This window comes from Telopea speciosissima, chromosome 7, assembly GCF_018873765.1.
Source record: "Telopea speciosissima isolate NSW1024214 ecotype Mountain lineage chromosome 7, Tspe_v1, whole genome shotgun sequence".
In the NCBI taxonomy this organism is placed as follows: domain Eukaryota; kingdom Viridiplantae; phylum Streptophyta; class Magnoliopsida; order Proteales; family Proteaceae; genus Telopea; species Telopea speciosissima.
Window position 1 is genome coordinate 2896700 of NC_057922.1, and position 118399 is coordinate 3015098.

The following is a 118399-nucleotide window of genomic DNA, read 5'->3' on the forward strand; positions in this document are numbered from 1 at the left end:
GCGCAGATGAGAGAGCAGGCAGTGGGGGAGGGGGAGTTGGTGCGGGAGGCAGAGATGTTTTCTGCCAGTATGCTCATGTCACGCAGGGAGGTGCTGTGGGGGAGCTCTGGGTGCTAGAGGGCTTTTCAGCCAGGGTGCTGCAAGAGATTGTGGTGGTTGGGGAGTTTGGATGGGGGAGAGGGGAGGGTATAAATTTCACCGAAAAAGGGGAGATGGTGGGACGAGGGATTGCTGCCGGAGATCATAGTTTCTTGGGTGTTGGAGAGGGGAGGATGTGAAATTACATACTTATCCATATTCTTAGTTAATATTCAATGTAAAAACAAGGTTAAAATAAAACTAGTTAAGCATTTCACTTCACTCTTCAAAGAGACATATAGGAGTGACGTAGGACCCTTTAAAAAATTATCCTATAGTTTGGGCTCATGATATTATAATGGCGCTCCCAATTAACAAATTCAAATCCATGACGTTGATTTTGAGATCAAACCACATCAAACCTAGCTGATCTTGACCCTGCAGTAATCTGCTGCAAAGTCATATCTGAAACCAGGTTTAAATCACAGTATAGATCTTGTTTATCACTTGATCTTCATCAAAATATTTGGTTAGGATTGGTATGATTAGGGAACCAACACAAAAATCTCAGATCAAATCTGACTGGTATAATGGGTTTGCAGGTCTTTCTTCTAAGCCCAACAGTACCGCCGTTAGCAGAGTTACAAGACAAAACTGAAATAAAACTTGATGGTAAAATAGAAGAAGATTGAGGAAGAAATCTGCTAACCATGAGAAGAATCAAAGGTTGCCCATCAGCCTTACAAAGGTTTGCCCATTGAACCCCTTGGTGAAGACCCATTCTTCACCATGAAAACCATAAACCATATTCCATATTTCTTTATTTATAGACTAAATCCTTATGAAGAAAGCAGAAACTTTCATAACGCAGTTAATACCCTTCTTCTAGAAAATGTAAACTTGGAAATTCCTACTAGCAGCTAAAAAATCTAAACAAAACTAACATCAACCCAGCCCAGGCCAAAAAGGTCTATTTACATAATAACCAAGTAAGAATATCCACAACTTCAAATCCTAATTACTTCATCTTATTGCATGAAATGGGGAAAGTTGTGTGCTTAAGTTTGAACTTTTGGAACATGTATGTGTCTGTAATTGTTTGATAGACATCTTTGTGAAGTATTTGACTTTATAAAATGGAAATCTATTGACAGTCAGCTGGATTCCAATGATCTCAGCGGGCAGGTCCCTCAGCAATTGTTTCAAGTTCAAACATACAAGTATGAACAATATCTTTTATAAGATACTCATCATTCGGGCAGTAAGCACATCACACATGATAAATATCACTTTTATCATATTTTTTGTCTTCATACATATTAACAATTGGTTAATTTTTTTATTAGTTTTACAGGGAACCACTTGTATTGTGGTGTAAATTTCTCACATCTTTGTCAATCTAATAGTGCTAATACAGGTAATGAGATTAGTTAGTTAATTTAAATAAATGATTTTTGGAATTTGTATTTGACATGTGAATGCCTTTTTACCCCTCATTCATCCTTCGGTAGATCTAATGCCCACATATTTGTCTTACTTTATAGATGTGTCCCAGAAGTCGAAGCTTGGAATTACTTTTGGAATTATTGGAGCAGTGATAGGTCTCCTCCTCCTTGGTGGCTTGCTGTTTCTTGTGTGGAAGAGTAGGCAAAAGGGCTACAGACGCGAGGTCTTTGTTGATGTTTCAGGTTTGTCTTCTTTTTTAGTTTAATGAGTTAATGTTCTGGCTAATATCTGCTGATATAATTAAAGTTTGTTAGGCTTTAGACATTCATCCATGATTAACGACCTTTTTTATTTCTGAATTTTTTAGGATCCTGCATTTTCCAAACATGATACCATGACTAAGTATATTTAATTTACATTGTTTTGGCATACATATGTCCAAGGTTTTAAGTATCATACGGTATCCGCCGATAATAACCGATACGTATCTTATCTTTAATGTATCGATATGATACCTAAAAAAAAATGTGTCGACTGTTTTGGGTCGATACGTGACCCGAAATGGTCAGTACCTATTGATATGCTCGATACATCTCTTATAAACTACAGAACAGGATGCATAACTGCAAAACACTTACTGAGAGGTCCTGTAAGGCATTATAATATATATATTTTTTTATTTTTTGGCAAAATCAACTGGATTCCTTGCTTCCATTGGAAAAGCAACTCTAGTAGTGTTGATTTCATCATTATTTGGGGATTAAACAACCTGCAATCAAGGATCAAAACCAGATTTGCGCAAGAACATTTATGATTTATCTATCAACACTTTTAATTTTTTGCTCAAATATTGATTGTTAGTGTCGGTTTTTTTGGGGGCAAAGGATCACTAGATTAGGGAAATACAATCTGAATGATTGCATCAAACTAGGGTCTTTTTTTGTTTGCAATGATCTGTGCATCTAAACCCTAAATCTTCCCCATATTGAAATTGACATCTTTTTTGGTATTATTACATGTAAGAAACCTCATTCTTTATACATAATCAATTGATTCTTCGTGCTCCTTTTATACATGATGCATTTTAGAAGTTACGTTGTTTTATGCTTCAAACTGTATTTTGCATGTATCCTAAGCATTTCCATACATTTCTTGACCATTTTCATGCATATCTTTAACGTATCTTGTCTCTCGGATAATGATATGATACATCTCTTAAAATCACCCTTCCAACACGATACCGATACCGATACTTTAAACTTTGCATATGTCAGTTGGATGGTAGTATGCATCATGATTGAACCATTTGTATGCACAACTGAAGCTAAAAAGAGAACCGAGCTAGTAACTATAGATTGGTTGGAGCTTGGAGGTATTGATATATATAATCAAGGAATCGTTTTCAGGTCTTGTTAACCACATAAGGTTCATAGAATCATTGTTTACATATTGAACATTTTATTTTCAATCAATCAGCTGCCAAATAATCTTTATGTTACTGGTGGTGTAAGGATCACAATATGATCCTTGAAGCATATTAGATCTTCTATTAACTTTTACTATTGTATGAAAAGTGCTTATTCAGGACTCTCATTTTTTGGGTGGGTTGCTCAGGAGAAGATGACCGAAGAATTGCATTTGGTCAATTGAAGAGGTTTGCGTGGAGAGAACTTCAACTGGCTACCGACAACTTCAGCGAGAAAAATGTTCTTGGACAAGGAGGCTTTGGAAAGGTATATAAAGGAGTGCTTGGCGATAATACAAAGATTGCTGTGAAGCGGCTGACTGATTATGAAAGTCCGGGGGGAGAGGCAGCTTTTTTACGTGAAGTTGAGATGATAAGTGTAGCTGTTCATAGGAATCTTTTAAGGCTTATTGGGTTCTGTACAACACCATCAGAGCGGCTTTTAGTTTATCCGTTTATGCAGAACCTAAGTGTTGCCTATCGTTTACGAGGTATAGGCTCTTTTATAATTGTGTGAACCTTCTCCTTTGATAATTGAACTGATGTTAGGCTCTTTGTCCATTACATGAACATTCTCCTTTGGTAACTGAACTGTGTCCTGCAGTATTATCTTATTTCACTATGTGAATATCTGTGTTAACTAATCTAAATGGGCCAGGCCTAGCTTGGCCTGGCCCAAGATACGGGTTTTGTACTTCCCTCTTGTTAAAATGATTCATTTTGGTGTTTGATTTTTTTTAGTAGCTCTTAGAAATAGATTTCATTGATGGTGCTAATCGAGAACAGCAAATACAAAACTAGACTATATAAAAGATATATGCATGGGGCGAAATCCATTTGCCAGAAAAGACCTCTATTGGTCACCAAGCATCCTACTGTTGACATCATTTAACTCTTTAGTTTGGCCTCCCAATCAGCTAAGTATGGACCTAGTTCAATGCATAGCCGGGGGATGCTCCACCTTTTATCCACAAACACCCTTCTATTATTTTGATCCATTAGGCCACACTGCAGCAGCCTAAGGGATGAGCTGAAGAGCAGGCCAATTAGTAGACAAGAATTTCAAATATGTAGGAAGGGCCCAACCAATGCCAACCAAACCCAAATAGAAGTTCGACAAGGCAACAACTATACGTAAGCATGGAAAGGGTATAGGTCCTATAGGACTTGGAGGCACTATACGTAGCCAACCTTTAGGATATTGTGTAAGTTTAACTTTTTAAAGATGTATACCTCTTTTAAGTATGTTTTATGGTACTTCACTCATGTAGCAAATTATGAGTAACATATTGATCTGGAGGACAGCATGGGCCCCTTCTCTAAACATAGCTGCTGGATACTTGGGTCCATAGTTGTCACATCATCTAGGTGACCCAAGACATTGGAGGTGGCCTAGATGCAAGGCGACCAAGGCATCTGAACGCCTAGGCGATGCCTTGACAACTATGGAAGTGCAAGAGGCTGGTGTTGCTGATCTTCAACCTACCATGACAGTGGTCTTATAAGATCCTTCTAACTCATCTTTACGACTTTACTTCTTGCTATAAACTGTATATATCTATTGTTCTTTACATTATCATTGTCACAGTGGTATCATATTTGCACTTGTCTGACGATGATTATACCAGAACTAGACACTAGGGAAGCAAAAATTTTGATATGTTTGGTCTTTAGTATGATTGCATAAGCATGCCTTGTTGTCTGATGAATGATCACACTAGAGTTGGATACTAAGTATTTATATTTTCTTAGAGTTTTTCCAACTTGAGCTTCTACCTGAGTCCTGAGATAGTTTGCTTGAAACCAGGTAAGGTGACCATTAACTGGGCTAGAACACTAAAAACTTTGCACTGTCATTTTTGGTGAACACGCTTGTAGGAGAGATTGTAAAATCTGATTTTAGGGGATATTGCTTTTACTTGTCACTCTAAATGGGAAATTTCGTGGAAGTTTTTATTTGACATGGTATTTTGCACTTGTTAAGGAAATTTTTGGGAAAAAACTAATAAATATGTGAAAATTTTAATAATAGTTAATTAAAAGGTTAAAAAAATGTTATTTAACGCTTGTGAACTGGAAATACTAAATGGAAAGCCCCAATAGAAAGAAAATGGGCAAGTTCAGGAGTGAGGACTGCTTGCTTTTGACCGCCTGGCATGTGTGATACATTGACATCCAATGTAAGATCCTCACATTGTGATATAATTTTTCCCTATAAAAGAAACAGATATATTTATCTTATAATAGTTCCACTTTTTAGTTCCTTTACATAGTTAAAATGATATGTTATTTCATCAAATAATTGACATTTTTGTATAAAAAATGCAGTGATGCAGATTCATCATCAAATAGGGCTTGTTTCATTGGGAATAAGTCTAGGGTTGGGATATATATATGTTGGGCCTTTGATCCCAAGGGTTTTCTATGTAATAGGCCACTTTAGTGGGCTTAGAATAGAGGTATATAGGTTGCATACGGAATTAGCTCAATACTTAGTCTTATTTTTGTGTTTTTAATTGAACCGGTTTAAATTGGTTACATCCAATTGGTTCAATTGGTCTAATTTAAGTGAAGTGATCCTATTGACTAAGAGGTTCGTATATCCTATTGGCTAGTAGGGAATCTTCTTTTATTTTAAGTAGTTTAAGTTGTTTTTAAGTCATTAGGACTCTATCTTGAGTCTATTTCAGTTTCCTAGTCAGTTTAAGTTAGCTAATAGGTTAAGGATTGGGTTAGGCTATTCCTTTTTAGTGTCTAAGTTTAATTTTGAGTCTTTTATATAAGGTTCTAAGGGGGCCATGTATTGTACACGAATTTGATTAATAAAAATTAGTTTTTTGCTTGCTGCCATTGCTGCTACTTCTCTCTTAGAGACTGTCTTGTGTGTCATATCAAGACCTCTTGTGAGTCATATCAAGGATTTGGGCTGGTGGACTCCAGCGACTCCTTGCATCTTGTAGATCGGGAGGTCCTTCTTCTTCAATCAAGTTTCTTCAAAGCCGCTGCCATTGAAGACCTGCAACAAGTAAGAAATTTTGCAACTATTCTTCTTCCTTCTAGAAGGTCACATACAAGGTGATTTTGAGAGCTACCAAACCAGCCATCCGATTGAACTCAGATTTTCACCATACCTCTATTAACCCTAATTTGGGAAGTGATTCAAATTTGACCTAATTCCTGTGGTCTGATTTGAATATATTCTCATATTTCCCATTCTGCCCCTACCTCCATTAAAGCACAGTTTCAGACCTTCAACCATACTCGATTTTGGTTTCATGCTCAGAATAAGTAGTTGATTTCATGACATTAATTCTGAAATTAGTAACCTAATCATGTCTCTAAACCCTAGAATCCCCTACTCCTACCTCCATTAGGAATTGTCTCCAATAACCTTATCTTGCTGCCCAACTCATCTAACCTACTTCCATTCACTCAAACATCATAAAACCTATACCATTAGACTTCTCTACACCTGCCCATCATTACTATATAAGACAACCCTAACCTAAACCTAACTTTAACCCTAATTTTGACCTAATACTCAAGTTTCACCCATTTGGATGACCTGTTCAGATTAGATCCTGGTTGTACTGGCTCCTATTAGGCCTTGCCTATCTAGGACTACATTATGCAGTGGTTTACTTGTTGCTCATTATATATCTTTGTTATTTATATCTCCATGTGTGTGCATTTTTCTTTATGAATCTATTTTACTTTTTTTCTAAATAGTTTTAGTTGTAATTGATTGCTAATTCTATTCATAATGATTGTTTACTTTGGTCATTAATGTTAAGATAGGCAACATCACATGGAACAATAATGTGATGGTTCACCCATTATGTATAAAATTTTCTAATGAGGTATATTTTTTTCGATTATTTTAATAAAAAACTAAGGATAAGTTTTTAGGCAAAAATAAAATTTTCACGGTACATAGTGATTTTGTGTCTCTTTTGTTCTTTGTCTATGCTGTAAACATTTCTTTGATTGGTGCCATTCTTTTGGCATTTGGGTTTTTTTTGGGTCTAGAAACCTTTTTACACCCCTAAATTACTAAAAGTCTAAACTTAAGCCATAAAAAATTATCTTCTATGTTACATCCACTTGTTTCTTTTTCTTGGGGGATCCCAGACTTTTGGTGCATCTGGAAACCCTAACACTAAATTAAGAAATTAGGGCAGACTTGCGGAAGGGATATAGGACAGATTAGGCTAATGAGGACAAATTTTTTGCAGATGAATAAAAACAGAAATAAAAGGAAATTGATAACTTAAAACTAGGGCAGAAGTTTCTTTTATTACTCAAATTACTGGATGGGTGGGTCTGAAACTTGATCGAGCCACCCTTTTAATCAGCCCTAATTGTGGTCAAATTTTGTCAGATTTCTCAGGCCGATTACAGGGTCAATAGAACCTGTACTATGTACTATAAGAAACAGGTCAGTGTAATTAAAAAGTGAGTAATAACAGGAATTAAACTAGGGTTGGGTCTGAAACTTGATCGAACCACCCTTTTAATCAGCCCCAACTGTGATCAAAATTTGTCAGATTTCTCAGGCCGATTACTGGGTCAATAGAACCTGTACTATGTACTACAACAAGTATTTGGATCCTCTGCCACCTGGGGTTGAGCGGCCATTGTGCTGTGCTCAACTCACAGGCCGCCACATGGAATTAAAGCCGATCCAATGGTTGGTAGATGGTGGCCTAGCATTTTTTAATTTTGAATTGCTGCCATCTACCAACCATTGGATCTGCATTAATTCCACGTGGTGACCTATGAGTTGAGCGCAGCATGATGGCCGCTCAACCCCAGGCTGCAGAGGATCCAAATCCCTATAAGAAACAGGCCAGGGTAATGAAAAGTAAGTAACAACAGGAATTAAACTAGGGTTTAGTGACTGGAATGGAAATGAAAGATATGAGTAAGAAATATGGAATTTGAAAGCAAACTGCACACTAAATGTGGAGACATGCTTAAAATAATTGAGACATTAGTCTAGAAGAAAATGCCAGGGCAAATCCATCTGTGATGTGAGTTCCAAATCCATCCAACTTGAGGATTCCCCCTTCCCTTCAGGAAAAAATTTTGGCGCCCTGTTGAAACCACATCAACTGTTGAATTCAAACAGCATCTTCTATTGATCTGTGAATTGCCTATAAAACATAGTCAACCCCTTATATATAGTGTGTTTTCAAGCCTTAGGCTGTGATAGAAAACAACAGAACTTGCTAAAATTTAAAATTATAAAGTAGAAACTACTAAACTCAAAATAGAAATCAGTTATGATCTTCTAGAAACTGTCTTAGGCTCAAGCTGATAAAACAGAACAGAAAACTAAGAGTCGAAGACTGAAGGCATGAATGGAAACAAAGCTGCTGCTATTGATTGCTAGAATCACTGAACAGAATAGGGGCCTTCTAAAAGCTAGCCTATGCCTAGAGTTTGGAAATTGGAATCAAGGCTAAGTTTGGATTCCTGAAAGTTAACCTATGAACTACTACTTGAGTGATGTGTAGCATGTGTTTGCAAGGTCTTGACTGAAAAATAAGCTGGAACTACACCCTCATGCCCAAAACTGTCAAATTGAACCTACTCCACCGTTGGGAGCATAGTGTGCAACAGGGGTACTTTGGGCCTTATGCAGAATATTAATTAAGTAGAGATTCTTTTTATCTATCCTCCTCTCCGTGCCTCTCACATGCCCGCCCAGATACACACGGCTAGTTCTTCAGCTTTTGAATTTTTGCATTGTTATACTGCAACCCCCATCCACCCAGAGAGTTAGCTTCTATAAGTGAATCATGATCTTGATTAAGGAAACATCTTCCCTGCTATTACTTACAAACAATGTTAGGTCGAACAGGTCTGAAATCTGAACACTTGGAGAGTACATTCCAAATTTCCAATTATTGTTTATTCCCCCTATTTCTAAGGATACTATTGGAACATAGTTTATTTGAGTTAGTGGTGTGGATCATAGTTATTAGCAAGCTCTTAAATAGTTATTAGAATAATTTCTCAGTTACTATGGGTCTCAGTTGTATTTACTCATTTCTAGTAGTACTAACATAGCTGAAGCTAATGCAGAGCTTAAGCCTGGGGAGCTGGTGTTAGATTGGCCCACAAGAAAGAGAGTGGCTTTAGGCACAGCTCGTGGGTTAGAGTACCTCCATGAACACTGCAATCCCAAGATTATTCATCGTGATGTCAAGGCTGCTAATGTATTACTAGATGAGGATTTTGAAGCTGTAGTTGGTGACTTTGGTCTGGCAAAGTTGGTGGATGTAAGAAAGACTAATGTGACAACTCAAGTTCGTGGGACCATGGGCCATATTGCACCTGAATATCTGTCTACTGGAAAGTCATCTGAGAGGACTGATGTTTTTGGTTATGGGATTATGCTTCTAGAACTTGTAACAGGACAGCGTGCAATTGACTTTTCACGGTTAGAAGAAGAAGATGATGTCTTATTGCTTGACCATGTGAGTTAATTTTATCCTGATGAGCAACTTTTTTATGGTGTTTTATTGATATATAATTTCCCTAGCTAGGATTGGGACTTGGGAGCATGGTCTGACTGACTAGGTATATATGTTGGTATTGTAAGTCAGACTTCGGTGCTAAAGTTTCATGTTTTGGCAAGGGAAAACCAGGCAAAAACAACCTTACTCTTTGTCTTGGTAGATAGAGTTCACTGTTCACTTCCTCTGTCAAGACATTCGTGCAGATAAAACATTTATAGATATCTACATGCACCCACCCTTGCTAATGTCTAGTTGCCACCTCTTTTATTATCAGTGTTTTCCATCACTTTTTGCCACACCTCCATGCTTCAACATACCAACGAGTCTCTGCTTCTCTCATAGAAAAGACCCTTGATGTTGATTTATCCTTGTGTGTACAATTGTATATAGTTCATTTCTTCTGTGATTGCTTAGTTGTGTGTTTTCTGCTGGTGAAGGTTAAGAAGCTGGAACGGGAGAAACGACTTGATGCTATTGTAGACCGCAACCTAATCAGGAACTATGATAGCCAAGAGGTTGAGATGATGATTCAAGTTGCCTTGCTTTGTACTCAGTCGTCACCTGAGGACCGTCCAACAATGTCAGAGGTGGTAAGGATGCTGGAAGGGGAAGGTTTAGCTGAGAGGTGGGAAGAATGGCAGCTAGTTGAGGTTACTCGTAGACAAGAGTATGACAGGTTACAGAGGAGATTTGACTTCGGAGAAGACTCGATATATAACCAGGATGCCATTGAATTATCTGGCGGAAGATGAAAGAAATCTGATTCTCTCTCTCTCTCTCTCTCTCTCTCTCACCCCCAACCCTCAAAAAAAAAAAAAACCTTCCCCTTTCTTGTTTAAGTTTGATGTATTTTTATATTTTTATGGTTGATTATCCAAAGGTTGAATGTAAAGCTTTGTGATTTGTTCTATTGGACTTGTATCTCAGAAACAGCCAGATATCGTTGGATGCTGTGTTCCTGGAATTACGTTTTGCTGCTTCTTTCCCTCTGGGGAGAGATGTTAATGCATCGACTGGCATCTTTTTTCTTTTATTTCCTTTATTGATAAGAAAACACACAAAATATTTATTGGGAAAAAGACAGCCACCTGGTCATGCACTAGGTCGAACCACGCCTAGAAACTTAACCGCCTTGGGGTGTCTGGAAATGACTGCCTTGGCCCAATGTGAAGGTGGAAATTCCCAAGCACCCCAAGGCGGTTATGTGTCCAGGCATGGTGACCATGCCTAGCGCACGACCGGGTAGTGTTCTATTCCCCATATTTATATATGGGAAAAGGTTCATCTAAGCAGCCAGGGCAGGGTATGCTACAATCTCTCTCTCCACATGAAATGATCTTGCTGTCTATGCCGTTGTTACATCTCATTGGTGTGCTCTCCTATGCCACTTGCTCGGAGTACCCTCTTATCTTTATATATTAAGCATTGATTATTGTGTATTTTTATTTGGATACATAGGAATTAGGTTGTGTTTCGACAGTCTACTCCATTCCCTGTTATATTGTTACAAAACACTGCTCAATGCATCCCAGATCTCTATTTATCCCTCAAACCTTCCCTTGTTGCCTAACCAAATATTGATTTGTTCTCTTTTATTGACTACACAGGCTTGCCTATCATTACTAATGATGGTAGTTTTAACCATTTCTTTAAGGAGGCAGGATGTGTGCATCCATGGGAAAGTTTTTATGCTTCTTGTCAAAGAAGGTGGAAAATGCTGTGACCACAAATTTTGTATAATGAAGCTTTCTTAGTGATGATGTAAGAAATAAACAAACCCAATTAGATTTCAAGATCCCCATAGAAAACTCTTGTGTTTCTTGGGTGATGAGTTCAAATCTATTTATTATCTGGAATTTTGTTGCCATGCAATGCAATTAGAGAGGTTGGCAGGTGGAGTTCTATACTCTGATTAATAATGATTGAGAAGTTTCAGGAAGGAAAGAGTTCAGTGAAACATGACGTTCTACAAAAATCATAGTATCTTTTGAGATATTTTTTAAAGCCTTTTTTTGTGGCATTAAACATCTCCCATTCTGAAGCACACTATATATTATGCCTTCTTCTTAAAAGACATGTTGACACTACTTAACACAATTCAAAGTTCAAAAAAATCAAGATTGTAAAAGACTTATAGAAGCCACAGTTTTAGCCCATGCTTGTAACTTGGCTTTCATCATCTTCTGTTCATTTAGAATGAAGGATGATGACTTATCAACATTACCCCTCTCTTGGACTCTGCTTAATTCATTCTCAACCCGAAGATACAATGGTGGTAGCTCCTAGTTCCAGTCCTCCAACTTTTCAAGATTGATACCGCATTCGATGTAGTCGGCGCCTGCCATTGCTAGAGCTTCAATTGACATGTTTGCTTATCTTTCAAAAAAAAACTTGAGATTCCATTTCCATGGAGTAGTAGTACTACTTTTGTAAGGCTTTTATACAATTGTACAGTACTACTACTGGCCAAGAACTACACGGGTTATGTGTTTCTTTTGCAAACTTTCCTATATATCCGTGACATTAGTATGTATATATAGCTTTACACGTTTGATATGTTTAAAAGTTAAAACTGTGAGATGATAACATGATTTGAAATGGGTAGTTGAAAAGTTTTAATTATATATGTGAAATTAAACGTGTTACAAGTAAATAAGCACTTCACAAACATATTGTTCTTATGAAGGCCGTGATCAAGAATTGAACCCTTATAATTAAAAGGAAAAATGGCGTTCGAGTTCTAAGAGGTGATACGTTTGAGAATTTGCCAAGGCACTGACATCACTCCATTGAATCATCCAAAGGACCAAATCCCTTTAATTTCCTTTTTAAGGACCGGTTCCGGGTTCTCAACCCAACTCTCCGAGATTTGATCCTTAGACCTGGTTGCAACATTACAGTGTCATCAGTAGCTGTACTAATTGACACTTTCACTTGCATAGAAATGAACTTCACAAACTTTGTTGGTAAATTAAACTACTGGAAATTCAAATTGAATTTTTATTCTCTCAATTGCAGTGGACACCTTTTTTTTTTTTGTTGAATAGTGGTCACCGTTGGATGCACTTTAAGTATGCATTGCGCAATACACCTCACTGACGGAAATGAATTGGTTCAATAATAATAATAAACTAGGGAATTGATCGTTAGATTCTTATTAATCAGTAATCACCAACAGATTACAATGGAGAGAGAAGGGACAATATTCTAGAATAAAATAAGATAACCAAAACAGTGTTCTTCACCAATATTTTTATAGTTTTCCAATGGTCTTCTTGGAAAATTATCTTCTCCAGTTCCTCAGTTTCTCTAATAGGGGGTGGTGGGTCCCACCTGTGCAGAGTGTTTGGGCAGGGATAGAGTGGTCATTTCAGCCCCCCTTATTAGAGGAACTGAGCCGAGTAAAGAACCGGAAGGTATAAAGACCCATGGTCACCTTCAACAATGGTGCTTCTTCTATAGTTTTTCAATGGTCACGGGCCTTCAACAATTGTGTTTCTTCACAAAATGCCTCTTTTCACCAAAGAGTGTATCCGTTCAGAGAAAGGTATTTCTTCACAAAAGATATCTCTTTTCACAAAAAAGTGTATTTGTTCACATAAAGATGTTTTTTCACCAAAGATACCACCCTAAAAGATTATGTATTTTATCTTGAAGATGCACTTCAATTTTCTTTATAAAAGAAAACAAGTCTCTTTTATCATTTTATATTTAATTCAACATAGAATCCTTTACGGATTCTAACACTCACTTGAGAGGAGTCGTTATCCCCTCCAATTCGCTATCCCTTTCAATTCCTTCAAATCCTTCAATTCCTCGCATAGGAAGGGAAATGACCATCCTATCCCCTGCCCGAAAATACTACCCAAAATCGAGTCCACTCCCCTATTAGAAGAATTGGAGGTGCCCATGAATTGGAGGTGATAATTATTGCTTGAGAGGATGTTAAAAAACTAGCATATTGATCCATATGGTTGATACCGATATGATACCGATACATAAATGATACACCTAAATCCCTGGTTCAGATGGGAAGAGGTGAACAACAATGAGAAATTAAAAAATGGCGAACAAATGGAGCCCACAAAAAAATATCTTAGGGTCAAGATTGAGAGAAAAAAGATAAGGATCGGATTGGGGTAGTTAGCAGACGGCGACACGGCGTACATTAGTAAGAAATGCAAATCTGTTGTAAGCCTAAGACTGGCTTGTGATTTGCAAAAGCGAAAGCAAAAACAAAAGCAAAAGCAAAACCTGTGTATCAGAAAATGGGGAAATCCGATTGTGTTAGCTTACTATTTAATAAAATATTTTTACCTTTCTAAACCAGATGAGACAACAAACTTTTTCAATTTTCCCTTTCCTTTTAGGGCAAATCTTCTTTACCAAATATAATTTGTGAATCGCATGAGTACATTAAACCCTACCTTATTAATACATCATCCTAGGGTGTCAAAATTGAAACCCAATCAGGTAAATCGGCCTAAACCGAACTGAAATGGCCTGAATCGAACCGCACTGATTATTTATTGCATAGGTTTTGGATTGGCATATTACAACCTCGAAATCTGCTAGCATTTTTGTGTCTATCTTTATCTTTATCTCACGAAATAACCTCACAACCCTCCAAATTAATTTCCTTTGTCTGAGAGTAGATTTCTTATCATATATTCAAGAACAAAGTTTTCCTCCATTCATAGGGGATAGTTCAGCCCCCATCCTAGGGTTCACAAACCCCTCCTAGGGTTTTAGTATGTTCCAAAATATCCTCCCGATACCCATTCCCACCCTCTCCTGCCCCTTGATAAATGGGATCCCATTCACCGTGGGTGGATAGAAACTCGATTCTATATTCTATTCTTACATAATTCAATTTCTTGTCAGCCAGTCTAGATCATGGGATGAAATTTTATTTAACTTCAAGGAGGTAAAAAAACTGGAAGTTAAATAAAATTTGTACAAAGGGAATCAGGTCCTGTAGGAAGGAACATTCCCAATACCCAAACGTAGGATAAGAGACTTGGCAATTCCATCTGAAAATCTTGCTGAAGAACTTTGATAGGTAAGCTTCGAAGAGAGTTAAAAGTTTTTTTTTTGTTTCCACATTGAGAACTTAATAGAAGGAACAAAGAATATGATACCTATAAATGTGTAAATAAATACAAAGTTGGGTTTGACCGGATTGGGCTCAACCCAAGGCCTCAATCTAGACCTAGGAATCGCAACCCAAGCCCACCATTTAGGCTGAAAAGCCCAATCCAAGCCTGCCGGACCAAACTTGCACCCTTAATTTTTCTGGCTAGAAAGGCCTACCCAGGTGGACCATCAACGAGAATCTTTCTCCTATTCAATTAGTGCCATCTAAAATACCTCACATGCATTAAAATTCTCTAGAGTGCAATCCTGAGAGCTCGACATGTGAAAGAAGCTTCATCCAACAGTTCAAGTTCGATGAAGAGAAAAATATTACAGAGGTGTTTCCGTTAATTCTGAAATTTAAACGTAAGTGATTAAATTACAAGTTACTTTTGAAGCCATGTACCGAAGCTACCCCAGAGTGTATTACGTGAATCATGCATCGGGCTTCTTTATTTCAAATTAGTGATATTAATATTTATAGTTTGACGTGACACGTGAGGGTATCTAAATATCTCATCTCATCATACGCTATGGCAGACATTGATGATCGGATCAGAGTAGATGATGGTGGGTGGGTCGGTCTTCCGGAAATACACTAGTGATGTCAAACCATCGGTTCGACCGGTTCTAATTTTTATCAAGCTGAACCGGATTTGGTTGATAATGGATGAGAGCGAAGCCAGCCCGATATTGAGCGATATGGGAAGGGTCGGTTTTGGATCACTACGTATAGTTTTACCAAATTATAGAAAAATCGGATTTTTTTTTTCCCCCCAGTTTTTGATTGGTTTGATTTGGTTTGTTTGGCCTACCATGTTTGATCATAAGGTAACAATCGAATTGGGAGATTGCCTGTGACAACAAAAGTTTAACTAATCAAAGGCACTAACGAGGGAAGAAATTAAGGATCATCAGTATAATTCTCATGTGGGGTCCATAAGAACTCCATGCATAGCTGGAAATGGAGAACTGGTCTCCTCTCTCTAGGAAATGCAACGTAATCGATTGTGCCACACCGGGTTCGTAATCTCGGTTTGGATTGGATCGGGATGGCCCAAACTCGGGTGAATATGACATTTTTGCCCTTGTTTTTTACAAAAAAAATCTGATTTTTTTTTTAATGTTATATTTTTGCTCTTGTTTGTACTCTATACAATTGGATCGGATCGATATTGGGATCGGTCTCAGCTGATACCGATCCAATCCGTTCTTAGATCACGAACTATGTGCCATATCCTAGGCCTGCATTTAGTACTGTTGCGAAATAACCAAGAGGCTAATCTCTTTTATTTGGGTTGGTAGCTAAAAGAAAGTCCTCGCTTTCTCTTGAACAAGGGCATAGCTAAGGTTGTCTTTGGTATGGTTTTTATTTTTTATTTTTGTCTTTTTAACAAAAATCATTAATGAAAATCATTTTTGATTAAAAACTAAAAATCGTTTTGATAAGCATTAGACATAATAGAATATAGAATGAAAAATGATTTGATATGGTTTTTTTGAATAAATGGTGTATGAAAATATTCCTTCTTCCTTCTTGGAAAAACATAAAGGTATGAGAAGAAGATGAAATTAATCAAATTGATACAGTAAATTCGATTAATAAAACAAGAGAGAAAAGAGAGAGAGAGAGAGAGGGGGGGGGTTAGTGGAAGCCGATAGAGTGAAAAGGAGAGGGAATCGAGCCAAAAGAAAAGAGGAGAGGGAGATCGTGGAACAAAGGGGAAGAACCAGAGGGACAGCAGCTTGGATTCCAAGTTTATGTAAAAAAAGGGACTGGGTTTGGACTGAAATTTGAAGAAAATCAAAGCAAGAGAGCTGTGATTCTTCAAGAGAAAACTTCGAATTTGTGTATTCCGGGGACTGAAGGGTATCAAAAGGGTGGGCTGAGCACCGCGGAGGAGTCTGGAGGGCAACGTGTGGTCCGGGAGGGATTGAGATCGATGAGTCCAAGTTTAGGAAAAATACTTAATTAGCTCTTTGATTCCCTGTCTTTTTGGCGCTTTGCTTCTGTGTTTTGATGGTCAGTTAGATTAGATTTGGGATTTTAGTTGCAGTAGTAATGCAACAAAAGGAGTGGTGTTACAGTATGCTTTGTAAGTTTCAGTTCTCTCTGTGTGTTTGTATTTTGTCGTTAGTTCGTTAGGTTTATGGAGGCAGCAAAACCCAACGTCTTTTGAGAACTTGTTTTGTTCCAAATCGTTGGGGGCTCTTATGTTTGTTTCTGTAGTATAATGGTTCCTTTCAGACATTAACTAGTAGACTAACGTTTGAGTAACACTCTCTCTCTCTCTCTCTCTCTGGTATGTGTTGGCGTTTTCATCGTTGAAGCAGAACTCGTAACAGCAAAACCCCATTCTCACTTTTGATGGAGGAGGCAGAAGGAGGACAATGGGTGCTTCTTTAAAAAAATGTAATTTACTAGTTTACCCTTCAATTTTAGGGTTTATGAGCACATGTTCATTAAAGTGTCCGCACTTTTTAAATAGTTTTCAACGATAAATCATAAATGGCTTTCCATCTGTTTTTGGTTTTTGATTTTTTTCAATTTTTTGAAATAGAAATAGATTCCATAAACAATACCAAACGCAACCAAAAACATTTTTAAAAGCAAAAATAAAAAACAAAAACTATACCAAAGATGCCCTAAACATATTGCTCGCCCCTTAGTGACTCCTTTCTACAATTGAATTGCATTGCTTCCTTAGAACAATCTCCCTCCGTAAACTGCATTCCTTATCACACTTCCATAGGCGTTTAGATAAGAACCTAGAAGTGCAGTGCGATTTGGGGCGAGTGCAAAAGCTCATCGACAATAGAACTATCCGTGTACGCCCAAAGACCCTCTTGCCCCCTATAAGACCAGTTCAGACTTGGGGGGGGGGGGAGGGGGAGGAGGAATGTCCCATGTACGTGTCTTGTCCCCTTATTTCTTTATAAGGAATAATTTCTTATAGATGGGCGAAAATTTGCTGCCGGGTTGCAGAAATTTTCTTGCTATCAAGGCTCGTAGTCAAAGAAATGGAATCTCAAATGAAATTTTAGAAAATACAAAAACTTGGGAACGTATTTGTGAACACAAGGGGAGGTGTATTATTCTATTTCTTTGGCTGCAAGCCAAGGTAGTGGGAAAGTTTCGCAACCTAGATAGCAACAAATATTTTTCCCCAAAATAGATTTAGTGGACAACTACAACCCAAAGGTCTCCAATTCTCATGTTAAGTTTCAGTTCAATCAAGAAGAGTTGTTCATGTAGTAAAATAAAGTCCTCAAAATCTTCAAAGAAATAAAACCTTTAAAAGTGGCTCAAAAATATTACAAGGGAAATTGTCAATAATGAGGGGCTACACTTATCCCATTGGTCAAATTTTAACAAAAAAATATAAAAGCATAAACTAATCAACATTACGTAGTAAGTAGACTCGATATATGACTTCTTAGTTGTTCTTTTCTTTCTAATTTTTTATTTTTATTTTTTCTACTTGGGATTGAAAAAGACTCAAGCAAAAGGGAAAAATATCTCTGAACTATTTTTAATTTTTTTTCTACTTGGGTGTCAAATACTAACATATTTTAAATTTTTATTATAACACTATTTTTTTTCAATAAATATAAATTTTATAATTTCATAGATGGATTTGAAAAATGTGCAGCGACAATGACAACTTTTAATAAAGACCTAATGATATATCATTTCAAATTATTTTGAATTCCTTTTCTTACCCATGATTCAGACTAACTAAAAGAATTTTTGGAAACAAGACAAAGGGCAGCCAAAAAAAAATTACAAGTTCTCAATACACCTATATAGGCGTCATTTAGTACCATTTCTAATGTTAAAGACCTCCTTCCATTGAAGATCTGATCTCGGACGTCACTAGGCTCTCTTCTCAGTTTGTTTCTGTTTTCTTCTCTTTTGTTTCTAGGGCTAGGAATATTGTTTCAGATGCCCTAGCTAGGAAGGCTCTGTCGATCATGTGTGTGACAGATTGGCCATATTCCACTTGGTGGCTTCAGAAGCTTTGTGTAACTGAAGCCACTGTTAATTCACACCCTCCTCTTCAATAAATTCCCCGTTGACCAAAAAAAAAGTATACCAGCTTTAAATCACCGGAAAATAGAGTATGTAAATAGACAAATAACCCCCCCCCCCCAAAAAAAAAAAATAAAATAAATAGAGTTAATCTATTTGGATTCCAAATTTTTTACCTTTCAAATTGAAGACCCCACGCAACCCCAAATGAGTCCAAACACTTCTCCCCCAAATTTACAGACATCAAACATGAGATTCTTAATAATATCTTCATTAAAGACCAAAATTTTCCATACCCACGCTCAAAGGTGACTAGTCGATAATTCGGATGGTATCCATTGGATATAAGAAAACCATGATAGAATTATTGACCATTCGAAAATAGAAGAGACAACCATTGATGGCTGTCCTTTTCCTTCACATGCGTGAAGGAAAACTATTAACACATAAAAGATATCGATCCAAGGCATCCAAAAAAAAAATACAAGTTTTCAATACACCTATGTAAGTGTCATTTAGTACCATTTCTAATATTAAAGATCTCCTTCCATTTTATACCAGCTTTAAAACACCGAAAATAGAGTATGTAAATAGACAAATCCCCCCTTCCAAAAAAAAAAATAATAAAAATTAGAGGCAATCTATTTTGATCTAAACTTTTTACCTTTCAAATTGAAGACCCCATGCAACCTCAAATGAGTCCAAACACTCTTCTCCCCCAAAGTTACAAACATCAAACATGAGATTCTTACCGAGTATGACCTCAGATAGAGTCTATTAGAGGGCAAAGATCCACGTTATCGACACCATATAACTGAGATTCTCCTGAATTACTGGGCTATCCGTTTTCCTCTTACTAACATCTTTCACTTTCTATTACTTAGCTTATCCAATTTCTTTTAAGTTTCTCTTATTTTTCTTTTTCTTTATGAGGATCTCAGTTTTTCCTACTTTGTTTTTAAAAGAATCCATGTCACCGACCCCATTTAATTGAGATAAGACTGGATTATTGTTGTTGTTGTTGTACACATGAGATTCTCAATAATATCTTCATTAAAGACTGAATTTTTTCACACCCATGGTCAAAGGTGACTAGTAGATACTTCGTTTGATATCCATAGGATATAAGAAAACTATGATAGAATTATTGACCATTCAAAAATAGAAGAGACAACCATTGATGGTTGTCCTTTTCCTTCGATATCGATCAAAGGCCAAACATCATAGATGTTCTTGAAGCAGTAGTTCCAAGGCCCGTAAAACAAGCACCTTTCACACCATTAATACTCTTTGCGTGCGAGAATGAAAATTATTGTCTTAACCCTAAACAAACTTTTAACCTGCTCGATCGTTTTAATTGGGCTTTTTTACTTGAGAATAAAGGAGAGATAAAAGCAAGTCCTTAATTTAAGCTCCACAAATCATCACCCACCACGCGATAAGTTTGAATATAATTACCATATTATTACTATCTTTGGTGGACTTTATTATCATCTTCTTAGATTAAAAAATTTTATTAATGGCTGACATCCATAAAGAAAAGCCTAATTAGCGGTCCTTTCCACATATATTGATAGTTCTAGCTAGTCATTGGAATGACAAACTGATTTAAGGCTTGATGTGCATTGATATATTTCTTTATTATACCCTTAATAATGCAGGAGAATCATTTTAAATTTGTTAAAACACAGGACCGAAGAACCTTCGGAACAAGTATGGATCATAATATGAACGTCTTCTCTACGTAATTAGGGGTAAAAGAAAATTGATGCTTAATTAGGACCATTCATTCACCAACAAAGATGGTCATGGTTATTTATAAGCACCGAATCAAGTAAATTGAGATGTCATTAATGTCATTGGTGAAACCTGATCTCAGTCTAATCCAAGAAGTATTGTTCAGTTTTTGGAGATGTTCTTATGGGGGCAGTTTTGTAATTTTAGAAATAAGGGTTTCTCTATATTGTAATGCGTTAAAACATTATATATAAGAGTGATCTCACAAGGAGACGGGTGTGTGTGGGTTTGTAATTTCTTCAGCAGAATAGTGGAAGCTTTAGATTATCACTTAGCAATGGACGAAAGAGCCTATCGTAAGTGAAACCACATAAATCATTGTATTTTGTGTATGTGATTTCCTATCGATTTTCTTTTCCAATCATTTTTTTCTACTAACAATCTTAATACATCATTGGAAATTTCCACCTAATGCCTCAAGAATTTGAGTTGAATCCCTAAAATGGTATTTTGTGGACTATCCAACTTTATTTAATAAACTAAGGAGAGTTTTTGCAGGGTTTTTCTTTTAATAATGTAACTACACCCTTTGGACAGGTTTCTACAAGATGTGGACTCTATAAAGAGTGTGAGCCAGTTTAATTTTGTTAAAACTATCCAATGGTGAGAATACAAAGTCACAAACGACTCTGCACAGCTCACTGTCTTGCATCTTGTGAGGTTCCACGTGAAAAACAACGATCCCACATCTAATGTGAGTATTCTAATGTGAAAGGCTTATAAACACTTGTGTATCCTTTCCTCAATAGTTAGCATTTAAAGGCGAATGGAGAAGGTCTCTTAAGCTATGGTTCTCAATAGGGAGCCTTTGCACTGGGTACACGCATCCAAGGGGTATTAATTTCTAGCCCAAATTGGTCAGATCAATTGGAACCGATTGGTCCAACCCAAACCTAAGCCTTGTCATTTTGGGATTTACTGAAATTGTAGAAACCAAAATGTAATAGCCCGTTAACCGACCCAATAAAAGGCCAAACCGAACCAAACAAACCTTGAACCACCAAAACAAATACAGATATATCTGACCCGTATTCATATTTGGTCCATATCCAGCCTTTCAAAAGCGCGATGCTTCATGCCACTTGTTTTAGGTACGGCTTTTGCTTCTTTATGCAGCCAATCGGATGCGTGGGTGATCCCAGCACACATCAGAGTGGGTCCCATGAGATCTCACAATAAGCATGGACACCACGCGCCCCGCTCTACTTTTCTTAATTTTTTATTCAATTGGAGTCTACAGTCTAACCCACCACCACCACCTCTTCTTCTTTTTCTTTCCACCGAATGACCTAATCAAAATTTTAATATTTCCTCAGATTGATCCAAAGATTGCTAAAATTTCCAATGAATTCTGCAAACATTTAGAAACCAAACTGAATTTCGATCAAAATCTATTAATTCACAGAAACTTAGAAACCCTAAAAACTGATAATCAAGAAAGTTAAAAGTTTTAAGACCCATCAAATCAAATATATACTAAATTACTCACTCAGTAGAAGCTAAAACCTCTAAGAACTGAAAGAGAGGTCTGGTTTACACTATACAGATCAAACGATTACAAACAAAAGTACAAACCAATCTTCTTCATGGACCTGACCACCAAATATCTTGAAACTGATCAGCCACCGAACTAGGAGTGTTTGAACTTAAACATTGCCCTCCAATAATCCCACCGAAGCTTTCAAGTTGAAGCATTCCATCCAATAGCATCGTATCATCTCTTGAATAATTAGGGTTTGGTTTTACCTCTTCCATCTCTTCTTCATCGTAATGATCTTCTAATTCCTCATCATCATCTTCCTTCCTTGCTGCTCTTTTTGATTCTGCGTCTTCTTCTGCAACAAAAGCAGGCATGTGACCTTCGAAGAGTGCCATATGGCCGAACAATTTGTCTTTCCTAGGGAAACTCCAACCACAAGAACACCTCCACTTCAACTTCCCGCAGTGTTTCTGGTGGCTCTTGAGATCAGACACCACAGAAAAGCTCTTCTTGTTGCAGCGATTGCATGAGAATAGCTTCGGACAATGGCTCCTCTTGAAATGATTCTTCAAACAAATAGCCGATTTCAACGGTTTGAATGATCCGTGCGATTTGTTGCGAGTACATCCATTAAAAGGGCAGGAGAATCTGGTTTTCGTCCTCAGATAACCTCTTTCCTTCCTGTCCGGTCTCGTCAGAGCCTCTAAGGTCTTAAACTGGTTTCCATGCGCACGCTTATGCATCCTAAGATTAGCATCTCGCTTGAATCCCTTCCCGCAGATCTCGCAACGATGTATGTTCACTGCCAGCAACTCCACTGCGTCTAATTCGACAATATCGTAATCGCCATCGTCAATCTCATCCTTCACTCTCTTTTTCTTATCGGAGATCTCAATCGAAGAAGAAGAAGAAGAAGAAGCAATTAAAGCAGCTTTTGGAACGTCAGGATCAGGATGAGGCGGCTTCAAATCTTCTTGTAAAATTGGGGCTTCTTGCTGGTAACAGGCGAGTAGAGAAATTCCGTTAAGGATTACTTGTTGGATTACAGAGTCGATTTCGTTAGAAACCAAATCCATCTGATCTCTGCAAATCAAAGTATTTCTTTGAACATTTTGATAGAGAAATTGTTGAAGAAAATCCACTCTTTGTTGAAGCATCGAGAGGTTTAACAGAGGAAGCTGAGGATCGGTCGTACTTGCGTCGTTCTCGTCGTTCTCAGGCGAGATTTTAGCAGAGAATGGAAAAGAAGCAGAGAGAGAAGGAGAATGAGAATGAGAATGAGAATCCATGGCGGCGTGTGGCTTTGTTAATAATTTCTCTGATTATTTCCTTTGTTTCTTCTTATATGATAGACGAGAGAGTAGTGCATGCAGCATCACTCACCAAAGAAAGTGACGAGATGAAACAGAGCAAGACGTCGCTCCTCGTTTGATGAGTTGGCCTCTATTTATATACATTATATTCTTGGAATATACTCTGGGGTCCAGATTTGATTCTAAATATCCATTCCATACATAATTTATGGAATACATGTAACATGCATTAACAATGATATGCCTCACTTCTTTCTTTTAATATAGTGATGATCAAGATAACGCTTACAGGTATCGGTATCGTATCGGTTAATATGTATTCAATCTCAATCTGTCTTGATACTACCCGATTCGTATTGATTTCGCCTGAGACTGGTACGAGTACCGACACTGAAACATAAGACCTAGGACAAGATCCCTTAACTTATGGTTTATTAATAATAGTTCTTGAAATTGGAAATGTCAAATGTTTGACTCAAGACGCCTGATGCTTGAGGGTCAACGTTTTTAGTTCATTAATGGATGGTACCACCTTATTATTTAAGACCTGCGGTGATTTTGTTGATTTAAATCCAAGCTGGACATTTTTTGCATCTTAATCCCAGCTGCTTTCCTCGTCTACGAAGAAATTTCTAACAACATATCTAGAAAATCTTCTATTTTATGCCATGTGAGTTATATGTATATGGTGAAAACAACCTTATCTCGTTGCGTGGTCTGCGTGGCTCCTGCACCTAGATATAGAAGCGCATGAAAGTACTATACTACCCCCAAAACTGATGCACATCCTATCTCTCCTGTACGAAGATCAAAGTTGTCATCACAGATAAAAATAAATTAATCCACGTAATATAACATATGGTAATCAATTAGTATTAACCTTTGATCATCAAGAAGAATAGGTTCAAGCATAACAGGAGTTAAAGATTCTTGAATCATAAATCCAACTAGAAATAATATGGATCAGACTTGAATAATTTACAACCAAGAATGCTCCTGATTCTAGCCAATCCAGTTTGGTCGTTCTCCTTCCAAAAATAGGGTTAGGGTATATTCCCGATTCCTCATCTATTTGAATTAGAATCAATTGAAACCAATTTGTATCTTGATTCTGGGTTGTTAAACCCTGAAAACACTTTCGGGTTTTTTTTTCAATTAGTTTTTAATTCATTAGTGATATAGAGAAACTAGAGATCTATTTATAATATCAAACATGATTAGATAATGATGTGAATAACATATCTACAGAATCTAGGTACAAATCAAACTAATGTCAAATATAGAAAGTAGATGAGGAAAAGATCTCTCATATATATAATAGGGGATCAGATGGTACATCTCGGCGGCGCGCGCACAGAGTATAGTGTTTACACATGAGCTAAGTTCCCATTCTCCACTACTCACTTAATTTTACCTAAATTAAACTCAACTAGGGCTTTATTTAACTGTTTGAGTTTTGATTATCCATGATTCTTGTTCTAGGATATCTAGGGTGGTCCTAAAAACGGATTTTCCGGGAGTCATGTTTAAAGTTGTTGATTAAAGATTTTTTCAGTGTTGGCTTCATACCTAACACATCTCCTCTATCCTCTGGCCTCCTTTCTATAGATTTGGGACCGCAAATGCAATAGCAAGAGTGAAATTTGTTCATGTATTAAGATATTGAAACAAAGCTTTAAGTTGATTCACAGTGTCCAAATTTTTGGGGACCATTATTAATAAGGAAGGAGAAAGTTTAAGAAGAGTGGTGAGAATTATTGTAGGAGAGCCCCATATAATAGAAGGAAGCGTTGTGGTCTTGGAATTGGTGGTTTTAATTAAGAATCAACATTTTAATTCAAAGTCAGGCTGCTTAGGTTGGAAAAGGTGGAATTAAAATTTTATCTTACTTGATAAGTAAGATAAGTGATTTTCTTTATCAAATTAATACTTACCTCTACCCTCTAGAGGTGTCAATTGATTGGTTCGGTTCGATCTGGTTTCAGCCATGAATTGTGTGTTTTTTTTTTTGGGTGGGGGAGGGGGGAAGAGGGGTTTTGAAACCTTGAATTGAGTAGTTGGGGAAAATTGGAGAGATTTTATTTGACTTACGGGCGGGCCTCTGAGCAACGGTAAGGCTGCCCCATTGTGATCAAGTGGTCACAGGTTCGAGTCTGGAAACAGTCTCTTTGCGAAAGCAGGGGTAAGGTTACATACATTTTGACCCTCCCTAACCTCGTAGTGACGAGAACCTCGTGCACTGGATATGCCCTTTTTTTAACTTGGGACGGTGATCCAACACTTAAAAAAATTGGTCATAAGATAATGAATGTATGAACTAACAATAAGATCCTCAAAGATTCAGATAATCCATTTTCTGGGGACCACGAAGGGAAGGATTGTAATCAGAGCAAGAATAACTTTTGCAGGAACACTATATGTTTATAATATGAAGGCACCATTGGGGGTCAAGTAATTGAGGCTCAATACTGTTAACTGGAATTTCAATTACACGTTATTCGGATCTTTGAGAATCTAAACAGTCATTTAAAATAGGATTTACATGGGACCTGATGGGGATAATTGATCATCAATTTATGGCATGTAATGTTTTTTGTGTTTGATTGTTCTCATAATAGAGGTGCCAAGAGATCCCAAGAGATCCGAAATTGTTAACCTCAGATTCTGTGAGCCTTACAATTAGATCATATATCCGTAAATGACGTCTGCAACCAGATACAGGAAGAGCGAAATGATCTCCCCTCCCTCCCCCCCTCCCTCTTGAAATAAAAATTCGCTCTTCCCCTCCCTCCCCCCCTCCCTCTTGAAATAAAAAATTCCACCCTTGTTAGATGCTCCCACACGAACTCATTGGCTCCCCGCACTGGTGCAGGGGCCACGTTATCTGACAGCGATTTGCCGTTCTTTTTATTTATCACCTCAATTTTACAAGTTTTCATTTTAGATCCCATGTGACATGTTTAGATAGTTGAAATTAGCAAAACTCTACTTGATCATCTTTGTTTTTTTTAAATGTTCAGTTTTGGTTATACACTTTCAGCCTTTAAGTATTAGGAGTGGATGTGTGGATTGCCTTTTTTATATGTTCACCCTAATAACTCTAGCAATGTATGATTTTTTATTTTTTTTTTGGTTGGGGGATCAATGCATGAGCAATGAAGGTTCAGGAATTGTATAAAAATTTAGAAAAATAACACATAATAAACCATTTGCGAAGGTTGCCTGGTTTGGCCCACCCAGAGAGTTGCATATCTGATCGGTTCAAAATATCTCCAAGAGAAATTGCCGAATTGGCTTCGAAATCTCGGGCCATCCAGAGAGGGTGTATGGCAATACATGGTGGTATATGATTCAGTTTAGCTATGAAATTTGTCCATGGCCAATCTAGAGTCTTCCACACTGTCCAACAATTGGATATGCCACATCATCTTGGCACGTGGTAAAATTAGGTGGCCACTTTCGAGTTTCGAGTTTATTTTCTTGACAGTGCTGTGTTTTGGCAAATTCGCCTAAATTTATATTAATTATTAGGGGGAGGATTCCCCACACTGTCTGTGGAGGAGGAATCTCCCGTCCCATGCCAATGGTAATGCGTAAGACGATATCATCAATTGGGGACCCACAATGGCTAAGGAGGAGAGAGAATAAATTTAAAAAATATATTTGAGAGAATGTACATTGAGCAGACTGCATGGGGATATTTTTCCCTAATAATAATAACGACAAGGGAAAATGAAGGCTGCGAGGCTGTGCGGAGCCTATACCCAAACACAGGAATGATAAAATGACCGCCCCACCCTTGTTGGCCCTAGCACTGGTGCAGGGCCATGCAGCTTCGCGGCATTCCCCCTCCCTAAATACAAATTAGTGGGGGCAGTTGGGAACGTTAAGAAAGTTTGGATCAGTTTGGGTTGCACAGCCCATTCTTAAGTGATACATCTCTGGTGTGCTCACGAAAAAAGCCCATGCCTATAGGGCCCATTATAGGAACCCTTCCTCACATATGACATGCCACTACTGCGTCCATAATTACCACTACCACATGACAGCTTTGAGAGTGCACAAATTTAGTGGACCATTTTTTCACATAATCACTAACTCGTGCTAAAATTTAGCCCAATCTAATGTTTCCACTAAGGGAGTTGAAGGGTTCGATTCGGCTCAGTTTGATTCCAGTTTTTTTAGGTAAAATTGAAACTGAATCGTTTAATTAAACGATTTCACATGTTGAAATCGAATGAGAAATTGGCACCTGCACTCTCCCCAGTTCTTCTGACGAGGTTGCAATTTCCATTTTGTCTGCAACTACTCGACGTAATTTCCTTCCAATGTTGTTGTTGTAGTAAGACCTTTTCCAGACCGAATGGTTGGGCCCAGACCGGTTTCAGTCTCTAAATCAGTTAGTCTTAAAAGAATGGAATTGGAATCTGGATCGGTCTTACTGGAACCGGTCAAAATGTGTCCTAACGTTAGAAATCCAATACAGATTAACCAGAACCGAGATCCAGATTCCAGTCCGGATCAGGTGGGCCAATCTGATCCAGATTCTTAAACAGTGTTAATCAATGAGAACGCTCCATGTGGGAACAGAAATCAAGGATGTATAAACTCTCATGTTCATTGATACAAACACCCACTTTTTTTAAATGGCAACTACACTATTCACAGGGCTCGAAACAGAATTCTGCATTTAAATTATCGAGGATTGGATCTTCATGATCAAGAAGATAACATATATAGCTCAAGCATTAATCTCTCATTTTTGGGAATCTTTTTAGGGAGTCCAGCGCCCAGGGTGCTGCCAGGGGGCATCCAGTGGTTGAGCTGTGCCGCACACATCTTGGTGCATACCTAAGGATGTGTGTGGCACAGCCCAACAGCTGGCAACACCCTGGGCGTGCTAGGCTCCCTAGAGACAAGCTAAACTCTCAGGCCCAAGTGGAGTATGAAGTGGTATGTTTGTGTGTTTTAAAATTTCAAATATATTTTAGGGAAAAAGAACGCTAAACCACTCAACTAGTGAAATAAAAAATCTCATCCACTTAAATACTCCTGCACGCGTTTTTATTGACTCTTGTGTTGGTTAAGGCGCTACACGACCAATTAGCGCTCTCTTGTCCCATGTTTTAATGACATTCTCCTCTTGTATTTTTGTTGCCTTCAAGGTTTGAACCCCTTGATCACCCCATGATTTGGTTTAAGAAAGCAAAAATTGGCTCGAAGGTCCTTTACATAAGAGCGCCAAGCCAGATCGGGGCAGTGCGGTGTGGTATGGTGTAGAGGTGGGCTTAGACTTGGGTCAAATAACTTATATTTTTGGACATGGGCTTAAGTGTTTTTGGGCTTGGATTTAAGCTTAAAACTGAATTGACACCTCTTGGAGATGTGTCTTTTCCTTTTGATAATACCCATATGTGGAAGATGCCTACATGCTTGGATTCAGAATCTTTTAAGGAAGATTAAATCCTGGCCACATTTTCTAATTAACAAACCGATTCATACAAACACCTTGAAGGGTCACTTCACATCTATAAATAGAGGATAAGTTGACAGCCTATTCCCCTTTGGAGTCCGTAAGGGCTTGGATGTGAGCATATATTTTATTAGGTTCCCTCCTCTTATAGACCGGTTTGTGAGGGTGAGTTCTTCCAATCGTATCATTGGTGCTTTCATTGACTTGTCCTTTGCGGTTGACTACTTGGGAGGGGCAACCAGGTGCTAAAGTGCGAACCGCTAGGAAAGGGCTACCTACCATCGGGTAGAATCCTGGATCAGGGTAAAGCCGCCTAAAAAGGGTTACTTAATCCAGAGTGAGCCGATGAGGACGTTGGCCGTTAAAAGGTCGGGTAGTGTTATGTACAGTAATCCCACATCGGTCACATAAAAGCTTGGATGTGGGCATATATTATATTGAGTTCCCTCCCCTTATAAACCGGTTATGAGAGTGAGTTCATCCAATCGTATCTGCAACACTACTAGTTAGCCTCATAGTTGGGGGTTGTTTCATCTTTGAGTGGCCTAGTTAGTGAGTGCAATACTCGTCCCTTATGGAAAAAAATTTTCTCCACCTATTGAGGACGGTTCACCCACCATCCTAGGATTCACAAAATTACCTCTCAAATAGAGCTTCCACAATATCTAGGTTAAGTTTTGGAGTTTTGTGTCACATCTTCTACTTTCTGTACTCTTCTAAATGGCAGCCAGAGTCCTTCATTCTCTCCTTCAAGAGGTCTGAGGCACTGAGACCCTCTGTCCTCCTATTTGTTCATCATTATCTCTGAAGTGCAGATCATGATCTTCTACAAATTGCAACGCAACATATGAAAAAACAAGAAATTTGAACCAAATCCGCCAAGGTTCAGGTCAGCTCCTGAACCTACAAAAGCAAACTTACTTAACCAAGCATGGAAATTGAGTTTAAGCCAAGCTGTTCTTCAATCCAATTACCAGCTTCGTTACATCACTCTCTTCACAAACCTGCTAGAGATTTCCTCTGGCTGAAAGCAGATGGCTCCCAAGCAGCACATGCAAATAATGGAAACAGAGTGTGTCAATCCAAAAGATGAAAGATGGGATCTCAATCTTAAACTCTCACACCCGTTAAACACTTGTTTGGTAGGTACTAGAGCTTAAATCTGATCCAAACACCCTATATCTATTTGGGCTCAACAAATGAAGAAAAATAAATTAGCTCATTCTTGGATTATCTTTCAAATAGTTCAGATTCATTGGCATGACTATTTTGGTATTTTGCTTCCATTACTTGTTTTGTTAATAATATGTGCCACATCCATACCATAATAAAATATAGTTAAGGAAATGAAACTACATCGATGGGGATGTAGCTCACATGGTAGAGCGCTCGCTTTGCATGCGAGAGGTACGGGGTTCGATACCCCGCATCTCCACAACCCTCCAGGCGAGCAATGATTGGATGCATAAGGTGGTATTGGGTTACCACCATCATCTGAATATAAGATGACACAAATGCCCCTATATGAGCTCTCCTATTTTTTAGCCCCCATTTTTTTTTTTTTCAAAATTGATAGAGAAGATTGAAAAAACTGTCATAAGGTTTTTTAGAGTTTTTCTGGTGCAATCTGTCAATGGAAGTGAAGAAGATGAAATGCCAGAGTGTCTAAGGTTGGGTGTGACGATGTTAGTACCTTATTGTCTTAAATTGTTCACGATTAGAGACAAAATTGGGCATTGTGTTCATATAGTCGTTGTGTTGTGTGTTCCTAAGAATGTTGATTCCAAAATACGAGTGGATCATGTGGGAATCTTGAATGAACTATTGTTATCGGTTGATTTAGAAAAAAAGATTTAACTAATAGCTCACAATTTCCCTAGACTTGAGAGGATCTTATCGTTGTAGTCAGGTATTATGGGTTTTGATTTAACAACGGTTGATGTACCTCTGATTATATGTTGGTGCGTTGAATACATCGTGTTTAACTGTGAATAAAAAAAACACTCAACAAGGAATCCTCTTCCCTCAAGGAGAATATCTAAGAGAGATAATCATACATGATTGAACAAAATCTAGTACCGGTGACATGTTTTCTAAACTATTTACAAAAAGTTCTAAAACATATTAATGTGTTCACTTAATGCCAACCAATAAGAATGGGAACTTTGTTTCTGGCTTGTTGGGCAGTTCAAACAACTCTTGAGTTGCGTTTTGTTTTTTTGTCCTTTCTGGTCCCTTTTTTTTGCTGATCCTCCCTCCATTCTTGCAATGAATTGCTGAGATTAGTTCATTGCAGCAAAAATCAAGTTCAAGCCCACTACACCTACCTACCTGCCTGAATGATGAATGAAGAGATATAGAAAAAGTCCATCATACAAGAGGAAGGTGATGCTTCTAACATTCTAAATTGGATTCAATTATTTATTTCCAATCACGCGTCAGTATAAATGAAGAATTCTTCCTAATTCTTTGGTGACTATAGAATAGTGATTTACAAATCCGAATTGAATCGGGCAAATCAGCAGGCCTAGCCCGATCCCAATTTGTTATGTTTTGGAGCAAACCAACTCTGATCAATCCAAAATGGAATTGAATTGGAATCCACTGGACCCGATTCATTGTTTTAATACCCTGCTGTAGAATGCTTCATAAGATGGGAGACTTTCAACTTTCAAGAAACCAAATCTGCAAAGTCAGGGCAATGTGCAGTTGGTATCGCCGATTTGACTCAGCCTATTCTTACCCAGAAAGGCAGAAACCTTTAGAATAACCGAGTTTTCAGGTCTGATGGCCATTTTAGGGGTTTTGAGACCGATTTCGAAACAGATTCGATTTGACAGGGACGGGCCAATTTGAATGCACCATGTGGATTGTGGATTGGTTTCTTGAATTTCTCAGGTTGACCTGCGCCATCTCTTTCTCTCTCTCTCTCTCTCTCTCCTCACTGATGAACACAAATAGTGTAAGAAGGCTAACCCACCACGAAGATGACCCACTTCTGACTTCTTCCACTCGTGGCAACACTTCGTTCCGGTTCCGGTTCCGGGATTCCGGGACCTTTGAATTGCCATCTGAGACTCTTGAATAGGGGTTGTAGGGTTCACTATAGGAGACAAGGACTTCCAGAACTAAATTACAAATCTGGTTTCAATGAGAGAAATTCAATACTAGAAACGACATAAACAGATAACCACGACTTGAAGTCTAAAGACTAAACCAGTAGCGCCCCCCCCGGCTCTTTTAAAGAAGTGTCTGAGTTTCTGAGCTAAATTCACAATCAAGTCCTGCAAAGTGAAATCTGCCGATTAAAAGCCTGTGAGATAATTTAGTTATTCAAAGTTGAATCCATTAGAAAAGGAGGGTGGGGAAGAGATCTAAAGTAGGTAGTCAAGCCCCTGAAACTGGAAGAATTGAACAAAAAAATCTATAATGAACTAATAAAACAGGTAAAATTCTAATACAATAGAGATCCAGTGAGACAAAAAAAAAAGTGATGACAAGATGCAACATTATTACACAGCAAACTATATGTACAGATCTAGAGAGAGAGCTGCAGAAAAGAGAGAAACCAAAAAAGTCACAGAAACAGGCAACTGTGGTAGCCGTGGAGTCTTCTCAATGAGAACTACATCCCATACAACTCATCCATGTTCACATCCAAACCAGATGATCCCAACATATCTGTTAAATAAGATCCACCTTCCATCGTCCCAAACCCATTAAGCAGACCCTCGAACAACTCATCGTCAGAGTAATTAGGCAGTAAAGGCTCTCCTCCCTCTTTTCCTCGTAATTGGGTTGTTCCTTCCTCTTCTCCCTCTTCTTCTTCTTCTTCTTCTTCCTCTTCCATATCTTCATCTTCTTCTCTCCCTGCCTCTTCTTTTACCTCAACATCTTCTACAGTAACAGCAGGCATGTGACCCTGGAACAAAGCCATGTGACCAAACAGCTTATCCTTCCTCGAGAAGCTCGTCCCACACGAGCATCTCCACTTCGACTCCCCACAGTGTTTCAGGTGACTCTTCAGATCAGCCACCACCGAGAAGCTCTTCTTGTTACAACGATTACAAGCGAACAGCTTTGGACAATGGCTCCTCTTGAAGTGATTCTTCAAACATATTGTAGATTTCAAAGGCCTGAATTTCTTATGCAATTTATTCCGATTACAACCCGCGAAGGGGCAAGAGAACCGAATCTTCCGCAGCGAATCGTCCCATTTCTCTGGTTTCGCTAGGGCTTCTGGGGTTTTGAACTGGTTCCCATGAGCACGCATGTGCATCCTTAGATTCGCATCTCGCTTGAATCCCTTCCCACAAATTTCACAGCGATGTATGTGTTCCGCCAGTAATTCTACCGCATCCATCTCCACGATTTCACAATCGCCATCACCCATCTCATCCTTCCTACCTTCGTCAGGTCCTGCAACTTTCGAATCTAAAACCCTTTTCGCCTTGACACCACTCACTTTACTTTCGCCTTTAGTTGATACAAAAGAAACAGCTTTTTTACCGTTAAGCACAAGAGAAGTCGTGGAAACCTTCACATCGGGAAGAATCGGAGGGGCTTGAGCTTGGGGGGGACTGAGATTGAGATGGGTTTGAGGTTGAGAAGAAGCGAGGAGAGAGGCGCCGTTGACGATGACCTGGTGAATAGCGGAAACGATCTCATTAGATACCATGTCCATCTGATCTCGACCGATCAAGGTGTTGCTATGGACAGATTCAGAGAGGAAACGCTGAAGCGAGTCCATCTTCTGCTGAAGCATCGAAAGGTTGAAGAGAGGTAGAAGAGGATCGGAAGTTGAGAGAGGCATCTGTTTGAAATGGACTCCATTTACAGATGAGACGCCGGCAAGCGTCGCCGGAATATCGATTCGAGAGGAAGACAAACTTTGGCCTGGAAATTGAGGAGGAGAAGCGCAGCCTGGATCCATGGTGGGTTCGGGAGTAGAGGAGTGAATCATCTTCTCTGCTAATCACAATCACAGAGGAAACGAAAGACAAGAGAGACACAAAATCAACAAAGTCGCGGTCTCCCAAAACTCTAACCATATTGGACACTTGGAAGAAGGCCTTTTGGCTTTATAGCATGTTTTGTTCTTCGTTGTTATCTTTGGGGAGAAAAGGCTTTTTGGGCTGGGTTGCTGGCTTGGGTCAAGATTTGAGGGCTATGGATGAACCTTCTCGGTTCTAACCTAGCCTTACTTTAACATAATTTAATTTTGAGAAAAGGAATGCCATCCGGTCATGCATCCGGTTTGGGCATGACCGGACACACGCTCAGACACAGTTGTGCATAAAATGACTGCCCTGCCCCCATGGAAAGGCAGGGGTGTGTCGATCATTTGTGCCTGATTATGTCTGAACACAGGCCTAGACGCACGACCGGGTGACATTCTTTCTCCTTTTAATTTTTATCTTTTAATAAATAAATTTAGAAAGGGGGATCGATGTTTTGCATCTCTCATGCCAAGCCAATGGGTGCATGGGAGGGAGCATCTTATGACATGCATACAAGTGACCACACAGGGTCAGGGAGAAGAGAGTTTGTGAGAGGCATGTACATTATTTTCTTAGGAATCGTAAATTAGAATTATTGCAAGTTAGGTCATGTGGTCCCCCATGATTTTGATTATTGGATTAATCGTATTAGGTATAATTAAGGCCAATTTGAATGGGCTAAATTATGTTTAGTAAAGTCAACATTAATTCAAATTGACTTAACCTTTTTTTTTTTTTTTTTTGGGTCGAATTCAATTTGACTGCCTTAGGGTTTAAGAAATAAGCCTTTGGACTAAAGTAGTATTAACACCAACTTAGTATAACATGGACAAAGATCATGGTTTTAGGTATTAATATCAAAGCACTCGTATTAGTCTTGGCCATGTTTGATATCAATACGATGATACCTAATCGGTACAGATCACCTGATGGGATATACAGATCGACATTCAATCTTTTCTTTTTTTCTTTTTTTTTTTGGGTAAAAAAAAAAATTTCTTCATCCCATATTAGTATCAATATTCGTATTGCCGACAATTAATATTAATGTCAATGTCAATATCAATACCATGAACTAAATCCTTATCAGAGATTGATATGTTTAGGTTTAACAACAAAGCAATTGTTCTTGCAAGATATAGGGATACTGCAACCCTTGATGATTTAGGTAGGATGGCAATACTACACATAAACATGTTTCATGGAATTTTTATGCTTGAGTGGGTGGTTTTGGGTTTAGGTCATTTTCAATTCACATAAGAAAAAATAATGTCATTCATTTTAAACTTGTCCACAAATATTTGAAAGGAAATTCAAAGAAGACAATTCAGGAAATTTGAGATTCCTGACAGCAATCGTTACTTTTTTTTTTTTTTTTTTTAATGAAAAACCATACCACTTATTGCAATAGTGGAAGATAAATGGTTCGGGTCCTCTATGCCCTTATAACCCGATTGCATATATATGCACGTTGCATTTGTGGAAGCAAAAAGGACAGGTGTCATGTTATTACGTGCATAGGAGCCATTGTCACCCATACTCTTTGAGGAATCAAAATTGGATCATCTCGGCGATTCTAGTCAAATTGGACTAGAATAAATACTCGATTTTTCTTTTTTCAAATAAAAAAAATTGACTGATTTCTCAATTTAGATTCCTAGTGTCACATGTTCGTCATGTCGGTATGCTTCTTCACAAAGGTAGGGGCGCAATGACTGCCCTATCCACTGCCCGAGCACCCTGCCTAGGTAGGGTAGGGCGGTCATTGTGCCCATGCCTGTGTAAAAAAGCATACAAGCAGGATGGTCAGACGACAGTATAGGACGAAATTTATTATCGATTCTACTTACTTGAACCTTACTTACTAAACAATCGAATCGCTAAGGAAAAACAAAAAAAGGCTAGTCTCATTCAAAGGGAAAGATGGATATAAATTTATGGATTCACACAAACATGGATCCTCTCCAATCACTTGAAAATAATGATAAAACAAAGATGGTGTGGGACTCAAACTCATCACCTTCTCCTTTTGTTTTGTTTCAACCAAACCCTTCCCCCCACTCCCACCCCCATCCCCACCCAAACAAAAAAAAAGTATAGTAGCCTTTGAAAACCACCAATTGGCACCATTCGAGGAATGTAACCCTAACTTGACAGCCAACCATGAACAAAGAAAGAAAGAAAGAGAGAGATTTTGCATTGGCTACCACCACTAATCTACATTGTGAGAATAGAATGGTGGGGAAGTGTGGTGTTCTAAGCTGTCAAAGCGTTGACGCACACCGTCAGATTGGAGTTGGTGATAGACTAATATTAATTAAATAGAAGAAAGGATTCTAAATTCAAAACCAAAGACCAATGGGGTTATGGACTTTATTGGTGAGTGACAAGTTCTAAAAGAAGAACCTTAAAATAATAACAAAAAAACCCATGGAGGAGAGAAGAGAAATCAATGTGACCCTAAACGGCTAAACCCATAAAAAGGAGCACATGACAATTTTTGGGATTTGGAAGAGACACGCCGGCACGCCCATTAATAGGGCGCAAGGGACGTATTTTAATTTTATTTCTCTCGTTCACTCTACTCTATCTTACAAGACACAAAAACAATTTCTCATTCCAATTCTTTGCTAGGGTTTGTTTGGTAAGAAGTTGGATGAGTGCAAATAGTCTCAAGCAAAATCAAACCAATTAAATTCGAATTGAATACGGCACTATTTATATCCACATCTGATTAGTTTTTGAATGGATTCAAGTAGTTTTTTGAAAACTATTACCAAAAAAAATAAGATAGTTTTTTGAAAACAATTTTTTAAATATAGATTTCTTTAAATAGATACAAATAGAAATCGAATACGGATTTTCATCGATCCATTTACATCTCTAGTGGAGACTAGAGACTGGACTCGTGAGTCTAGATAGAGTGGTGATGCGGTTTCTCTGTTTACGTTGAGCAGCAAAGAACTAGAAAAGAAGAAATTTCGAAAAGACAAGATGGTCAAGGGTTGACCGACAACATAATCATAGCTCATAAAAAAAAATTTCAAATGCATATGATCATTTAGAATCGGGCCATTTAGGGCACTTTTTGATCGAGTTCTTAGGTTGTAATTGCCACTTGTGTGACATGATTAGCTACCTCACGTCAACCTGTATGTATTCCATTGAGCTTTTGCGTAGTAGTTTTGGCTTTCTTAAACCTACTAAAGGGATTCAATAGGGATGCTCACTTAACCTTTATCTTTTCATTCTTAATGATAACATTCATTATTCCAAAAGTCTAATCATAACATCAAATCATCATGATTAAAGAAATTTTCTCTTCACCCCGTAAATTACCGTCCCCTATATTGCATCTTAAATGTCCTTCTAAACTCTACTACTAAACGAATCTAGTGTTCGATAACACCTACCCTCATCCTTACTATAAATTTATTTTTATTTGGAGAAGTGGAGGGTAAAATGTTCTTACTAGGTCACTTTTTTTTTACTAATAAAATTTTACATAAATGTTTTTTTTGGGGGAGTGTATTACCCACGCCCAGACACAGAGGGGATGAGACTGCCCCACCCCCATGAAAGGTGAAAATCTCACCTCCTGATGCCAATACACGTGCTCTCATTGACCCCATGCACGTGTAGGGCCACACTCCCCACAAGAAACATCAACCCTTTTTATTTCACTTTACTTCTAATCAAATAAGGCCTTAGTTAGCTTTCTCGAAACCCTAAGAACTTGTGAGAATAATATAGTAGGGACACTCTCATGTATATTTACATATATTAAATAGTTAACTACAAAATAATTTATGGTTTGATACTTCCATAATTGGCATACCAAATATCTGATTATGTAAGATGACGTAAGGGATTAAGTAAGCCATTACAAAAAGAGACAAACAAAAGAAGGAAAAAAAAATAAGAGAGAGAGAGAGGAGAAAGCAGAGGAGTAAAGGGTTGGGAGGTTCCTCCTACTAATCAGTTAATTAGATATTATTTAAATCCAAATGAGAATCGTGGTTATCACTCACATTCAATGAACTGGTCCTCTCCTTTTCCCTCTTAAAAATTAATTTTCTTATCTTCTCATAATTAAAAATTAAGAGAATGGTCATCCTCATCTACTATTAAACTTTGACGAACCCTCCAAATGATGAATTTTCAAAGTATTTTTGGACCCAGCAAAGCCCAACTCATTCACACATGACCACAAGAGCTAATGAGAGACAGAGAGTGTGTCTCAAATGCATCATTAATTATTAATTACTTAATTAATCTATTAATTAAAGTTTCATGGTTAGTACCGATAGAGATATTTCCAAATTTCAGCTAAAACCATGGATCTGGCCGGTCTCAAGACACACAAACACACACATACACAGCTCTATTAAAACCATCCACAATCATCGAGCGGCGGCCGCTACCTTTCTCTTTATCATTGTCACTCCATCGATTCAACGTTACTGAGATCATAAGCATTAGGTAAAGAGATCTTAAACCCAATGTGGGACTATAATCCTGTCACACAAGTTGAAGAAAGAATCTCTATTTGTACAGTGATTTGACATAATGATTGGACTCTTTTTCCATTTTTTATTGACGAATATCCAAAATACATTTTCCTAAATGATCAGTGAATCAATTCACGTGACTCGAGATTCTCTCTTCACCATAGACGAAGGAACACTTGATCATTCTAGTTGATCCATTGAGGTAAATAATTCATAGGTAATTCAAAAAGCCAGAATATCTATCAATCTATCAAAAATTAAAAAATTGGAAGACTAGAGAAGGATTCGAGTTCTTCATGGAAGGCCACTTCAAGGAAGACAAAACAGAGCAATCAGATTGGCATTGTCATATAAACAACAACAAAATAATGAACACCAGAACGGGGAAGGACTTATTGGTTATGACTATTTCCTTCTTTCTATAATTACTTATTATTATTTTTTTTCTCCCCTTCAACTACGCAAGGATTGTGTCTTAATTCTCAATCTATGGTCACTATGAGGAAAATCGTCATGAAATATGAATTTATAAAGTTGATTTTTGGGTTTCCTTGGATGCTGAAGTAGTCGTGGATATACATTCATGAAGATATCTTTTAAACTATTAGAAATATGGTAATAGACTACTGGAATTTGTGTGTTTTTTTTTTCCTTCTCTCTTTTCCAATCTTTTGGAGTTGTAGATATTTTGTGGTCCCTTCTGGCTTATTGTCTGTGTTAGTTGGCTTGTAGTTTGTATTTTTGTTGAATGAATGATTCCAACACCCCCCACCCCCACCCCCTCGCCCCAAATAAAGGAGAAAAAAAAACAAAGTATCTAATCCATTTTGAAGACTCCCCCCAATCATGGCTCTAAAATGCGGTGTCGGTACCCATATCGGTTTCGACCATACTGATATGAATTGAACATATCGGGCTGATTTGATCAGTCATTTTTTTGGTGTTTCACCGTAACAGTTTGGTATGGGGAGGAGAGAGAGAGATACATGCGAGTGATGGCATAGGCTACACTCTTGGACAGAGTTCTTTTTTCCAATAATAAAAAATTAATGAAACTTATATATTATAAGTAAATCTCCAAGATTTTTGAATAAAAAAATCACAATGTTGTGACAATCTTCGCTTCTTCTTCTTCCCAATTATAATTTCTAGGGTTTCGGCTGATTCCAACCAACTCCAATCAGATTCGATAGGGGCCACCAATCTCTTATCTGGTTTTGGGTTTTCAAACCTTGATTTAAAGCCATTGCTACCAAGGGTCAACTCCACACCCCATTAGATTTGTCTGGTTTTGTCCTAAAATCTCCCCCTAGATCACCAGTGTTGCCAATTTGATCTTCCACAGAGACGCTTGCAGCCATTAACACGAAAAGATTCCAACGACAAATAATGTGATTTAAGAAAAGCAAGCAATCAAACATCAACCAATCTCTTATCTCTTTTTTTCCCACAACGAAAAGATGTGTTTAACTAGTCATGGTAAACATCTCAACAAATAGTTGTTTAATGTTCGTGGCTTAAAACTACCCGATTTAATCTGATTACAAGCAAAAGTAGCAAGTGTTTGTCTACAAGCTCAAGCAGTGACGTTATAGAGGAGTACAGAGAAGTTTGAACAAAGCCAAATCCTCAACGTTGCTGTTGGGTTGCTGTAAGCAGTTAAGAGTTAAGACTCCACTTCCAACATTCAAAATCCCAATTTCTTTTGCTTACCTTCGTCCTATCTTGATGGCCTTTGCTTCTGCCTCCGGTAGTGGACCTGTTTTGAAATTCATATTCTACTCTAGCAATGTTCTGATAAGCATCAATAATTACACAAGCCCAGCCTGCTTGAACGGTCGTCGGGTTGAAGCTTCCATCTGTTTATAGGGCAATGATTGTATTTGGGGAAGAAAAAAAATCACTTCGAACATAGAATTCTACCCAATTTCTTCCTTACACAACATTAAATAATTTCAGAACATTTAAATAAACGCTTGTACTACTATCATAGGATACTGTCATAGATAGAGTGCAACAGAGCAAAATGATTCAGGTGACACTACTCCAATGAGGACTGGGCAATGAAGATTATGAAAGTATCAAGCAGCTGCCTTCCCGTCCCCCCCCCCCCCCCCCCTCTCCTCCAAAAAAAAAAAATCAATTCTAAAAGGAAAATGCAATATAACACATTAGTTAGGACTGTCAGACAAGTAGCCAAAAGTCATTGTTCCTAACCTTCAACAATGTCAAATGAGAATGCCAAATAAGATTTCACTATACAGAATACAATAATAAGAACAAAATTTGCTGCAACTCATGCTTCACAGCAGCTTTCCAAAGTTATCAATTCAGTAGCCGGTTAACAAATAAGGTAACTCAATAATGTTTTTAGCTTATCTGTATTCATCAAAAACATCAGACTACAAGTTTCTTCAATCTTTGCTCTGCAAGTTTAGCAACTTTGTTCTGTGGTTCAAGAACCAGGGCATGCTTGAAATCTGCAAATACCAAGAGAAGAGAATGTTTAAGTAAAATAAGAGAAGCTTTACCAGAGCAAGGTAGTCTAGAGAGGTATTCCCATATGGGCACCCTCGGATGTATTTTCATCTACTACATGGCAGTCAATTGGTCCCAAAACTTTTTTGAACTCATGACCATTTAATTGTGAGGTGTTGGTTCTTGCCAATTGGTCACAAAACTTGCTAGGTATGTTGACATCATTTTCTATTCATGTGGTAAATTTCGTCCCAAATGCATTATTAACACAGGACAATTCACAAGACCAATATGTTGGTTGAAAAGAATGATTGAATTTAGATATGAGAATGGGATGGCATGGCCAGCTTCGCAAAATTTAATGCTGAAAATACAAAGAAGGGGGGAGGGGGGAATTAAATACATGGTGGTCCCTATGGTTGAGAAGGCTAGTTTACAACTGTAAATTAGTGCTCCACAGTAGTGGTAATCATTTTCTACCATTCCTCACTGCAGTCCCTCGCTATTTTATAATATTTCAAAGAAGTGGCTTCCATTACTGAAAAATTCCCATTTTCCTCTGTGCCTTGAATCAGTCATATTGTGTATTCATTGCTAATAACCTGAACTTCTTATACCTGCGTTGAACAAATACTTGTATTGGTGGTTCGTGGTTAATGACGTCTTAGTGTTGTACCATATCCCGTATGCATAAGGTGTGTCATGCGTGCGCCTTATCAATCTCTCCTGACAATAGGGATCTCTCTATGTTCCCTACCCTTAATGGGTTAGGATTTGAACTCACCATTGAGTTTTGATATTCTGATCAAAAGGAGAGAGTAGATACCGGCTTGCAACTGGGTGATTACAGATGTTTCAAGTTAGTATAATGGCTGCCAAGAGGTATGTTGTTTAACATAACTTATCATGATGAGATTGTTGCTAGATCCTATTTGTTTATCTGTAAGCTTCACAATTGGTACCAATTGTAAGAATGAATAAAATTAAACTTAATACGATTTAGCTGCAATATTCACATGACAAAGTAACCACACACATACCATTGGCAACCACAATGATATTCTTGAACTCTTGGAAGTCAAGAATGAGCTAGTCGTCTACTCTCTCCTCTTAACTAAAATATGCAAAGAACCGATGGGTTGTTTTGGGACTATTATAGTGAGAGGGGAGTTCTAGGCTCTCTATTTTTATATGCATAGAATATACCAATACTCATTAAAGATACGTGTAGAACCACTATGCTTAAAAGACACCAATAAGGGGATGCTAAGTGTATGTCTTATGGTATATTACCACACACCACCAACATATAACATAGTACAAAATACTGTGATGATAAGGGCCAGACCTGTGCAGTCTATATAAAAACTCAAAACCCCACATAAATAAGAAATATTCCAACAAAGAAAACACCCAGAGAGGGGGAGGGGGCATCATTTGTAACCATATCCAGACTTCTTTGTTCCCATGTCTTGTACCTTCATGATGTGCATGTAAACACCACTTAGCCCATCATACCATGATCTTACAAGTAGGTAATAAAGGCTGTAACTTCCGGTTGGAGGTTCCTAAAAACCATACCTCATTTACCACAGAAATAACACCTTTAAGTCAGTAGAAATGAATGTTGGCTAATGTGGCCCAATTGCCATATCAGCATGAGGGTAGTTGCTGTAACTGGTGGCAGTTTCTAATCTACCGACTGAGATGTTCATTTTTAGAGAAGAAGGAAAAAGGAGAAGAAGAGAGGAGAATCGATTTGTGTTAATCTGTTATGTCTCAACAAGAGAAAAACATGCTTATATTGAAAAGAATGAGAAATTACAGAGGGGCCCCTGGCCTTATACAAATAACAGAAAACACATAAAACTAAATGGGGTTATGTACAAGAATACCCCTTAAACTAAACTCCTATTCTTAACACTACCCCCTAAAGCTGGGTGGTAATATGTCATACATACCCAGCTTGTCCAATAAACAGTCAAAGTGATGAGTGTTAAGTCCTTTGGTGAAAATATCAGCCACTTGTTCATTTGTCTTCACAAACGGGGTGCAGATGGTCTTTGACTCGATCATTTCCTTAATAAAATGTCTATCAACCTCAACATGCTTAGTCCTGTCATGCTGCACTGGGTTGTGGGCAATACTTATGGCTGCCTTGTTGTCACAATATAAACTCATAGGTTCAACAGTCTCAAATCCCAATTCTTGAACAAGTCTCTTTAGCCACAAGATTTCACACACTCTGTGAGCCATGGCTCTAAATTCTGCCTCAGCGCTTGACCTAGCCACCACAGGTTGCTTCTTACTTCGCCAAGTAACCAGATTTCCACCAACAAAAGTACAAGATCAAGTAGATCTTCGATCAGAAATAGATCCAGCCCATCGGCATCGGTGTATGCTTCAATCCTCAAGTGACCATTCCTAGAGAAGAGAAGGCCTTTTCCAGGACATGATTTTAAATATCTGAGGATTCTATAAACTGCATCAAGATGACCCATTTTTGGTGCATGCATAAACTGACTTACCACACCGATAGCATAGGCTATGTCAGGTCGGGTAAAGGAAAGATAGATTAGCTTGCCTACTAATCTCTAATATTTTTAAGCATCTACAAGAGGTTCACCACAATCTTCTCCTAGTTTGTGGTTCTGATCAATTGGGGAGGAGACTAGCTTACACCCTAAGTACCCTGTCTCTGTAAGTAGATCAAGGACAAACTTTCTCTGACAAACATTGATCCCTTGCTTGGATCTTGAAACTTCAATCCCCAGAAAATACTTCAATGGACCAAGATCCTTGATCTCAAACTGCCGAGCCAAGTAAAGTTTAAGCTTTGAGATTTCAGCCTCGCTGTTTCCCGTGACTACAATGTCATCAACATATACAATTAAGGCTGTAATATTGCTGCCCTTCCTTTGTATAAACAAAGTGTGATCGGCTTGACTTTGGGTATATCCATTCTCTAGGATAGCTCGTCTAAACCTCTCAAACCAAGCCTTAGGAGATTGTTTAAGTCCATAAAGAGCCTTCCTAAGACGACACACTTTTCCATTGCCACTAGGATGCTTGAACCCAGGAGGGGAATGCATGTAGACTTCTTCTTCTTCTAAGTCACCATGTAAGAAAGCATTCTTTACATCAAGCTGGTATAATGGCCAATCAAGATTTGCAGCCATTGAGAGGAGTACCCGAATGGAGTTATGCTTGGCCACTGGAGCAAAGGTTTCCTGATAATCAATGCCATACACTTGGGTATAGCCTTTAGCAACCAGCCTTGCCTTATATCTCTCTACAGTACCATCAGACTTGAACTTGACTGTGAATACCCATCTGCATCCAACAGGAACTCTCCCCTTTGAGAGTTCAACAAGATCCCAAGTGTAGTTCTTCTCAAGGGCCACCATCTCGGTATTCATTGCCTCTCTCCATTTCGGATAAGCCATAGCCTCTACTACATTCTTAGGTATAGAGATGGAGGAGATAGCCACTGTAAAGGCAACACCTGTAGGAGAGATAGAATTATAGGAGACAAACTTGACAATAGGATTAGTACAAGCTCGAGTTCCTTTGCGGTGAGCAATAGGAAGATCTAAGTCTGAGGATGGAGGAGTAGAGGAAGGTATACCTGTCTCAATGGATGGAGGCACAGGATGAGGAGACGAAGAAGGATTTTGGCAGGTCTTCTTTATAGGAAGCCATGAAGGAGGATTTCTCTTGTCCTTTGTATAAACAAGTAGTTCCCCTTGTTCTTTGTTCACCTGTGCACTTGGAGACTCCCCCTCAACAACAGTATCCTCTGGACTTTTCTTTCCCTTGTCAAGCTGAAATGGGGAAATAGGAACGAAAGAGGAGGATGGAAAGGATACAAACTCAGGAGCCTCTTCAACCTCACCACCACGATACTCCCCCTGAAGAGGTGACTGAAAAAAAAGGAATGGTTTCAAAGAAAGAAACATCTTTGGAGATAAGCCACCGACGGGTAGGAGGGTGGTAACAGGTGTATCCCTTGGAGGTAGAGGAATACCCAAGAAAGAGGCACTTCAAGGACTTAGGATCCAATTTAGTGCGGGCAGATTTGCTAATATGGACATAGCATATGAAACCAAAGACCCTTGGGGGAAGAGAGAAAGAAGAAGAAAGTGAGGGTATGACCTCAAGAGGTACTTTGAAGTTCAAGACACTGGAGGGCATATGATTGATAAGAAAGACCGCAGTGAGTAAGGCATCGGACCAAAAAGTTTTTGGAACATGCATTGTAAACCAAAGGGACCGGGCTACTTCCAGCAGGTGGCGGTTTTTTCTTTTAGCAACCCCATTTTGTTGAGGGGTATCAACACAAGCCACCTGATGGATAATGCCATGGTAAAAAAAAAAGGTCTTCAAACCCCCATACATATACTCTCCACCTTTATTAGAATGGACAATCTGAATACGAGTTTGGAACTGAGTATACACCAACTCATAAAAGTTTTGAAAAGCAGCATAAACATCACTCTTTTATTTCAAGAGATAAACCCAAGTAACTCGAGAGAAGTCATCAATAAAGGAGACAAAGTAGCGGAAGCCACGTAAAGAAGTAACAGGGGAAGGACCCCAAACATCAGTATGAACAAGGTAAAAAGGGGAAACAAATCTATTACTAGAAGATGGATAAACTGTCTTACAACTTTTTGCAAAAAGACAAGGTTCACAATGAAAAACATGATTGACAGGAAAAGATGTAAATAAATGTGGCAACATTTTTCGCATAACAGAAAAAGAAGGATGTCCCAAACGCTGATGCCAAAGCAAAATATCCGCTTGTGTACGTTCGCCATGTTGCCCACACACATAAGATTGAGCTATTGTCACAGGGGAAGCACAAATGTCCAAAACATATAATCCATCAGTCTCACGTCCACTGCCAATCACCCTCTTCGTCACCAAATCCTGAAACAGACAATGAGTAGGAAAAAAGGTGACAAAGCAATTCAAGGACTTAGTCAATTGGCTAACAAAAAGAAGATTAGTAGCAAAGTTAGGAACCTGAAAGACAGACTGCAAAGGGATAAGTGGAGTAACTTGGACATCTCCCTTCCCCGAGATGGAAGAAAGAGAACCATCAGCAATTTTCACCTTATCTTTTCCCGAACAAACATTGTAGGAATTAAAGAGCTGAGACCTACCAGTCGTGTGATCGGTGGCCCTCGAGTGATGACCCGGGAGTGGGAGGCGAGTAGAGGTAGAGACTGTAGAAGCGGTGGATGTAGTGGGAGCAACAGGGGATCCATCCAAGTGTGCTACAATCCGACGAAAAGCTTCTATGTCTTCTTTAGAGAGGGATGATGACTCAGACTCATGAACCCCAACATGGGTTTTAGGCCCATTCTTCTTCGGCCCTTCTGTCCTCCGGATGCGCAAAGGGTGGTTTCCCGTGAAGATCCCAACAAAACTCCTCTTATGCCCGGACTTGCCACAATAGTCACGGAAAACGGCCTTTATCGCCCCCTTAGTGAAGGGAGGACGATCCTGTGGAGTGGATGAAACAAGAGCAGACGCTCACGTGGGAGTGGTCTCCATAGCACTTCGCGGGTCTCCTCACTCTGTAAATAACCACACACCTCCTCCAGGGAGGGAAGACTTGGTCGGCAAGTATCGTCCCTTATGGGTTCAAACTCGAGTTAAGACCTCGAAGGAATAGGACCCTCTCCTTCTCAAACAATCGATGCACTTTAGGCTCATCAATAGGACACTGAAGATCTCTGTAGTAATCATACTCCTCCCAAAGTCCCATAACAAGGCTGTAGTACTCGAGATACTTTTGTCACCCCGGCGCAGCTAACAATTTGTTGGAGAAGTTGATAAACCTTTGTAGAGTCCCCCACTCTATCATAAATACGAGCCACACTATCCCAAATATCTTTGTGTCTCCTTGCTTCATAAACCTTCTTCCAATTTCCGGATTCATTGAAAAAATGAGCCAAGTCATCACAAGGAGTTCTCGTTCCCATTTGGAGTAACCTGGATCGGAGAGAAAGGGGCTTTAAAGCTCCCGGATATATATTCCAACTTCCCCTACTCCGAAGAATGAGCTTCTTGACCGTGACCAGTCCAGTAATTAGTATTGTCAAGCTTGACAATGGGAAGAACATTTGGATTGTCGTGTGAAGGGGTAATAGGCAAGGTTGCTCCAACAGTGGGGAGTTCAGATGCTTCAACAGACTTTTCACCCATTGTGGCTTCAATGCAAATAGAAAAAACACTTGGGAAAAGTAACCAACAGCACCTCAAGCAAGAATAGTAGGTCCCCAAGAAGCGCAGAAAAAAACAGGGAAAAACAGTCAAAAACACTTGAAATGACTTGTAGAACTTCACACAAGCATCAAACAAGAATGAGTACAAAGAAACAATCTTCCTTACCAAAAACGATAGCAGGTGGCCTAAAAACCTCCCAAACAAAGCTCTATTGGAGAGCAAAGGCCAATCGAACTCGGGTGCGGAAAAAGCAGGCGAATAGCCCAGGCCGAGATTCACTCCGTCCTTGAATACTTCCGGATGACTTGAGAAGACACAATGGGAAGAAATGAGACCTCCTAACGAAACTAAAGCCCCTGGTTGCTCTCCATTTGGGTTAGAAACAAGGGAGAACCAGGTCTGAGAAGAAGCTTAGGTTTGAGTTCGAACTCCAGCAGCAGCCAAGAGAAGAACCCAACTCTTAGCCTACTAAACTCTCTTCCAACTCTTTCAAACTCCAGGAACATTAAGCTCTGATACCATGTTCATTTTTAGAGAAGAAGGAAAAGGAGAAGAAGAGAGGAGAATCGATTTGTGTTAATCTGTTATGTCTCAACAAGAGACAAACATGCTTATATTGAAAAGAATGATAAATTACAAAGGGACCCCTGGCCTTATACAAATAACAGAAAACACATAAAACTAAATGGGGTTATGTACAAGAATATCCCTTAAACTAAACTCCTATTCTTAACAAGACTTAGGAAGCCATAAAATTCATCTGCATATTCTATCAGAGTTTAACAGCTTGCCGCAAAAGAGAAACTCTGAATTAATTGAGTTCAAAGACAACCGGGAATCAGAAGAATCTGAGTAGTCACCAACATGTTGAGCAGATATGTCAAGAGGGTGATTAATTGAGCCTAATGGAGGTTAAGTCCCTCTCTTTTGTTTAGTTTGATTTCCGCATAGATGAGGAGAGGGAGATTTACATCTCCGGTATTTATCAATGGAACCTTTCAGATTAACGAACTAAACTAATTTCTTCATTGATGCCAATAGAAGAAGCTAGCACAAAAGACCACTACCATTCAAAAGTAGAATACTGATAGGTCGGTGTGGTTATTAACACTCCAAATGGGGGGAGGGGGAGATATTTCTTCCAAATCCTTCTTGACCTTGCATCCTGGTCCCAATTCCACATCTAAACTCTTAAGCCCGCCAAAATAAGAATAGTTAAGAGTGGAGATTGATATATCTGATGTGTGTACCAGATGAAGAATATTTATAAAACAACTCTTCACCCATTGCAATTGTTCCAATTGCAATTTTGCAGGGGGTATACAGATCATTTCCTTTGCCTCTTTGTTGAAAATTTGTACTTCAACAACAAAATTATCAAGTCTGGTTAATTTCTCCATGGTATATTCATCGACAAGGCTTGTAGAGCAAATAGAAAAAAATGAGGCATTGGATTTTCCAGATAGCATACCCCATTCAAGAAGTCATAAACCACCATTTCTAAGTGATAAGCTAAACAGTTTGCTACGTCAGGATACATTTCATGGCATCTCTGGTGACTCCATAGTCAGAAATTGGTTGAGGTGATCAGATCCTTTGTTTTGGTTACTCAACCCTCAACACTAGGTCCTTCCACTCACCCCTCCCACCTAGCACCTCCTGAAAATACCATCAAAATAAATGCCAAAGGCTACTTTATGGAAAACTGAAGAGCCTCTAGTATTGGAGGGCATCTAGAGATGGGTTTGCAATGCATATTCAGGTTTGATTAATGTGGAGGGACATTGCTTTTTGGACATAGAGCAACTTCGGTTGCCTTGCAGCAGTTTCAAAGAGGGGTATTCAGCTTCAGTCATTGGTTGCTCTCTTCAGATAGTAGAGGCCCTCGGAGACTTTCTCATCTTATTATGGAGCTTCACTCTTTAGCATCCTCTTTAAACATCTCTTTGCAGAGAAGTAAGCATAGTGTATTTTTTTGTGTTTTGTGCCTGCTGGATCATATTCATCAGGATCTGCCTGATCCTTGCTTCCAATCTCCCTTGCTCTTCCATAGAATTTTTTATTCATCCCCCAGAGAAAAAATATGTTGGCACAGGACAACCAGTCCATGTAACATGTTATGCACGCTGGAATATGCTGGAATTATTAGTTGCTGCAATTCCAGCTTGCATTGATAGTAACCCATCGGAAGGACAAAGCTGCTTCGGTTAACAGGCTCCTAATCCAGTTCCCTCCTTGGTGCAAAACTCCCCTAGTGGCTAAAGAAAAATTTTGAAAGGGAAAATAGCCTTTACATGATCCTGTTTTGGAAGGGCATCCTTAGAGGTCCACCATTTTGAGACATGTGGACAGATGCTGTGGCAATTCCAACCGTTCTGGATTAACCACAAGTCAAATTTTGAAACTTATTTCAATCAAATACCCTTCCATGTATTGGCATGTATCCCCATATATGCCCATGCACACCAGCACAGCACTCTGACCACTCCTGTGCATTTTCCCATAGTTCTGGATTTTCAAAGCTTTATTTGCCACTTGGAAAACTCCAATTGAACTGGAAATTTGGCATGTGAGCACGGGACCTAAGAGTCTACCCGTCCACAACATTTGAGCCCAACTGATTTGCCAAGTGGTAGATTTTTAGGGCCATGCTGGTAAGGCTCCCAAGTGGACCGCTTAGGAAACCTTTGCCCATTTTGAAAACATGGCACATGTTTCTGATGACTAGACAGGATACTTAATTTCCGGTGTAATACTTCAACTATCAATAAATTACAGATTGCCAGAAAAAGATTCAAAATCATGAAATGCAATTGAGTACTCACACATCAATATTTAACTACTTCATATTGTAATCTAAGACCAGTATTCTCACCTTGAACAGCTTCTTTATAGCAGAAGAGCATCTCTCTAGCTGTGCCTCTTCTTAGATATGCTTTCACATTCTGTACAAGATAGATACATAAGAGGGGAAATAACAGATATATAAGTAATAAAAAAAATACTGTGGGACGATTTGCTAGACACCTATTGTAGAAAAGGAATATACATGAACAGGGAAACTAAAAAAAGGTTAATTAACTGGTGGACTCGAAGGAGCTCCACATGTTCACCAAATCACCAACAGTCCATCCAAGAAGTTTCAGCTGAAAATGCCCCAAATGGCAAAAGAAAGCTTTCTTTCTAAGTAAGCTTATCTTTTTCTTTTTCTTTTTTTTAATTAAAACTTTTGAAACTTCAACATCTAGGTTTACAAAAGAATTCAAGAAATTCAGCAACTTAACCTATAAACCAAAAGGCTACACACAGTAGCCATATCACCCTTTCCTCATGTGATAAATTTCTGCCCCAAAACATCATGTATTGAAGAGACAATAATCTTAACAAGGAGCAATGGAAGAATTTCTGGGAGAATAAAACCAATAGAAACCAAGCTAAGAAAAAAAGGAATAAGTGCAGTTTCACTAATAACACCATTTATCTGTTATTTTTACCTTCTTATCTAGTAATATTGCCTGACTGCAGTCTGCTTCAGCTTGCTGAAAGCTGCACAGATTGGGAAATTAGAATTAGTCAACAAAGAACATTTTGAAATGGTAACAACTGCTAAATAGATAACTGCCGAATAACTAAAATGTATCATACCACCCTAATTCTAAATATGCTGCTGCTCTGTTGCAGTAATAGGTTGCATTATTGCTATTCAACTTGATGGCTTCACTGTAGTAATTAACAGCCTTATTCCACTTCCTTCCCTTAAAAGAAGCATTTCCCTGTGAACGTGTTTGAAAGGAGTGACATAAGAAAGCATGACAAGGATAAAAGATATCTGAGAATAACACTGCCATCTCAGATGTTTTATAGTGATATAAACAGAAGAAAAAAAAAAATCATACTCTACAGGAATTTTGGAAACATTAAAGGAGAACTAAGCAAATTGTAAGCTTATTTGTAGCAAGCTGCATACACTTATCTCATGAACATTTATTTGATATATCAAAACCGGTTTATATGCTTCTATATGTACTCGATGAATTCCTATATTATTTCAGTTTTTACAAGTTCACACTGACATCAGCAATGATAACGAGACAACAAACCTTTTCTTTCAAGAGTTCTGAAGTATCGATACTACCATCAGAATCTGGTACTGGCAATGAATTTGAGATGACAGTGACTTGTTCTTGAAGGGACGAGTACATATCCAAAACAGTATCAAGGAGGAATTTATCTGCTCCATGGGATGCAATATATGAAACAGAGATTGGACTACCATCATGCTTTCCTAATGGAACAGTAACCTGGCAACCAGAAGAAATAGTACTTATCTATACACCAACCACATTATGAACCCAATAATGGAGTAGATAGATATCAAAGTAAATTACCTGACAACAACCAGACATGCTTGCAATGCTCAGTAATGCAAATGCTCTATCGTAGAACTCGGTTGAATTTTTTCTTGAATTTACCTTTTGTGGAGAATCCGAAATTGTTGGAATTACTAATATGCCATCATCCTGGGACAGAGAACCACAAAATTTTTTTAAAAAAAAGGCAAGTAACAGATGCAAACATGAGATCAATGGAACTAAAACAGATATATTGAATTAAAAATTTAAGAATTTTATATACTAGTTCCAAATACCATTCAAGGAAAGGGAAGCAGGAAACTAGTGGTATATTAATGCATAGTTGCCAAGGCGTCACCTAGGCTAGGCATCCAGGCGCCTTGGTCGCCAAGGTGGGCCCATCTCGTTTATCACAGTAACTACTTGCTTTAGCAGAAGCCAAGAAGTTCTAGTGAGGAAGTTAATTACTTGGCTAAAACAGGGGGTGGTCCATCCTAGGATGTTGGACTTTGTGAGTTACGTCCATAGTTTCAGGATGGGTGTTGTCATCTTGTAATATTTTCTGCTTTTGCCTCTTTGAGTTAGCATCCATTTACCAATTCCCCTATGATTCCTTCAATAAATAGTTATCTATCAAAAAAATGAAGGGAACTATTTTTTTTTCTCCTTTTGAAATCACTGAATATTGGTGAGGGGAGAACAACATGAGAATTGCTAAACAAAAGATCAAAGGTATCGTAGGAACCAAAGCTGGGAAATGGAACATCTTATCTCTGTCAAAATAAGTAGATGCATTTCTTTCCTGGTTCAGGACTCACTAAACAGTAAGTTTAGTATTAACCAGTTTCGTGAGGCAAGAGGAAAATGCAAGAGAAAGACATCAAACTGTCTCAAGAAGGTCAGAACATTTCCATCAACTTCAATTTATTAAGAAGTGAGACCGGAAATGGAATACAGTTACGAAAATCCAAGGTCCAGTATGCAGTAGAAAGTATAGTCATACATTGAGGACCCAAAAATGAAAGTACAAAAGTTTACACTGATATAAATAAGGAATTCACAGTGACAGCAAATAGTAATAGTAGTTGGAGAAGAATAATATGAAAATAAACGGTACAATACCTTCAAGAGGCTGTTGAGTGCAGCTCGCATTTCAGTCCTGACCTTATAGAAAGTTTTGATGTTGTCATGTGAAGTGTTAATTGCTTCAAGAACACGGGCAGAGATATCAGCTCCTAGCTTGGGCTTCTCTGTATTAACCCATTCTTCATGATTTGTTTTGAACTCATATCTGGAAAAAGCGATGGACATAATGAACATTGGTCAGAATGAAACTGCTTAATTACTTTCAGCACCATGCATCATGAATATCTGCATGCAAAGACCTCTAACTAGTACATAGCGTAGAAGAGAATATGAAAAAGAAAGGCAACGGTAAGTCAAACCGATGCCATTATAGGCGTCCAGGCGCCTTGGTTGCCTTGGTCACCTAGGCGCCTTGTTGGTGTCGCCTAGCACCCAGGCCCCCTCCAATGCCTTGGTCCTCTAGGCGCAATGACAACTATGATTATAAGTCAGAAACAGTAGTTGTTTTGATATAAACGGTGTGGGCTTGTTATTGTTATGGGTTTACTTCCCATTGGACAAATATAAGGTCCAAATACTAGGTATTTTGTCGGAACACGAATTCAGATTACTTTCTAAGTCCTAGGGAACTTGATATGTTTTTAGAAAGTCTAAATTCTATTTTCTACATGAACCTCAAATCGAGTTAGAAAGTCTTTTAGGAGTTTCTATCTTAAAAAGTTTCTCTTTCTTAAGAGGGAGTCAAGTAAGGAGTCCTAAAGTAATTAGGAAGTTTATATTTTTTCCTGTACATAAGTTTAAATAAAGGATGAAACTCTTCTATCCGTAGTGGATTAATGAAGTGGTTTTATGAAATCATGGAGAAGAGAGTGGTCTCTTATCCTATGGTTTATGGGCAAATCTCTCATCTTTTTGAGGCAATCTTCTCCTTCCTCAAGTTTAGTATTCATGGATACTGTTTACAGTCCCATAACAGTACCTGATCTCTTATTCTTCCCCTGGTTTCTTATATTTCTTAAACCCTATTCAGTTCTAACCTTCTCCAACCACCTTCCCTTGTAGTCCAGCTCTAGAATCTAAATCCCTAGGCCGTCCTACATCACAAACTAATCAAGTGTTAGTACTCAACTCAACTCAGCCTTATCCCAAATAAATGGGGTCGGCTACATGGATCCAATTTCTCCTCTCAGCTCTATTTAAAGCCATACAAGATTCCAGTCCTAAGCTATACATATCTTTCCTCACCTCCTCACCACTTCTCCATGGTTATTTTAGGCCTACCTCTAGCTCTTTTAACTCTTTCAATGTGAAAAATCACTACTCCGCACTGGAGCATTCCAAGGCCTCTGTTGCACATGTCCATGCCACCTCAGACGAGTTTCTCACAACTTATTATGAATTGGGGCAACGCCCAGGATTGCTCTAATTTATTCGTTCTTTATTTTATCTTTCCTAGTTTTACAACTCATCCACCGCAACATCCTCATTTCAGCCACATTAAGTTAAACTAACCAAGTGTTAGTAAAGCAACTAAAATGCAAGAGATACACAGCAATGTCCAAACAAATGTCCAGCTGTGCCCACAAGAGTGTTCAATGCAGCATGTGTCAACATACTAGAAATCAACAAGAGGGAACTACATATCCTACAAATCATAAAACAACAAACTAAAAACCAATTAACAGATATCAGATAAGCATTCAAGTTATCAAGTAAAACTCAATTTTTAATACTAATCTTCTCATTGAAGAGACAAATTCAAACAATTATTCTAAACAACCTCTGCAGCAGCACCATCACTCTAGTAAGAACCTTCAAATTAAATGTCCCATGCGACAAGTTTGAAGATAGTTCACGAAATCCTTTTAGACTAGGAACATTTGAAGCAATATGTTGGCTAATATTCACATGCTGTGGTGTTTGATCTGCACAACCAATGAAACAGAAGCAAATTATATTTCCAACAAGAACATTATATCAGGCCACCTATGAAGAGAAAAAACCGTTTTCTAGAAAACTATGATAAAAACCACAATCAAATCCATCTCCCAAGTCCAGACCCAACATGGCCAGATCCATATGACAAGAATGCATACTTACATCCAGATAGGTTTTCTGTTGCTTTGCTAACAACATACATTGCTTTCTGCTTTGGAACATTAGAAAGTTCAAAGCAATCATCAGCAAAAATAAAGCGTCTAGTCCTTCTAAGCTCCACTGCAGACATTTGCAGTAGCACATGCCCCACATGATGTAAAGTAGATGGATCACGAGCAAACCACCCTGAAAATTTCCAAATCTTGAAATGAATGGAGAGTTTGGTCATATATCAATAATATTAAGCAACCTCGAAGGCTCAAACCATGGTTTTCAAAAAGCTAGTGAGTGGCTATACTTACAATGCTTCAGCATGCTCACTGAACCAACAGAATGCTGGAAATATTAATGTATACTGCATGAATGCTGACAGAAAATCACAATAAACATGATATCTTGGCTCTGGGAGACCGGGCCTACAAGACTGGTAGGAATCAGTCTTGGGCTCGTCACTTGCCACATGTACAAAGGACAAGGATCAACCAAAAAAATGGGTCTCACTCAAGATATAACTTGGTCAGAATCATCTTGAGAGATGATCAACATTAGATATTATCCTGTATCCAATTGAATGTGTAGATTAAAAAGACAAAAATTAACATGAAACAATTGAAGCTTCTCAAAAATCCAAATTTGATGCACAGATCAGATAGTCAAATATCATTTTTTGGCATACAAAATCTACCAGGTTAGTCTGCATCAATTGAACATGAGACAAGCAGCTAGTAATTGGCCCTGGTGGTTTCCGAAGTGGAAAGGATGGTTCTCTGGACACAGGAATAAAGTTCCAGTTTTGGACATTATTTCAGTCCCAAGGCCCCGTTTGTTTGTCTAGTGGAGTGGGAATGAACAGTGAGGGAAAGCTGTTTCCCATAAACACGAGAAAATGGAGGAGTTTGGATACCTGGTTGGAAATTTGTCAGACCCATTAGAACGTCAGATTTTCCTTGTCGTCTTCTCCACTCCATCCGTTTCAAAATCCCACCGATTTCGATTGGATTTGTTAATAATATGTACTGCAGGCAAAGGGGTGTCTTGGGTATTTATTTATTATTGATGGGCTTTTGTGTAATGATACTACTTAAGTATGTCCTTTACTGTAATTTCACCCTATTTAATGTTTATAAATATAATGTGGAGGGTCACGGTTAGGAATTCTCTTCCTACTGAGAGAAACAATAGATTCTTTTTCGAGAGCGATTCATCCTTCCCGATCGCAGCATACAACTCTCCATTGTACTGCACTCTCCAAGTGTGCTTGTTCCCCCCTTCTTCCTTACCATTGCAAGTCTTTGTGAAATAAATCCAATGAGAAGAAAAAACAAGACGTTAAGAGACCCTCCTGGCTCCTGCCCTTTATCAGGGTAATCGGCTTCTGACCGGTCAAGACAATCAAAAGTCAGAAATGTCACAGCATTCATCAGTTTCTGTCACGCCCCTATTCCTGACAAGGAATATAATACAATATAAAGGGTGACTAGGACGACGCGTGTCATCCTACTAAGCCGCCCAGATCACTGACACAGTGTCCCAACGCACAGTCATAACCAATATTAAAGCAATATAACATCAGAATGCGAAAAGGAAATATCATATTCCCAAAAAGATCAGTAGTTTGCGGAAGCGTATAAAATCGAATAGTTATAAGATGTTCAAAGGCTACGTGATAAATACAGTAGTTAATACAATTCCCATTACCATCTGATAACTATCAAAAGGGTATAACAGTAAATGTTTATACATGGGCCTAAGCCCCAAAATAATCAAAAGGGAATCAAGTCCCAAATATCCGCACGGCCCGTAGGCACAATCATCACAAGGACACCCGTCGCCATGTTCCTCTAACACAGCTTCCGGCTCCTCTGTACCAATGTCATCATATCCCGAGGACTGGACCTCGAGTCCCGCGAGATACCCGCCATCTGCATCATAATCTAAAAAGTGTGTACACGAGGGGGTTAGCTCCACTGAGCCAATAAGGGGAAGGGGATGCACAAACATACAAGTCACATAGTCCATGATGCATACATATGTTAATTAATTTTCCACCTAACACACAACTAAGTCACAGGTATATGCTACTGTGACAATTCGGGAAACACTGTGGGTCACTTCAATCATCGCCACAATGAATCCTCAATTGTCATTAGGGAGCCTACGCCGGTCAAAGCCTCCAAGACCATCCAGTGGCAGACCCCGATAACCATTACTACCATGACTGGCACTCTCTCACACCACAGAATCCAGGCTCTGGTTATCCAACACCTAAACCCCTGTTGGCAAGGGTCGTAGCATAAGGGTACAAAAGTCCTAGCCGCAAGTATACTACATGCAAGTCCTATCATCCCGAGAGGTAATCCGGGTGCATCAACGTCCCATACCATCTAGCACCCGGGTACCAGCACGACATGGCACATACAGTTTAATATGACATTCAATAAAGGTATTTCATATATATATCCGGGGTTCCGGCACCGGCATTCACCGACACCGTAACCCAACAAAAGATAAAAAGCAACCACAACATTATTATATCAATCAATATTTAAAAATATGCAAAATGCACAAGCATGCTTAATAAAATATACTACTAGCATGGTACATGTACTTTTAATAATAACAAACCCAAACAATAACCAAACCCACTCACAATATACGTTAGGCCCCGATGTTACAAGTTGTCGCCGTGATTAAGTAACACGTCACAAGATGGGAATTTTAAACCTAAAGAAAAAGTGAAAATAGGTTTAAATAAGTAAAGGAGAAGATCCCCAAAAGGTGTCCCAAAAATCACCTAAGTATAAGGTTTCAAAGGCAGGGCGGTTTTAAGGGTGGTCTCATGCCCAATTCCTGAAACCGCAGGTAAATCCTAGCTTACCAGGAGCTCAGGAAGGTCTCGGCCAAATGCGGTTTTACGGGTGGTTTGTCTAAGAACATGAAACCGCACCTAAATCCTAGCTTACTAGGGGCCTTCTCAGGGAGGTAAATTTCAGGGTGGTTTCTTGTAGGCCTTAAACCACATGTAAAACCTCATACCTCTAGGTCCAAGATTCAAGGGGTCTTCCTCCAAGGGTTCCATTTCCAAGTAGTTTGAAGGCATAAGAACACCAAGGAAGCTTCCTCCTAGGTCCACTAGGGTTCTAAGACCTCCTTAGGTCCATGTAATCCCAAGGATTCAAGAAGGGAAAGCAAGGAGAACTTCATCTAAGGCATAATAGGGTAGAAACCCTAGGTCCTTCAAATGGAATGAGGTTGTGAGCCCTAGGGCCAACAATGGAGTGAAATAACTCCACAATAGCCTAGCATAGAGGTTCCAATCGATCCTTGGGTTCCACTTCCTAGTTCAAGTCTTTCCCATTTCCCAAACCCCAAAACTCAAAATAGAAGAAGAGAGGTGGGATTTAATGGCCTACCTACCCCCAATATAGAAGAGCTCCACGTTGAGGGCTCCAAGAGGTGGGGTCTCAAGCCTCCAACCAATCTTCTCCACCTTTCTTCCTCCCTTTCTCCTTCCTTCTTTCTCTCCTCCACGTTCTAGGGTAGATGGGAATGATAAATGGCCAATGAATGCCCCCCTAGTTTTATTTAAGGTAAGTGAGAGGCTTAGGGTCCATTTGGTTGGGCAAGAAATAGAGTAAAACCCATTATTGGGTCAAATAAACTTAAATGGGCCACTTAAGTTAAATGGACCACCATAGTTGGATGGGTCATTAAGCCAAAAGGGTTATTTAAGCCAAATGGGTTATTCCATTAGTTCTAAATAAGAAGGAAGATTATTAAAGATGGGGTCCACATAATATGGGACCACAAGTCCTTCACACGCTTCCCAAGGCAAGTGGGACCCACAAATGAAATATCCCCCACTCAACTAAAATAGCCCGGGTGGTTCAAACCTTGACCCGTACTTCGAGGACACCAAAAGAAAGGGTAAACAAATAAAACTAAGGGCTAGAACTTACTTTTCCCTTGTCATGGTTTGTCCCCCATGACCCCAAATAGCTTCGCCACGGCAATGCCAAGTTCATCACTGAACGAAGTGTCCAACTGAGGCGACGGTCCAGGATGCTCTCTCCTAAACTCCTCGCTTCCCGGGCTGGTACTCGGAGGATAGTCGACAAAGTTGCCATCGAAAAACTTCCCCCATTACCGGTTGAGGAATCTTTCCTCCACAGGCAAACCCGTACCGTGGTCAATGATTTTGTAGCTGGGTTTGACCATCATGGAGAACAGGTCACCAGCATACATGGCAGCGGTATTTACACGTCACGAGGAAGAAATAATAATTAATTAAAATCCCGGGGTGCGGGTATAACAGTTTCTGCTCTCATGCTTATTAATGGGGAAAGTCACATTCATGAGTTTCTATTTTCTTAGCTTATGGTTGGGTGGATGTTGACTACTCGCACGATTGAGACATCTAGTGTTTTTTATCATCATTTACGATATTTGGAATAGGACCCAAGTAAAGAAGTAGACCAAAACAAAAATAGTACTTGATTTGGATATGGATCACAGAATCATCAAAAACTTGATCCAATAAAACAAACTTATGCTTATAGAAAATCCTATGATATCTGGCCACGTCACTTCACATAGAACTCTTCTTCTTCTTTCTCTCATCTTCTTCTCTTCTTTCTTCCCTCCTCTCCCTGCCTTATCTTCTCATCTTCTTCCGCTTCTGTTACATGTGCATGTGCTGATTTTTTATTCTTGGTATTGTTAATGGATTCATGAGGGGAAGTGGAAAGAAAGTCGCAATGGTAATAAATCTCACGGAGGGTTCAACGGGGTAGTGGTCACAACTCACAGCGGGGAGGAGCAGTCGAGCAAAGGTGGTGGTCTAGCACCAAAGTACACAATCAACCAAGCGATGAAATATCCACAATTTTAAGCCATGTGGAAGGCTGAGACCCAAGTAGTTGAGGCATGGTTTCTGGAAATGTCCTCACTTTCAAGCCATGTGGAAGGCTGAGACTCAAGTAGTTTGTTAGCCAATGGATATGTTTTTATAAAAAGAAGAACTGAAACCAAAGAAGCAAAATAGCCAACCCGAGGTATGATTTAGTAATCCCCCCCCCCTTCCTCATGAAGATAATTCAAGACCTACTCCAACCACTTTTTGTTAGGCCCGTCATTATAGAGATTTTTCAGTTACCCATCTAACGACCCAAATATCTCACAAATCCAATTTGATTTGGTCATTTGGGAGGATATTCTCAAGTGTCTGTTCTGATCAAGATCCAAGAATGTTCTCAAATCTGCGTGTTCCATATGACACGGATCAAACAGATGATTCATGTGTTCTAGCAGGTTAGTTTTTGCTTCTAAATCCTTCTTATCATTTTTATTGGTGCCGCCAGATTATGCAGAAATACCCCCTCGCAGACCTTTCTTTTTCCCTCTTCTCTATTAACTCTACAACTTTTTTCCTTGAATTACAAGCCAGAATATTTGATTCTCTCTGTACCCTACCTTCATATTAAACCATTATTTTCTCATAAACATTTCACAATTACAGCACTCTTAGTCCATTACCAATAAATCCTACTCCTATTTCTCAAAACCTAAGCTTTCTCAACCCTAAAATCTATTTCCCTTTACATTTTAAACAGAAAGTTTACAAACACGTATTCAGTTCTTAATAAAGAGAATATAGTTTCTCTTTCCAACTAATTGTGGGGGAATAGCCTCCACTACTATGTTACGAGAGAAGAGTTTGTAAAGGAGAATGACCACCTCTTTGAACTTACTTGTTACGTGCACATCTTGGAGAACCATAAATGAGGCTTGCGTGGCTAATAGTTATTATGTTTATTATATAATTATCAATTAGGTCAGTTATTATATAGTTATGGGTGTTATTATTAATGAAGAGTTTAACATTATCGGGTGGTAATCGGATGTAAGGGAGAAAATGTAGGGGAATGAGTGAGTAGTTATTGTAACTACTTGTACGCTATTATTTAATGTTGGAAAGGATTACTGAAGGGGACAGGGATAGAATTGATGTTGCTACAATTTCTCTATTGAGAGAAAAGAGGTCAGCTACCTCTTAATAGGCCAAGACACCAGGCTTCATCCGTAAAGCCGCAATTTATCCTATTTTATATCCTTTTAATATCTTGAATATATCTTCTTATTTCCTTCTTATCTTCTTTCCTCTATTTTCTCTCTTCTCATTGTTGAGCACGCATCATCACTCCAGCATTCTTATTTTATCATTTAAAACCTCCATCATTCCCAAACTTCTCCATAGACTTCCACAAACTGCTACAAAAAAAAATTTCCCATTAACAGGACCAAAGATCGTATGGAAACTGAAATTTAGAACCTTGATCATTTCTCACAGTAGTATAATGTATTTTAGATGGCAATCACACTGTCAGATAGTCAAAAGTACGAGGATAAAACAAAACCTAGCATACTCCATGAAGTGTAGGAATAATTTGTACATCATCTATTTACAAGAATCAATGGAATATAGGTGGTAGGGATTTCTAAGTTACCAAGTGCTTTAGCCACTATTATGCAGAAGTAAAGCAACAAGTACTTTACCAACAGTGTCTAAACTCTGAGAGTTAGGCAGTATTCCAACTGTAGACACAGCCCCATGAGAAGGTCGAAATCCAAGAACACCACAGAATGATGCTGGGGTTCTTACACATCCAATTGTGTCAGTACCTACAGAATTGGAAGAAGATAAGTATAACAATGTCATGATTGGGGACATCCCAAAAATTATCTCATGATGGGGGAGGGGGGAGAGCAGAAGTAGAAGACAATTCATAAACTAGTAACTTTCAATAGTAACTCAAGGGGGTAGCTCAGTTGGCAAAGACCAACACCTCAACTCTCCTTGGGGCCTACCTATCCCCCCAAAAAAATTAAATTTCAATAGATAAATGCAAGAAACAATGAAATAACAAAGGTAATATGCATCAACAAAAAGTTAGCCAGTAAGGAAAACTTTGCACTCAAGATAAGTGGAACTCGTAAGCAAATCTATGGGTTTTCCAGTGAAAAAGAAAAACAAAGTGATAATATTAAGAGTGTTTGGAATGTTAGTGGAACCAATTCTACTCAGGGAAAATTGGAATTAAACATTTTGCCTCAGAGGTTGCCAAAGCAATTCAGACTTAAAAATAGAGAAACTGCACCACCAAACCACACAAGACCAGAAGAACATAAATATCTAGCCATATAATATTACAAAGAAAAAGGACAAGTACTCAAAGGTCCTACATAGATCCCAACAGTCTTTTAGTATCATGGAACGTTCATTTAGGATTTACCAATACAAAATCAAATTTCCATCTATTAAAAAAACTCATAATTTCCAAATGTTCACAATGTGGACCCTTTAAGTTCTTTCAGGACCTTCTCTAGCAGTTGTCTCATGCAAGTCAAGCCAAACACCTTCTTGACTTTTAAGGTTAATTTCAATAGATCAATTTGCAATCTTAGGCTTATGTTATGGATGTTCTATAAAGAAAATGAAATGTAAGATTTCCTTCCTCAGTTTGTAATGGATTGACAAGTTTCCAAAATGATATGTGGACATAATTTACTCGGACAGTGAAGGACAGCTATTTGGGAATCATTGCAAGCATCTCCAAAGAATTTTGCACCTTTGGATGCCCAGTGGATCACATTTAAATAACCTTTCTTCTCAAAGATGCTCCCTTGAGCTGAAAAACAATCGAACTTTTCCACTGGAATGATTTCCTTCACATCATTACAATTCTTAATACAAATAAGAACCAAATATTAAATTCAATCAAGGGAACAAAATGTGCATTGTTTAGGCTTCAGATCATCTCCAGTCATCACACAAAGTGAAACATGCAAACCAGCATTCCATACCAAGGGCAAAGTCAACAAGTCCAGCTGCAACAACCACAGCTGAACCACTAGATGATCCTCCAGGGACCTGCGATGGCACTTCTGGGTTGGTAGGTGTTCCATAGTGCTTGTTCTCTCCCATAATCCTGCAATATTAGGAAAATGAGATAAATGATCTGCTTCAATTGTTTACCCATACAAGGGATGCCAAGACACTGATATGTTCTATACTACACTCAATCTGTTGAACATTAAAGACAATAGATGAGGTCATGAACACAATACAAAAACACGACCTCAACAACCATTTTCTAATTCTTCAAGAAAGAGAGTAAGCAATACTGATAATTATCCTTACTTATCTACCCTTCATTTCATTTTATTCCATCTGTTTAATTGAACGTAATATATCAAGTACCACTCGCCACTCCGCGTAAAACCAAACAAAATTATAACACGATTATGATTCTCCAACTAGGAGAGTGATTACTCACGTCCTTTGTTTGCTTAAATTAAAGAAAAATCACAAGCTCCAACTTCAACCACGGAAAATAAAAACAGAAAGCCAAAAACAAAGATACGAAAGCATAGAACCGGAAGACGCACCCAAAGGCCAATTCATCCATAACAGTCTGTCCGACACAAGTAGCCCCATTTTTCAGAAGGCAAGATACGGCAACCGCAGTCCGAGTAGCAGGTTCGTGCGTCCGCTTCCAATCCGGATTCCCAAAACCGCTCACATAACCCTTGACATGAAAACTGCAAACCCAAACAACGAAAATATCATAATCAAAACTGGAAAAAAGCAAAAAGCTACAAAAATGGAAAAACAGACCTGGACAAAAATAAGAGAGTACGAACTTGTCACTAATGGCGAAAGTGAGACCGGATAGCAGTTGGCGAGCCGCAGGAGGAGGCGGTTGAGGAGAGGGAAGGAGCTCGAACCGCTCGATAAAAGCGCCGAAATCTTCTCTGGCTCCGGTACTACTAGCTCTTCTCCTCCTCCTGGTCTCGCTGAGAATGATAATCCCAGCGACACTGATGCCGATAACGATCCAAACCTTTGTGCTGGAGACATTGATCCTCCCCAGCCTTAATGTTTTTGATGTCTCCAGCTTAATCAACTATTGCTATCCCGCTCAACTTCTTCTTAGACTACTCTCTCTCTCTCTCTCTCTCTCTCTGGAAAATTTACAGGCAGAGTTTCGAGGGAGCACGGATCCTCAGAACGGGTGTGGAGAAATCTGATATTACTCTCACAGTCACACCTTTTTCCCCCTTCTCGCTATTTGCGGAGTGTGCATGGCTGTGCTCTGTTTCGACAGAGAACGACCTTCACAACTCGAGACAACATTCGCAATACAGAGGGAAACAGGAGCAGAAAGGACTGGTGGTAAGTGGTAACGGGACAGGCCGCGAAAAATTTACATAATTTGTCTCTCAAGAATCCATACTATAGAACTGTTAATACACCGACGCCCTCAACCAAGAATGTCCATATCGGTATCGGTGTCGGTATTAATATTGGATACGATTCGGATCCGATTGAATCGGCCTGAGTTAAACGGGTCTAGCTTTTTTTTCTTCAAATATTGGATTTCTTTTTTTATTTTTTTATCCTTGGTCTGTACAAATCCACCGATACAGAATCGACCAGACCAGGAATCGATATCAACAAGATACGAATTAATCAATCCGATACCCATAACTCAAACCATGCCCCCAAGACCTGAAAAAAAAATCTTCTACAGTACCCTAATCTTGCAGTGGCACTATAATACAGGCCTGAAAGGTCGACATGTGGAAGATGCGACATCCAACAGTACTGAGCTTGAGAAGAAAGAAAAAAAAAAAAAATTGTCTTGCATAGACCTTTTATATATCTAACGGATCCACATCCTCTACTTCCATCTTACTTTCGTGCGTTCCTAGCGTGCCATGTGTCCCGACAACCATCCAACAGTGGTTATTTAAAAAATTCAAATTTTGTTGAAATCCAGATTACATCTATTTGAACCACTTTAAACCTCAAACCAACCCCATCTAACCGATTCAAAACAAACCAAATCGAACTTATCTCCCTCAAACTAAACACATTTCACTCATTTGCCGAGGGTTTCAAATCGAACGAAAATTCCCAGCAGAACCTCTCTTGAATCCCTCCCTCTCTCACTCATCCCTCTCACAACTCCTCAGTGGCGGCGACGGCGACAGCGACGGCGACAGCGACAGCGACAGCGACAGCGACATTCTCTCTCCCTCACAACTCCAAGGACTCTGAAAATTTTAAGAGGTAGATAAGTTTCGTGTAATCTGAGTTCTGAACAGTAAAAATCTACAAAACACAAGAGCTATTTGGAAAGAAAACCAGGGAAGGAAGGCCAAGTCGTGAGCAAATGTGGCTGCTACTGCGACGGCGACGGCGACGGCGACATCCTCTCTCTCACCCTGCTACTGCTGCTCCTGCTGCTTTCCGGTGTACTCGCCCTAACCTAACTCTCGATCTCCCCTGAAACCCCACCCCCAATGAACAAAAGTTCTGAGATTATGATTTGAATACTGTAAACACCGATCGGGGCAGAGAAACAAGAACTGGGTCTGAGAGTATAGAGTTTGAATAGGAGGAGATCGGCAGCAGATCAAGGAAGGCGATTCACGATTTCTCTGTATCTCTCTGTATGGTATGGGGATTATTATTATTTTTGGATGAATAAGTATGGGGATTATTAAGAAAGATAAGAGGAGTCATTCTTCTTCTTCAACATCTCCCTATGCTCGTCTCAGAGCTGCATATCACCAATGCTTCAACAGGTCAAATCTCAATCTCCATCTCTCTCTCTCTCTCTCTCTGTTTGCAGTTCTTTGATGAATGTTTCTGATATGATAAAGCAGGTGGTACTCTGAGAAATTCTTGAAGGGTCAATGGGACAAAGAGGAACTCGTATCCGACTGGCAGAAATACAGAGCTTGCCTTTCTGTATGTGTTTTTTTTTTTCAAGAAAAAAAATTATATTAGAATGTGTTTGTTCTTCGCTGTAATTGAGAATTGGAATTGTGATTTTTTGTTAATTATATCTCTTCTTATCTTTCGTTCGTTTCACAGCAACATTTGGAGGATAAACATCTCAGTCGTTTCCTTGAAGTCGAAGCTAATGTCTATACTCCTGAATCCTCCTAACTGACTGACCCCAGATGAGATGATTCTATTTCTACCCAGGCAGCACTGTTGATGAATGATATGCCGCTTCTTCCCAGAAAATATCGCAGGCGTTCCTTCGATTTAATCTGTTTTGCCCTACTTCTTGTTCTTAACTTTTTAGTTTTTTTCTCGGAGTTTTCTTAGCTTTGGAGGAATCAAGGAAGGAGTAAAGAATCAGGAATGGAGTTCCTTTAATGCCCTTCCTGCCATTGTTAGTCCTGTTGAAACTGATCAAAGTGTATCGAATTAAGCTTGTGAAGCAGCATATTCTGATACTCCAACAAATTAGGGTGAGTAAAAGAGGAGATCGAGATTTAGGGTAGGGCGAGTACACCGGAAAGCAGCAGGAGCAGCAGTAGCAGGGTGAGAGAGAGGATGTCGTCGTCGCCATCGCAGTAGCAGCTAGATTTGCTCACAGCCTTCCTTCGCTGGTTTTATGGATTTTTAATGTTCAGAACTCAGATTACACGAAACTTATCTCCCTCTTCAACGCTTCAGAGTCCTTGAAGTTGTGAGAGAGAGAATGTTGCCGTCAACTTCGCCGTCACCACTGAGGAGTTGTGAGAGGGATGAGTGAGAGAGATAGGGATTCAAGAGAGGTTCTGGGTAATGTTCGTTCGATCTGAAACCCGAGTGAAATGTGTTTAGTTTGATGGGAGATAAGTTCGGTTTGGTTTGTTTTGAATCGGTCAGATGGGGTTGGTTTGAGGTTTAAAGTGGTTCAAATAGATGTAATCTGGATTTCAAAAAAATTTGAATTTTTTAAATAACCACCATTGGATGGTTGTCAGGACACGTGGCATGCTAGGAACGCACGAAAGTAGGATGGAAGTAGAGCTGAGGAAGTAGATGATGTGGATCCATATCTAACCTAGTAGCTTGAGTGTGACTTACACTCTTACATTTACAAGTAAGGGGTAATTCAAGAAAAGTAAAAATTAAAATAATAATAATAAACATCCGAAAAATGGTTTTATCGGTTTTAGTTTTGGTTTTATTGTTGTTTCGAGTTAACAATTTTGGGTCCAATTAAGAATGAACTTATTGTAATTGACCTTGAACCACGAGTGAAATGTGTTTAGTTTGATGGGAGATAAGTTCATTTTGGTTTGTTTTGAACCGGTCAGATGGGGTTGGTTTGAGGTTTAAAGTGGTTCAAATAGATGTAATCTGGATTTCAAAAAAAATTGAATTTTTTAAATAACCACCATTGGATGGTTGTCAGGACACGTGGCACGCTAGGAACGCACGGAAGTAGGATGGAAGTAGAGCTGAGGAAGTAGATGATGTGGATCCATATCTAACCTAGTAGCTTGAGTGTGACTTACACTCTTACATTTACAAGTAAGGGGTAATTCAAGAAAAGTAAAAATTAAAATAATAATAATAAACATCCGAAAAATGGTTTTATTCGGTTTTAGTTTTGGTTTTATTGTTGTTTCGAATTAACAATTTTGGGTCCAATTAAGAATGAACTTATTGTAATTGACCTTGAACCACGAGTGAAATGTGTTTAGTTTGATGGGAGATAAGTTCGGTTTGGTTTGTTTTGAACCGGTCAGATGGGGTTGGTTTGAGGTTTAAAGTGGTTCAAATAGATGTAATCTGGATTTCAAAAAAATTGATTTTTTAAATAACCACCATTGGATGGTTGTCGGGACACGTGCACGCTAGGACGCACGGAAGTAGGATGGAAGTAGAGCGAGGAAGTAGATGATGTGGATCCATATCTAACCTAGTAGCTTGAGTGTGACTTACACTCTTACATTTACAAGTAAGGGGTAATTCAAGAAAAGTAAAAATTAAAATAATAATAATAAACATCCGAAAAATGGTTTTATTCGGTTTTAGTTTTGGTTTTATTGTTGTTTCGAATTAACAATTTTGGGTCCAATTAAGAATGAACTTATTGTAATTGACCTTGAACCACGAGTGAAATGTGTTTAGTTTGATGGGAGATAAGTTCAGTTTGGTTTGTTTTGAACCGGTCAGATGGGGTTGGTTTGAGGTTTAAAGTGGTTCAAATAGATGTAATCTGGATTTCAAAAAAATTGAATTTTTAAATAACCACCATTGGATGGTTGTCGACACGTGGCACGCTAGGAACGCACGGAAGTAGGATGGAAGTAGAGCTGAGGAAGTAGATGATGTGGATCCATATCTAACCTAGTAGCTTGAGTGTGACTTACACTCTTACATTTACAAGTAAGGGGTAATTCAAGAAAAGTAAAAATTAAAATAATAATAATAAACATCCGAAAAATGGTTTTATCGGTTTTAGTTTTGGTTTTATTGTTGTTTCGAGTTAACAATTTTGGGCCCAATTCAGAATGAACTTATTGTAATTGACCTTGAACCATGATATCAAGGATTAAGTTGTTACTTAAAAATAAAAAACAGATTAATTATTTACATGGTATAAAATGCTAGAAAACGTCTATAGAATGTAGGACAAATTAGTGTTTTTTTTAACCAATTTAGTATGTATAATTGGTTCACTAGCATGCAGATTTTAATTGATTCAAAACCAATGGTTTACCAATTCAAAATCAAACCATATCATTTAATAAACGATTTTACCTTTTAAAACCATATTCAAACTGATTGGTCAATGATTTATCCATTCTAGTTTTAACAATTCAATTCGATTTCGGTAAATGGTTTCGGTTTGAATTGACACCCTTAATTACAAGGTTGTCACTTGGGCTAGGCTGGTCTTAGGCCATAATAACCAGTCTGTATGGCCCGAGTGGAGCATGACAAATCATAGGCCTGTGGCGACAGGATTTGCTATGACCAGTGAGATTCAGGAGGAAGTTTAGAGGGGAAGAGATGGGAGTAGGGTTTCAAATATCGGATCGGAAAGGTTACTGAATCCATTTGAGTCCAGCTGATTCCAGGAAAATTCGAAGAAGAATTACTGAAGACCGAGATCTCGTGCTTAATTCTAATAAGCTTTTAGATCTTGGATGTTAATTTTAATAAGTTTTTAGATCTTGGATGTGAGGATAGTTAGAACTGAGAAGTTAGACATTCCAGCCTAAGAGGAAGTGGCTCATTTGTAAGCAATTCCATTGAAAACTTTTCCCAAAATTTCAATTCTTTTGGGCACTAGTTTGTTCCCTCTGCTTGACTTTAATAAACATGGAATGAAAAACAATCTCCAAAGATCAAGAAAGAAGAGTTTTATTGATTAAGGGAAAAAAACGAAAAAATGCATTTACAAAAACCATTTGATGGTTGTCTCACACGCATCTGAATATTTTCTATCAAGCAATTGAGGAGTATTGCTTGATCAAAACAAGAAGGCAACTGCTAGTGTGGTTGACAGCCTGCAAGTTGTTCTTACTCGCTCTCCTCTCTATCACATGGTAACATAAAAGCGCTGAAAGATTTAAGACTACCAAGAGGCTGCATGAACCAATGAGAGATATATACACTTTTTTTTTATTATTATTAAAAATGAGAGGTGCACAGACATAAATACGAAGAGTTTGTCGTTATTACAGAGGAGTATATATGATTGAATTTGAGTTTAAAATTGACACATGGCTAAACTACATTTCTTATAGAATTGCCACATCACCGTTCAACGTGGCATAGACGAGACTTGCCAACAAGAGATGTCTTTCCAGAATTTAGGTAGACCACTTGGCAAAACATTTTCCAAGTAGTTAAATAGAAAAGAACCAAAAAAAAATAAAATTCAAGAGCACAAGAGAATAAAAATAACAATAAAAGCAATCTCTTAGATGAAAATTACATGCTCCAGATGCAGCTCCTTGCATAGCTTGACTGCAGCTTCTATTCTTTTGATCTCTGCCTCTAATTCTGAAGTTGTTTTGCCAATTACAACATAAAACTTTGATTACAAGTACTAGAGAGTTGGGGGAGGGGGGAATGAGGAGTGTCTCTTAAGAACCCCTACATTCTACTAGGAGCATGGTTAGTAATCTCAAATCGGATCAACTCGGTTGGATTGGCGGATCAAATGCGATCTAATACTTATTTGATTGATTTTTAGTATTTTATTAATATTTTGACTAATTCACCTAGATCCAGTAAAATTTGAATTTTAATAATTTTTTACCGATCCAATGTAGGTCAATTTTGACCGATCTGATCAGTATCAGCCTTGATCAATCCCTCCGATACCAAGATTACTGACTAACAATTTTCTTACCCTAACAAATTTAGAAAAGAAAAAAAATCCAAAAACAGTGCCCCTAATCTTGCGGTGCACTACAGTAGAGTTGTTAATGAATTTGGGTTTTCAACATTATAGGAGAAGTCTACAACATTATCAATAACGTGTTCCCTTGTATTTGCAGAGATGGTCAACTGGCTACTCCAACCGGTTGGGAGAATTAGAGATCCGATGAACCCTCACAAATCGACCGTTCATAACTCGATCAACCCTTATATGGCCTGTTTGTAGTCCAAAATTCTACAAACTGCATTTTTTCAGTTTCCTTTCAATCCATTTATCTGATTTGAACTTTGAAGACATAATTGTGGTTATTGTTTCTTATCCTCAGTGATCTATTGTCCAATGTAGAAAAAATAATTTTTGCTTATAAATCTGTTAAAAGTTGCCATAACAAGGAAGAAAAACAGGACCTTAAGCGGTGGATCAATGCTATCTAGCATTCAATTCCAAAATTATTCGAACACCAAATTCAGGCTTCCTTGTTTCAAAGTAAAATACGCGGAAAAAAAAGAGAGAAAATTTTCAGGTAAAATCATAAGGGGGAAGAAAAAAGAAGCAAACCTTTAATTAAAAAGGATTTACCAGAGTAGGGAAACCAGGAGGAGGAATTAGTAACCCCTTCCAGTTAAATCTCCCCAAAGATTCTGGCTATATAAAGTCAATTTGTGCCTCCAGAACAAAGCCATCAAGAACTTTATCAACACAGAACTCTGTGCTCTTGCAGCTGAAAGAAGAGGCATTTCCACACACACACACACACACAACCAAAAAGAAACCCAGGGAAACACAGAAGAATGGTAAAAACAGGAGAAGAGAATTCCAAAATTAGCACGAAAATAAGGAGGAAATACCCAATGATACTACTACTACAGATGGAACTTATGAAGATAAAACATTTAAGAATTGAGAAGAAGAAGCTGCAAGAAGAACCTTCAACTGGTTAGGTTTGATTTTGCTACTGGTACCTATATATATAAGCCAATGAAACAGATCTTGATCCCAAAGGAAGAAAGACCATCGTTTCTTTCACGGTCGTGATTAGGGTTTGGTTGTATGTGTTGTGTGCATAATAAATATGATTGATATAATAGTTTTTAACTTAACACATATAACATACGGGGATTTAGCTCACATGGTAGAGCGCTCGCTTTGCATGCGAGAGGTACGGGGTTCGATACCCCGCATCTCCACTAGGTTTACAAGTGAGCGATGATTAAATGCTACAGGTGGAATTGGGTTTCCACCATTGTCTGATTTGAGATGACACAATGCCCTCATGTATGAGCTCACTTTTTTTTCTTGTTAATTTCACCTAATCCTTCTACCCGAAAAAGTAAAAAAATTCACTTAATCTCATTGAGACAGAAGGACACAAATGCCCTCATATAGGAGCATTGAGCTCAATTTTTCCCCCCCAACCTATAAAAGCCTGCTTCATTCATTCATCCACAAGAGCACCCATGGATTAGTCCTAGTTGATTCTGATTCGGATCGGGTCAGCTCTCGCTCTTCACGTCTTGGAGAGGCATAGCCCTGCTTCGTAAAGAATCTATTTCCATGTTCTGAACCCTCAAACCTTCGAAACCCAAAAAGTAAAAATGTAGAATCCTAATCCTATAAATTCATATGGGAAATGGTCGAAATTGGAATTAGTCTCGACCAATTTTAACCAACTAACGCTCGAATCAACCTGTAGGTCCCTAATCCTATCAATTGATCTGGGAACATGGCCATTCCGGATCAACTGGAATCAAGATCAATCCCATTTGATTCTGATCATGATCGGATCAGAATAAAGAATGTCGTAGTGTACGAGGCTCCCACTACTACAAGGTCTAGGAGAGGCATATCCCTATTTTCATGTTCTAAACCCACAACTTGATGGTTGCAATAGCGCAATTTAACCGTTGCACCAAGGTTCGCCTTAGAAAACCCTTGACTTGAGCTAGAATAAGCTTGGGAAACCTTTGAATCAGCCTGTAGATTTCTAATCCTATAAATTTATACAGGAAACAGCCAAAATTGTAATCAATCTCCGCCAATTTTGACCAACTAACCCTAGAATAAGCTTGTAGTTCCCTAACCCTATCGATTGATATAGGAACATGGCCATTCTGGATCAGCTGAATCAAGATCAACCCCATTCAAATCGATCTAAGTTGGCTAAACTTAACTAATTCTTGAAACCTTGCCATGAAATGGCCATTTCCTAGATCATGAAGGCATGTCCTCTCTTCTTCTTCTTTTTTCTTTTTTTGTTTTTATTACTTCCCTCTAAAAGGTCTTATGGTTCAACCATACATGGAAGCTCTCGTGGAGTTACAATTTGGGGTATGTGGGGATCTTGAGGGCATATTCCTCTCCTCCCCCCTTCCCCACGGTCCCCCCTTCCTTTTTCTTATAAAAGTTTTCTTTGTTCATCCATTCATGGCAGCATTCATGGAATGACAAATTTAAGGATGATTTGGCAATTCCAACAATTAAATAAATTACACACTGTCTGGATTTGTCGCATTTGAAATTCTAGAGCAAATTCTTCCAATGAAGTGACCATCTCGAGGATAATTTGGCAGATCCAATGGTTGGATAAAAAAAATACGGTTTTAATTTGCCATATCAAATTGTAGAACAAAACCCAGTCATGTAACTTTTAAATGCATTGGCATCTTTCCTTGTATTTTAACCACCATTTGTGTTTACCAAAAAATATAAACCCATTCATTTGTTTATAAAATGTAATCAATCTTTAACAAATTTTAGGTTAAATACACAAACCCCCTATAATGCATCCAATATTCCTCATGCCTCCCTAAGGTTCTAACAAATTTTTACGCATCCCCTGAAAATTCCACGTATCCCCCGTACTTTACTCCCTTAAAGCCATTTAAGTCTAAATCGTTAACTTTAGGCATTAAATGCAAAAAATTGACCAAACTACCCTTTCTTCTATCTTTTCTAAAATCTAAAATTACCTAGTTGCCGTAACCTATTAGTTATTACTTGGAAAGACATTTTTATCCTAACCTAATTTGAAAATACCCTATTGCCCCCACCCCTACCCTTGCGCAATCGAACTCACTCAACCCTAATTTTTCTCTTTCGCGATTGAACTCCCTCAACCAGCGGCGCCCCTTGTCATTTTCCCCAATCGTTGAACACGATATAGGCTTAGAGCTCCCCTTCATCTTCTCCGGTCGTTGAACGTGATAGAGAAAAAATCTACAAGTTCGAATTTTTATGTAAAAGAAATCGCGAGATTGAACTTTTGGTGTGGTCAATCAATGGTTCTTCCTCTAAAACAGTGTTGTTTTGGTGTGAAGTCAGCATCATTCTCTGTGATTAGTGTTTACAGGAAAGCTAGGGTTTCGAAACATATTGGAGGAATCGATTCTTGGTGAGGTTTTTTGAACAACCGAGTGATAACGAAGGAGTTAGTAAACCATCCACTGTTTCGTCTTTTTCTATTTGCATTCTTAATTAATGGCAAGATGTGTATGTGGCCCAATGACCATCGAAATGAAACCAATTATATATTTTCTATAGAATATTACTGATATTTTATAATAAAAGGCCATGAATGTGTTAAACAGAGAAGAAGAAGCAAAGAAGGATGGAGCAGAGAAGAAGATCGATCAGAGAAGAAGAAGTAGAGAAGGATGGAGTAGAGAAGGATGGAGCAGAGAAGAAGATCGATCAGAGAACGATGGAGCAGAGAATGATGGAGCGTAGAAGGGGCAGAAGAAGAAGCAGAGAGGTGGACGCCTCGCAAGAGAAGATGGAGCAGAGAAGAAAGCGCAGAGAAGAAGAAGCTGAGGAGATGTTACTTGCAAAAGGTCGTCGTCGCCGGAGAAGGAAGTCGTGGACGTTGGCACATTCTGGGAGGGTAAAAATGTCTTTTCAAGTAATGAACTAATAGGTTAGGGCAATTAGGTAATTTCAGATTTAAGAAAAGATAGAAGAAAGGGTAGTTTGGTCCAGTTTTTTTCATTTAACGCCTAAAGTTAATGATTTGGACTTAAATGACTTTAGAGGGATAAACTAGGGGTGGTATGTGGAATTTTCAAAGGATGCGTGTGGACTTTTCAAAACTTTAGGGGGCATAAGAAAGATTAGGGGCATTATAAGGGATACATGTATTTAACCCAAAATTTTATTGCATGAGGTCAACGCTGATTGAATTATAACACAGACTGAATTTCAAGAAACTATTCTTCGTTCAAAAACCATCAGTAGGGTAAAGTCCGATGAAACACCATTTGGAAACTTCCCTTGCAAGTACTGGTGTTGTGTTTCCATTACTTGTTTTGCCTGTAACATGTGCACAACCATGCAACTAATAAACAATAAAGAAATGAACATAAGAAATAGGGGATGTAGCTCACATGGTAGAGCGCTTCCTTTGCATGTGAGAGATACAAGGTTCGATACCCCGCATCTCCATTTCCTTGCAAGTGCGCTATGATTGAATGCAATTGGAAGAATTGGGTTCTCACCATAATCTGACTTGAGATGATACATATGTCCTTATAGGAGCTCATTTATGTTTTTTTGCTTCCTTCCATTTGTTTATAGAAAATAATGAATCTTTTTTCATTCATCAGTATGGTAAGTCCAAGGAATACCATTTGGAAGCTTCACTTGTGATATTTTGGTATTTTGTTTCCATTGTTTGTTTTGTTAGTAATATGTGCATATTTATACCATAATAAAATACAGTTAAGGAAGCAAACAAGAGACAGGTGGGGATGTAGCTCACATGGTAGAGCACTCGCTTTGCATGCAAGAGGTACGGGGTTTGATACCCCGCATCTCCATTACATTCCAGGTGAGCGATGATTGGATACATAAAGGTGGTATTGGGCTACCACCATCATCTGAATATTAGATGACACAAATACCCCTATATGAGCTCTCTTTTTTAGCCCAGATTTTCTTTGATGACGCGGCATAGGGATTGGACCAGACGGAAGTGAGAAAATTCTTTTTTGGTAGTACATAGAGAGAAATTAAAGGGCATATATCTTAGGGGTCAGAGAATCTTTTTCCTTGTTTAAAATGCTATTATTTATGAAAGAACAAGTCGCTTAAAAAAAAGATGATTAATTAGTAATTTTACTTTTTTGAGCTTTTAGTTTGACATATAATTTTTTTTTGTCTAAGGAGGGTAACAATGTCATTTCAACATGAAGATCATATGAACATGCAATAGACGAAATAAGGACTCAATAAGAACACTCATGTTTGCTACCACTTCACCTAAAAGCTCGAACTTGTAAGGAAGAGCAGCATAAATATATACATCAACACTCCCTCGCACATGCAAGCTTTTTTGGTCATTGCACGTGACACATACGCATGCCCACACATGACACCGAGAGAAAAGAAGATGAGGAGAACTACCTGTTGCACTTCTTAAGAGTTGAACACTCGACCTCCCTACTCTGATACCATGTTCGCTATCGTTTTACCTAAAAGCTCGAATTTGTAGGGAAGGGAAAGATATGACTCACTACAATGACATGAGGTTGAGTCGAAACTGATTGAACATCTAGAGTTCCTTTGAAACACAATTATCAGGGAGAAAGGGTAATAGAGTATTATACATTTATATTATATATACGTATTATATTTAATATAATATAAAGGATCGATTGGGCCACTCTAGACCCAAATCGAGTCCTCAACCCATGCACAGCCCGACCCAACCTCAAGCCTGCAAATCCCAGCCCAAGTCCGTCCTATGGGTTGAAAAAGACAGCCTGTGCCTACCTGGGCTTGGAGCGGGCTCGGATTCAACAAGCTAAACTTGCACCCCTAGCAGGTAGCAGGTAGGTGTTTCTCTTCCTTCAATAGGATTGAGATTTTTCATTTCATAGGGGTAGGGCAGTCATTTTAACCTTCCTATGTCTGGGCGAAGGCTCCACGCAACCTTCTTGTTCCCTATCAATATTTACTTGCTATAGTTATCGACTTTAAAAAATTTTATTCGTGTCCTAAAATCCCTAAAAGCAATACCAGAGGAAGGAAGAAGAGTGGAAGAAGGAGAAGTAGAATAGAATAATACATAAAGGAATGAACGGAGCACTGGTTCATCTATTATCTGCGACGTCCCCTACATTCCTCTCATTCAATCGATTCTCTTGCTTTCACTATTCACTATCTCTTCCCAAAAGTGGTGAGTCTTCACACCATACTGTGTCCATTAGTTCCTGCTTTTTCCTTTAAACTCTGTTTCTCTCTTCTTTCGCCTTCTCCACTTCTGGTTGATGAAATCGGTTAATCTGTCATTGCACCATTAATGGTCTTTTAATGCGTGTTTCTCTTTATAAGGTATTTTTGTCAGCTCTTACTTCCCTCCCGTTACCAAAGGGAGAAAGAAAAGCTTTTTGGTTTTGAATAATTATTGATTCGTCAATCGGGAGTCAAGCAGAGGCTTCTCCTCTATCCCTCCCCCTTTTAAATGATTGGTTTTCTAGGTTATGAGCTCTAATTGTAATCGTTGAAAATTAATATTTTTCTCTCTATACAACCCCTAATTCTGGAACATTTTATGTTAACATTCTTCTGCTTATGGAAAACAGTTATTAATGTTGTGGTTAGTCGGAGTTAGTTGTAAATATTATTTATCATGTTTTGGGAAAAAGTTTAAGTAGATTAGTTGAGGAAAAGTTCGAACTTTCCTTGCATGTTTCAAATTTTCTTTTCTTACATATCTTTTGGTTATTCTAATTGTAGCTACCAGAACAATCTGAGGATAATTGTTGTTTCCCCCCCTGAAACGAAGTCATGCTATACTACTTGTAATTTTGTTGTGGGTGTTGTGAAACTAGACAGATTTCTTTATAGCAAATTCTAGAAGACTTATCTCCAAGTCGAAGATAGCATCAGTTGCAACCATGGTAAGCATACTCCTGCTTCAAACCCATCTGCCCAAAGTTTTAATCTGCAAAAGATATTTATTAGTGAAACACATTGTTTATAGTCTGAATTAAACAAGGCGCCACTGGATGAAGAGAATCCTGGGAATGTGAAGCAACAGGTATCGAAACTATTTGAAGCATCACTTAAAGCAACAGTTCCTAATGAGCTAGAGATAGACATAGAACCACTGGTTGCGGCCTGCACTGCTAAATTTGGCGATTATCAATGGTATGTGTTATTTATGTTTCATTCTGCTTATGGTTTGATTCTTGTTCTAATCAATTATTCACAAAGTTTATGCAAGGAATATATCTTACATAGATGAAGTGATAATTTGGAACTCTTATGTACTATGAAAACATATATTGAGGATGCTTTTGTATTCAAAACATGCTTCTATTGGAATTTATTTCGGAGGACCAAGTCGAGGAATAAATATGCTTTCTCCATGATGTAGTAATAATGCTATGGGCCTATGGTCAAAGATAAAAGGCAAGAAGACTGAGTTCAAGGGTCCTCCCTCGATTGGACAGGTGACCTTTTAAAATTGCTTTCTTTAATTCTTTAAAAAATAAAAATATTATTGTGGAACTACGTTTTGTTGTTAGCCCTTGGAATGATTAGCCGAACTAATAATGTGTGCTCTTCTCTTTTGCAGGCCCTCATGAAAAATCTTCCTAAATGTGATATGGTGGAATCTTGCTCTGTTGCAGGACCTGGATTTGTGAACGTTGTTTTGTCAAACAAATGGATAGCCCAGGTATTTTCATACTGCTAAGTTTCCTCAATGGAAGTTCTCATCTTAATTCTATGATCATATGAGCATTTCCCTTAATCTGTTGAGTGTTGATACTGTCATTGCAGAGCATACAAAATATGCTTACAGAGGGTATTGACACATGGGCACCAAGATTGCAGATCAGTAGGGCAGTTATTGACTTTTCTTCACCCAACATTGCAAAGGAAATGCATGTAGGCCACTTAAGATCTACTATTATTGGTGAAACTCTATCTCGCATGCTGGAATTTTCAAAGGTTGAAGTTCTTCGGCGAAACCATGTTGGTGATTGGGGTACACAGGTGAATTTGATTGTTTAATACCCCATCTGTTAGTGTGGCAATGTTATCCTCAATTCGAAGGTTTAATCTGTGTATGCATACATATCTCTGTTGCTTCTTGCTTGGTGTATGTGCTCTGTAGTTAATAAACACCTCTCCTTTGTGGATGGGCACTGTATTTGTCAAATATGTTCTTTGCCTTCGTCACTCTTATTTTGCACCGCCATTGATTCTCTATAGCTCACCTTGCCCTGTTCCTTTTTTTTTTGGGGGGGGGGGGGGGGAGGTTAACATGTTATGTCTTATCTTTGCTTATTTTGTACATAATTGATTTCCTATTTGACAACACTGTCCTTTGTATTTACATTCTTGTAAAACTGTGTTGAAACTCTTTTATTGAGCATGGATTCAATAAAGATACTGTACGTAGTTCTACAGGCCCTATCCTTCTGAATCATGTATTTCTTGTGAAAACCTTGATCGATAGATTCCAGTTTTGTGATAGTTAACTCCTTAGAAGTGTCCAGTCACTGAAATTATAACATTTACAATTGTTTCTATTATTCTAGTAAATCATCCACTATCTTTACTAAAATTGAGAGACCAATTTTATTTTTTTGGTGCCAACTTTTTTTGTGTTTTTCTGCTTTCCGGGATCATGTGCCTCATGTGGTGCTGGTTACTTATTTTACTTACTTTCTGAAGAATGCTTTAGTGTGTATAATCCATGACAGTAAGGGTGAAACATGCCTGAATTAAGTTGAAGTATCCTGACAATTGGTTCCAAATGCAAAATTTAGAATTTTTATGATCTATGTCAACCACAAATAATTTGGAAAAGGAAAGGAAAAAAAAGGATTCATTCTCAGAAATACTTTTCCGAAGTATGTCTTGTTGAATGACATTAGTATCCGAATAGCATGCTGAATCATGTGAAGAAGGGACTTCTCTCTATTTATTATGATTATGCTACAGATGTTTAGTGGCAGTTCATAGTTGGTATATCGCCTCAAGACATCGACAGTTCTCTAATTACTTTTCTTATATAAACTTCTAGGTTAAAGATGCTGTTGTGTTTTGCAGTTTGGTATGCTGATTGAGCACCTTTTTGAGACATCCCCAAATTGGGAGGATGAAAAAGAAAAAGCTGTTGGAGATCTACAGGTTAGTTAAACCACTTTTAAGTTCCATTTGGATTTTGGATACTATACTCTTCTTGGTTCTTCAATTCACCATGTCATAACACAGACACCTTGTCAAGGTACATTATGATTCTTCAACCAGTTTCAAATGAGTCTATCCTTGATCCATTCTGCATCTATTGCATATTAATAAGGAAAGCCAGTACCCACCCAGAAGAGGGGGTGGGGAGGAAAGCCAAATTATTGCTGAATAGCAATTTCCTTACTCTTGTACCCATAACAGTTACATGGATAAATTACTATCCTTCATACAATTGGTATCAAGCATGTAAGAGAGTATTTCATTAATAAGAAATGATGGAATCTGTTTGAAGTTGAAAATTTTATTGGATAAGCCTGCATTGTCTATGCTTAGTGCCTTTTGGACTAATTTGCTGCAGTTGACTTAGAAACTGGGCCTTGACTTTGTTTTCTTTTCAAGGTGCATGGATCATTAGGGAGCTAGGTGAGGCCAATCAAATACTTTAGGATTGAAGTGGGTTTCATGTTTAAAAAAGTTATTTTTCTTAATGAAACAGAAATGTATGCGGTTATTTGTCAGTTTGTCAAGGGTAAATTAAGTTTACTTGGTTGAGGCTTCTACATTAACACTCCTGTTGAGGAAATTTATTGTCATGTTCTAATTTTACTTGTGCTTCCCTTGTCATTCCACAAGACATCAATATGTGCTTTGTGCAAAAAAAATATCGCATCATACTATTTCGCACTGGTGGTAATTGACCGTCTAATTTTATAATTGATGTTGTAGGCTTTCTACAAGGAATCAAAAAAAAGGTTTGATGCTGATCCTGCCTTCAAGGAGAGGGCACAACACGCTGTGGTTCGCCTTCAGGTGAGTAACTTAACGCCATGTTATGAGTACTTGTGTGATTTTGATCTTTCTGGATTAATTGATTATGGCTGGCAAGTTTCTCCTCATGTGCTAATAATGTGGAAGAACTCTAATCCTCGCGTTTCCACTTTGAAGAGGTAGAGAATGTCTTTCATGTGCTTGCTAAATTTTCTTTTTATTTCTTCTGTCGCTTAAATTTTGTCTCAGAGTGGAGAATCCAGGTATCGCACGGCATGGGCACAGATCTGTGAGATAAGCCGCAGGGAATTTGATCAGGTCTATAAACGCCTTGGAGTTCATCTGGAGGAAAAGGTTTTGCTCTTACCCTTGTCTTATAACAAGTTGCTTATAGGACTTAAAGGAATCGGAGATGTTGTTTGTACTTTTATTATGTGTGTATTTGTATTTGTATGTATAGTTATTTATTTGATAAAGAAAATGGCACAGAACAACACGGGGCCACCAGGGGAGGGGGAACCAAATAGAAGTGAGAGATACAAGAAATCAAACCAACCCCATCAAGCTATAGGGAATTGGCCAATGTAAGTAATGCAGTCACTATGCAACATTAGGGTCTGTAATGATAGTACTTGGTTATGGGATTTTGTTTTAAATTTTTTTACTTGTAATGGGCTCAATTATAAGGCCCAAATTTTAGGTCCATAAGGGGTACCTGAATGTAGTCTTTTAATTTAGTAGTGGGGCCCATTAGTTATTAGTTGGGTATTTATTCTATTTATAGTAGCTAGCTGTCTTGTGCATCCCATCCTAGTTGTAGGATCAGTTTTCAGGTTTTTTTATTAGTTTTAGAAGTCGTTTAGTCTTATAAGAGGTCCACAATAGGTGGAAGTGTTTTTCCTTTTTTATTATTTAAAGAGATGTAATGAGGGCTGGCCTTGGTGCAATGGTAAAGGTTGCTCCATTGTGAGCAAGTGGTCACGGGTTCGAGTCTGGAAACATCCTCTCTGCGAAAGCAGGGGTAAGGCTGCGTACATTATGACCCTTCCCAGACCCTACAGTGGCGGGAGCCTTGTGCACTGGGTAGGCCCTTTTTTTTATTTAAAGAGATGTAATCTCCCCCCCCCCCCCCCCCAATCCCGCCAGTGGTTTTGCTACCGGTCCCAAGCCCGGATAAAGTGAGGAGGATTAGTGCGTCAGTCGGCAGCCAACACTCCAAGATCCTTTGATGGGCCTGAAATTTCAGTGGTGATTGTGCAACTCAAAGTCCTCATATCAGCACCCAATCGCAGGTAAAATCCTCTACTCTTAAACGCAAAACAAATTCCTGAAACAGGTTTTGCAGAAAGGTCACAGAATTAGATCTAGTTTCTGCTTGTTACTCACAATAGGGAAGTTGAATGGGGGCAGGGCTTTAGGAATTCCAGTCGCCGTAGGGTGGCGATTCTAACCCCAGAGTATGGACTGGTTGTGCGCAAAACTGGGGGTGGGGATGATGTAGATCGCAAGTCCATATGTACCCTCAGGAAAAAGCCCCAAAACCAGCCCAACAAGGTTGTGGATTTGACTACTGTGAGAAGCAGCTTGGTCTGATGATGTGGCAAGTTTTTGCTGGTTCGATGGAGCATCACCTAAGGCAGCCTCAGCCCCAGCCCAGAGTGAAGCATGAAGAAGTTAAAAGACCAAAACACTGTTCACGTACTGTTCACGTGAACAGTGTCACAGCCCATATTTTCCTTGTGTGGAGATATTTTTTTTGAAGATTTTGTGGGCCCATCAAGTGGAGAAAGATTCTATCCTAAAGCTGCCATAGTTTAGTTTCTATTTTCAGTTTTAGAAAGTATGTTAGGTAGTTTCTAATTTTAGTTTGTTTCTATTTTTGTTTCCTTGCTTGTTTAGAAGGCTGAACTATAAAAGCCTAGTAGTTCCTAATTTTAGTTACCTTCTTTTTTAGTTAGGATTTAGTAGTTTCTATTTTCCTAAGTTTCTATTTTAGACTAGTTTCTATTTTGGAAAGTTTCTATTTTACTGTAAGCTTGCCTAGGCATCACATTATAATGAAAAAACAGATTTGGAGAAAAGAATTTTCAAGCCTTGTTGCCATCGGTTATGGGAGAAATTCCATGTTTCGACAGTTGGGATAGCTGTGGGTGAGAGACCCAAGCTGAGAGAGCCATTCCCCTACCCCCTTCTCTTCTATCTTCTCTGTATCTTCTTCATATGTAACAGAAAAGTACCAATATAAAAAATGAGTTGCAGTTTTTATTTTTGTTCTTTTAATTGTATCGATCCTCCTGCAATTGATCTCCCGCTGGTTTTCCTGGTTCGAGGTTGATTCTGCATTAGGGTAACTCAAGGGACACAGAAAATCACAGCAAGAAGAATAGAAGAATAGAAGAGAAGGAAACCAGATCACAGGGAAGAGGGGGGGGTGGAGAGAGAAAAGGAATTACAACCAAGCTGCCCTAGGCCACACAGGCTTCAAGTCTTCAACTAAAACAAAATCCAACCCATTCTTCAAATCTAAATTCCAATAGCAGGGTAGCATATAAATAAAAGAAGAAACCTATTCGAGTTTGGAAACTCAAAACAATTAGGAAACTAATTCCTACGTAGCTATCTCATACTTAATCTATCCAAATAAAATAAAAGATTACATGTTAATCCCAAAATAGAAATAAGATAACAATCCTAAAGTATCCTACTAGATCAAAGACCCAAATTGGAACTGGTTCATCTCCGTCTGGATTCCATAACGGGTTCGGGCCGATCCATGGAAGCGCTACTGCGTCATCACCATGTTTTGTTATACTGCTTGCCTAGATTACTTAGGCCTTGCCTTGCTCAGTTTTTGTGCTAGGAGAGGTCCATGGTTAATGATATGGTTTTTTTTTTTTCTTTTTCTTGTTGAATAATTGAAATAGAGTCATACAATGATTTGAAGTGAAGCTGCAATGCTGCTGTCTGCTTCCTCTTTTTATTTTTTTTTCCCCATTTTTTTTACATTTATGGTGCAATGCTGCTTTAAATGCTGTTTTATTGAAAATTGACTTTGAATCATAGGTTCATATCATGATTTAAAGTCGAGCTGCAATTATCACTGGCTTCATTGAATTTACAAGCTAAATACCGTGCACATTCATCCTTTATGACTCTTCTTGGTCATAATGGCACCATATTGCCAAGCTACTATCATCAAGGTGTCTGGCCTAAGAAAGCTATACTAATAAAGCTTCAAATATTGCTGTAGATTCTTCTTTGACCTTCCTCTGCCCCCTCTTCTTCTTGGGAGTTTTACTATGATTTCTGTGCAGTTATAGTTGTTGATTAAGAAAACAGAGATCGGTACTAGACTTGCCAAACCTCTAAAATAAGGGGGGGCGGGGGAAATAAATACAGTATGCTAGATTTTCTGCTATGCTTAAGGTAGTTGTGGATGAATGCATGCATGAATATTAGCAAGAATAACACATATTGCATGAGTTTCTGGGAATAGAGTTTAGGGTGCTATTTGGTAACAGTCCTGTAGAGTGTTTCTGCTGTTCTTTTGTTCCGTGGGAATATAAATAGATGTTTGAACATAAGTACATTTGGCAACTCCGATTCATTTTTCTGTTCTTGCGGAACGAACTGGGCGTTTGGAACACCAAAGAACGAAAACAGAGAAACAAAAATCAAAGTGTTTCTGATGTAGATTGATTCTTCTCCAAGAAGTATGCTTGCAAGAAGAGAACCAAGCCTTAGAATAGCCTATGGCCCTTGTTTGAACCTCTTGGTTCAACTGAACCTTTGTTCAGGCCAGACACATTGGTGGGTGTTATTAGTCACTCAAAACCACCATGGTGTGATCTTATTTTTTCCTTCTTGAGTAATATCTTTTCCAGTTAAGATAGTGCAATCAGCTAGGACTCTTTCTATAATGTCCACATGTTATTTTAGTTAGTTTTCTATTATCTTAGTTTTCCATTGAATAAGGAAACTTCTTAGGCTATGTATGGATTTTTTGACTCAGTTTTTAATTTTGTTCAATTACTAGATAGGAAATCGATTTGAGGCAAGGCTGTGAGGCGCCCCCCCCCCCCCCAATGGTTTGAGTTGATAATAAATTGTGGTTTATACCAAAGAATTGTTTGATGCAGCTGGCTGTGAGATGCACTAATTTTCCTGGTGTGATGCTGGTTGTGGCTTGAGCGGGAGACTCAAGTCATATCCCTTTCCTTGTATCTTCTTCGATTCCATTCTGTCCTGCAATATAAGTGAGTATTGGCCCCTAATTTCAATTATTTTCTGCTGCTGTTCTGTGGTTGTTAAGGGTCTAATTTTTTTGGGGTGAATGGAAATTTCATTTTACCAAAGAAGAGAGAAAAAAATGCGACTTATAAAGGCATGCCTTTACAGAGAGAGGGGGTGGGGGGAGAGGAGGCATGGGCTTGTTAAGGATCTTTCATTACCACTAAATGGTGCTTAACAGGTTGGGTTTACTGCTGTCAAACCTGACTTGTGGTTCCCTTGTTCTGGTATTATATTGCTATTGTTAAACCTATCATGATGTGTGTTCTAATCATGGGTTGAAGTTGGCTATGGATGTTAAAATGGATGCTCTAGTCTCTTGCAAGGCATGGACCTTAATTGATCTTCCTCTAGGTAAGGAATTAGTACGTTGTCTTCGGGTGTATACTGTCAAGTATAATCCAGATCGTTATGTTGAGTGGCTTAAGGTCCGGTTGGTGGTGAAAGGGTTTACTCAGTCTTATGGTGTTGATTATTTTGAGACTTTTTCACTTGTTGCTCGGTCAAACTTTGTTTGAGTTCTTATTTCACTTGCTGTTAATTTTTGAATGGCCATTATATCAAATTGTTATTAAAAATACCTCTCTATGGTGATTTGCTTGAGGAAGTGTATATGGAGCAACCTCCAGAATATGTTGCTTAGGGGGAGAGTGCTGATAAAGTTTGCAGACTTAATAAAGCAATTCATAGTTTGAAACAATTTCCTCGAGAATGGTTTGAGAAATTCAGTACTGTTGTTACTCGATGTGGATTTATTAAGTGTTATTCAGATCATTTTGTGTTTGTTCGCCGTCGTGACTCTAGGGTGGTTGTGCTAGTTGCATATGTTGATGATATTACTGTTACTGTCAATGAATATTCTGGTATAAATGCACCTAGAAGCCCATATTGGATAATGGGTTGACAATTCAAATAGCCATCTTCTTTGGAAGGGATAGGCACTGACATGGTTGACTACAATTAAATTATTTTGTTTTCTGTCAAAAGAACTAGCATCATTCTTATCATTTTCTTGGTATTCACTACATTCTGTTTATCCTTGTCCATTCAAATGGCTCTTTAAAATATTTTGAAGGATGAGATCATTTGTCTCTTTCTTTTGCTGTAACCCAAAGCAATTGTATGCAGTATGTGTTGACAAGTGACCTGTTCAATGACAAAGCAACATACTTACAGCTTTTCTCTCTTTCTCTTTCTCTTTTCTTGGGCAGGGGGAAAGCTTTTATAATCCATATATTCCTGGAGTTCTGAATTTATTGGCCGAGAAAGATTTGATTAAGGATAGTGAGGGTGCTCGTGTGATCTTCATTGATGGGAAGGATATACCTCTTATTGTTGTGAAGAGTGATGGTGGTTACAACTATGCTTCAACCGATCTAACTGCTCTTTGGTAAGTTTTTTGCCATGGAAGTTTTTGTGTATGTAGTAGCTCTATGCTACCATATCTTCTTTTCTGCTCCTCATAGTAAATTTAGTAGATCAATATGGTGTAGCCATATGTCTATTTTTCTAACATTAAGTTAACGTCTTAGTTTTAATCTTAAGGTAAACCACTAAGCTAATTCTTAGCATCTCAGGTAAATAATCTATGAGTTCATATTATTTAATACGACTAATTTAGATATTGTCTGAATTGCAAATCTGGGCTATCCCAGTTTTTAGAGTGGATAAGATCTATTTTCGGGAACCTGCTGACTGGTTAAATCCAACTCAGACCAATCGGTTGATGTGTACAAAGTATTGTAGCCGCTACATTTGCCAGTCTACTAAAATAGATTCCCTGGTTCTTTCCTTGCATTTCTCAAATTTGACTGCCCTGTGTAAGATTTAATGCCAATCAGTGCTCCTCTACTGTGCTCACTGTAGGTTGCCCCTCTTTCCAAATGGCACAAGATACCAATCCCATGACAAGCATGGTATCATATTGGAGGAGACAACTAAATTTGACGACCCTGGAAGTTGTTTAAGATTCATTTGCTATTTTGCTATGAATGGACAGTTGTCTATGTCTATTGATTCCCCATCCTATCCTGTGTTATGATTGACCTATAGATTTCCATATTGATGCAGTTTCCTTTTGTCACGAGTTCTACTGACCCGTGTATTTTCTATATGATATATATTTTTTATTACATGCTTGAAATGTTTGCTTAACAAAAAATTCTCTGTGGACCCATTCCAGTTCTGTTCATTTCATTTCATTTTTAGATGCACATGCCGTAGTTAATGGTCCTGCTTCCAATTTACAGGTATCGTCTTAATGAGGAGAAAGCTAAGTGGGTAATATATGTCACTGATGTTGGTCAGCAGCAGCACTTTGAAATGGTATTCAGTGTATGTATCCCATGCCATCTTCAACTATGTGCTGCTACACTATTGTTTTCTCTTCCTTGTTGTCTGTTGATCCCCACCCCCAGAAGTGGCTACTGCTGATCCTATTATTCATGGAGTCAGGGTTGATAAGCTTGAACCAAAATCATGGCTTTGAGGAGGTCAATTTATTTTCTAATTTAGTTATTTGTCCGCTCCAGTCTCTTGAACTTACTGGAACTAGGTGGAATTTTGGGTTTGGTGATTCTTGAGTCTTTGACTCTTGAAGATATTGCTAGCTAAATTGATCATGGATGCTGGTTCATATGGATCGTGAATGGGTTACTATCATGTCTTGCCAATATTGTGAATAACTGTTCAGTGCTATCCCAGTAAGAGGTTGCAAGTGAGAATTACTTTTCTCTTCCTATTTCAGGCTGCCAGAATGGCCTCTTGGCTTCCATCTGATGTTAGTTTGTATCCCAAAGTCAACCATGTGGGATTTGGTCTTGTTCTTGGAGATGATGGAAAGCGCTTTAGGACCCGCAGTAGTGAAGTGGTTCGATTGGTTGATTTACTAGATGAAGCCAAAAATCGCAGCATAGCAGCACTTACTGAGCGTGGTATTTTGTTGACTGGTCTACTGTCTTTTCCAAATAGGGCCAAATCACTATTTAGATGTTTGTTCTCTGTGGTGTATAACATGGGAATTTTTTGCTTGCTGAAATTTGTGAGTACTGATCAGGTAAAGCGGCAGAGTGGACAAAGGAGAAGCTTGAAGAAACTGCTGAAAATATTGGTTATGGGGCTGTAAGGTAAGCTCTCTTGTATCTATGCCTGCCTATGCACATGATGAATGCTATATTATTGTATGTGAATTGATGAAAATTATAAATGGTCTTATAGTTTCCTTGATGTTACTTATGATATTGGTGGTTATTTACAAAAAGCTTTACATGCAAGTTCTGAAACCTGCTGCCACCATGGAATCTTGCTTCTGCTTTAATTCATCCCAGTCATGGTTTAGCAACTGCTATTATGGATCCTACTTCATTACTAACAAAGTGGACCTTCAAATTCATTACACTTTATTCAATGTTATGGTGGGTGGGTTTTTTAAAAGTGAAGATCATTCCCATATGGCAATGGAATCCATACCTTGTCTGAGTCGTTTTATGGTAATGTAGGTTATGTTATTTATGCATCCAAACCTAGTCAAAGCTGACACCCTAAACCGCAACACCCTTCCTTCACTCGAGAGAAAAAAGAAAAAATGCTGTTAGCACCACCGGTAAACAAACAGCCCAAGAAGTCTAATTTCATGCTACAGGAAAACGAAAGATTTGATCATTCTTAAAAATTTAGATTTTCATAAATGATATATTAATAATAGGGAAAAGGTTCTCTAAGCCGCTGGGGTAGGGTACGCTAGCACCTTTGTGTCTATCTCTCTCCTCCTCACTTGAAATGACCTCACTGCCCTCCATTATACGATACCATTCTACCGCACCTCATTGGTGCACTCCTCTATGCTGCTTGCTCTGAGACCCCTCAAAAACAACAACAACAACAACAGCCTTATCCCAACTAAATGGGTCCGCTAAATGGTCCTTGCCCTCCAATCAGCTTAATTTGAGGTCATACTTGATACAAGGCCTAAGCTATGCATGTCTTTCCTCACCCCTTCTCTTTAAGTCATTTTAGGTCTGCCCCTGGCTCTTTTTGTTCCTTCAATCTGAATCAAATCACTCCTCCGTACTGGACCATCCAAAGGCCTCCGTTGAACATGGACATGCCACCTCAAACGACTTTCTCCTCAGCCTATGCAAAGTTTAACCGATTGGGGTTTTTAACCATTTCCCTAAATCAACAAGTACTGCTGGTACAAAGAATGGGGGCAAACAACAGTATGAACAACAAGAAACAGAAAGAGGACAGATGCAAGGTTAGGGAAGAAGAGGAGAGGATGATTAGGAAGGGAGTGGGTATTGTACTTGAGAGAGAAAGGAAGAAGAAGGTCTTGCAGGGAAGGGAAGAGAAAGAAGAAGAGATGAGAGGGGAAGGGGGGGTGTTGCACAAGCCACACAGGCTTCTTCTAAACCAAACTAGATGTTTCATCCTCAAATCTACTCCCTTGATGGGGATTATAAGAATATATACAGAAAAAGAAATTCCTAGAAAAAATGGAAACTGTTGCCAAGTAGGAAACTACTTCCCAAAGGAAACTGAGATAAAATCTACTATGTATATACTTATCTAAAACTCCCATATTTAAATAAAAAAAATGCAAAATAAACTAAATAGAATTCCCTAAATATACTACTGAACCAGAACAAGGTTGGGACCTGGTTCATCTTGTTCTGAATAATAATACTGGTCAAGCTGGTTGAACAATGTATCTGCCTAGTTAGTTTTACCATATGAAGGGGCAATCCCCCTCTCCTGTTTTTCTTTTTTTATTTAATACCATTGAAAAAATTGTACTAGATGTCAAAGACACGCATGACTCAACTTACATTCCAATGACTCTGACCACTGTAGAACACCTTGCTCTTTGAGACATTTGCTTGCTGCTCTGTTACATAATGGAAATGATGCAGCACATCCAACACTGCAGCTGCAGAAACCACATCACCATGAAAAAGAACGAGCTTTTCATCAGCAAAACATACATCGACCGTCAACTCAATATCCTTGTACTAGTCCACAATCACTACATGAGATGAAACTTGGTTTGGTGAATTGAAGTTGGCCTTAGGTGTAATAGGACTCCCAGTTGGTGCGTGCAATCGTATACTAAGGGGGGTTGATAAACCCGGTTGTTGAAATGATGCAAGCTGGAGTTGAACTGGTGTTTCAAAACCTTGATAGAGAAAAAGATAAAAGAGATAGGACAGGTGATTAAACTACATTAAAAACTACATTTTTTAATGTCCAATACTGTCTGAGATAGGACACTGATGTAACTTTTAACTATAAACTGCACAAGGCTTGATACCAATGCTAAATTCGAAGTTCCTTCAGGTATTGCATCATACATTTTTTATGTGTGGTGGAATGCTACTAGCCTACTACAGATTGACAGTGGGAGTGGGGGCGGGGGTGCAAAGTGATTAAGGTCCAAACCTTGCATGACAATTCAAGATGTTCATGTTAATGTTTTTGGCACAATAAACAATCTTTCCTAAATTGTGATGCTTACAAGATGATGGTTCTGAAATTCATTTAAATATAATTTCCCCCCTTAAAGGAGTGTTAAGTTTTTACTGACTGTATCAAGTATTGATAATTTAGGGTCCATCACTTAGTGTGATAGTAAGAGCTTGGGCTGCCACTGTGAATGTGGGTTTAAGTCTAGAAAGTGGCCACTTTGTGCAAAATGCCCAAGGTTTAGACCATCTCCAATGAACCCCTCCTAGGGGACCTGTGAAAGTGTAATTTGCACTGGTTGTGGGCCTATGGTCTCCCCTTTACTTTTGTATATCAAGAATTGATATTTAAAGCAAGTTGACTTGGTAAACAAACCCACTATTGCTGATGAGTTGAAAAAGGAACTTAATTTTTTGATAGATGAAGAGACTCGAATTGATGGAATATTTTAGGGCTGCATACCCAGATATGTTCTTGTTCATCAAATTGTTTGAAGTTTTATCTGTCATTTCCACTCTTTTTCACTGTGTTAGAGGTGCAGATTAACTTTGCTATTATGATATTATATTATTATTATTATTATTATTTTTTCTCACTTTGGGAGGAAAAAAATCACCCCCTGGCACATACCCCAGGAAATGACACATGCACGTATCAATTCTTTGATCTAAATGGGAAATGGATTTATAGTTGCAGCATCATAAATATGGTTAGCTCACAAGCTGGAATAGTTATCTGACATGAGAGCTGCTTCTATATAAGCAAATGTATTTATTTTGTTTTGTTTTATTATCTTGTTATTCTTAGCATGCTTATGTTGGACAGTAGGTATCTGCTCCTGTCCTTCCTCTTTTTAGACTGTAATTTTTATTCTCAATGGGTATGCTGGTTGACCTGTATTGATCTGCTTGCGTCTGTCCTTTAACAGGTATGCTGACCTGAAAAACAACAGGCTGACCAATTATACATTTAGTTTTGCTCAGATGCTTAATGATAAGGTATGTCTTTACCAAAAGAGAAAAATAATGATAAGATATGTTTTAAATTTCCTGTGGGCATAATGCGGTGTAGTAGCTGACATAATAGTCTGACACTGCTTGACTTTATGCCCCATCTCTATTTTTTGTTCTTCTCCCCACTTCGTAAACATTAAATTTGAAAAATTTAAAGTAAAAAGTGGGCCCTTTTTTATATTTCCAGAATGTTTATGTGATGTTAAAATCATGCTGACCATACATCAAATTTGCTCATCTTTTTTCTTGGATGTTTGGTAGCTGAGATAACATTGTATTCCCATCCTCTTTTTTTCCTCTTTCTTTTGAGTGGGGTTAGCCTCTAACTCTCATCTAGTCGATGCAAAACAGTTTGGATGTGGTTCTGATGGGTAGCAATTTGGATGTAAACCAGCAGTTAGCCACATTGCATGTTTAGTTATCCTTTTGGACTAGTTAAATGTTCGATGATCATATTGTGCACGAACAAAATCTGGGACCCTTCTGACCAGATTTTTTATTGGATTGATTTTTCTTTTTGGAATGTGTGCTTTGTTTGCAATTCTGGAGTGTTTACAGATAAATCTTGATACTGATCCGAATTAGTCATTAGCATCAAGAGCTGAATTTTTTTTTTTATCAAGTTGGCCTCATTTTATCTAGTTATATTTTGGGACATAAAAATACTCTCGGCTGGATTGTTGACCAAGTTGGCTACAATTTATCTACTTATGCGTTAAGCATAAAAATACTCTACTTTTAATCTCTCTCTCCCAACCCCACCCCCACCCCCACTCCAAGTTTACTTCTTACCTTCCTAGCTTTCTTGCTGAGCAGGGAAATACTGCAGTCTACCTTATGTATGCATATGCTCGAATATGTTCAATCATCAGGAAATCGGGTAAAGACATAGAAGATCTGAAGAAAGTAAGTCGTCTTCCTATTTTGTAGAACATCCCCGATAGAACTGATTATCATATTGGGTTTGGGTCCGTGGTTTGGCTTAAGCTGTAACTGAGTAACCTTGTCTCAATCAGCTTGTTTGGTTCTTGTTGGGGTAACGTGTGCTAGTATCCCTCATAAGCCACAAGTGTAGGTTGCAGTTTGAATAACTCAGTTGTGAGGAAAGGTTTATTATGCAATAGATTTCTCATATTCCTGTTTGGTACAGACAGGAGCCCTTTCGCTGGATCATGCAGACGAGCGTGTGTTGGGCCTTCATCTGCTCCAATTTGCAGAGGTATTAATTGAAAAAGGGGGGAGGGGGGAGGGGGGAGGGGGGGGGGTGGAGGATTGGGTTGATTTCATATCTTGTTTTTAGCGCAAGCACCAGTACAGTTTGCTTTGTTATTTTCTATTTATTTTTTATCCAAACCTTCCAACTGGTGATATAGATACATGCTGGCCTCTATGATACATAGCCCGTATATGATGCTTCCAGTTCCATTGGATGGATATTGATTTGTTGTCTACCTGCATTTTCAGACTGTTGAGGAGGCTTGCACCAATCTCCTGCCAAATGTGTTGTGCGAGTACCTTTATAACTTGTCAGAGAACTTCACAAAGTTTTATTCCAATTGTCAGGTCTGATGATCCTAAACTTCTTAGAAGCTGTCTTAAAATTTCCGAGTTCCTGTCATTGGATGCGATGTTTACGGTTTGCCTACATACTACTAGTTTCCCCAAAATGGAAATAAATTGGGTAAGCAGATGCATAGAGTCTGTAGAAGAATAATGGTTTGTTAGTCATTCGCACGTGGCTCAACCAGCAATTGGAAAAAATATAAAAAAATAAGGCAAATGGTTATTTGCATGGCCAACAAAAGAAGTGTCTTCCTATATAGTCTAATCCAATGTGCCACCAGGATGGGTGATGCGGTAATTCCAACCATCGGATAGAAAGGGCATGGTCTGATTGGATGTGTCAAAATTCCAGAGCCAAATTAACTCATATAATCCCTTCCCAGTTCCCTTATTTTTTTATCCATGAGAAGGGCACGGTCTGCTTTACCGGATGCCCTTCTTATGATAATGTCCCAGTAATTAAATTTGCGGTATTCAGTGATTGGCATGAAGGGTTAACTGTATAAATTTATTTGGAGATGAGGTTGTGGAAGGCAATGGATCGGTTAAATTTATTTAGAGACGGGATTGTGGAAGTTAATGGATTGTTGGGTCGTACAGCTAAACAGAACTTGGCGTAGATTGCAATTTGTCTTCTTATATCCTGTTTTGCTTGATATTAATTATTATCTTAACCAATTGAAACCACTGAGATTTTCTGTGATATGCTGCTGGGCAGGTTGTTGGATCAGCTGAGGAAACAAGCAGATTATTGTTATGTGAGGCAACAGCCATCGTCATGGGAAAATGCTTCTTTCTACTTGGAATTAAGCCCGTCGATCAGATTTGATCAAATTTACTATTTAATATTCTAACCCATCAATTAACGTCATATATTCAAGGTCAATTTGAATTGTGGAATATATGTACATAAAACTGATTCTTGATTTTTGATTGGGACTGTTGAGGTTATTCATGTCATAAAATTTTGGTCTTAAAGTAATCAATTACTTTTTTGGATTCAAAATTTCATAGATTTTCAATTTGTTACTGCAAATCAATGAGAACAGTTACTGTTATTGAGGATTAAATGACTGGTTATATGATGGAAGTAACTTTCATAAGTTTGCTGCAAAGCCACATTGGTAGATCAGTGAACTTGTTCATTTTGGTTTCTGGACACTTCTTTCCAGGTTCCTGATATGTTAGCTAGCTGTTAGAATGTTTTTTTAATGTTTGAGTAGTTTATCCAATCTTTTGATGGCCTGAACTTCTAATGTTCTATTTTTTTACTTAGAAAACCCTTTTTTGGGGATAGAACTTAACAGATTAGGGTGAATCTGTGGTCTATTTATCCATCATATTTCTACCCAATCAGTATCACGTGACACAAGTACATGTCCACCCAAGAAACTTTAGATGGTGACACACCCCGAATACCCAATCGCATTTTTCTTCCCATGAAAGTCTCTTTAGATCAACATTTTGATTTTAGATTCTATATAATACCACCAAATAAACTGTAGCTAATTAAAAATTACCTCTCTTTCTATTGCTCTAATTAGATCAAATTTCACTTCAAAAATTAATGCTAGGTACCGCATGCGTGCATGCACTAGACTAGAATAAAAGATGATACAACTAGTTTGAGGAGAGGGGAAGCAATTTTGACCTAAAACCTGACATGAAAATACAAACATTTAATTATAATAAAAGAGGTAATATAGAAAAGAAGATACACTTTATCATGATATAAAATTCAAATCTTATTTATTCTAATGCTTAACATTGATTCATTTTCCTCTGTTATGGAGTTAAATCTTCAATCCTTCCCTTGGCTTGGATTCGTTGATTCTCAAACTACATGTAGAGTATTGATATTTCTCCAAAATAATTGTTGCCATTTAACCACTACAATTATTAAATTGGAGCAATACCCAGCTTCGACAAATTTCCAATCAAGTAAACGTGTTGAATCATCATTTGTTTGGAGCATTGATGTTGAAGGTAGGCTCAAGCTGTTATTCCACACTTCCTTGACAAAGGCAACCCACAAAGTCTTGCATTTCCCTCATAGGAAGCATTTGAAATCGTATTAAATTGGGTCCCTTGCTGTATACTTCTTACGAGATTATCATATGATACATTCAAGATTAAAATGAAAAAGTCAAACTTGTTAATTGCTTTAGGATTTCTCTTGAAAGTTTGTTTCTTGATAGATCTAATGACTCTTCTCTAAGAGTCCCCAATGAAAATGGAATTTGACTTGTGAGGATATTTCCTGACAAGTTGAGTATTCTTAAGTGCTTTTAAATTTCCCAATGCATGTGGAAGCTTTCCTGTGAAGTTGTTGTTGGACAGATATATGGTGGTGAAGGTGATTAAAATTCTTGGTATTTTCAAGTATAGTCTCTTGTCCATAACTGCAAGAGTGTCTTGATAGGAGTCGAAAGACTTTGAGAAACTAATGAAATTAATTTTGAAATTATTCTCATCAAACATCATTGCCTTCCAATGAAAAATGTATTGCAATGGTAAATTTTGAGTAAAATACTTGAATGAGTGGTCAATGACATGTGGGCGTGGAAAAGGTCAATCACCTTGAGGGAGTTGAGCAATGGGACCACCAAATTTGTTTGATCTCATGACAAGAACTTGCAATTTAGAAAGATTTTCTAACCAATATGAAAAGGTGCCATTCATTTTTTAAAGTAGGAAAAACCAGTCTCTAGGGATTTGAAATTGGGAAAACCTTTACCACAGAGATCAAGGAAAACCAGTTTGGGCAGCTGTGAGATTTCTGATGGGATTTGTCCCCCAAAACAGTTAAAAAATAAAACAGAAGATAAGAGAAACCAAGTTTGTAAGACGTGGTCTACCAAAAAAAAAAAAAAATTTGTAAGGCGTGATATTTGTGATGGAATCGCTTACCCAGGGTTTTAGTGCATGATATCAGTATCGGTATCAGTTGTCATCGATATGGATGTGGATTGGACAGTTCGGATCAGAAAAAAATAAAAAAGTCCCTTTTTGATTGATACCACCGATTTATATCGGTATTAGTTGGGGCGATCCGATACCTAAAACTGTGAAGTTACCTGTTGAAGGAACTGGTATGAATCCAACTTTAGAATCAAAGGGTCAGACCAGATGTAAATATTAGCATCCTATCAACACCCCGAACCATGAATTTAGTAATCAGTATTGGTCTCGGCTGATATTTGATCTAATACTAATTTAGATCGATCCATACTGGTCAGGATCAGATGGATTTACCTATGTATTTCTTTAAAAAAAAAAAAAAAAAAAAAAAAAAAAACCTTTTGACTTGTTTACCCTTGATTTGTACTGATCCATCGATACGGGAGCCTTGTCGATATCGGTACCAATGTGGATCGGCTGATCGATACCGATTACTAAAACCATGCCTGATGCCCCCATGACTGAACGTTCGATACCAAACCAGCCCCATGATGCATTCCATCTCAATCTAACAGCCAGAGTAGAAATTGTAATGCTTCACTGTTGCCTGGTAGTCTAATCGGTCGAAATTTCCCTTGTAAACAACAAGAATTGGAGTTGTTTTTCCATTGCTTGTTTTGTACTTTTGTTAGTGATATGTGCACAATTACGCCATTGATAAACTTAAGAAGGTAGATAATTTCCGTAGTCGGGGATGTAGCTCACCTGGTAGAGCGCTCGCTTTGCATGCGAGAGGTACGGGGTTCGATACCCCGCATCTCCACACCCCACCAGTTGAGCAATGATTAGATGCATAAGGTGGTATTGGGTTACCACCATCATCTGACTTTGAAGATGACACAAATGCCCTTATATGAGCTCAAATCTTTTTTAACCTGGAAATTTTTTTTAGGTGATTGAATCTTTATAGCAATGCAAGAGTTAGCTAGTAAGAACTGCCAAACTAACACAAACCATGTGACATTTCAATAGTGCTGAGTTTAGAATTTTTGATGGTCCGATTAAAGATTAGTACCTGACCAACCGTTTATAAATGGGACCATATCTAGCATATGAGACTTGATTATTTTAAACATGCTGATCACGGTGCGGGGTCTTGAAGTGGGAAAGTCATAGAGGCAATGATATCACATTGGCTAGGTGGGGATCATGAGGACATTTCCTTGTTTTTTTTTTTAATCCCGTATAAAAAGTTTGGGAAAAAGAATGCTGCCTTGTCACATGGATCCCGTGCCTAGAAACAATAAAATGTGAAATTACTATCCCAAAATCTCATCCATATTGATGCTCTTGCATGCGTGCATCTTCATTGGCCCTACATTAGTGCATGGCTACACGGGCAGACAACAATCTCTTGCCCAAAATGTTTTTATGGTTCGTCTATTCATGGAAACTCCCATGAAATGACCATCTTGAGGATGATTTGACAAATCCAATTATTGAATAAGAAAGACACGATGTATATTTCAAATAAGCTATATAATTAGGTGCATTTGGTGCCTTTCTCTCGGATTTGGATCCTGTGCATCCGGGCAGTTGGGCTGCATGTGCAGCGCCAGACTGAAGGCGGCACGCTTTAACTGCTTTACCCCTACCCAAGCACCTTGCCCGAGCAAGGGTAAGGCGATCAAAGCGCGCCACCTTGAGCCTGACGCTGCACCCGGCTACGCGGATGCACATGATCTTTTTTGCTTTCTCTCGCTCTCTCTCTCTCTACCTTGTAAAAATTCTCATGGTTCATCCATTCATGGAAGCTCTCATACTCTCATCGACATGGAGTGACCACCTTGAGGATGATTTGGTAAATCCAAATGTGAAAATAAGAAAGACAGTCTCTTTCCCTATTGTTTATAAAATTTGACGAATACAACAACAACAACCATAACCTTATCACAACTAAATGGGGTCGGCTACATGGATCCAAAGAGGCTATGATAGTAAAAGAAATATGAGAAGTAAAAAGCAATACAAGAAGTAAAAGAGAGAAGAATAGAAAATAAGTAAAGGAAAAAAAGGTCAAAACAGCATCCCATGAACATTCCCCTACAAGGGGTTGGCTACACGGGTCCTAGTCCTCCAAACAACTCTATCTACGGTCATACTAGGATTGAGCCCTACCGCATGCATATCCTTTCTTACCACTTCTCCAATAGTAAAAAAAAATCAACTCTAATTGAACTAGAATTATATGAGACTGAGTTTCAAGAAACTATTCACTCAACAGTCAACAGCTATCAGTAAGGTATTGGTAAGTCCAAGGAAATACCATTTGGAAGTATTTGTGTTGTGTTTATTATATTGCTTGTTTTGTTTGTAAAATATGCACAAGCATGCCAGTAATTAAAATAGCGAAATTAAATTAGCAAATTGGGGATGTAGGTCACAAGGTAGAGCGCTCGCTTTGCATGCGAGAGGTACAGGGTTCGATACCCCACATCTCCACAATCCTACAAGTGAGCGATGATTGGATGCATTAAGGTGGTATTGGGTTACCATCATCATCTGATTATTAAGATGAGACATATGGCCCTATAGGATGAGCTCACTTTTTTTTTTCCACCATTTCTTTTATTTGTTTATAAAAAATAATGAATCTTTTTCATTCAACAGCCATCAGTATGGTAAGTCCAAGGAAAACCTGGAAGCTTCACTTGTGACTATTTTGGTATTTTGCTTCCATTGCTTGTTTTTTGGGTAATATGTGCACATCCATACCGTGATAAATTATACTAAATTATAGTCATGTAACACTACAGGGTTGGGGATGTTGTTCACATGGTACAGCGCTTGCTTTGCATGCGAGAGGTACGGGGTTCGATACCCCCCGCATCTCCACAACCCTTCGAGGTAAACAGTGATTGGATGCATAAGGTGGTTTTGGGTTACCTCTTTTTTAAGGGATCAGCCGAAATAGAATGGATGTGGGTTGTTTTTGTTTTCCGTAACAAAATGGTGTTTTGATTCAGTATTGGACTGATACGGTCGATCCATATCAGTATTGGTTTCTCCGATGACCGATACCAATCCTGATATTGTGAACTAAATCCCTGAAACTATATTCTTGTACGGTTTTCTTAGACCTCAAATTTTTCTTGGTGTTTGGCTCGCAATGGAGCGATGAAAGATTCTTCGTCTGATTTTCAAAATTCACCTCGTTAATGGTGATTTTTTCTCACGTCGCAATTACAAAAATCTTGGCCCTAGGGCAAAAAAAATGGGTTTTCTCATGATAGTTGAGAGTTTGATTCCTTTACACGTACCAATAGTTGAACGTACATGTGAGAGCCAACCATCTGTCCTATTTTTACCATTTACAAAGGGAGGAGAGATTTTTATGAAAACAAATTAAATGTGATTGGCTTTGCAATGTACGTTTGCTTGTTGGTACGTGCAGATGATCCATTCTCAAAAGTGGAGCGAGTGGGTGAAACGGATGTTGCGAGGGAGATTGACGACAGAGGACACACAGGGATCACAAAGATGGTGGGTTGTTCGGGATCTGCAGAGCCGTGGAACCTCTGTTCTGGAGGGGTTGCAGTGGGAGCACTGGGTGCGCATGGATAGAGGCATTGTTTTGGATGATTGAGCTATGATTGAATGCATTTGGTGTAATTGGATTACCACCCATAATCATCTAAATCAAGATGACACAAATGCCCCTATATGAGCTCACTTATTTTTTTAATTGTTTTACACTAAACATTTTTGTGACAAAAATAGCTTGTATGAGCTGACCTCATTTTCTATATTGAGACAGTTATATCATGTTGGCTAGGAGGGGGGAGCAATGAGAGTGCGCATAGAGGCATTGTTTTGAATGGGATTTTCAATTTTACTGGAAGCATAACAGTCTTTTAGCATGCTCCAATGTTTGGATGCAGGAAGCTAAGAACCATGCGGCCAATCCAGTTAGCGTTCTTTTTTCCTTTTAACTCTCCACTCTGGTGATCAACATCTTTTCTGACCACTCACTCTCCTTGATGATTTCATTCAAGGGTTTGATTTTCTTAAGGCTCATGGTCTCATGGATTTTTTTATTTTTTTTTGGTGGGGGGAGGGGGGGGTGGGGGAGAGAGAGGTTGGCCTAATGGAGGTTAAGGATATAGTTTCATGGACTTGAGACAAATTTGATAGATAAGATTGAAATGAAGAAAAGATGCCAAAAGTTTTGTCAAAGAAAATGAAGGAAGACGAAATACAAGAGTGTCAAAGGTTAGGTCAGATATCATAGTGTTCAACAGAGACATGATTCTAAAAGGGTGATGGAGAGTCATCCAATTTAAGGATATCAATGGATATTCGAAAATTCGTATTCGATCCGCGTTCATATCTGTTTAGGAGAATCCGAATCCGTCCAAAAACTAATCGAATACGAATATAATAATACTCCTATCCAACCGATCATTATCCGATTCGTTTAGCAATCCGACGGTAATAAAATGTCTGAAATATATCTTTGTGTTCGTCTATTTGATTGAGTTACCTTATTGGATTTTGTTTTCTTATTTTTAAAATTTTATAAGTTAAGATACTGTGATTCTCTTTCTAGATTTTCTATTGGTTTATATCTATTGATTTATGCATACCTATTAAAATAAATACAAGATAAAATAAAAATAAAAAACGTAAAAAAATAAAAGACTAAGAAGAGTAGAAAAAAGGGTAGTTGCTAAACTCTCAAGTCTCAATCCTAACCTTCATCAACAAAATCGTAAAGATGTCAACGGATAGTAAAAAATTCGTAATCGATCCGTGTTCATATTCATTTAGGAGAATTCATATTAAAAAAATAACTATCCAGAAACTATCCGAATCCGTCTGAAAACTAATAAGATAATATCCGAATCCATCCGAATATAATCGGATACGAATATGATAATGCCACTAGCCGATCGAATTCAATCCGTTAACACCCTTAAATTCCAATTAGATCAAATCGAACGGTTCCACCTTTACTCACCGGCAGATTCCACTCCAAACATTCCTCACCAGATTTAGAAAAATTAAAAGAAGAAGAAGAAGAAGAAGCCAAACAAACAAACCAGTCCTGTTGTAATTGTTTAAAGGGTAAGGGTTGTTTGAGCAGGTGGCAAAAGTAGTGCACCAATAAGGAGTGACGAAACGGTTTTTTAAGGGACACAGAAGTCATAAAATGCAGCCTTCAAATGCTTTAGCAACTCTTACCTTCTTGTCCTGTTTATTGTGGGATAATCAAATAACTAGTTTGCAGATAAAGTATCTGATTGGAATCTAATATAAAGGTGGATTTCTAATAGAAACTGATGAACTGACTCGTCTAATCCTGTAGGTTTTCTAAAACCATCAATGGTGAGCAGAATCTTCTCCTGCAAATAGATCATCCTGAGTTGCTGTTATCTAAAGCATCGGGGTTTCAACAGCATTGTTTTGTGCTCTCTTGGTTTCAAGATTCAATGGTCTTACAAATTGCAAATGTGTATAGAGGATATGGTTACCAGGAGGCTTTACAATGAATATGGGACAATCTCAGATATTGTACTTAAAATTAGATCCTTTCTTCTAGTTTTGACGCCTAGGATTTCAGATCAGAGAAAGAGAGAGAGTCCGCATACAAATCCTGATTCTCACCGATTCCCATTTTAAAAAACCGAGTTTTTCTAGGGTTCAGGCTGATTCCGGAAGAACCAGGAAACTTTAGAAAATGTTCTGAAAATTCAGCACCATTCAATATTGGCACTTATTATTCTTAAGAGCCCATCATTTGGAACCATCATTAGAATGACCGATACAAAGAGAAAGAGTGAACCAATTAAAGGGTAAAGATAGATTTTACTCTACCTGATGGATCTGAACTGATCAGCAGAATTTGAGCCAAATAACCTCACCCCAAAGCAGCAAAATCTATTGAAATGTATGGCACAGGAATTCTCCATCAGAGCATAGATTGTAAGATTCTCATCATGAACACAAAACCATACTTTCCATTCACTAATTAAAAAAAAAAATATCCTGCCTGTCCACTACACACAGCTCTGCGGTCCTTTGGAGATTAAAAAAATTAATTAAGAAAAAAAAGGGGGAGCTGATGGTATACACCAGATTGCTTTCATATGTTGGAAGAAATCAAACAATATCAAACCACACAACCTAGGACAATAAATATACAAGGGGGCAGAGAAGGGGAATGAGATAACCTTTTTGTGGAGTAGTTTCATAATTATGCTGGGTTTTCATGGTGACCATCCTACTCGGGACGAATCCCTTAATGGCTGTTGATCGATAGATTGGCTTCCACGAAAGCAATTCCTAGGGTATATATCGCAGCCGTAATAATTCTCTCATGCTTTACCCTCTAAACCGTACAACAACACAAGATATGTCATCTTTACTGTCTCTATTTACTGCTTCAGCTGTCAGCTGCTTAGCCGCCCTCTGTGGGTCCTTGATCTTTATTGCAATATCAACTGCCTCCTGATTACCCATTACCTGGTCACCAAGAAGCAACAAACACATAAAAATCATGCATAGGTAGGTACACAAGTATGTGCTAACATGCGTACTTCTGGGATTGAGATGCATCACCTTCCAGAGTCCATCACTTGCAAGAATGAGAAGATCAGTATTGCTATCAATATCGGCATGTTGTACGTCAGGATCTGAACGCAAATGTGATTTTAGGCTCTTATCGCCGAAGGCACGAGAAACTGCCAACTGGCCATTCACTCTAGGGACATCGCCTGAATTTAGAGGGGGGGGGAAGGCATTTGGAATTTAAGATTATATGGATAACAAACAACCAATAACCTCTTAATTTTATATATCACAGACTATATAACACAATAAATTCTATTTGCAGGGATAATAGCAATGCCAAGTCCTATTACAGTATTACTTCACATTAGACCAAACAGTTAAGCTAAAAATGAACAAGCTTGTAGCATCAGCCATTTAAACACAATAACAACACACTAAGGCCTAATTTGGTATGATTTTAATTTTAATTTCATGGGGTGATTGCTATCTTGGAAATTGTTTGGTTTGATTTTTGCATCTTATTTCGTGAAATAGAAATCAGATGGAATAGAAATTCTAAAATAGCTGAGAAGAAGTTTCAATTTTGAAATTGAAATTGATTTCACTCTTGCTCTTTAATGAGGACATGGTTAATTTGATGGGCAAAGTAGAAATTTCCTGTTGAAAATAAAACATCACCCTTCTCCTAATGGTCTCACCATCACCATGCTATCATCACAATCCCGCGACCACTACCACCACCACCCGCCGCCACCATCACTCTCTCCCAAAGAAATTTAGGGAATTTATTCTCAAGAATTTGAACTACCAAACAGATTTTGTATTCTTGAAAGGAAGGAAAAAAGAAAAAGAGAAGAAGAGAGAATCACTATTCAACACTTCAACTTCACCCTCACCCTAGAATCTCCGATTGAAATCCTCAACCTACCACCCGCGATTCAGTCAATCTGTGATTCCGGTGATTCCTTGAGACTCTGGCGACACTCCGGTGTCAGGCACGCTTACATTCTTCTTCTTCTTCTTTCCGGTTCCCTTTTCTTTTTCCTTCCATTTTTTTCCGTTCTCTGATTCCATTCTTCTGGTTTTCCTTCTTGTTCTTCTTTTGTTTGTGCTGCTTTTTTCTTTCCTTTTACTTTTTCACTACTTCTGCTCAGTTTCTTCTTCCCTGTTTCATGTGTTTGTGTATGTATCTGTCTCAGTGGACATGTTTGTGTGATGAGTATGCTGGTATGTGCATCAGTGCATCTATGTATGTACATGTTTGAACTTGAAAGCCATGTTTGGCTAATTATGCATCACTTACATTCCCTGTATGTGCATGGGTGTGTATGTATCTGTCTCAGTGGACATGTTTGTGTGATGAGTATGCTGGTATGTGCATCAGTGTATCTATTTACAAGTTTGAACTTGAAAGCCATGTTTGACTAATTATGCATCAGTTACATTCCCTATATGTGCGTGGGTGCATGGATAACAAGTCAAACTTAATTGAGAAGAACCACATTAGGTCCCAGGACCAAGCTCAGACAAGATTTGTGCCCATCCTATAAGGCCATGGCCAGTAAAACCAAGAGGGCTTGGGCAGTAGGTCAGTTGATTATATTGCACTACAATCATAATTACATCATTATACCATAAAACTAGGTATAATGCCTCCTAGGCCAGCTAGGTGACTCTCCACCGCCTCGGGTCGCCTTGACAACTATGCCCACAAGCCTTGAGTGGAGTCCCTTCTGAACACAGATGGGCCAGATAAGTTTGATGATTATATTGACCTGAAAATGGAGTTGAGATGTCACCAGAATCCTAAAAGTAGACCCAAAGCTCTCGAGCTACTCAAGGGTTTTGAGAAACTTTTCCAGCTTGAAAGTCATAAGAATATAATTAAAAGAACCTCCAGTACACAAAGTTGATAAGTACAGGCAACACAAAAAGCATATGTGTGTGGCCTCTGTAGAAACAAATTTGAGGATAATTGGACCTGAAAATGGAGTTGGGATGTCACCAGAATCCTAAAACTAGACCGGAAGCTCTGTTTTTCTTCCATTTCCCCCTTGGTAAGTCGAAATAATTTAATCTGAAGAAGCCCCACAACACAAGGTTTGTAACTATAGGCAACACAGAAGCAGGTGGTTCCTGAAACAAGGAGTTCTAGGTTGATCTAGTTCCAGCAGCTGATATGCCTTAGAATTCTTTATATGCTGAGCTCTAAAAACTTGCCAGATTAGTGGTTTCTAAAAAAAACACACTAAGCTGGTTGTAGATGCGTTCATGTTACAACTTTCACGCTGAATGGGCAGCAGAAGATAGCCGCTGTTGTGAATGACCAAATTTTTATGGCTTAGGATTCTAGACTGGAAAGGATCAATCTTGAATGAGCTATACTGAGGATACCAAAATACACCCAAAATCCCAGAGACAAGGGTAATGAGACCAGATGTATTTGGCAAGAGGACAAAAGATGAGAAGATGGCTATTATTTTCATTACTCTCTTAAGGACATACTGCAGAGATATCAAAGAACCATTCCCTGCTCTTCAAATGCTTAATTGTCAGAACACGGACAAAGGTTGCTTCAAAAATTACAAAAAAAAACACCTCAAGAGAGCATGAGGGGGAGAAAGCATGAAATTGTGACTTAATAAAGAAACAGATCTGTGAGGCTAAGTTTCAATGTTTTGGTCCAAATGGCTGTACGTGAGCTCATTCTAACCTTAACTAGAGCAAGGATGGGTGCCAGTTCCCAGTTGTTAACAGCCCTCCTTAACCTGGGTATCAAACTCTATTCTTCCCTGGAAACTAATATAATATGCAACTTTTGAGTATTTATCAGAGGCCAACAAAACAAGTGTCAGCAAAGTTAATCATAACGAGGTTTGTCTTTGGTCCATGGATTCCTAATGTCTCACTCCACTACTATCACCAACAGTGATCTGAACAGCCATAAAATCATTTCTTGTTCCCACCCGTGGCTGGTATATTCCTGTTTTGTGTCCCAATTGTGCCAACTTGCTACTACTTGTCTGCATAAGCTATTTGGTTCAGATCCAAACTCCCTGAACCATTTAAAAGATAAAGATTTGTTCAAGCTATTAAGTCTCAAAAAGCACACTTTTTTTCAATGCACCAAATGAAACTCAAAGGCCTCCCCGACTTTCTATTAAAGCCCTTTAACCGATTTCCTCCATTCTATTACCTGTTGACATCAAAATTGTATTAGTAGAGAATGCTTGAGAGGGCAGCTCTAATGATATAACTAATTTATCACCTGATTTTACTCTTCAAGTCTGATGGTTTCTCATCCATGCATTCTATCACTGGTTGCAATGTCAATTTACCCTTGAAAATAACTACAGAAGGAGAACCTAGTTAAATAGTGTGGAGGTTGCAGCTTCTACAATTCAGACCGTTACCACTTCTACACATGGTACAAAATTTCGCGAAATATCGCCGAAATTTCAGTAATTTCGACACTACCGAGACGAGATGGGCTTCCGAAATGAAAAAAGTTCAAATTTCGATTTCGGTATATCTCGGTATATTTCGGTATATTTCGTAGAAATACTGTGTATTGAGCAGTATATTTCGGTAAATTTGGATAGATTTCGGTAAATTTCGTACAAATATTTTGTGTAAGTTTGAACTATTGACTATTATGAAGTTTATGAGTTATGACTTATGCACTTATGACTTTATGAGTTTAAACTTTAAAGTTTAAACTAAAGGCTACATTTGACTTTATTTTTGTTTCATTACTTTGTTTAAATTTCTTATTATGTCTTTTAGTACTTAAACAATATGTATTTAACTATTTTATACAACAGGCCCAAAACACCACTTTGAGTTCATTTTTTTTTGCAATATGAAGGTTTAAATGTGTTTATTTAGCTTAAATAAGGGTGTCCATGAAGTATTAGGCCTAAATATAGCCAAATACCCACCGAGATGGACTCCCGAAATATTGCAGAAAAAATGCAATATTTCGGCGAAATTTCGGATATCTCGGTAGGCCCGAGATACCGATATATCGTGAGATATAGTACTATGCTTCTACAAGAGTCCTTTCAGGGCCTAATCATTAAGAATGGACTTCGTCTAATTCAAATTCACAACTGGAGGGAAAATCTTACAGCATATGATGTCTCACAAGCTCCCTTTCATATTGAAGACCCAGTAAATAGATAAACCAGAAATATTAATATGCATATCAGGCTTAACAATTCTAGTAGATAGCTTGGTAAAGAAGATGAGATCATGAGACTCAATCACTACGAGAGTGGTGTCACACAATAAATAACCAAAATTATAATTTACATACATGATTGTAAAAACTAAACTAAATTCAGAAGAGACCTCAAAACGTATGACAAGTGAATATCATGAGCCAAGATAGATACAGATATTATATACCTAAAAGTACACTGCACACTGCTCCTAAGTGCATGCATATTAACTAGCCCCTAATCCACAATAAGCTCTTGTTCCACTAGAAGCCTAAAAACCAAACTACATTAAATAAGAACATACCAATCAACAGTCCCCACCCACCCTTTCCCCGTCCTTTCACCTTTTCCTCATTCTTTTAATATCAAGAGATGCATTCATCATTGCTAACCTACACAGATATTGAGAAAGAATCAAATCCACCCGTCCTTTAAACTTCACAGCCCAATGCATCGAGGTATTGATGCTGTTGTAGTGATGCAGAGATGAGGAAAAGAGGAGTGACAAGTGAGATTAAAATATATGACTAATTATTCCTGGTGGAGGGTCGGTGGAGGATGGGAAGAAATCTGAGAAGGGGATATCAGATCAATTCCTCTTTCCAGCGATCTTAGCTTTCTTAGAAGATGTTGGTTGAGTGCAGTACCATTCACTGGAGTGGTCAAATTGAGGTTGATTTCATCTAGAGTTCTTTGTCAAAATTTTGCATAACCATTAGATTAAACTATATCTGGTTATTTTCTCTCATTTCTGTATGTTCAGGAAGATGTTCCTTACAGTAATAACTGACTAGACATGAGAAATATATATATAGGTCTACATACAGGCTAAGAACATGTACATTACAGGCTACTGATACAACAACAGCGGAGAAAAATGTACAAGCTGAGAGTCCACATGTAACTCATAGCCCTGCATACCATGCAGGAATATAGTATGCTATCTAGTTAAAGTGATAATTGCGAAAATTAATTCTTTAACCTGTCAATAAGGAAAGGAGCCAGCAGACGAGAACTTTGTGTGCTGTGGACACGTAAAGTTTTCAACAGAGATTACTCACTCTTGGCAATAAGTAGATCTCAACCATTAGAGAATGTTATAAGTTGCAGAGGATCTGTACTATATTCAAAATGAAACTGAGAGATTGAGACTTCTAGGTGACATTTGATTCTTCTTATGGAACGTAGCCAAAGAAAAAATCTAGACAGTTGGCCATATAACTAGCAAGGCAGGATAGTTCCAAACAGATGTTGCCTATGTAAGAAGGAGAGAGAATACACTACACACCCGCAACTTGCACGCCCTGTTGCTTGGTATAATTGGCATGCCGTTATTCAGAAATTCTTTTGAACTCAGGCTTTACATATCAAATCTCATAAGAACTTGGAGAAGTGCAGATTGAAAGTAAAAGAAGCCAAGAAGTGAAACTCCCAAGCCAATTAAAAATGGGCTTGGACCTTACATTCCTCATAACAGAAGATATCAAAAAGCCTACAGAATATTGGGAAGGAATTCAATAAGGAGATTAAATACGTTGTTCTGGTTGACTGTGGGTATACTTTGGGTGTTAGCTGTGTATTTTTGCTACTGTTGGGTGATTTCTTTGCCGCTATTGCTGCTGTTTTGATGAATTCTTGCCTCAATTTACTACTTTAAAGTTGTTTGTTCTAGAAATTTATACCATTTCATCTTCTATACAAGATTCGTCTTCATGTTGGACACAAACACCAATGCTTCTGTCTTTCGTAGAAGCTGTATAATTTTCACAGCAGAGGCAGTGTTAGACACCTTGTATCCATGCTGCTACCAATATCAGAGTCCTTGTCACCAAGAAACCATGATTGAAAAGTTCATATAATAAAGGGCTATTTTGGTTCACTGCTATAATCTATTGGTTAACAAGCTTTCTTGCACATAACAAGCTCATGACTAGATACCAAGTGTCATTTTGGGTGTATAGCTATATACAAGTTGAAGAAGAGAAAACTATATGCACACCAAGCAGGTTGAAATGAGGAAAAGGAATTCTCAAAATTGCAGTTAGATTGTCAAAGACTTGTACTATTAAACAATAAAAGAAAGAGCAGCAAAGAAGAAGGTAAAGGAGAGGACAAAGAGAGAGAGAGAGAGAATGTCTGACTTCAAGGTTGAGAAAAGCATGGACCCCATCAATCTTTTCCAAACAATTAACTCATTTGAAAACACAATCTTTCACAAACATAAAAATGTAGTAGTAGATTTAAAGGTCAATGACTGTTTTGAGGTACCTGGCATGTTTGAGACAAAGCCACCCTTGTTCTCAATGCTGCCTCTTTCAGTGCTGGGCTCATGATCTGTAGTCATCTGTATTGCCTGACCCCCACTTGAAAGAACTCCCCGTGAATCTCCAACATTGGCTATCCATAACTTTTGACCGTTTATGACAATTGCAGTAACAGCTGTAGACCCACCACGTCCAAGGTCAGGACTATGAGAAAGAATTGCTTGGTCAGTCCTCTCATAGGCTTTCGAAATGGACCTATTGGGGTCAGTCCAAAACTCTTCCTACATTGATGAAATACATATAACATATGATTAGAACTTTGGACACAGATATAAGGAGCCCAAACATAGATACTCAGCCTTACAGTTAAAAAAAAAACAACTTACCTCCTTTAGGATATTCGGAAACAAATGCTTTTGTAAGTAAGCCGGTACACTATCCCCCAAATGACCATCATAAATTGCAAACAGCCCAAGCTCATGTCCTTTGATATGAACATACTTAGCAACGTGATAATCCTCCATGGGATGATTTGCTTTCCCTTTCACGAGGTTAAATCCATACTTGATTGGACCCTGACTGCTTCTCCCCTTACCGGAGCCACTTGTGGACTGTGCTCCTACGAGCTAGAGACAAAATTCTAGTTTTAACTTGAGAGAGAAATTATATGTAAAGATCTAATTCTAGATAATCACTGAGACATGCACCGCTTTGGGTTGGGGGGGTGGTAGATTTCCAAATCTTTGTGTAACGAAGTGAAAGTTAGTTATAGGTATACCTCTAAAGAAAAGCTGAAAATCTCAATTTGAACAAACCAACCAACAAAGCAATCATATTCAGTATTCAAATAGAGAGAAACTTGTTTTCAACTTGCAACATAACTCATCTCAAAATTGCACTCCGTGCTGAAACCCAAAAAAAAAATTTACAGCAGGACATGACCAACCTAATTAGATGGAAAGCAACCTGCAATCAAAATTTTCCCTCAATAAAAAGCAACCTGTAATCAAAATTGTCCCTCAATAAAATTAACTCTCGCAAAAACCCTAGAATTTAGTTTCAACCCTAACTGAAATACAAAGAACTGGCTAAAAAAGTGGAGCGAGAACACACACCACTCCAATCAAAATCGAAACGGGCAAAAAACAAAACCACTCGACAATTCAATAGATCCCATACCTTTTTAGATTTTAATTTATCTTTCATACATATAATTTACTAAAAAATAAAAAGAAAAACAGAGAATAATTAACGAAGACAACGAAACAGGGTAAAATTAGCTCACCTGAGAATAGGCAGCATTAAAGCAGCATAATTTATCCATATAAATTACCACCACCTCTACCTCTTGCACTAAATTCTCAACATCTACCAACTCTGGTAAAAACCTCCAATCGAAATTTCAGACAAAACCCACCTCCAAATCACGTTATGTCCCCGAATTTCACAAACTGCAAAAATTAGAAATCCAATCTTAAAAACAACAACCCACCATCAAAAAACGAAAGCCCAAAACCCCATAATAACAACCCAACACCCCCCCCCTCCCCCAGAAACCAAAAGAAAAAAAGAGGGGTTGGAGCTAAGAAGATGAAGAACAGTAGAAAATTTGAGGTGGGTACCTTAGATATTCTCTCCCCGATCTGCCAATCTCCTTACTTTAGAATACAAGGCAGAAGAAATATCATTGATGAGCTGGGTGTTCTTCTTCGTCTTCTTCGTTCCCACAAGTATTATTATAACTATAAAATGATAAATGGAAATAAAGAAACAAAGAAAAGTGAGAAGGTGAGAACATGTAAAACCTTTCCACTCTCAAGATACATAAAGTATTATCAACAATGAAGAAAGAGGAATCGACGATTGTTGTGTTTCCCCCCACTTTGTAACCGTTTCGGGGGGTGGTACTCGCAGAGCAAAAAAGGCTGCTACAGTTGCTTACCTCTTTCCTGTTGACTTTGCTACAATTGTTTGTCTTTGTTGATTATTTTGGTACTTCTTTCCTCTTCTCTCTCTGTGTTGTTTCCATTCACCTGCAAGCAAAGACAAAGGGCACTGAAAAAAAAAAAAAAAAAAAGGAAAAATAGAAAAAATGCAAAATTCTCTTTCCTTAGAGTTGGAATACCCAAAAAACCCTACTATTTTATACCCAAGTTGCCCTTTGATGTTCTTTTTCACTTCTCAATTTTTACACTTTGCACCCAAGTTGACTTTTTTTGTTGACACATTAACTCAAATCAAATTTTTTTTTTTAAAGACAGTCAGTAGTTTTCTGTGTGGAATGTGGCCTATGATAGCACTCCCATGTCTATCTCTCTCCTTTTCAAAATAAGAGGATAAATGTGTCTTTTCATGTGAGAGAGGAGAGAGATCGACTCATAGGCCATACTCATGGCCAAAGTTCTTTTTCCTTCTTTTTTTTTTAATCTGTAATTTACCTTCTTTTATCTGTGTCTTGGTTCTTCATTTGTAATTTATTTTTAAAGAAAAAAATTGTGAAAGGAATATTTAATGCATACATTCATCCAATAGGGAGAGTGGGGGCTTTATGGTCATTTCAGATGAATATTCTGACAATAGTTAGTGTCAATCGTGCACATGCATGGCCGTGCAGACAAACCTCTGTCTTGTCTTTATTAATTTAGAGGGTTTTCTTGTAATCATGTTTCTAATTTCATTAGTATTAAAGAATGGAAAATGATAAACAATAGAAATTTGGTTCTTTCTTATCTCTTATGAGCTGACCCAATTGTTTATTAAAAGCAAACAATGATGCTTATTGGCCAAGAGTAAAGACCTGAATCACTTGCCACCATATAAAACAATATTTTTTGATAAAAACATAGGTATCAAGCAATAAAGTGAGGAAAAGTTTGAAAGGTTCTTCTTATGTTAAGGGTCTTCGTGGGAGTTGAACTTTAGAGGATGTAATACTTTAGTGGGAAAGGATTCTCTGAGGAAGCAACAAAGAAGAGAGCACCAACAAGGTGGGGTAAAATACTATCGTACACTGAAGGGTAATAATGTCATTTTATGTGAAGAAAAGAGAGAGAGACACATATGTGCTAACGTACCCTACCCCAACTGCTCAAAGAACCTTATCTCTAATTTCATTTTGGAATGATGTTTTCTATCCAAGAGTGTGAGCAAACATATCATTTCATAAGGGCATGAGATAGCGATGCAAGGGAGTGTTGGCGTAGCCCACACTCCTAGACCAAAAACATTTTCCCTTCTATTTTGATTCTGTATTAATTTGTATTACTTTTATTTTCTTGAATATGGCTTAGAGTCAAGTCTCAAGTACATAAAAATATCAAACAATGAATCTTCAAAATGAAATTGTTAATTGACTAGTCGGCTTTCGGCTTTCTTAAATATGTTACCAAACAAAACCATTAACATCATTTCTATTATTAGTTGTCCATTCACTCCATTGTATTGCTTGTCAAATTTAGTTGACTGATGGCTAGCTAATAGCCTTAAAATTCGAACAAATTTAATGACCATTATTTTTCATACACCTTTAGATATATGTGTAATAATCATCCTACACCAAAGTAATCAAGATTACCCGTCACTACTCATAAGTGTGTTACTCGACACATTTCGAATTTTCCTAACCCTTAGGGCTGAAACTGTTAAGGAATCGGGCCAATTGACACCCTTACCTAGCAAACTACGTGCATGAAGTTGTTTAATTAGAGTGATTTTATAATTCAATGGACCATTTATGTAAAAATGAAATATACAAAAGAGAGGTTTACCAAAAAAAAATGAAGGGAGAATGTTCTCTGGGCCGCAGCACAGGCTCCGCCTAGACACATGGGTCTGCCACTTAGGGGGGCAGGGTGGTCATTGCACCTACTCCCATGTGCCTGCGTTGCAACACAGAGAACAACACCCCAAAACAGAAATATACAAAAGAGAGAACTCTGCAACTTCTAGTGGAGATTGAGTCATGGGCATATTTGTTTCATCTAATTGACTTTCTCAACTCTTAGGTCATTGCTATACGTATCAAAAGTGGAACTGACAACATACTATAACACCTTTCTTTTGTAATTGAACAACCTAATCTTGCAAAACTTGAAAAGCTTTTATTGTACACACAGTATTTTCAAAATATCTATTCCTTTATATATTATTGTCAATGATGGAGTTAGTAATCATCTCAAGTCATTGACCTGGTACAGCTATATATCCACTACAAACCTAATATCATAGTTTTAAGAAACCACAGCTTTATATTGTTTATCTTCTCAGTCAAATGAAATGATATGAATATAGCTTTTTCTTTTGAGTAAATAGATTACTATTTCAGGCAGAAGAGGTGGGGAATGTCTTTATTGCAATATTTCTTATAATTAATCTCCAGAAAGATAGCATTGCTAAGTAAGAATCTGCTTATTGAGATAGAGAAATATAGTCTCTATATTGTTTTTTTTTGTTGTAATAACCGCGTCAAGTGCTATTTTTATTAAGGGATTACTACTTCGGGTTTTTTAACTGAATTACAACAATCCGTAATATTGGTACCTGCTCTAAAATCCCAATGGTTAATGATGCACGTAAGTATAATGGTATTGAACTATGCGGATCATTATTATTAGTACTTGTACATGTAAATTACATGTATGGGTAGGTAATGACATCTGTCTCACTTGTTGCTATTAAGAGTGAATGGAGGAGCATTTATGAAAGCAAAAAAGATAAATACCATAACCTAAGCATACATGTACGTGTAGGTGATCCAATCTCCCAAATCATGGACTAATTCAAGCTCTGCCAATACAACACCCCTCCACGTCCATTGTGACTACCATTGGCCACCTTTTTCCCATCCTTCTATGTCCTCCTCACAAAAAAAAAAAAGAGTTTGGATCCTCTGAACGTACGTGCAATGTACAGTCAAGGAATGACAAGTGTCATATTTGCTTCCATAAATGGTCCTCTATGTATCTAAAATAGAAGCGGATGGAACACTTGTCATCACTTGACCTTACGTGCACGTGCAAAAGAACTCAACTCGAAAAGAAAAGAAAAAAGATGATGGAAGAAAGAAAGAAAAGGATGGTTACTAAGGAGGAGTTTTATCATCAATAGAGTCCTTGAAACCTTGACCCCCCTTAGCATGTGATTCGTGGTGTTTCATTGCTTTTTATGTTGGGTGTTATTCCTTTGAAACATATAATGCTATGATATGATTAACCTTAAAGATCTGATGTGAAAGAAAAAATCAAAGGAGATTTAGGAAAGTGAACTATTGGTTCAATGATTTCTCAAGCACAAAGTAACTAAAACATTATAAAGATGTTATTCTCTCACCTCAGTGGGCCTACCCTGCTTTTACTTCATCTGTACATTCTTTCTCATGGATGAATTATTCTTTAAAGTACGGTTGTTTCTGTGTAAAGGAAAAGTAATTAAGTAAAATTTTCCATGGTAAATATCTTGTTGTTAAATTTTCTAGTGTGTGTTTGGAGGTAAAATCTATTACAAAAAGCATAGATAAATACTTCTTTGCCATCTATTTATTTATTTATTTTTGCATGTCTATTAAATGTAGATTATGTCTAAGTTTTTAATTTTTTTTTAGATAGTTTAAAAGGGAAAAAGAACACTACCTAATTGTGTGGCCCATGTGGTTCCTGTGCCTAGACACAGAAGCACATGAAAATACCACCATGGCTCCCATGAAATAAAAAATGACGTCTCTTGACCCTTGCTACTTGTGTTCTCATTGACCCGCACGTTGTGCAGGCACTAGAGGCCCAAACAACAATCTCTTGCCCTTATTATAATTAGGTGCAATAACTTAAGGGATTGAGTATTTTTATCAAGATTTTTGTATCCGTGGTACTTATCTAGACATTTGTTGAAAATAATAAATCTCATTTAACTTATTGATATTCTAGATAGAGTTTTATAAAATGCCATTAATGTATTTTCTTCTAGTCTTTTCAATGTAGTCATTCTTTATCTTGACATTATTAAGGTTATTCAGGATTATTAAGACTCATTTCATAATCAATGCCCCTATTATTTAATAACTATTAATATCGTAGATAAAATTACATAAAAGGACATCAAGATTATCGATTTTACTTTAAACATAATAAAATTTTTTATAGATAATAAACAAAGATAAAGGTAGTTATCTCATTTCATAGATGATGATAACAACATTTGAAACTTGATAAAGCTATATTGTGGTCAAAGAATTTATAGTATAAAATAATGTATAAATAATAATTTTATACAGGATTGTCAAAAGCAAAAATTGGTCAAATTTCTTTAGAATAAGAGAATAGAATACCACTATTCACATTAATTACATGAAGAAAAAATAACCCTCAAAGACAACGTGACCTCTACAATAGACACAGTGGCTGCAAAATGACTACCCACTCCTATGAAAGGCAAAAATCCCAACCCCTGTTGATGCTTCCGCATATACTCTCATTGGTCCCACGTTGGCACAAGGGCCATGCTGCATTTGAGGAAACCCTCTCCCTTGCATTAAACACAATCAACTCCTCCAATAATACCATGTGCCAATGTAACCCATGCGGCACAATCAACTCTTCCAATTATACCATTCCATAGGATGATCTTCTTTGTTTTATTTTTATAAGTCTATCCCTCTTTTACCCACTCTCTTTTGACTTTTAGGTTGAAAATCACATCTTTTTGTATTATCAAACGTGTTCCAAGTAACAAGGACATATTCTTCTTTATCATTCCATTCCTTGACTTGGAAATTCAAAAGATATTTCTGGGCAAAATCCCTAGTATCTAGCCACCCAAACCATTTTACAAATCTCAACTCCTTATTACTTGCAACATATTCAAAAGTTAAAAGGATCAAACCCTAATGTTAGCTAGATGGATCCCATTTAGGAAATCGGATGGTATTTCATCTTTCCATAGAATGATCGCAACACAAACACTGAAACACATCCTTTGACCCTCGCCAGTCGCCTGATGCCAAACCCTTAAAAGTCTGGTCTCCAGTAGGTTCTCACCATTGGTCACCTACTTCTCATCCTTCCATGGGATCCGACTCCTCTACTTCCGTTTTTGATACTTCCATCTTATTTCTCTGAGTCCTAAGTATGCCACGTGTATTGAGTGCCATCCAACGGCCCTTGTTATTAAAATTCAATTTTTTAAAAAAAAACCAATGACATCTCTTGAGCCAACCTAAACCCCCAAACCAAACCACAAACTGAACCTAACCGAACCAGATTTCAACTCAAACAAAACCCTTCTCTAACTGAACCCATCTCACCATTTGATTTCGAACGGAGCAGACCTAAAAAGAAACGAAGTTGCAGAGCTGCCTCCATCGCTCAGCTCGCTACTCTCTTCTTCTTCTTCACTTCTATTGGCTGCCTCCCCATTTCAGTTGGAACGGAGACTCTCTTCTTCTCACCATTTGATTTCGAACGGAGCAGACCTAGACAGAAACGAAGTTGCAGAGTTGCCTCCATCGCTCAGCTCACGAGGGATGACAAGTGTCATTTTTGCTTCCATAAATGGTGCTCTATGTGTCCAAAATAGAAGCTGATCGAACACTTGTCATCACTTGACCTTTTGTGCACGTGCAAAGGAACTCAACTTGAAAAGAAAAAAAAAAAGATGATGGAAGAAAGAAAGAAAAGGATGGTTACTCAGGAGGAGTTTTATCATCAATAGAGTCCTTGAAACCTTGACCCCCCTTGGCATGTGATGCATGGTGTTTCATTGTTATTTTATGTTGGGTGTTATTCCTTGGAAACATATAATGCTATGATATGATTAACCTTACAGATCTGATGTGAAAGAAAAAATCAAAGGAGATTTACGAAAGTGAACTATTGGTTCAATGATTTCTCAAGCACAAAGTCACTAAAACATTATAAAGATGATTTTCTCTCACCTCATTGGGCCTACCCTGCTTTTACTTCATCTGTACATTCTTTCTCATGGATGAATTATTCTCTAAAGTTCGGTTGTTTATGTGTAAAGGAAAAGTAATTAAGTAAAATTTTCCATGGTAAACATTTTGTTGTTAAACTTTTTAGTGTGTGTTTGGAGGTAAAATCTATTACAAAATGCCATAGATGAATACTTGTTTGCCATCTTTTTTTTTTTTTTTGCATGTTTATTAAATGTAGATTATGTCTAAGTTTTTAAATTTTTTTAGATTGTTTAAAAGGAAAAAGAAAATGCTACCTAGTTGTGTGGCCCATGTGGTTCCTGTGCCTAGACACAGAAGCACGTGAAAATACCATCATGGCCCCCATGAAATAAAAAATGACATCTCTTGACCCTTGCTACTTGTGTTCTCATTGACCCGCACATTGTGCAGGCGCTAGAGGCCCAAACAACGATCTCTTGCCCTTATTATAATTAGGTGCAATAACTTAAGGGATTGAGTATTTTTATCAAGATTTTTGTATCCGTGGTACTTATTCTAGACATTTGTTGGAAATAATAAATCCATTTAACTTATTGATATTCTAGATAGAGTTTTATAAAAGACTATTAATGTATTTTATTCTATTCTTTTTCAATGTATTCATTCTTTATGTTGACATTATTAAGGTTATTCGGGATGATTAAGACTCATTTCATAATCAATGCCCTTCTTATTTAATAGCTATTAATATCATAGATAAAATTACATAAAAGGATATCAAGATTATCAATTTTACTTTAAACATAATAAATTTTTTTATGGATAATAAACAAAGATAAGAGTAGTTATCTCATTTCATAGAGGATGATAACCACATTTGAAACTTAATAATGAGATGGATAAAACTACATAAAGCTATATTGTGGTCAAAGAATTTATAGTATAAAATAATAATTTCATAGAAGATTGTCAAAGCAAAAATTGGTCAAATTTCTTTAGAATAATAGAATAGAATATATCTATTTACATTAATTACATTAAGGAAAAATAATCCTCAAAGACAATGTGACCCCTACATTAGACACAGAAGGGACAAAATGACCGCCCAACCCCATGAAAGACGAAAATCCCACCCCCTGTTGATGCTTCCGCATATACTCTCATTGGTCCCACATTGGCACAAGGGCCATGCTGCCTTTGAGGGAACCCTCTCCTTTGCATTAAACACAATCAACTCATCCAATAGTACCATGTGCCAATGTGACCCATGCGGCACAATCAACTCTTCCAATTATACCATTCCATAGAATGATCTTCTTTGTTTTATTTTTATAAATCCATCCCTTCTTTACCCACTCTCTTTTGACTCTTGGATTGAAAATCACATTTTTTGTATTATCAAACGTGTTCCAAGTAACAAGGACATATTCTTCTTTATCATTCCATTCCTTGACTTAGAAATTCATATAAGGAAGATCCACCCAAACCATTTTACAAATCCCAACTCCTTATTACTTACAACATATTCAAAAGTTAAAAGGATCAAACCCTAATATTAATTAGTTAGATGGATCCCATTTAGGAAATCGGATGGTATTCCATCTTTCTAATATTGCATATTTAAAGGAGAAATATTGTTGTAACTAAGATTGGTGGAAAAAAATCACAATTTTACTATTTTGTCCTTTTATTATAACATATTATTTTTTCTTCGATGAAGGTAAATCTTATTATTTCACATAAATATTGTATTAAATAATTTCATTTTTTTTAAATTCCGTTTTCACTCATGCAATAAATATTGCATTAAATATCTTTTGGGGATAAGTCAAGGGAAAATTAATTAGTGGATAGGAGGATACTTTGAATAAGGATCATGGGAAAGTATTTCTTGATCATTTTTACCAACTTAATAAATATGGGCCCCATCCTGTAGTTACTTAATAATCCAGTAGTCAATTTTAAGGCTAATGCACTTAATAAATATGGGCTTTGTTAAGTGGGCTGGGGCTATGTGAATAAATATACATAGACTTTCTCAAGTGGGCTGGGCAAGAGATCTTTACTTGGTCGCATGGTCTCTACACAAGCGTTTTGGCCAATAAATGAGCACGCATGGGTATCTACTTAGGGGGTAGAGGCGTCATCTCACGGTGCCCTATGAGAGGGCCTAGGAAACACCACCAAGTAGAGATCTTTTTCCCTACATATATTTATATAAGTGGGCTAGGATGGACAGTTCACTATTCAGGGCCGGGCCGGACTTGGGAAAACCTTGCCAAGGTCGAGCTGGGTTGAGTGTATGCTTGGCCCTGATGGGATTGGGCTGGGCTTGGGTTTTGGTTAAGGCTGCCAGGGTTGGGCTAGGGTTAAGTCCAAACCCGGCCCGTTGACACTCCTAGTACTTCTGATCGAAGAGGGGTATTTATGAAAGAAAAAAAAAATACAAGTGGATTTAGATTTTAAAGATTGCT

General features: G+C 38.1%; 7 protein-coding genes and 2 non-coding genes across 17 annotated transcripts in view; 5 read left to right on the forward strand and 4 right to left on the reverse strand.

Annotated features, from left to right (window-relative positions):
* LOC122669793 (probable LRR receptor-like serine/threonine-protein kinase At5g10290) overlaps positions 1-10270 on the forward strand; it is a 23494-nt gene extending 13224 nt beyond the window's left edge. For both annotated transcript variants that reach the window (XM_043866645.1, XM_043866646.1), the window contains exons 7-12: positions 1233-1298; positions 1425-1495; positions 1623-1766; positions 3139-3480; positions 9080-9474; positions 9954-10270. In XM_043866645.1, the coding sequence (XP_043722580.1) occupies positions 1233-1298; positions 1425-1495; positions 1623-1766; positions 3139-3480; positions 9080-9474; positions 9954-10268 (1333 nt within the window). In that variant the 3' untranslated portion in view covers positions 10269-10270. The remainder of the gene's footprint in view (positions 1-1232; positions 1299-1424; positions 1496-1622; positions 1767-3138; positions 3481-9079; positions 9475-9953) is intronic.
* Positions 10271-22015: 11745 nt separating this feature from the next.
* On the reverse strand, positions 22016-23251 carry LOC122667319 (protein SENSITIVE TO PROTON RHIZOTOXICITY 2-like). Its single transcript, XM_043863577.1, has one exon. It carries the CDS (start codon positions 23249-23251, stop codon positions 22067-22069), a length of 1185 nt encoding a protein of 394 aa, XP_043719512.1. The 3' UTR covers positions 22016-22066.
* Positions 23252-30110: 6859 nt separating this feature from the next.
* Positions 30111-30183, forward strand: TRNAA-UGC. Its single transcript has one exon. It is a non-coding gene; the product is annotated as a tRNA-Ala (tRNA).
* A 2043-nt stretch (positions 30184-32226) lies between these two features.
* On the reverse strand, positions 32227-33797 carry LOC122666545 (protein SENSITIVE TO PROTON RHIZOTOXICITY 2-like). The gene has a single exon (XM_043862560.1). It carries the CDS (start codon positions 33709-33711, stop codon positions 32374-32376), a length of 1338 nt encoding a protein of 445 aa, XP_043718495.1. The 5' UTR covers positions 33712-33797; the 3' UTR covers positions 32227-32373.
* A 6655-nt stretch (positions 33798-40452) lies between these two features.
* On the reverse strand, positions 40453-63655 carry LOC122667320 (outer envelope protein 64, mitochondrial-like). Its single transcript, XM_043863578.1, has 14 exons — positions 63620-63655; positions 63213-63475; positions 62958-63110; positions 62373-62497; positions 61065-61190; positions 54513-54695; positions 54193-54337; positions 52449-52617; positions 51363-51494; positions 51075-51275; positions 50620-50747; positions 50469-50520; positions 49850-49919; positions 40453-40739 (listed from the first exon to the last, which is right to left on the reverse strand). The coding sequence occupies exons 1-14, from the start codon at positions 63653-63655 to the stop codon at positions 40657-40659; spliced, it is 1866 nt and encodes a 621-aa protein (XP_043719513.1). The 3' UTR covers positions 40453-40656.
* A 1412-nt stretch (positions 63656-65067) lies between these two features.
* On the forward strand, positions 65068-65529 carry LOC122667327 (uncharacterized protein At4g33100-like). The gene is made up of 3 exons (XM_043863586.1): positions 65068-65162; positions 65244-65328; positions 65455-65529. Exons 1-3 carry the CDS (start codon positions 65068-65070, stop codon positions 65527-65529), a joined length of 255 nt encoding a protein of 84 aa, XP_043719521.1.
* A 10256-nt stretch (positions 65530-75785) lies between these two features.
* LOC122669546 (arginine--tRNA ligase, chloroplastic/mitochondrial-like) lies at positions 75786-93128 on the forward strand. 6 transcript variants are annotated; one of them, XM_043866323.1, is made up of 18 exons: positions 75786-75935; positions 76595-76659; positions 76743-76909; positions 77139-77214; positions 77340-77441; positions 77546-77761; positions 78824-78904; positions 79691-79774; positions 79982-80086; positions 85234-85412; positions 86272-86356; positions 86769-86955; positions 87078-87147; positions 90411-90480; positions 91312-91401; positions 91646-91714; positions 91960-92058; positions 92777-93128. In XM_043866323.1, the coding sequence occupies exons 1-18, from the start codon at positions 75833-75835 to the stop codon at positions 92885-92887; spliced, it is 1959 nt and encodes a 652-aa protein (XP_043722258.1). In that variant the 5' UTR covers positions 75786-75832; the 3' UTR covers positions 92888-93128. The 6 variants fall into 6 exon arrangements, with proteins under 6 accessions (XP_043722258.1, XP_043722259.1, XP_043722260.1 ...); XM_043866324.1 differs by having other exon boundaries at positions 76758-76909; XM_043866325.1 differs by having other exon boundaries at positions 76770-76909.
* A 2581-nt stretch (positions 93129-95709) lies between these two features.
* TRNAA-UGC lies at positions 95710-95782 on the forward strand. Its single transcript has one exon. It is a non-coding gene; the product is annotated as a tRNA-Ala (tRNA).
* A 5177-nt stretch (positions 95783-100959) lies between these two features.
* LOC122666893 (probable protein phosphatase 2C 10) lies at positions 100960-109878 on the reverse strand. 3 transcript variants are annotated; one of them, XM_043862992.1, is made up of 6 exons: positions 109642-109878; positions 109305-109470; positions 108406-108645; positions 108024-108300; positions 101581-101735; positions 100960-101484 (listed from the first exon to the last, which is right to left on the reverse strand). In XM_043862992.1, the coding sequence occupies exons 2-6, from the start codon at positions 109341-109343 to the stop codon at positions 101344-101346; spliced, it is 852 nt and encodes a 283-aa protein (XP_043718927.1). In that variant the 5' UTR covers positions 109344-109470; positions 109642-109878; the 3' UTR covers positions 100960-101343. The 3 variants fall into 3 exon arrangements, with proteins under 3 accessions (XP_043718927.1, XP_043718928.1, XP_043718929.1); XM_043862993.1 differs by lacking the exon at positions 109305-109470 and having other exon boundaries at positions 109642-109877; XM_043862994.1 differs by lacking the exon at positions 109642-109878 and having other exon boundaries at positions 108406-108653; positions 109321-109442.
* Between the last annotated feature and the right edge of the window lie 8521 nt (positions 109879-118399).

Bases quoted from the DNA above. Each gene is read 5' to 3' on its own strand.
- LOC122667319 (XM_043863577.1), bottom strand. From the start codon at position 23,251: ATGGATTCTCATTCTCATTCTCATTCTCCTTCTCTCTCTGCTTCTTTT.
- LOC122669546 (XM_043866323.1), top strand. From the start codon at position 75,833: ATGAACGGAGCACTGGTTCATCTATTATCTGCGACGTCCCCTACATTC. The intron at 75,936-76,594 runs GTGAGTCTTCAC...GAAACTAGACAG, and splicing joins ACTATCTCTTCCCAAAAGTG to ATTTCTTTATAGCAAATTCT. The intron at 90,481-91,311 runs GTATGTCTTTAC...CTTGCTGAGCAG, and splicing joins CTCAGATGCTTAATGATAAG to GGAAATACTGCAGTCTACCT.
- LOC122667327 (XM_043863586.1), top strand. From the start codon at position 65,068: ATGGGGATTATTAAGAAAGATAAGAGGAGTCATTCTTCTTCTTCAACA. The intron at 65,163-65,243 runs GTCAAATCTCAA...ATGATAAAGCAG, and splicing joins TATCACCAATGCTTCAACAG to GTGGTACTCTGAGAAATTCT. The intron at 65,329-65,454 runs GTATGTGTTTTT...TTCGTTTCACAG, and splicing joins AATACAGAGCTTGCCTTTCT to CAACATTTGGAGGATAAACA.
- LOC122666545 (XM_043862560.1), bottom strand. From the start codon at position 33,711: ATGATTCACTCCTCTACTCCCGAACCCACCATGGATCCAGGCTGCGCT.
- LOC122666893 (XM_043862992.1), bottom strand. From the start codon at position 109,343: ATGGATAAATTATGCTGCTTTAATGCTGCCTATTCTCAG. The intron at 108,301-108,405 runs GTAAGTTGTTTT...TCATCAATGTAG, and splicing joins TTCCGAATATCCTAAAGGAG to GAAGAGTTTTGGACTGACCC. The intron at 101,736-108,023 runs GTACCTCAAAAC...CTCTAAATTCAG, and splicing joins CTTTGTCTCAAACATGCCAG to GCGATGTCCCTAGAGTGAAT.
- LOC122667320 (XM_043863578.1), bottom strand. From the start codon at position 63,655: ATGCACACTCCGCAAATAGCGAGAAGGGGGAAAAAG. The intron at 54,696-61,064 runs GTAAAGTACTTG...GGAAATTTTCAG, and splicing joins TCAGAGTTTAGACACTGTTG to GGTGGTTTGCTCGTGATCCA. The intron at 50,748-51,074 runs GTTTGTTGTCTC...ACACGTTCACAG, and splicing joins CAGAACTCTTGAAAGAAAAG to GGAAATGCTTCTTTTAAGGG.